Source organism: Mytilus californianus, unplaced genomic scaffold, assembly GCF_021869535.1.
Source record: "Mytilus californianus isolate M0D057914Y unplaced genomic scaffold, xbMytCali1.0.p SCAF_6, whole genome shotgun sequence".
NCBI classification, from domain to species: domain Eukaryota; kingdom Metazoa; phylum Mollusca; class Bivalvia; order Mytilida; family Mytilidae; genus Mytilus; species Mytilus californianus.
In genome coordinates, this window is record NW_026262712.1 from 54,166,822 (window position 1) to 54,311,000 (window position 144,179).

Here is a 144,179-nt window from a genome sequence, read left to right on the forward strand (position 1 = left end):
GAGAAAACTAAAGGCATAATTTATAACAAAACAATTTAGGAAACAAATATGACAAGACATGAACCAACAACAACCACTGAATACAGGCTCCTGACTTGGGACAAGCACATAAAGAATGTGGCTAGGTTAAACATGTTTGTAAGCGCACAACCCCCCTAACCTTGGACAAAGGGTTTACAGCACAACATAAGAACAAACTATAAAAATCAATTGAATAGGGCGTAACTCATCAGGTCAATACAAAGCAAACAAAATCTAACAAAAAGACAGACCGAACAACATAGTTTAAAAAATGTTTCTAGTTTTAGTAACAAGCCTATTAAGAGAGGTCGATCAAAATCAGTTCCGCTGGTACTTTTGACACAAGATGGTATCACAGAAGATAAAGGTACTCATGTAATTCCTAATTGTTAATCTCTGTATAATATAGTATATGATACATTTCTTATTTTTTTCACAGTTTTTTTTTGTTTTCGCGATTATTAAAATGTGACTTTGCTTGCGTCTGTGTAACTGCATCACTTGCCAAAATAATTACAACAAAAACACTAATACTAAAATAAAAATTTTGGTAGTAGTGCCACCCCCTTTTGCATATTGAGCCACCTACTTCAGTTCTTGTCAAGCCTGCGACATTTGTGTCGAAAAGCGAGACATAGCGATCGTAGATTCCGTCGTCGGTTCCAGCTTCGTCAACATTTAGCTCCAGTTTGTGATTTATGTATTTAAGACATTAATATCTTTGTCAAACCTTCATGGAAGTTGATGAAATTTGGACAAAAGCTTGTCTTATTACAAAAAAAAAAGTATTCAGAGAAAAATATTTAAAAAAAATGTATTTACATTTTTCCGTATTTTGCTGATAAATGGAATTTTTTTTTTACAGTAAACATTCAGATTAATTCTAAGGTTAAAGTTTTTCAGTTATCCATAACTTTGTGAGACCTTCATGGAATTTTATGAAATTTGGATGAAAACGAAACACACGCAAAACAAACCTAATGATTAATGAAAAATAATGGTGAAAAACGGCATAAGGATGTACAAGATAATCTATACATAAATTGAACCAGAGTTATACTTTGATTTCCTTTACAGGTATCAATGTATTGTATAAACATGAAGTTTTGTGCGATGGGTTTTTTGTGGATTTCATCGTTGACAAACGGATAAACCTGCGAATAAACACTGGAAAAGATGGTAATGTTGTTTAGAATATTTTTTTTTAATTTACAGTGTTCTCCATTGTCTAATACATGTGATAATACTAACCTTATAGTGACTGGGGTATAGATATATGACCACATTGATCCTCTTCCATCCGGAAGTAAAATCCTTGTTAAATTGGGCGACCGTTTTGCTGTGCAAGGTATAAATTAGCAGCAACATTTCGGTCAGAATAGGGACGTTGAATCCGATGCCTTCTGAATATGCATGAATAAATAAAGGCATGAAATACTTTCAACTGGAAAGTGAGCAATCAGTACACTGTCTATTTGAAAACAATTCCAGGTTTTCAAACTCTTTTAATGCATATGACGCCATGTTGTTAATAGGAACTTTTTCATTAGCATTTATACTCCACGTCTCTCTTTATTTATATGAACTACAATATTCAACAAGAACATGTGGTCATAGGACACCTTCCATTTTCATGTTTAGTGAAGCGCTAAATATGGATCGAAACCCTAATTTTGGCATATATTTGCAAACGTTTTTATTTAGAACATGTACAGGTAGTTTAAAATTGATGTTACAAAAAGTTCATGATACACTACTTTAAATCAAAACTGGAAGGTCGTTGGTTATCTCCGGACACTCTGTCTTACTCCACCAGTAATAACTCACAGCCTTGATATAGCAAACAGTGCTTTAAGTTGCCTTAAACGCATTATAAACACATGTTGCCAAATCTCAATATTGATGACTTCAAGTCTAAGCCTCCCGATTGCACATGTGCTAGATCCCCAATTATATATTGTTCGAATGGTTTTGTTATTACTGGCGACCTGACCCTTGTCAAATTTATTAATGAAAGGACCGAAATGTCTTGAGTCTAAATCCATCAAATATGTTAAAAATGACTAATGGAGTCAGTCGAGGATTATGCCAGACAATGAGATAAACGCAAAAAAGAAGACGTGAATACTTGCCCCGAACGGCTCGAAGTTGTGAGGTCTTTGATACAACTCAAATTGAAATGCTGAAAGGGTCTATATTTATCTTCAAAGATCTAAATGTTGCTAAGCACCTGACCTCTACCTTGATGACATATATGTTGTTGTCCCTGCAGATAAAGCCCAGAACAACATCGTATATGTATGTAAATCACATTACATAACCTGCTATTTACAATTCTTTTTGAAACTTAACATGTCCTCCAAAGACACATACAAAGAAGGAAATCCTGAACAATAATGGGTTTCTTCAATATTCCGTTGAAATTGTAACTAAAGTTAAGAACTGGATCTTCCTAACCTGTATTAGATCCTAAAATTACACAAGTATCCTTACAAACAACGGATATTGCTGGATCTGCGAATTGCTGCACGAAAACTCGTTTCAAAATTTTAATATCAATTTTATCAGTAGTCAAGCCGTGCTTAGAGTAACTTACATCAAAATATCCTATCTAGGACCGGTGTGATTCAGATGTGGATACCAACATTTTTCAAAGATCCGTCAGAGTACATACAAATTAGATCTCTTTCCTCCTGCAGTAGTTTAAAACAGTTGACTTCTCTACTCTTTACAATTGTATAACGTTCTATAAATTCAAAGACATATTGAAAGAATTAGTCAAAACTTTGTTTCATTAAAAAGAACGGCCAACGTAAAAACATATATCTAGTTTTAGGAAAGGATTAATCACACTTTGTAATAAACCCTTATTGGAGCCAAAAAATTGAAATTGTCATAATCAAGATGCTTGATTTTTTAGCTTACCTGGCCCAAAGGTTAAAGTGAGTTTTTCTCATCACTTGGCGTCCGTCGTCCGTCGTCGTCGTCGTTGTTCGTTAACTTTTACAAAAATCTTCTCCTCTGAAACTACTGGACCAAATTTTACCAAACTTGGCCACAATCATTATTTGGGTATTAAGTTTAAGAAATGTGTCCGATAACCCCGTCTGCCAACCAAGATGGCCGACATGGCTAAAAATAGAAAATAGGGGTAAAATGCAAGTGTTGTCTGTTATTTTGAAAACCGTTCTAAATAGAGAAAATCTGACAGGGCAAAATTTTTCAGAATGTTGAGCCCTACCAATTGTTTGTTTACGTCAAAACTGTCAGGCGACTTTTTATAGGAGTTATTGCCCTTAAATGACAAATTTTACTATTTGTTTTTCATTTTTGTCTATTATCTTGAAAACTAGATTAGATAGAGAGAAACTTTAAATTGCACAAATGATCAGCAAGACAAGTTCTACAAATAAGTCTAATTATCGAAATCGTCAGTCTAGTCCTTATTAGAGTTATTGCCCTTTGATGACAATTTCAACCACTTTTATGCGTTTTTGCCTTACAAGTATATCTTAAAAATTATAATAGATAGATAGAAACCTAAATAAACAAAAATGATCATCAAGACAAGACCTACAATTAAGACAATACGGGGGAAATCGTCCGAAGACTCCTTATTGAAGTTATTGCCCTTTAATGACGGTTTCTACAATTTTATTTTTTATTTGCGTTTTGCCTTACATGATAAAAAATTATAAAAAATAAATAGACGTTTTAAATCACAAAAATGTTCAGCAAGACAAGATCAACTAACATGTCAAATTTTGCCAATATAGTTAGTAGACTGTCACTCTTTATAGGAGTGATTGCAATAATTTTGTTTTACCCTCTTTTGTGTTTTGAGAAAAAACTAAAGAAGATAGAGAGAAACTAAACAGAATAAATGATCAGCAATACAAGATCAACAAAACAGAGATTTTCGTCATAAATTCTGTTTTCGTCTACAATGTTGGAGAGTGTCCTTTGTTGAATATGCACATAGACCAAGGTGATCTCTTTAGAGCCTCTAGTTTATTTACAACATATGTTTTACGTTTGGGGTTCATATTTTTCGACAAAAAATCGGATTTACAATGGGAACCAACTGTGCCCATCTTCTTGTCGACTTGTTCCTTTGTTGATATAAGGCAGACTTCCACAGGAACTTGTCGTGAAGAAGGAGAAGAAGCCAGTATTATCCGTTAACTTCGCGTTCGTTTCGTGATATAGATGATGTCATATCACTAAATGATTCATAGTTTGGTGATTTTTTTAAGCGCATCAATCCCATCGTAACTGAAATAAAGGTTACAGACGCAATCACGAGTTGGTTGATCGTTAGGAAATATCTGTGTCACAGATAACCACTGATATGTTCCAATTGTCGTAATCAGAATCCAGTCTTCTTTTCGATTGTCACACAACCGAATGAGACTTACCACTGAATTTGTACTATCTGTGAGCAACACGATGAGCGCAACGTGAGGAACAAAATCGGCTTACACTTCCTGAAAACTTGAGATCACCTTCAATATTTTGGTGGGGTTCGTGATGTTAAATCTTAATAATTAGTTTTCTGCAAAGCGTTTTTGTGCACTTGATTGTCTTTTCATCGTCTTCCGTTTTTTTACCATGTTGTTGTCACTTTCTCTTCGACTTATGAGTTATTTATAACCCCTTGGTATCACCCGCCTCTTTTTTTCCCATTTGTGTGTGTGTTTAAAAAAAAAACTTTACTAGAAAGAAGGAAAATGTAAAAGCACAAAATGAGATCTACAAAACAGTCAAGGATAGTAGATATCTTCAGTCGACTTCTTATAGGATAAAAATGATTACACAATAAGATTTACAAATAAGTCAAATGGTCGAAATCGGCAGTTGACTCTTTATACAACTTGTTGAATTACGATTTCTTTCAATTTCGCGTTCTTTGCTATTATCTTGAAATCTATAGTTCATACAGAGAACTTTTAACAGACAAAGTGATCAGCCTTACAAGATTAACAAATACGTTTGCATTGCTAAAACTACCAATCGACTCATCATGGGAGTTTTTTTTCTCTTTTCAACACATGTTTGTGTTTTTGGTGAAAACTTAAGGAGAAAAACTGAAACTGTAAACAGTAAAAATCATCAGGGAGAATATACTACTACAGTGTTGTAGCATTGTATCGGTATTATGCGACAACACCAGTAAAGTGATAAAGGGTCCAGAGAGGTGAAGAATACCAAAGGGATATTCAAACTCATAAGTCGAAAACAAACTGACAGTGTCATGGCAAAAAACGAAAAACGACCAAAAGATAAACAACAGTACACAAAAAGCAACATAAGACTGAGCAACACAAACCACCACAAAAACCGTGGTTGATCTCAGGTTCTACAGTAGGTCAAGAAAGATCCTGGTCCAAATGTGACACCCGTCGTGTAACTCGTATAAAATATGTTGATAAGTCCAACTTCTTACTTCTAGAGCGGATGATTGACTTTTAATTATCCGACAATCTAAGTACATTGTTCTTATCAAATGTTTCCGTTTTTATATTTCAGATTGTAAAAATAGATTAATAGACTGTGAAAGTTTATATCATCGCCATCTTTTATTACAAAATCGGATTGACAACAGATACTATCAACTCAACAAAGTAAGAGAAGAGTTAATTGACGCAATACAACATAACGATTCGTTTCTTTTTCGACATATTCTTGCATATTGGAATCTCTTTAACAGCGACATATCATTTTTGAAACAGATGCTTGAATTGTCAATCAAAACCCAGTGTTCTTGTTGTGCAAAAGCTATTGCCTGGAAAATAACTAGATTGTTTCTTAAAGAAGTATCAGTGTCTGAATATTGTGATATCTGGCCTGGATTCAGATGTGCATGCACGAATGGATATGTTCTCCATGGTGGAGACTCTTAATTTTTGTTCTTCAGATGTTGTAATTGTTGTTGAAGTGAGTGAAAAAGAAAATCAATGCATACAAGCTAACTCTTTCCATGATATACCTATTAGATATGAAAAGCAGATTAGTTACTCACAGGAGGGGAAACTGATAACGGAGAAAATTGCTAAATTGCAAAAAGAAGATCCTGAATGGGCATCTAAAGGAACTGGTATAGACGGTTTTGGAGCAAAACACTATTTTGCACAATATAGGAAGCTCAGTGTCATTTCTCCTTCGCCTATAAAATCAAGAGGTTATCCATTAAAACAAGATTTTATCAAAGGATCATGTATCCAATTATACTGTCGATTAAAGGGCTACATTCCAGTTAGAGAAGCACACTATCCATCCGAAATCGAAGGCATTCCAACAGACATTTTACAAGGATATGGAGAAATGTTAGTGGAAGACATCAGAATAGGGAGTGAAGTGGGAACACGACATGGAAAAACGGGAACACTTGGTGGATTTGTACGATATCTTGGCAAAGATGCGTTTCTTACCTGTGCTCATGTTATTATTGAGAAAAAAAATCTAGTAACAAGAGAAAATAGAAAAAAAATTCATGAAAATCCTATAACTGTTTACTATAAAAATCAGGGACCTGATCCTCCTGTTCCTCGTGAGTGTGGCGAATTAATCGCCTTTGCATTTCCTCCAGATAATAGTGATGGTGTACATGTTGATGCAGCCATTATTCAACTTGATAAAAATCTTGTCAAAATCAATACTGAAATAGTTCTTCTGGATGAAAATAGAACACCCTTACCAATAAAAAATATAGGTAAGATAGGTTTTTATTTCATTTCCTTTTACTATTTTACTGAAACTTGTCTATTACATTGTCTAGTTTTCAATTAGGAAAGCTCCGAAAGGACAAGCATAGACTTCTTCGTATGTAACCCCTGTAAAATTACTCAGCATTCAAATCTAGAAATGAACCAAAATGAGTTCAATATCTATATACGCTAAAAGAAGCACGTATGCATTTAAACTTAATTAGTGGATGTAAACGAAAAATCGCAATAACATACACAATAGTGTTTATGATGTTCTTATATCCAAGTTTTGTATTTTAGGAATGTCTTCTCCATACCTAAATGAATGCTGTTTAGATTATACCGACGTCGGAACCGATTTCGTATTGACAACGCGATCCTGTGGAATAATTTCAGGACTGCAACAGTGCACTGATAAAGTAAGGAAAGAAGGAGATACATCATTAAAATATAACACAATTACTGAATCTGTCAGACAAATGCTTATACAAAATCCAAGGCCAACAGATGTTTCTGAGCAAGTGCATTTTGTAGAACAAGTCAAAAATGTTGAGGATGCTGAGGATAAAAGTCCTAGTAAAGTTTCAGTTTGCAATCAGATATCATTTCGGAATATTGCTTTTCGGCCTGGTGATTCAGGAACTTGTATTTATGTTGTAGGACCTGAGGGAAAATCTGGATGTATTGGAATGGCAATTGCCTCTCATCCAGATGGCGGGTGCATCGTAACACCAATTAAAGCTATCATGTCAGCGTTGCGAATACTGTGAAAATGCACAAGGTTCCAAACACATTGTACTATGTAACGTTATACAGAGTATCTGAATTCATGTATATTGATATAAATAAGTAATGCTCTAGTTTATCATAACTTAATTAATGTTAAGTTGTCTTGTTTGGGTGTTTAGCATTAATTTATATTTTCACACGTCTATTCTGTTTGTATTTGAACAACTACTTCCTACTTTCGTCGTAGTCACTAATACAAGTCGAGGGTTTAAATAGCACAATTATGTCGTGTTGATTATTTCGTGTTGTGTTACCTGATACATGTACCAACAATCAACATTTCGGTTTCTTGATATTATCTTTTTTAATTCTAATCATATCATGACTCAAAATTATTAGAGTTTAACGGCTCTTGCAGAGAGGTTAGTACAAGAAAATATTTAAAAGCAAGTATGCCGGATTTTCAACCAAAATATACAATTTAAGCATAAACTGATGTATTGTCTACAATGTAATAATTACATGTACATGATTATAACCAGCTCTTTCTTATTTAGTAAGTAATAAAAGACCAAATTATTCCCATGTCGCCTAGTCCAAATTTTCAGATTTTCATGTTTCAGATATGGCGAAAACTCGTGTTTAATTAAACATGATTAAGATTACTAGTTGTTTAATTCACTAATTCAACCTAATATTCCTAGAAAAATTTTAACTTATATTATTCATTAACGTGCTTAAGTTTTCAGATACATTTAAATACAGAATGCTTTGTCGATAAAGCATCTTCAGTTCCGTCTTATGACACGAAGTAAAATACGGAACAAAAACAGCAATACACAACCGTTATTATTTATTTATATGACCACAGATGTTAATTACAGTATTTGTTAGGAATTGTGATATGAATATATATATATATATATGTTTCGTAGAGCTGGAATCTATATATCGTGTTTCCAATGTCAGTGGTGCCAGCGGTGTCAGCAAACACTTGTGAAAATAATATGTCAATAATTGATTTGTTTTCTATCAAGTAGAAATTGTAAAAAATATTAAAGATCTTACTTTTGAGTTTCGAGTTTTTCGAAGGATAACAGGTGGTGACAAATATTACCTTTAACTTTCGTACATCCGCGTAATTGTGAATAATACCTCATATTCTTATTTTTATATATTTATATTGATTAATAGTTAATGCTTTTAAAATAGGAGTTAAAATATAAATACCAAAGAAATCTGGGCTTACAGAGATATTGCGTGTTCATGTTTTTGCTACGTGAAAAAATCATTGACATGTTGCAATATCCACAATCTTTAGATATACACTCTCTATATCTATACATGCAAAACACTTATTGCAGATTTTGTATCATCATAGTCTGTGTAGTCCTTTTTGTTCAGCTTGCGACATTTTGTCGTCAACTTTTAGGTTCAGTCTATAGAGTTACATCAGGGAGTTAACTTTTCGCCTTTCCTCTTCTCTTTATTTTTGCCGATTTGGATTTTTTTTTATGGTTAAAATGATATCAGTAGGTAACGACAACATGGACAAGTCACTGTGAAATGTCAAAAAGAATTTAGAATTGTATAGTGTACAATGTATGCAGACAAAACTGTGATATGTCCAAACTAGAGGCTCTCAAGAGCCTGTGTCGCTCACCTGTATTTACTGATGCTTTGGAAATCATGTAAAATAAGGTTAAAATCATAATTAATAGTATTAGATATTAGATATTATAATGATATATAAGATAATAACAAAAAACAGCAAAATTTCTGTAAAATTACTAACTCAGGGGCAGCAACCCAACAACGGGTTGTCAGATTCGTCTGAAAATTTCAGGGCAGATAAATCTAAATCTGATGAACATTTTTGCCACCTGTCAGATTTGCTCTAAATGCTTTAGTTTCAGAGATATAAAACAAAAACTGCATTTTACCCCTATGTTCTATTTTTAACCAAATCGGCCATGATGGTTGAAAGGTGGGGTCATCGGTCAAATTTTTTGAACTAGATACCCTAATAATGATTATGGCTAAGTATGGTTAACTTTGTCTCAGTAATTTCAGAGGAGAAGATTTTTGTAAAAGATTACAAAAATTTACAAAAAATTGTTAAAAATTGACTATAAAGGGCAATAACTCCTAAAAGAGTCGACTGACACTTTTGGTCCTGACGACTTATTTGTAGATCTTACTTTGCTGAACATTATTGCTGTTAACAGTTTATCTCTATCTATAATAATATTCAAGATAATATCCAAAAACTGCAAAATTTCCTTAAAATTACCAATTTAGGGGCAGTAATCTAACAACAGGTTTTCAGATTTGTCTCAAAATTTGAGGGCAGATAGATCTTGACCTGATAATCAGTTTTACCCGATGTCAGATTTACTCTAAATGCTTTGGTTTCAGAGATATAAGCCAAAATCTACATTTTACCCCTATGTTCTATTTTTAGCCATGGCGGCCATCTTGGTTGGTAAGCGGGGTCATCGGACACATTTTGTAAACTAGATACCCTAATGATGATTGTGGCCAAGTTTGGTTAAATTTGGCACAGTGGTTTCAGAGGAGAAGATTTTTGTAAAAAGCTAACGACGACGACGATGACGACGACGACGACGGACGACTGACGACGGACGCCAATTGATGAGAAAATCTCACTTGGCCCTTCGGGCCAGGTGAGCTAAAAAAGAAGCAGGTCTACAATATGCAATTGTGCATCATTGTGATATATGAATTCAAACAAGACTTAACTTTAATTGTAACCTTCCATAAGAGATCTTGTATTCAAAATTACTGTACATGATTCCTTTTGTGAATAAGAAGTGCAAGAAGTTATAAAACACATTTTAACTGATCAGTTTATTCAAAGCTTGTTTTCACACATATACATTTCATATAGGTGGAATTGTATGAACCTTTTGCAAACAAAGAGATAAGGGCCAATTTGACTAGGATCCGTTTCACTCCCAGAGTTTATCCAAATTTAATAGTTGCCAAATCCTACTGGAGCTTGAATATTTTTTTTTAATTATGTATTTGAAATATTTTTAATACTTCAATTGTTTCCATAAATGAAAATATTATTCAGCGCTACATGTTGATGTTGAAAGTATTGTATACTTACTTGCAAATTGTACTTCGCATCGAAAGACGTCTAACCAAAATTTGTATCCGAAAGATAATATATTGCTTTTCTAACAACATTATTTTGTGTTTTTGTTAAGAGTGTCTTTCTACAAATGTAATAGCAAATATCTGTGTGGTAATACTGTGATAATGGCCCCGGCCAAGAATAAATTCAGAGGAAATCAGTCATCCCACATTAAATTAATATCAAATAAACCTAGATTATTTTCATTTGATGAAATTAATATGAGTAAATGATGATGATCGAAATTGAAATTTCCCAAAGAAAAATAGAAATGAACTAGCAGTCCTAAACAAAAGAAAGAAAAAAAAATGAAGTTTAATTAGGATAATGTTGGTAATGAAGTACCATTATTTGTTTTCGTGTAAATATCCTTAAATCGTGGAATTGCTACAAAGATATTCAAGATTATACTATCTCATACACAGAGTGGTTTCGGATCAAGGTGATTGGAATATTGTTTTTTGTGATGTAAATTATATCGTATTATTTGCAGATATACCAAAAAAATAGCGAGGTATTTGTAGTTTGTCGCTACTTCACATCTATTAAAAATCCCAACAATCATTGTATATGAAATTTTGATACGTGCAGTATTTACAGGTAAAGATGATAAAATGTTTGTTTTAAAGTCGACCTCGTGATTTGGTTTTCTGTAGGTAATTGTAGTATTTTAAATTATGTACTTTACATATGAAATATTGTCATTATCGTATTGTCTCTATTGCACTGTGTCAATATCGTATATACAATGTACGTAAAATATGTATTGACCTCTTGTACACTGCTTTTTATGAAGTAAATAAAGCATTGAATTTTAATAAAAAATATCCTGCAAAAAGTATATTTTATTTTCAGACAATACGTGTTTTATGAGTAACTTTTATGCGTCCGTCGTCCGTCGTCCGTCGTCGTCGTCATCGTCGTCGTCCGTCGTCGTTAGCTTTTTACAAAAATCTTCTCCTCTGAAACCACTGGGACAAATTTAATCAAACCCTTTTCACGAATGTGACCTACCGAATAAGACTATTTACACTTATTTGTGACATTTTTACCTATTGTTTTTGTTTGTTTTATTCACACATCGTGGTCAATATAATGGAATTTGATGCGACTGTCATACAAGTGAGAGATTTAGCTAGCTTCAAAACCAGGTTCAATCCACAATTTTCTACATAAGAAAATGCCTGTTCCAAGTCAGGAATATGACAGTTGTTATCCATTCGTTCGATGTGTTTGAGCTTTTGATTTTGCCATTTGATTAGGGACTTTCGGAGTTCAGTATTTTTGTGATTTTACTTTTTAAACGTATTCTCTCGAGACCACAAGTATTTTTTTTACTCTTTGCTATTATAGCCTTAAATAATCATGAACTGGCATGAATAGAGCACACACAATTCTTAACCTGTAACACTAACGCACTCTGAATATTTAAACTCTTGCAACAACTCTTCTGTAGGTGGCCTGTTGCAAAACAAAATTTCTGTCCCTATCAAATATATCCTTATTTTCTTGTGACAGTCTAAATTTCCCCGATCTTTATCCCGGATAGTTTTTATTACTGGACCAGTTATTGTATGTATTGTTTATGTGTTGCAGTCCTGAACATACATGCAATACTTACCACTGGACGTTAAGCAAACACCAATCAATCAACCAATAATCATTCACATGAATGTGATAAAATTTAACTTGTTTTAAAAGTGTTACCAAAAGTTTGCATGCTTGATTTTGTCTCACAAAATGTCTCATCATTGTAGCGACAGATTATTAGAATTGCATATTATTTGTGTCAAGTTAAAGTCTGCGTAAAGGAGACGTTTTCTGGTACTAGTATTTTAATCTAATAAATTGAGCCAAGAGAAATAAGAAGATATGGTATGAGTGCCAATGAGGCAACTCTTCATCCAAGTCACAACGTGTAAAAAAAACCCAATTACGGGTCAAAGTACGGCCTTCAACACGGAGCCTTGGCTCACACCGAACAGTAAGCTATAAAGGGCCTCAAAATGACTAGTGTCAAACAATTCAAACAGGAAAACCAACGGTTTAATCTATATAAAAAACGAGAAACAAGAAACACTTAAGAACCACATCAACAAACGACAACCACTGAAACAGGTTCCTGACGTAGGACAGGTGCAAACAAATGCAGCGGGTTTAAACGTTTTAACAGGCGCCAACCTTTACCCTAACCTGAAATAGTAGTGCAACATTACAACATAGAAAGACACACTATAAAATATCAATTGAAATGGCTTAACTCAATCAAAAATACATATTAACTAAAACAAGTAAACATACACTGAACGAATAAATTTGATCTATGACACAATGTCAAAAAGACAACTATAACCTTGGACAAAATGGCGTTAAATAAGATAATGTACACAGGTTAATTTAGATATAATAATTTTGTTGTTAGGAGTACGGAGATAATTTTTACAAAATAAATAAATTTGTTGTTCATAGTACGAGAACATCAGTGAAAATTTATCGTCACACTAAATACTTATCAAAGGTGGTACATATTAAAAATAGTGAGACGGATATAATACAAAATAAGTAAACATTGAATAACAAAAATAAATTACAAATTGTGTAATAGGCCAAATTAACAGGAAAGTACGATTAGAGCGTACTCGCAGTTACTGAAAGCTAGTTAAAAGCCAAAAACAATTAATAATAAAAAATCAGGCATAAGAGACTAAAATCAACTAAAACACATCCCAGGGATTTAGTGTTTTAACGCCATGAACAGTCAAAGAAGACATGACTTGTGCAGTGCCAAAATAAAAGTATCGACAGGCAGTAGGATTGTTTGGATTTAACATTATAATAAACATGTATAATGCTATATATAGATAAAGCAATCTCTTTATAGAAAATGAACTTGGATGTGTATTTATACATAAAAAAAAAAAAAAAACAGTCGAAAAGAATACAAATTTAGTTTGTTTTAATTTGTTGACGACAAAATCGATATTTGTGCCAATGTAAACAGTATTCAAAGATCTTATTACAACATTAATAAGATAATATTTACTAATAAGTTTGTTTAAAGGTTCGATGAGTTTACACGGATCACATAGTGATTTCAGCGCTTTCAGTACAATTATATTACCGTAAAATTTAGGATGTGAAATACTGTTTTTAATAAGTTTTCTACAGGTACAGCCAAATTTACTAATCAAATCTTTGTATCTATGAAAGAATTTAGCAAAAGTTTTAAATAATTTATGGTAACGAAAGGATTGTTTCTGACTTAAACCTTTAAAGAATATCAAAGATGGAAAATTGTATAGTAAAACCCAAATTTGCAACAAAACACGGTTACTATCAAACGAATTTCAACAAACTGTAGTTTGCACTTTACTTATGTTAATTGTGGTAAGTAATGGACTAACGCATGTCATTTTTCTTGGCCTTGAAGCACATTTCATTGAACCTTGGTATCGTCCAGGTTGTTTCTTCAAAAGAAAGACCTATCGTTCTGAAAGAAAAGAACTCCGTATAGGTAAATAATGTCTATCATTAAGCAACACGCAATTATTTCATAAGCTTGCCTCGCTATCACAAAAGTATATTGTTTCAAATCAATTCCCTTAGCTTGTTTCCTAAGCATAATTCCCATTTCGCATACGGACTATTTTTCCTTTTTAACCTGAAAGTTACTGAAAGTAAGTTCTAAGCCAATAAAAACTAATAATAAATTATGTTTCTAAGACTAAATATCAGTCAGAACACATCCAACATCGAATGGATTTTGTGTAAAGACATCATTAACAGTCATAGAAAAACAAGATTTTGCAATGCTAAATATAGATATTGACAGAATGTAGGACCAGGAATGTTAATAGGTTTATTGCAATATAATTTAGCTTGAAAACAAAATCAATATGTTTATCGACAAAAGCAACATTCAAAGATATAATATCAGTGTTGGATTGATAATCTTTTAGAATAAGTTTATTTAAAGTATCGACAAGTCTACCCGGATCGTATCTAAATTTACGGACTCGATATACAATATCACCGTGAAAATAATGATGTGCTATCCCTACAGCCAAATCTTTGTATATATGAAAGAAATTAGTAAAGGTTTTAAGTAATCTGTGATAATGAAATCTATGACTTAATAATTTATCAGTAAAATATAGATTAAATTCAAAAACGGCCCTAAAACAAATGCATAGCGAACGAGAAGGGTATATCTAAACACAATAAGAAGGGAACAAGGGAACATACCAGTCCAAAAAAGAAAAGCTAACAATATGGAACGAAAAAAACGTCTTTTTTGTTGTAATTTTTTGTGTAAACTTTCCCGTGTAAAACTCAAATACCTTATTCTACGAAAGGACATTTATTTCTGTTTAAGTCTGATTTTTTGAAAGTAAGGTCCTTTGGGTACATTTCGGGAGCAAATTTAGAGAATTCTTGATTATTCAACGAACATATCATCAAGATATTGGTTGTTTAATTTATCAATTAGATGAAACTCAGTCGGGTATTTACTGAGTTTGGCCATAAACTGAGATTCATAACAATACAGGAAGTCTTCTATCAAAGGGGCACAATTGATGCCCATATGAATACATACAGTACATAAATTTTAGTCTTAGATGCATGATTTTTTTTATTATAAAAATAAGGAGATGAGGTATGATTGCCAATGAGACAACTATCCACCAAAGATCAAATAAAATGGATGTAAGCATTTATAGGCAATATTAGTTGTCCTTGGCTTTGAACTAGCTGTCAGTAACTGCGAGTGTGTACTCTCTGATCTGTACTTAGTGTCTTTTTGTTGTGGGATGTATAAGTAACCTGCCGCGTCCACTCTGTGTTTTTGTTAGGTGTATTTCTATTTGTATTTATCTGATGAGTTAAGCCTTTTTCAATTGTTTTATAGTTTGTTCTTATGTTGTACTGTTACACCACTGTCCCAGGTTAGGGGAAGGGTTGGAGCCTTCAAACATATTTAACCCCGCCACGCTCTATATGTGCCTGTCCCAAGTCAGAAGCCTGTAATTCAGTGGTTGTCTTTTGTTTCTGTGTTTCATACATATTTATTTTTCTTTCATTATTTTGTACATACATTAGGCCGTTAATTTTCTCGTTTGAATTGTTTTACATTATTTTATCATTCCTTTTATTGCTAACTATGCGGTATGGGTTTCGCTCATTGACCCATAGTCGTTAATTTCTGTGTCATTTGGTCTCTTGTGGATAGTTGTCTCATTGGCAATCATACCACATCTTCCTATTTTTATAGCCTTCTCTTAAATGTATTGCCGAAACGAACATAGATGTTGTAAAGGAGAAAATAGTTCGTATAATTCTACGGTTTTGTCTGCATAAACTTTTAAGTGATCAATGTAGTCTAAACATACGGCCAAAGTTCATTTTCTTGTTATATTCCCTTCTCTCGATCTGTAAGTAGGTAATGTTAAGATATAGCCGTGCCCCATGTTTCTCCTTCACTTGTTAGAAACCTTAAATCCACTCAGTAAATGCGTTGATTTTTCAGATAAGTTTAAAAGAGGGACGAAAGATACCGGAAGGACAGTCAAACTCATAGATCAAAAACAAACTGACAACGTCATGGCCAAAAATAAAAAGACAAACAGACAAATAATAGTACAGATGACACAACATAGAAAACTAAAGACTAATCAACACGAACCCCACCAAAAACTTGGGGTGATCTCAGGTGCTCCGGAAGGGTAAGCAGATCCTGCTCCACATGTGGCACCAGTCGTGTTGCTTATGTATCAAAGGACATTGAAGACCTCTTAATTACACATAAAAAATAAAGTCTTCAGATTAAAGATCAACCAAAACTTATATAAGATAGTTGTAACATCGTACTGATCGAGGTACGTATATATTTCTCAATCATTTTTCAATAATGCAGGGACGAAGGACAGATTTTTCTTGGATTTAATCTCCCTACCAAACAAACATCTAAACTGTATATCATTTGAAAGAGGATATCTTGTACTATAAGAATATGCCTGTCGTAAAGATCAGATATGGTCCAATTTTTATAAAACAAAAGTAAAATAATTTAATTTTGGATGTAGCACGTCTTCTGATTGGCTGATAGTTTTTTTCTATCAGTTCATAGACATAATTTTGTCATGCGACCGTGGATTTCAATTTTGATTTGTTTTTCTCTTATATTTTCTGTCAAATAACAAATTCGGCTTCATTAATTGTAGATTTTTGTATAAGATCTAAATTCTAGATAGTTGTTCACAAACAATTTCTCAAAACGACGTTTTTAATAACAAAACTCAAAATATGAAGTTTTCAATCATATGAAGTTACAATGAGCTTGACCTTGACCTTACAAATAATGTCAATTTCACGTAAAAATCATTTGTCATTGAATGCAAAACTACAAAGTTATTTTTCAACGACTATTGAATACGATGTATCAGTTCAAAAGCAGTAAGGTTAAATATGACATTATACTGATTTTGTCATATTTGTTTACAACAGTAATTTGTTTGGCTTTATCTATAAAACTGTTTCCAATTTGGTAGTCAAATGAATTAAATGTTTTTCAGGTAGTCATATTTACTAGTATTGATTTTATAGGAACATTACCCCTTTCTTTTTGCAGCGTGCTACAGAGTTTCAAAGGTTATTATATCTGTACTCCATCATTGTCATTTTCGTCATTCATTACACATGGAAATAAGAAGATGTGGTATGAGTGCCAATGAGACAACTCTCCATCCAAGTCAAAATTTATAAAAGTAAACCATTATAGGTCAAAGTACGGTCTTCAACACGGAGACTTGGCTCACACCGAACAGCAAGCTATAAAGGGCTCCAAACATTACTAGTGTAAAACCATTCAAACGGGAAAACCAACGGTCTAATCTATATAAAAAACGAGAAACACTTATGAACCACATCAACAAACGACAACTACTGAACATCAGATTTCTAACTTAGGACAGGTGCAAACAATTGCAGCGGGTTTAAACATTTTAATGGTACCAAACCTTCACTCTTATCTGAAACAATAGTGTAACATCACAACATAGAAAGACACACTATAAAATATCAAATGAAATGACTTAACTCAATCAAAAGACATATTAACACCAGTGAACATACACTGAACAAATGAATTTGATCTTTGATACAATGTAAATACAAAATGAATAAACTAAGGGAAGAATAATTAAAGTAACATGTTATACCGCTGTGAAATGTTGAACAATTTAAGAAAAACAATATGCTTTAACAAACATATTAGCCATTTGCAACTACTTTAAACGCAGGTAAATGAAAATAATTTTGTTGTTAAGTATACATGTACAGTTCAAATGGAGAAAGGAAATATTTTTACAAAACAAATAATTTTGATGTTCAATAGTACGAAGAAGTGAAAATTTATAGCAATACCAAACTCTTATCAAAGCTGGTATATAGACCAGATATAACCCTGAATAAGTAAACATTAAATAACAAAAAAGCATTACAATTAGTATCAACAGGTCAAATAAACAAGAAAGTACGATTTGAGAGTACTCGCAGTTACTGACAGCTGGTTAAAAGCCAAAAACAATTAATAATAAAAAATCATGCATCAGAGACTAAAATTAACTAAAACACATCCCAGGGATTCAGTATTTTAACGTCATGGACAGTCAAAGAAGACATGACTTGTGCAATGCCAAAAATAAATGTATCGACAGGCAGTAGGATAGTTAGGAGTAACCTCTTTAAGACTTGTTTTCATGTTACAATATATTTCACTTATTTTACGGAGATCACGGAAGTGGTTTACATAGATTTGAGTCAATCATTTTAGGTGGATGTTTGATGTTAAATGTGTCTAAAATGAACTCATCAGGGAGTGGATTGGCCAGAGATGTGTCTTGGTAAGGACAACTGTACACGCTTTTTAGTTTAACATTTCGATCATACAACGTTGCGACTAGCTTTCTTGCAAATTGAAAATATTTATCAATATCACTGTTTGGTTATCTGCCATCTGTTTTTAAAAGAACTTTGAAAGCCGCCAGGTTATATTTTCTGTGAGAAATCATATCATGCAATTGCATATGCATATGCTAGAGACACGAATTAACTTATTAGAGGTACAAATAAGTACATAGCTTATGTTCAAGTTCGTAACGTCTTGTGTGCTTGGTGAATGTAATATTTACTGTTTAAAACCATAGATCATCTGAATTTTTCAGGGATAAAATAAATAAAAACAAATAATAACAACATCCGTGTCAAGATATTTTTTTAATATGAAAAAAGGAGATGTGTTATGAATGCCGATGAGACCACGCTCCGCCAGTTCTATCCGTAATAGTGAAAATATCAAAACTGTCTATAGACATGGATAATGTTCAGAATCATATGTGTCCACCCGTTCATGGGTTATGTCGATACAGTCAATGCCACCTTGCACAATATAAAAACAAGGAGATGAGGTACATGTATGATTGCCAATGAGACAACTTTCCACCAAAGTTCAAACAAAGCAATTATAGGCAACCATACGGCCTTCAACAATGAGAAAAACCCATACCGTATAGCCGGCTATAAAAGGCCCCGACAAGAAAAATATGAAACAATTCAATTGAGTAAACTAACGGTCTAATTTATAACAAAACAATTAACGAAAAAACAAATATGACAGACATGGACCAACGACAATCACTGAACTACAAATACGTTCTACAATTTGAGTTAGGTACAAATTCAGATAGAGTAAGTTCTTGAATTTCTAATAGTACATAAGGTTTTCTTAGATTGTAATATATAATCACATTTTAAAGAATCTGAAGTAATGATTGCTTATTTTCATCGCCAGATAAAAAAATCAATTTGGGGGAGAAAAAAAAAACCCGTTCGCTTACTTGGAAACTTGGAAGATTGACTTTTTCATATTCGATCATCTTGATATAAAATTTAACGTAATATCTGTCGAAGAGGTCGCCCTTAAATCCAACGAAGCTTAATAGCGCAAGAGTTCAATTTGCTAGACGAATCAATTCGGAATTCACTAGAAATGTCCGTCTTTGATTTTGCTTTAAAAAAAAACATTTTCCTTTTTAACAAAAAGGCGAAAATACTAAAAGATAAAACAGATAAATGCATATTTGTTTATACATAACAACATTAAACTGGAAAACAATAGATAAAATAGCAAACATGCAGTAAATTGAAATATTACTTGAGTCCTAATTTCCGTATTAGAGTTGAAGTTTTATAATTTTTATTTTTATCATCAATAACTTTATAATTTTCTATTCATGCTTTTAGAATTTTTTATCAGGAATACCCTTTAGGATGTTTAACATGTTTATTACAAAATTAAATACTAATGTGTGCATATTAGGACAAGCAAATAAAGTTTATGTCTATATTTTTATAATTTTATAGATTAGATGCCAATAAAAATCCAAACTGACAATTATCTTGTATCATTTTTAATTTTAGTTTCTTGTGTATAATTTAGAGTTTAGTATGACGTCCATTATCACTGAACTAGTATACATATTTGTTTAGGGGCCAGCTGAAGGACGCCTCCGGGTGCGGGAGTTTCTCGCTGCATTGAAGACCCATTGGTGGCCTTCGGCTGTTGTCTGCTCTATGGTCGGGTTGTTGTCTCTTTGACACATTCCCCATTTCCATTCTCAATTTTATGAATGATGGTTATTCCCAAAATTAACATCTCTTGAAGAAAATATAGGCATATAAGTTCAAACAAACATTTCGAAATAGATGGATGACAGAATTACAAAAAAATGTCTATTTGGAAAAAATGTTTTTTTAGGAAATTATGACCATTCAATTTTTTTCCGACAAGGAGGAAATTGAAGTAGACATTTGTATGTTTTATGTAAGAAAAGTTCTAGTCGTGTGTTGTTTAATTTGGGGAGATAAGACTCAATATTAAAACGACGTTTTGTCTGTTTGTCAATGCACTATAAGGTCTTCATGTAAATATTGTACTAGTAATATGATTTATCGTTAATAATATTTACAATAATAATTGTGCACAATGTGCATTTCGACAATAAATGTCTCATAATTGATGCTCAGGCCAAAACCTAATACAAACGTTGAAAAGCAGACAAGACCAACGAGAACCAAAGTTAAAGCCAAACGCGAATAAGGAATTAAACTGCATAAATATCTTGAAAGGCATTTGACATACCTCATAACTATTGACAAACACTCAACGTGCATCTAAATATCTTCATTTAATTCTCCCCATACATTTCTCTTGCTTGTACATGATATTTAATCAAAGGGGGAGGGTTGGCGCGCACGAAAACATGTTTAACCATGGCCATATTCTCCATGTGCCTGTCCCAAGTCAGGAGCCCGTAATTTAGTGGTTGTCGTTTTGTCATTTTAGTTTTCTCGTTTGAATTGTTTTTCTTTCGTCATTTCGGGGCCTTTTATAGCTTGCGATGCGGTATAGGTTTTGTTCATTGGTAAAGGGACATTAGCTTCGAGATATAAAAGAAATTCTAATATGACATGTTTATTTCGCTTTGTAAACACCGTGATAAAATTCTCGACATATCTATACTTAGCCCAGACTCAGAGATGTATATAATAATGACTGTTACAATATACCTCCCACGTAAATCCACATGTAATTTAACCTATTTGCAAACGCTATACCGATTTCGCTGTGTTAAAAATTGCAATTGAAAAACAAACTGCAGAACCTTTATTCTTATTCTGATGCATAACATGTACAAAATCAAAATAAAATAAAATTCCGCGAAATTCCATTAATGCTTTTGGCGCATTAAAGTCATTTCAAAGCATGCCGTCATACAATCTGATTAAAATTCTGATCCATATTAATTCGCGTGCTCTCATATGAGTATAACGAAATCAGAGAACTATATTTTAATTAGATTGGACGTCATACGATTGAAAACGCCAAAGCTGAAGGTTTTTTCGTTGCGTGAACCCACCAAATTCGGATAATATTGCATGTAAATGGAGTTTTGAGGTAGGTGTTGTTTTATTTTCTATTCTATTGCATTATTCGCACATTTACTGATTAGAGATAGTCAACATGGCGGCTCCTTAATTACGAAATGTCAACTGTGTGGATTTGACGGTAGCTTTCGAGAAAAAAAAATGTAAATTAAGGTAGCACAATACAAAGATTTTATACCTCCAACTCCCCAGTTTTAAAATGCTGTAACTTTCTTTATAATGCTTGAAAATTTATAAGTGGTATTTATGGATAGCTAACAGATTACTCTTTCAAATTAATGCAATGTTAGTATTATACAACAATTATGTAATTAATTATAATTTTAACTGTGTCTACAAAATTTTACAAGAAATTTCCACTTTCAATTGAAATTAGCTTCTTCATGGATACCCCGAGAGGGTTGATTTTATAATATGTTGTTCCTAGAGCCATTATCTACAAAAAAGTGTCTCAGATTTTGGATAGAATGTATAGATCAAATTTTACACCTAATCAAATAATCTATACTTTTATGTGGTAAGGATGTTTACACTAATTACAGATTTATGAGAGAATGGAATACGATAGCGATAATTTGAGACACCCTTTTGTAGCTCCTGCTGTGTTGATTAAGATAACGTTAAAATTTCTTGTGTAGTTATAGAGATGTCAGAGCTAAATTCATTCAAGTGAACTGACCAAGATTTTGTCATTAATTGCATAATAATTGATTACATAATGATTGCATAACAAAAATATTGCATTCATTTAAAAGATTAATCTTTTATCTATCTATATATATACCTCTTTTATTAATTTGTATGCAGTCATAAGAAAGTAACATCATTTTAAAGGTTGGAGATTGGAAGTAAAAAAATCTTTGTATTGTGCTACCTTAAAAATGGCAAATGTTTAAGTTGAGAATTAAAAGAATTAAACACATTTTTTTCTAGCGATAATTTAAAAAATAATTCATGCAAGCTATAGATTTATTGGAAATTTTTAGCTTTATCTAACAGAGGGTAAAAAAGAACAGCCACACACACGGCATACCCACCCTCGCTTCAGTTTTTTAAATGACCGTATTTGTCCGATTAGAATCGAAATAATTCATGGAGATTTGTTGGAAACTTACACATGGCCTGGGCCGTGATATTCGTTAATTTTATCTCTCGCTAACGCGCAGGATAACATTTGAATATCACGGCCCAGGTCTTGCGTAAATTTCCAACAAATCTATGGCTTCCATGAATTATTTCTTAATTAAAATATGATTTTTTTTCTCGTTCAATCGTTAATGAAAGTAAAATAATTAAACAATTATTCGCTTTTAGCAGCCAGTTTGGTTCAATTTTGTCAAAATAATCTAAGAAACATCGCTGATGAATTATTCACTTGCAAGTGAATAATCCGACCTCATTGGATCCGTATTCATGTGACATTCAATTCAACCCCTTAACTAGAGATTGGTTACGCATGAATTAGGCATGCTCAGCTATTAAAAGAAAAAGAATGTCAACATTGAATGTGAAACAAGGGTAAACCATTTGGTTGACTACAAAAACTCATTCTTATACAGGTAAACACGATGATTAAGGGCATACGATACAGTTTTGATCCCATAATGAAATTTTGATGAAAATTTGCAAATAGGCTATTTTTGTTACCTGGCTAAATCAAATATGTAATAAAAAATATACCTTCATGTGCTACTTTTTGAGTAAAATGAGGTAGAAATTTCAGATGTTTGCTCAAAATTAGGTTTTGTGGACGTATTTTTCCTTCCGACAGAAATGCATAACTTTTTTGTTTTATAAGATAAACACATGTCAAGCTGTTTTTGTTAAACTATTTGTAATTTCTCTTTTATATAAGTATCATATGAATTTATGAAATTTTTTGTTTAGAAATAACTAAAAGTTATCAAATGTTTCTGAATGTAGAAAAAACAACATTTTTTTTGCTGCATATTTAATCAAATTTAATAACATTGCATTATTGACTTTTTTTTATGAAAATTGGTACAAATAATCTTCATACGTAATCAAACCGAATGTCATTTTAAAAAAGAGAGGTCCATGAACTCGTGTTCAAGTTAAATCAGTTTGAATGATAAAAATCAGTCGAAAAATGCATCTTTTCCCGATATGTCACAGTTTGACGTCGCGAAAATAACATTTTACGTTAGCAACGTCATTACCTCCCCTGTGACTGATGCCCTTAACATATATTATTAATCTATAATATGAAATCAAACAGATCAAGAAAAATCCAATTGCACGTTTTCGCTGTCTATTTATATCTATATTTATGTATATATCGTGATATAAGATAAAACAGATAATGGGCTATACGACGATGAAACATCCAATTTCCAACTGAAAATAAAACAAAAGAAATCTAGAAGTCAAAATACGATATACAACGGCAGACATGTGTCTATTCATTTTACAATATACCAATCTAAAAATTGATTCTAATTCTTCATATGCATGAATAAATTTCAGAGACCTGCAATGAACACAAACACATTCCTTCAGTACAAAAAGATAAAGACTGACTTAGTACAACCAATTGTGATATTCCTGACTCTAGATAGGAAGATCAACACATGGCGGGACTGACCTAGACTACGTTTTATAGTTTCGTTCTTTCTCTTGCCGACTGTGAGAAACATATCCATCACTTGAAAAGTAGACGGATGTACAGCTGGAAGAAATGTCCCTAAACGTCGCAAAGCACAACAACAGTTTAATAATAAAATTGCATTAAATGCTTTAAAAATAAATTTAAAAGTCAAAGTATTAAAATGAAATAACAAACGATATATTTACAATCATTCCTTCTGTTTAATAAATTCAACCATTTTTGTTTTTCTATTTGTTTTTACCACTTTTGTCTTTAGTAAGAATTGTATACTTTAGCCCATGGTTTCAAGTCCAATCCAGGGAACACTTTACATGGTTTGCGTTCTTTCCTGAAAAAGAAGTAAATCATACGTTCAATGTATTGAAATGTAAATTATAAATATAAATGTTTTTAATTGATAACATATACAACTCATAATAATTATGATGCTCTATAAGAAAACTTTAATTTATCCAAAACAAACCCATCCTTAAACAATTTGAATTATACTTTAAATTTTATCACGTCTTTAACCACGACAACCATAGATGCATAACACTTTTGTGTGCTTCTTATGTTACTTTTTGTTTACATAACATTTGTAAGTACACCAAAATACTAACGAGTTATAAGGCAGAAATCAAAGATTAGATTACGATCATTTTACTATTACTATCACTTTTAAGAGAGGGGAGGAAGATACCAAAGCATATAAACACTCAAAATTCGATGGCAAACTAATATACCCATTGTAAAAATGACAAACCACCGAAAGACAAACAACAGTCTACAACGTAAGTTAATTTAGGTTTAATTTTTTTTTTTTTGCAATATTATTGAGTAGGCAAAATTGGCATTTCCAACTTATACTAACATATGTTATGGCCTACTGCCTATCTAATACAACGGAAGCATACCACCAAAATGAGCAATTGCGATCAATAGCCGAAAACCAACGTAGGCAAAATATGGTATGGTCGGATGACATTAACTATAGCTTTACCACGACCATCCACAAAAAGACATTAAAAATGCACCTAACAAAAATATCAAAACAAAATAAAACAAAACAAATTAATCTAGAAAATTGCAGCATACGTTGTCTAACCAGTCATTATTCAAACCAGTCTTACCCTGTTAATGGAGAATCAAATGCACTCTCAGGCATTGTATTAACGGCCATAGTTCTACAGTACAGTGCTGACAATGTCTGCTTCTTTATCTGATGCAATTGGGCTGAAAAACATGAATCTCTGTTTGTATCTGTAGTTTCATTATAATTGCTCACATATAATTAATAATCTTTGAAACCTCGTTTTGAAAAATACGAAGAACATGGTGCAAACTTTCAAAAGTAATTTTGGCAAACTAGATTTTCTACCACAAAATATTAGGAACGACTTTGAGAAACATTCAATTCTAAACAAAGACTAATTTGACTTTAAGAGGACATACAAAAATAACATAAGGTCTACAATGACCGTATTTTGTATAGCAAAATAAAATTTTACTCAAAATGCATACATGTAACTATATTTGTTGATTTCAAATTACCCTTTCCTCTTTTTCTCTAAGCAAGATTGTTGTTCTCACTTGTTAATGAATTTCATTCATGTCATTATAATCTTAACATCATCAGAAAAGTATTTACAATACAGTATAAGGTCATGTCCAGTCTTTCAGTCAATTATCAAACTAATCAGCACCTCGGTTTATTCAGTACTCTTCTGGTAATTTGCTTGCAGTCAATTCAGTCCTGTTCTGTAGTTTTTCAGACAATTCAGTATGATTTTAATGTGTACAGCTAAACAACAATTACTGAACAGTCTGAACAATAATCAGAAATGAGAAATGAATATTTAAGGAACAACTAGGATACCTTTTCTGTCCATGAAGATTAACATCAAAAATGTGGTGCACACTAAATAACCCATTATTATAGAGTAAATCATGAAAAACCGTTGATGACGTCAAGATCACATGATAGAAATATGTCTATAAGCTGATAGTCAAAAACCTTTCAACCAATCAGGCGACGTGTTACATCCAAAATTAAATTATTCATTGTTACATAAGTATCAATTTAAAATGTATACCATTTAATGTTTACCAACCTGCCGTGAATCCTGTCGGAAAGAAATTGTTTTCGTAAAAAAATCTATCGCCGGTTTTGAACAACTTGAACTGGAATCCAATTAAACATCTGAATGTAGGTCCTACTAGAGCCCCTGGTGCTAAAATCTCTGTCAGACCTCCAGCAAATAAATCAATATCATCTGGATTTCTATGAATAAAAGATGATAGATTATGAGTATTGAATCAGCGCTCTAACAATAATAAACCAAACAATATCTGGAAATCCACAAAAATTCACTCATTTAGTATATATGTATTTCCTCACAATATGTAAAAAGATTAAGGATATCTCAATATTTTCTTAAATTTATGTCGAAATGGGAGGACTGGCACCCTCAAATTATTACCTGTAAACGGATTTTAAAGCTTTTGCTGCCAAAGGGTCATGATCAGTTAATCCGAGAAGGTTTGTTCCAAAATGCTTAGCGGGTTGTAGCCCACAGAACTTTCGCCAACTATTGTAAGCCGGTATTCCATGGTCCCTACCGCGTTGAATGTTCAGTGCAGAAAGGTCAAAGCCGTTCTACGGCATTGTTTGAAAAAGTCTATTTCTCACTGATGGTGTTAAAAACCTATCTGACCTTCTCTTGAATTGTGTTGTCATCCATCTAGAAATTGCATCTGGACCAAACTCTTTATCAAAATTCCTTATCAAACGTGTACTGAAAAAATTATCTTCCATTGGGTCCTTGTCAAGGGGGGTAAAATCTTCATTGAATGATTCAACAAAGGATCCCACAAGAGAATGTCCGAATCGATATGCTGCTGCTCCAAATGCATTCCGAGTAGCAGGATTGACAGAGGCATTATACTGTGTATTGAACCCAGTTGGAGTACTCCGAAGTCCAAATATGTCCATTCCAATATCTCCGAGTATAACTGGCAAATACTCAGTATATATAATATGCTGATATATTCCTGTAAGGATCTTTTTTGCCTCTTGATAAAGTTGTTCTCCGTCAGTATATCCCAATGATCTCAATTTTTCAACAATATCGTTATGTTCGCGAAGGAATATGATATGATTGACAGTTAACATAGGGACTTCTGCAGGTCTGTTATCTCCTACAAGAACAAATATGTCGTATAAACATATAAGCTAGTTCTCGTCTATGGCACATACAGGTATCTAAGTCACCCTGTTGTTACAGCAAAACCAAGGAAAAAGATCCAGTCTATATACAAATATAAAACTACCACTAGGTGTTCACAACGCATGAACATGTTGAAAAACTGAGTGGTTATCGTTTGGTAATGTTAGACATCCATGATAGTTTTCTTTTATTTTTGTAATATTTCGCATTAAAATTGAACACATTTTGTCAAAGCGAGGACGGATATGTTCCAATTGCAGTGACGACAACCCCATCCTCTTTCCTCGAATGTGACATCGCATTCATTTTTCATTAGCAACACGACAGGTGCTTACTTTTGCGCCCCGGTTTTTGATGGAGTTTGTGTTGCTCTGTAGTTTTCTACGTTGTGTTTTGTAGACTATTGTTTGTGTTTTTGTCATTTATTTTGTCATATCGTTGTCACTTTTTCAAATTATGAGTTGGAATATCCCTTTGTTATCTTCCACCTCTTCTACACTATATATACTGTAGACCAACTATTTTTTGCGAGCGATTTATTTTCGTTACTTTCGCGAGTAGAAAAAAAAATGCAAATATAAATAGTTGCGAATAAAACTTGGATCTTTTATCATACAACTAAATAAAGTGAATTTGAAAGTCGCGAAATCAAATCGCCGCGAAATAGGATAGAAAGAGTTAAGAATCGTAAGAATCGTTAATGGTTGTCTTTAGTTATATCAAAACCCTTTTGGGCCATTAAAGTTAACTGTTTTGGTGAAAGATCTTTAATAATGTCTCTGACGGCTTTTCTAAACAGATTGTTGTTGAATTCATAACATTCGATGATTGTTAACTTTGATTCATTTATATGATTACTTCTTACCAGATTTAAAGCACGTCTCTCCTTTTAAACATTCACTTCCTGGAGGACCATCAGGAAGAATTCTGTTTAATCCCTCTAGAAGTCGTCCTAAATATTCAATCAGTAATATAACTATTGATATACCAACCAGTTACTGTATCAATATATATCATAAACCAACGTCTCTAACAATTACATTATATGAGGATTTTGCAACACTTTTTTCTTAATTCCGTTATAGAGAAAGTCCAAATAACTGTCCATTCCTGGGAAATAATGGAGCGGAGGCCCGTAGGTCCGACGCCCATTATTTCCCAGGAATGGACAGTTATTTGGACTTTCGCTAGCTTAAAATACACCTTAAATATTAAAAACGAATTTTCATATTATATCATTTTAAAGAATTTTATTTAATTCTGTAATTGTTTTCTTTTCATTTTCCCCGTGTTGTACCCAAGAATCCGCAGGCAAAATTTAAGATCAAGCTGACCATCTACTCACTTAACGAAGTATTTATGAACAGTAGAATAATTACTATAAACATATCTTGAATAAAGTTAATTCAGATTTATGTTTAAAGTCATAGGATACGCACGTCTTTCTTTCTTGTAGTGGGATTGAAAGGATATTTATTTGTGTCTTTAAGTGGTATTTCGGGAGATTAAAAAAAACCAACTATTAGTTATGCATATATGTTAATGGATTATATGTGTTTTTCGTTTGATAAATATTGGATGTAGAATCGTCTGAGAAAAGTGAAATGAAAAAACTAGAATGAATTTCTAGGTATGTAACTACGGAAGCTACGGCAGCCGATAAGGGCCATTAAAAAAAAAATTTTATGTCGTAATTACGACATAACATGTCGTAATAACGACATCACTATGTCGTAATTTCGACATAACATGTCGTTAAAACGACATTACTATGTCGTAATTTCGACATAACATGTCGTTATAACGACATCGCTACGTCATAATTTCGACATAACAAGTCGTAATTACGACATCACTATTCATCTTTTTTTTTTTGAGAATATTGAACACTTTATGCAATCAAGCTTAATTAAAGTTATTCACTAGCACCTCACACTTGCATATACTAGAACTTTATTTATAATCAAGTCAAATGAGACCCAGTTGAATAGGGGAGCAATTCAAGCTCCCTGGAGCCTCTAATTATGTTTGGCATTGCAGGTTCTGAATAAGATGAATTTTAAGCTTTTCCCAATAAAGATTATGTTAAACTTTGGACTCATAGTGCTCAGACCCACGGATCTCTGTACCTTCATTTGTACACACTTGAATCTTAATGTACTACTGAGGCTTGATGCAAATTATAACTGCATTGCTATTGTTGGTTCTTAATGAGATTCTTCAAGCGTCCTCCCCATTGAAGCCCTATTAAAACTTTGTACCCCAAGTTCTTTTAACCACTGTTCCCCAGGACAACTATTCCTACAAACTTAGAGGGAGGGTTGGGATCCCGCTAACATGTTTAACCCCGTCACATTCTTAATGTATGTGTCTGTCCCAAGTCTTTAATTAACATATTTGTTTTTCGTTTATTTTTGTACATAAAATAGGCCGCTAGTTTTTCTCGCTTGAATTGTATTACATTTGTCATTATGGGGCCTTTTATAGCTGACTATGCGGTATGGGCTGTGATCATTGTTGAAGGCCGTACGGTGACCTATAATTGTTAATTTCTGTGTCATTTAGTTTCTTGTGGAGAGTAGCGTTTTGAACAAACCAGCGTATCCCAAAGCCTTGATAACCTCTGTAGGCCCAAAATAAGACGAAAAAACATCAAAATTGGGGAGAAAACTGAAAATAAATGGTTTCTAACCTCAGGGATGTTAACCCTTGGCATGCTGAATTGTTATCAGAAATTGTCTAAATTTCGAGTATTTGTAAAAATATGCAAATGATATGCAAATGAGCTGTACCCTGATGCTGATGCATACTGATTGCATTAAATCTAAGATAGCCAAGGGTTAATATCCCTGAGGTTAGAAACCATTTTTTTCAGTTTTCTATCCAATTTTGATGTTTTTTCGTCTTATTTGGGACCTTTGGGACAGAGGTTACAAATGTATCAAGGCCTTGGGATACGCTGGTTTGTTCAAAAACGCAACTCCCAACAAGAAACCAAATGACACAGAAATTTACAATTAAAGTCACCGTACGGCCTTCAACAAAATCACAGCCCATACCGCATAGTCAGCTATAAAAGGCTCCGAAATGACAAATGTAATACAAATTCAAACGAGAAAAATTAGCGGCCTATTTTATATACAAAAATAAACGAAAAACAAATATGTTAATTAAAGACTTGGGACATACACATACATTGTACATAAAGAATGTGGCGGGGTTAAACATGTTAGCGGGATCCTAACCCTCCCCTTAAGTTTGTAGGAATAGTTGTCCTGGGGAACAGTGGTTAAAAGAACTTGGGGTACAAAGTTTTAATAGGGCTTCGATTGGGAGAACGCTTGAAGAATCTCATTAAGAACCAACAATAGCAATGCAGTAATAATTTGCATCAAGCCTCAGTAGTTACGTACATTAAGATTCAAGTGTGTACAAATGAAGGTACAGAGATCCGTGGGTCTGAGCACTATGAGTCCAAAGTTTAACATAGTCTTTATTGGGAAAAGCTTAAAATTCATCTTATTCAGAACCTGCAATGAAAATGCAGGACTTCATAATTTACACAAATCTGTACATGCCAAACATAATTAGAGGCTCCAAGGAGCTTGAATTGCTCCCCTATTCAACTGGGTCTCATTTGACTTTATTATAAATAAAGTTCTAGTAAGTGCAAGTCTGAGGTGCTAGTGAATAACTTTAATTAAGCTTGATTGCATATAGTGTTCATTATTCTAAAAAAAAAAAGATGAATTTGTTTACGCTACAAACTTTGCCTTTACTGACAACCATTTTGAAATGCCTGTCGCATCAAAAAGTGAAAAGTTAAACTATAAGGTTGCCGTTATTATCACATAGCGGTCAAGAGTCTGTAATTCAGTGGTTGTCATTTGTTGCTGTGTTACATATTCGTTTTTCGGTCTTTGTTTGTACATTATTAAAACCGTTATTTTCACTCGTTTGAATGTTTCTATGCTTCAATCCAGTTGTATTACTCATTTGTAACTCTGAATCTACAGAAAAGAAGATTATCTCGGACAATATGTGCAAAATGTGTTGTATCTATGATCCTCGTCTAACGCCCTGTTTGGATCAAGTTAAATGTGAGGAGCTTGGAACATAAAAGTTGAAGTCTATTATAAAGACCTCACTAAATTTGTATAAAAAGCACTTAACAATGTCTTTTGTACCTGTTTTATGCCACATAATATCTTTCTTTTCTTCTGTAGGATAGCAAGTGGTTCAAATATAAGCCTGTTGAGACTAAAATTGCATGCATGTTTTTCACTAAAAAGTGAAAAATCTTTGTATCAGACCATACTGTCTGCAAAAAAAGTTGAATGCAAGAGTCTTTTTGTGCTCAGATTTATTGTATCATGTCACCTGAGTATAGAAATGATAGAAAAGACACAAAATTTTATTTCCTATAGCTTCAATATGCATTTGTAAATGTAAAAATGTGATACGGCCTAATTTGACCCTAAATTATTTTCAGTCTTACTTGGCCTAAGACCCTTTTAAACTAATGTGATATGTTATTTGTAAGTTTTCTTTCCATTTAAAGTACATTAAATACATATGTAAGGATTATTTATAACCAAAAAGCTTTACAAATTTAAAATTGCTGGAAAATATTACATCTTCATGTAAGGCCCCCCTTCATTGGAAAACCTCCATTTTTAGCCACAGGCTCATATAAATTTGACTTTTTAATAATTATGATAAGTCTGATAAATCAAATGAGTACTCTGTTGCTTTTAATACATAATATATTATATATTAAGGCATTTCAAAAGTATTTTTTTGCAATATTTTAATTTTTTAAGCCCCAAATGTTGATAGTTAAAAATTTTCAATTTTAACGTCTAAATTTAACACCCAAAGTTGAATATAGAATTAGTCATATTGTCTATAATATATATCCTATTTCCATGAAACTTTGTAAGCAGTCTTATAATTTAATAAGCTTTGGTCATACCAAGTTTCATTAAGATTGGTCAAGTTTTTCTACCCTATTAGGTCCGGGTACACAGTTATCGTCCTTTGATTTTCGTTGTCCACGAATATAGTCCCTAGTGTGGACAGTGTGTTACTTGTCGATTTTTTTTATACCCCTTCCAAATTTATTTCTCCATGTTTTAAGACTCAAATAGTAAGTAGGGGGGTAAAATGACACTGTAAAAAAATTTGGGTCATGAATTTTAAAGTAAAGTAGTGATTTGGTCCAGCTGAAAAATGTTAAAAATTAGCACTTCGGAAGCTGTCAAAAGATTTGAAGACCCCCTTAACATGAAATTGTCCATATTTTGAGTTAGAGCCGATGAAGTTTTCTATAATTTTGATATAATTTGTCCCAAAAGTAGTACAACACACTGTAAAAATATTATTGAGAAAGCGCAGGTGGGATTTTTTAAATTTTCATTTATTGTCTAAAAGAAATGCACTACGAAATAACTGTGTACTCGGACCTAAGAGGTGAAATCAGGAAATATAGAATCTGTACTTTGGCAACTTCCCTGAATGATTTGATGGTGTCAATTTATCAAATAGCATAAAACTAAAGGATTTAAACTTTTATTTGATAGAATTTCTGCAAAAATAACCAATTTTGGCATTTTATGGTCAAAATAAGCATTTCATAGCTTTTTCAATTTTGATGCATAAGTGGCATTCTGACTTTCTATCTGACAGGTTTTTATGTGTCAATATTTGTGTTTCTATGCTTCAATCCAGTTGTATTACTCATTTGTGAACTCTGAATCTACAGAAAAGAAGATTATCTCGGACAATATGTGCAAAATGTGTTGTATCTATGATCCTCGTCTAACGCCCTGTTTGGATCAAGTTAAATGTGAGGAGCTTGGAATATAAAAGTTGAAGTCTATTATAAAGACCTCACTAAATTTGTATAAAAAGCACTTAACAATGTCTTTTGTACCTGTTTTATGCCACATAATATCTTTCTTTTCTTCTGTAGGATAGCAAGTGGTTCAAATATAAGCCTGTTGAGACTAAAATTGCATGCATGTTTTTCACTAAAAAGTGAAAAATCTTTGTATCAGACCATACTGTCTGCAAAAAAAGTTGAATGCAAGAGTCTTTTTGTGCTCAGATTTATTGTATCATGTCACCTGAGTATAGAAATGATAGAAAAGACACAAAATTTTATTTCCTATAGATTCAATATGCATTTGTAAATGTAAAAATGTGATACGGCCTAATTTGACCCTAAATTATTTTCAGTCTTACTTGGCCTAAGACCCTTTTAAACTAATGTGATATGTTATTTGTAAGTTTTCTTTCCATTTAAAGTACATTAAATACATATGTAAGGATTATTTATAACCAAAAACCTTTACAAATTTAAAATTGCTGGAAAATATTACATCTTCATGTAAGGCCCCCCTTCATTGGAAAACCTCCATTTTTAGCCACAGGCTCATATAAATTTGACTTTTTAATAATTATGATAAGTCTGATAAATCAAATGAGTACTCTGTTGCTTTTAATACATAATATATTATATATTAAGGCATTTCAAAAGTATTTTGTCCACGAATATAGTCCCTAGTGTGGACAGTGTGTTACTTGTCGATTTTTTTTATACCCCTTCCAAATTTATTTCTCCATGTTTTAAGACTCAAATAGTAAGTAGGGGGGTAAAATGACACTGTAAAAAAATTTGGGTCATGAATTTTAAAGTAAAGTAGTGATTTGGTCCAGCTGAAAAATGTTAAAAATTAGCACTTCGGAAGCTGTCAAAAGATTTGAAGACCCCCTTAACATGAAATTGTCCATATTTTGAGTTAGAGCCGATGAAGTTTTCTATAATTTTGATATAATTTGTCCCAAAAGTAGTACAACACACTGTAAAAATATTATTGAGAAAGCGCAGGTGGGATTTTTTAAATTTTCATTTATTGTCTAAAAGAAATGCACTACGAAATAACTGTGTACTCGGACCTAAGAGGTGAAATCAGGAAATATAGAATCTGTACTTTGGCAACTTCCCTGAATGATTTGATGGTGTCAATTTATCAAATAGCATAAAACTAAAGGATTTAAACTTTTATTTGATAGAATTTCTGCAAAAATAACCAATTTTGGCATTTTATGGTCAAAATAAGCATTTCATAGCTTTTTCAATTTTGATGCATAAGTGGCATTCTGACTTTCTATCTGACAGGTTTTTATGTGTCAATATTTGTGTTTCTATGCTTCAATCCAGTTGTATTACTCATTTGTGAACTCTGAATCTACAGAAAAGAAGATTATCTCGGACAATATGTGCAAAATGTGTTGTATCTATGATCCTCGTCTAACGCCCTGTTTGGATCAAGTTAAATGTGAGGAGCTTGGAATATAAAAGTTGAAGTCTATTATAAAGACCTCACTAAATTTGTATAAAAAGCACTTAACAATGTCTTTTGTACCTGTTTTATGCCACATAATATCTTTCTTTTCTTCTGTAGGATAGCAAGTGGTTCAAATATAAGCCTGTTGAGACTAAAATTGCATGCATGTTTTTCACTAAAAAGTGAAAAATCTTTGTATCAGACCATACTGTCTGCAAAAAAAGTTGAATGCAAGAGTCTTTTTGTGCTCAGATTTATTGTATCATGTCACCTGAGTATAGAAATGATAGAAAAGACACAAAATTTTATTTCCTATAGATTCAATATGCATTTGTAAATGTAAAAATGTGATACGGCCTAATTTGACCCTAAATTATTTTCAGTCTTACTTGGCCTAAGACCCTTTTAAACTAATGTGATATGTTATTTGTAAGTTTTCTTTCCATTTAAAGTACATTAAATACATATGTAAGGATTATTTATAACCAAAAAGCTTTACAAATTTAAAATTGCTGGAAAATATTACATCTTCATGTAAGGCCCCCCTTCATTGGAAAACCTCCATTTTTAGCCACAGGCTCATATAAATTTGACTTTTTAATAATTATGATAAGTTTGATAAATCAAATGAGTACTCTGTTGCTTTTAATACATAATATATTATATATTAAGGCATTTCAAAAGTATTTTGTCCACGAATATAGTCCCTAGTGTGGACAGTGTGTTACTTGTCGATTTTTTTTATACCCCTTCCAAATTTATTTCTCCATGTTTTAAGACTCAAATAGTAAGTAGGGGGGTAAAATGACACTGTAAAAAAATTTGGGTCATGAATTTTAAAGTAAAGTAGTGATTTGGTCCAGCTGAAAAATGTTAAAAATTAGCACTTCGGAAGCTGTCAAAAGATTTGAAGACCCCCTTAACATGAAATTGTCCATATTTTGAGTTAGAGCCGATGAAGTTTTCTATAATTTTGATATAATTTGTCCCAAAAGTAGTACAACACACTGTAAAAATATTATTGAGAAAGCGCAGGTGGGATTTTTTAAATTTTCATTTATTGTCTAAAAGAAATGCACTACGAAATAACTGTGTACTCGGACCTAAGAGGTGAAATCAGGAAATATAGAATCTGTACTTTGGCAACTTCCCTGAATGATTTGATGGTGTCAATTTATCAAATAGCATAAAACTAAAGGATTTAAACTTTTATTTGATAGAATTTCTGCAAAAATAACCAATTTTGGCATTTTATGGTCAAAATAAGCATTTCATAGCTTTTTCAATTTTGATGCATAAGTGGCATTCTGACTTTCTATCTGACAGGTTTTTATGTGTCAATATTTGTGTTTCTATGCTTCAATCCAGTTGTATTACTCATTTGTGAACTCTGAATCTACAGAAAAGAAGATTATCTCGGACAATATGTGCAAAATGTGTTGTATCTATGATCCTCGTCTAACGCCCTGTTTGGATCAAGTTAAATGTGAGGAGCTTGGAATATAAAAGTTGAAGTCTATTATAAAGACCTCACTAAATTTGTATAAAAAGCACTTAACAATGTCTTTTGTACCTGTTTTATGCCACATAATATCTTTCTTTTCTTCTGTAGGATAGCAAGTGGTTCAAATATAAGCCTGTTGAGACTAAAATTGCATGCATGTTTTTCACTAAAAAGTGAAAAATCTTTGTATCAGACCATACTGTCTGCAAAAAAAGTTGAATTCAAGAGTCTTTTTGTGCTCAGATTTATTGTATCATGTCACCTGAGTATAGAAATGATAGAAAAGACACAAAATTTTATTTCCTATAGATTCAATATGCATTTGTAAATGTAAAAATGTGATACGGCCTAATTTGACCCTAAATTATTTTCAGTCTTACTTGGCCTAAGACCCTTTTAAACTAATGTGATATGTTATTTGTAAGTTTTCTTTCCATTTAAAGTACATTAAATACATATGTAAGGATTATTTATAACCAAAAACCTTTACAAATTTAAAATTGCTGGAAAATATTACATCTTCATGTAAGGCCCCCCTTCATTGGAAAACCTCCATTTTTATCCACAGGCTCATATAAATTTGACTTTTTAATAATTATGATAAGTCTGATAAATCAAATGAGTACTCTGTTGCTTTTAATACATAATATATTATATATTAAGGCATTTCAAAAGTATTTTGTCCACGAATATAGTCCCTAGTGTGGACAGTGTGTTACTTGTCGATTTTTTTTATACCCCTTCCAAATTTATTTCTCCATGTTTTATGACTCAAATAGTAAGTAGGGGGGTAAAATGACACTGTAAAATAATTTGGGTCATGAATTTTAAAGTAAAGTAGTGATTTGGTCCAGCTGAAAAATGTTAAAAATTAGCACTTCGGAAGCTGTCAAAAGATTTGAAGACCCCCTTAACATGAAATTGTCCATATTTTGAGTTAGAGCCGTTGAAGTTTTCTATAATTTTGATATAATTTGTCCCAAAAATAGTACAACACACTGTAAAAATATTATTGAGAAAGCGCAGGTGGGATTTTTTTAATTTTCATTTATTGTCTAAAAGAAATGCACTACGAAATAACTGTGTACTCGGACCATTAAGTCTCTTGGCAATCATAATACATATTCTTATATATATATATAGCGATGTCGTTATTACGACATAGCCACGTCGTTATTGTGACAAAGTGATGTCGTAATAACTACATGTTATGTCGAAATTACGACATAACAATGTCGTTATAACGACATGTTATGTCGAAATTACAACATAGCGATGTCGTTTTTACGACATGCTATGTCGTAATTACGACATAATTTTTTTTTAATGGCCCTTATCGGCTTCCGTAGGAAGCCGATAAGGGTCATTTGAAAAAAATAATTGATGTCGTAATTACGACATAACATGTCGTAATAACGACATAACTATGTCGTAATTTCGACATATCATGTCGTAATAACGACATCACTATGTCGTAATAACGACATCCTTATGTCGTTATAACGACATCGCTATATATATATCAAAGAGTATGTATTATGATTACCAAGAGACTAAATGACAGAGAAATTAACAACTATAGGTCATCATAATGCCTTCAATAATGAGCAAAACCCCCGCATAGTCAGCTATAAAAGGCCCCGAAATGACAAATGTTAAACAATTTAATTCAAACGAGAAAACTAACGGCTTTATTAATGTACAAAAAATGAACAAAAAACAAATATGTAACACAGCAACAAATTCGACATATCATGTCGTAATAACGACATCACTATGTCGTAAAAACGACATCCTTATGTCGTAATAATGACATCGCTATATATATAAACAAAGAGTATGTATTATGATTACCAAGAGACTAAATGACACAGAAATTAACAACTATAGGTCATCATAATGCCTTCAATAATGAGCAAAGCCCCCGCATAGTCAGCTATAAAAGGCCCCGAAATGACAAATGTTAAACAATTTAATTCAAACGAGAAAACTAACGGCTTTATTAATGTACAAAAAATGAACAAAAAACAAATATGTAACACAGCAACAAACGACAACCACTGAATTACAGGCTCCTGATCGCTATGTCATAATTACGACAACCTTAGCGTTGTCACTTTTTGAGGCGATAGAAAATTCAAAATGGTCGCCAGTGAGGGCAAAGTTTGTAGCGTAAACAAATTCATCTTTTTTTGGAGAATATTGAACACTAAATGCATTCAAGCTTAATTAAAGTTATTTTTTGCACATACTAGAACTTTATTTTATAATCAAGTCAAATGAGACCCAGTTGAACAGGGGAGCGATTCAGGCTCCTTGGAGCCTCTAGTTATGTTTGGCATGTACAGATTCGTGTAAAATATGACTGCATTTCCATTGCAGATTCTGAAGAAGATGAATTTTAAGCTTTTCCAAATAAAGACTATGTTAAACTTTGGACTCCTAGTGCTCAGACCCATGGACCTATGTACCTTCATTTGTACACAATTGCATCTTAATGGCCTACTGATGCTTGATGCAAATTATAACTGCATTGCTACTGTTAGTTCTTAATGAGATTCTTACAGCGTCCTCCCCATTGAAGCCTGTATTAAACTTTGGACCCAAAGTGCTTTAAACCAATTTTCCCCAGGACAACTATTCCTACAAACTTAGAAGGGGGGGGGGGGGGGGGGGGGGTAAGATCCCGTTAACATGTTTAACCCCGCCACATTCTGTATGTATGTGCCTGTCCCAAGTCAGGAGCCTGTAATTCAGTGGTTATTGCTTCTTGATGTGTTACATATTTGTTTTTCGTTTATTTTTTGTACATAAATTAGGCCGTTAGTTTTCTCGTTTGAACTGTTTTACATTTGTTATTTCGGAGTCTTTTATAGCTGACTATGTGGTATGGGCTTTGCTCATTGTTGAAGGCTGTACAGTGACCTATAGTTGTTAATTTCTGTGTCATTTGGTTTCTTGTGGCAATCATACCACATCTCTTTTTTTATATTTAATCATCCTCATATAAGGATCATCCATTCTCTAAGATTGATCCAATATGGCCTGGTAGTTCTTAAGGAGAAGATTTTCAAAGCTTTTTCCATTGGGGCCTATGTTAAACTTTAGACCCCTAATAATCTAGCCTAATGGATCCCCTGACCTCAACCTATCACCTAAGGAAGTTGTGTCTCGTACTCGAAGTGGTATGCGAGCGATTGCCATCGTTTGTTGTCCGTCGTCGTCTGTCGTAAGCGTGTTTTAAAAATCTCCTTTGAAACTATTGTGCAAAATCTTTAAAAGTTAGTTTGATTTTTCCTTGTTAAATGTTTCCTTCACAAAAGGCGTGCTTTGATTTTCGACTCCTTAAAAACACAGCCGCTGTTATTAACTTGAAAAAATAGGACATAATAGTCACACATTAGTTTTTTGATAATGTCTCGAATATCGTTACATTTATTTCAAATCTGTTGAGGGTTCATCATGACAAAATGGACCTATGCCGAAAATTTCAGAAAGATCAGTTTGACCCATACCTGAGTTGTGTCCTCTAAAACATTTTTTGGGATAGCTACATGTATTGTCATCACTTGAAGTCCGTCGATTTCGACCGGCAACCAACAGCATGGACACTGTTACCAAATAAAGGCAACAGTAGTATACCGGTGTTCAAAGGTCATAAATCGATTGAGAGAAAACAAATCCGGGTTACAAACTAAAACCGAGGGAAACATATCAACTATAAGAGGAAAATAAACGAACAACAGGAACACTAAAGTGAACAAAAATAAACCCTTAACATACATAGAACGAACTATTTGATAACAGCTGTCATATTCCTGAATTGGTACAGGACATTTTAAGAACAAATGGTGGGTTGAACTTGGTTTAATGGCTAGCCAAACCTCCCGCTTTATGACAATGTTAAAAATGTTGCTGAAATGATAACACTACGTGACAGAAATACAGATCAAACACACGCAAGAACATTCATCACAGAGAAACGCACAAACAAATAATATACTACAGTGTAGTAATAGTCGCAAAACATGTAAACTGCAGAACAACAACGAACATATTTCATCAAACACCACAGGATTTAAAAAACAGTTACGCGCTTACGTAACTCACATGCAATCTCGAACTTTATGCAATTATTTCCACAATACTATACGAATAGACCACATAGCAAAATAACAGATTTTTGCCTCGCCTGCGATGAACGTCAACAATAACAAAACAAAGGAATTGATTTTTCGGCTACGGCGGCTAAACTTTTATCAACATTTTGTGATTTTTGTAATCTTTAATAAAAGTTTAACGGTAACTACAGACGACGACGGACGACAAGCGATTGCAATAGCACACATAGTCCTTCGGGTACTAAACATATCTTCTTGATGTGATCTACATAAATGCCAAATATAAATAGAGGCTCCAAGGAGCCTGAATTGTTCACCATTTCAATGGGTCCCATTAGACTTGATCATGAAATAAAGTTCTATTATGTGCAGACATATGGAGTAACTAACTTTAATATTAATAAAGCTTGATTAAATTCAGTGGTTATCATTCTCAAAAATGAATATGTTTACGATAGGGCTTTGAAATAAACTTTGCCCTCACTGGTGGCCATTTTTAACTTCGGATCAGCTCAAAACGTAAAAACTCTTTTTAAGGACCTGGATACTAGGTGCCCATTGTATATTTATACTAAGTTTAAACTCAGTCGGTTCAGCGATCTTGAGAAGAAGATTTTGAACATTGATTTTTTCAAAGTCCCTTGGCGGTCATGTGTTTTAACCAATTGGTAACTAAGAAGCAACACTTGAATAGGACCTTATAGTGCACACGTATATCAAGTTTGATTAAATTCTGATAAGTGGTTCATAAAATAAAGATGCAAATTTTGTTTCCCATAGTGTGTCGATGCTCACAAAGTAGCAATTCTAAGGTTGTCGTTATAGATGATACAGCGATGTCGTAATTACGTTATAGATGTCGTTATTTCCACATAATATGTCGTTATTACGACATAGCGATGTCGTTATTACGACGTACTATGTCGTAATTACGACATAAATTAATTTTTTTGAATGACCCTTATTGGCTTTCGTATGTAACACTCTTATATAGGTTATTTAACTAAAAACGGTGTGCTCGATTTAAACTAATATCGAAAACAAAATGATTCTATATTTCAAACCATTTTATTCGATGAAATAAAATGAAACAAGAAAACAGTATTTCATGCACAACACAACATTTTGTCTTCCCTATGCTAATTACAACGAACAAAACTTGTATGCATTTTTTTAAAATAGCAATACAAGCAAACTGAAAGTATGTTTCATTTTCCCCTATTATCAGAAAGGAAGCAAAAAAGTTTTAGAAACAAAAATCCGCATGATTAAAAACATTTCTGGATTCCGTTTTGTATGTATTTAACTTAAGTGGACAACAGTCTACCTTTTAATTTCATTCAAACATTAATTTCAAGATTAGCGCCGTTTATTTGCACTGTCGATATTACTGTTATATTTGCCACTGGACATATAACAACAGTGAATGAATTCATCATGTTACGCGTTCTGTTGAACATTGATTAAAAACCCCGCCGAATATTTTATACAAGCGTTATTCAAATGTTATCCATACCCCTCAAATTTTATTCATAAGTACTATATTTAAATTATAACAACGAACAATCAAATAAAATACCGAATACGCCATTTTGACCATTACAGTTTCTTGGACTTTTTATTCTATTGAACCACAATATCATTGTAGAAACAATCCGAGTAATTTTTGTGTTTTTAATTTATATATATATAAAAATGCAACAAACGATTTTTGCTGTGCAAAATCAAAATATTTCAAGGAAATGATATCTTAAACGGTAAAATTAAAATCAAATCTTTATGTGAAATATATTTTCTCTTACTTTCATTATTGAATAATGTTATGTGTTCAATATTACAATAGAATTCACTGACTCACACACAGTTAACACATTTGATATTTTGTAGATGCACAGAAGAGGAATGGGACTCAATGGAAAATATTCGTGTTTACCCACTTGGATACTAAAAAATTCAGCCATGATTTGCATCGGAAAACAAATTGTGGATTATATTGTTGAATTTTAGTGAATACGATATTATATTTTACAAGATGGAATTACGACTCGCAAATAAAAGCTGTTTGTTAATAACGAGATTTTTAGTGTTCATTGTATTACTACGGTCCCATTTTAAAAAAAAATCCAGTATCAGTCGTTTTAGTAAGATTTCATTTTCATTCCATATCGCGTTTCGTCCTTTAGAATTATTCCCATGGGTGAACACTTTTTAAGAAAGTGCCCATGGAAATATCCAAAAGGGCAAAACGTCGGGATGAACGAAGACGAACAATAGAAATAACTCTCCATTCCTGAAAAATAATGGAGAGTTTAAACAAAAGATTTACGTCACAGGTGTATTTTAATTGAAATTAACGAATTGATGAGTGATTATTTTCATATTATATATAAACTAAATTAAATTATTTGTTTATGATAGATAAAACAAAACTTTTTAAAGGACTAAATTAAAGAGCTGGTGAAATTACAAATGAATTAAATTAAAGTCATTCATACATTTTTGTATTTAATATTCTTTAAAATTATCAGTCACTATGTGTTCTACAAGGATCACCTGTCCTTTACCTTTTTTTTTTTTTAATCTGATACCTTAATCACTAAAACATATTCTACATAGTTTTATATTTACACCTATGCGTAGAAACTATTTTGTTTTAAATCTGTACTACTTTCCAGTATGTTCCTTTTTTACCGCGATCGATTATGTGGTTTTACGTCTTACAAAGTCTTCCAAATTATTTTTGCAAAGAATTCCGCTCAAGCCGGTGCTAGGAGTCGGCTTAAACTTGCAGTGAGATGAGAGTTTTTGTTGTTCCTTGTTGAAGGCCCCATTTGACTTTGAGACGAAGAACAGCAATAAAAGCCCTGTTCCTTTGCTTTTCGTGTTTATTTTTGCTGTGCTGTGCATGTACTGATTTTGTTTCATGGATGGATACCCAATATCCTTTGTTTTTCTATTATGTTAAGCTATTGAATGATTTTGTTGTGTAAAACGCTAATACGCTTCCGTAGGATTTCCTAACTCAATTAAATATAACCAAACAACCAACCTTAAAAATTATTACCTGTTCCATTTTCTCGTAGATCCATTTGTCCATCGAATGTATTCCCATACGCCACAGAGAGATCAAGGACGGATGTTCTTTGGTTAATTTGGTTTCTTGGTCCTTATAAAAAAATCATAAAAAAAAACTCTGAATTGTTTTACATATAAGCTGTATGATAAAGACTTGTATAGATTAAGGTTTGACCATAATGCTACGTTACGCGTAAACTTATTTCATAAAACTAAGAATTAATATTTCAATCTTATTACTGCAAACCAACTTATTTTCGCGGATACGTTATTTCCTTCGAGTCCATTTCGCGACGATTTAATATCGCGATTTTCAAATTTACTTGAGTTAGTTAAATAGGGAAAGATCCAAGTTTTACCTATTCGCGACAATTTATATTCGCGTTATTTTTCTACTCGCGAAAGTCGCGAAAAATAAATCGCTCGCAAAAATTTGTTGGTTTACAGTATCTTATATTATATTAATCTCTTATTACTGAAAGTAATCTTTTATTACTGAAAGTCATTCTCCGATTAACCGTACAGTTGTTGGTAATAACTGTAGACAGTGATGTGATGTTTTAAGCTTGTTTTGGCTACTTTTCTTAATTTGCCTATAACTGCCATGAGAACTGATATTTCAATTTTTAGAAAGAGTACGACGGTATAATTTCTTAGATGAATTTATCTTTAATACTTGTGTTGTCTTAATTGTAAAAAAAATAGTGCAATATTCTCTGTAATCGTCTTCATGGACGTGTATAAAATCATTATGTATTCCAAATTTATACGTTCCGTGATTGATTCTAGAATAAGTCGCACCAGGTGTCAGAAAATTTTATGTTTAAGTGCCAATCTGCCCAAGAATCAGGCAATGGTGAAATTATGACAAACAAAATCCCGCTCAAGTTTAAATTAATTTAATTTAAGAATGTTATAATGGTGCACGAATATAACATTCGTTTCCTTTGCCTATTCTGGTATTTCAAGATATAATTTGGTTGAAATGTACTAGAAATTAAGGGGAGCCAGCTCCGTAACTTTTCTCTCATTCTTACAAAAAATTACTCGAATCACCAGACATATGCAGAAACCTAACCAATAGACCTACCGTGTCTAACTCAGGATGAGGATAACTTCGAAATATGATGGTAAGGTCAGCGGGTTTTTTATTTCAGCCATGTGTTGAAATTCTTAGCTGATTCTGATAAAGACTGGTACTTAAAAATCATCCTTATCATGTGCATCTATTTTCAATAAAGTAATTGTATTTGTAAACAACACATCTGTTGTTATCCGATCAACAATTAGTAAAATAGTGATGCTCTAATATAAGTACATTGTTTTAATACTTTGAAGTTCATACCTGTAACACTCCGGTTCCACACCAAAATCTGACCTCACAAACGGCATGCATGTTGTTGTGAAATCGCCAGGAGGAGTACGGAAGGAAAAGCATTCGGGTCTACAAAAACGTTTTATTTGTAATTTTTGCTACATGAAATTCGGCATTACGTACATAAAATGAATTGTCAGATTCTTTCATGATGTCTAATACAATTATCGAAATTAATACCAAGCATTCAGTTTCCCCCAATAATTGCTTGCATTTGATCGGAATGGTTGGGAACTAACCATAAGGTTGTTCGAGTTCAAATATATATAAGTATCCCATTGAAAAATAAATGTAAAATGTGTTATTAGAATAAAAGAATATCGGTAGTTTGTCGTCATGGTCTATAATCGTGATTTCAGAGCATACAAAGCGTGAACATCTAATCTGTATACCAACAAGATTGGCATAAAGAAAGCAATATCTACGATTTTCGCATGAACTGTTTTAAAGGGGCTCTAGCTACGAGATATATAAAAAATCTAAAATATGATTTTTTTTTGTTCAATCATTAATGAAAGTGAAATAGTGAAATAATTATTCGCTTTTAGCAGCCACTATGGTTTAATTTTGTCAAAATTAGCGAAGAAACATTGATGATGAATTATTCACTTGCAAGTGAATAATTCGACCTCATTGAATCCATATTCATGTGAACTTCAATTTAACCCCTTAGCTAGAGATGAATAACGCTTGGATTGTGCATGTAAAGTTATTTTTAAAAAGGAAAAGAATGTCAGAATTGAAAGTGAAACAAAGGTAAATCATTTGATTGACTGATTCGATCCACAAAAAATCATTCTTATACAGGTAAAAACGATGATAAACATATATTTTTGATCTATAATATGAAATTAAGCAGACCTAGAAAAATCCAATTGCATGAGTTCGCTTAATCTATTTATACCTTTATTTTGTTTACATCGCTTATATGGTCATCGGAGGTCTTTGAAGGTCAACTCGATAGTTAATTAGTCTTATAATATAAGACTTCGGAGTTTCATATCATTTACATTGAACGTTTTTTATCGGATATTTTTTTTTACTATCAATGTTGAAACCCGAAGTCTTATCGAAAGATGCTATTTTCTCGTAGCATTTTCCCAACGAATTTTTGTGAGAACTTTGAACAGCAATTTGACAATGTTTTCAACAGTCTTAAGTATATTTATATCATTATTCTTATAAATAAACATCTCAAATAAAAAATAAGATGTCTTACCTTATTCAATGACGGAGGTATATCCTATTTTCAAACACTTTTGTAACTGTCCCCCCCTCATTTCAAATTGTCAAGCGGATCACGTACGAGACGTTCCGCATGTCTTTCCGAACGAATAATCAGATTATATATTTCAGAATTCTTCTTGGAAAACGAATTTTGTTTTGAGTTTTGAATGGTGAAATGATCGTGAATAAGTGACTGCAAGCCAATCACCAAATATTTCTATACACTTACGAGGCGACCATAGCGTATTCATATAAAGGGCAAAGGGTGATTATAGAAAAGAATATCGAAAATTGAGAACGGAAATGGGGAATTTGTCGAAGAGACAAAAATTTGACAAAAGAGCAGAATGGGTCTATAACACAGCAAAATCCAGCACCCGGAGTCGGGCTTTAGCCGGCGCCTTAACAAAGAATGTATAGTTCAGTGAAAATGAGCATCACACTTTACTCCGAAAAAATATCCCGTTTCCTTTTTTTCTTCTTCTTATTTTATATATATATTTTACAACTTTACGTACAATTTCCTATAGATCTAAGCTTATTTTCATGTTGTCTATCTGTTTCATTTACGATCCAACAATATCAGTATTTTAAGCCCACCCTCTCTTATTTTCTACTGACATCGCCTGAAAAATATTGGCATTGTTGAATCGTAAAGATAATTACAACAACACGTTTAAAATGGGGAAAAGAAGTTTAAATATTATATGTGTGGTTAGCTTCAATGAAATAGTAACCCAACAACAAAAATATTTAAAGAGAAAAGCATATAATTTGACCTTACACAGGAATATTGCAAGCTTCAGATCATCCAAAATCAAAATAAAGTTCCAGTAACAAACAAACAACCAATCGAAACCCAATTGTCTTATCTATATAAAGCGACCGTTAGAGAGATACTTTAAGTAACCAACAATTTTTAAATATAAAAAAGAAGATGTGGTATGATTGCCAATGAGACAACTATTCACAAGAGACCAAATGACACAGTAATAAACAACTATAGGTCACCGTATGACCTTCAACAATGAACAAAGCCCATATCACATATATAAATATATATAGTCAGCTATAAAAGGCCCCGAAATGGCAAATTTAAAACAGTTCAAACGAGAAAACTAACGCCCTAATTAATGTTACAAAAAATAAATGAAAGAAAAACAAATATGTAATACAGCAACAAACGACAACCACTGAATTACAGGCTCCTGACTTGGGACAGGTACATACATATAGAATGTGGATGGGTAAAACATGTTAGCGGAATCCCAACTCTCCTATAACCTGGGACAGTGGTGTAACAGTACAACAAAAGAACGAACTATGCATATCAGTTCATAAAAGCTTAGCTCATCAGATGGATACAAATAGAAATGCATCTAACAAAAACACAAATTGGATCGGTGGCCGGGTACTTGTAAATTTCCACAACAAAAGGACTCTAAGAACAGATCTGAGAGTACTCGCATGCAGTTTCTGACAGCTATGTCAAAGCAAATAGCAACTAATAAAATAAATCATGCATCTAAGACTAAATTATCAATCAGTACACATCCAACATCCAATGGATCTAGAGTAAAGAGGTCATAAACAGTCAGAGAAAACATGACCTTGTGCAATGCCAAGATACAGGTATCGACAGATTGTAGATCCATGAATTTGCATATGTTTATGACAATATTGTTTAGTATAATAAAACCGATTTTTCCATTTTTTATATCTAAGTTACTAGTAAATACTCTAGGAGTTGTTAAGTTCATCAAAAAATAATTGTGAGAGTGGACCGTGACAAGCTGATAAATTCCTTTCCACATACGAGTTATTACAACAGTGGTGAGCTAGCCAATAGTCATTCACCAGGTGTTCTCTGGTCTAAGCTGTTAAGCATCACCACAAGTTAATTTAAAGTTGTAAAAGCGGGCTAGACGATGCAAGTTTCTCAATATACAAGTTCATATAACTTGGATGAGCAAGCCAATCCTTATTATTAATATTTATTGAATACATTTTAATTACAGAGTTGCTTTATATATAATAGTTCAAGAAAAACACAAAAATGATTTTTTAAACGTATAAGTGTTTTATTATTTGAAGAAAAATAATCTCAGAACTCAATAGTGAGTTTTTGTCCTGTGACTTTTTGTCCTGTGACTTTTTGTCTGTGATTTTTTTGTCCTGTGACTTTCTGTCCTACATTCCAGTTGAAAACCTGCCAAAGGGGTTGTCCGTTTAGCTGTACGGGATGTATACATACGCAGCCCCGTCTGAATAGAATGGGACGTTGATGCCTTGTGGAGAGAGAATACCACGCTTATAGAACCTCCACAACAACCCCGGACAACAACCTCATTGAGGGGTCCGCATGTGGCCTGTTGCAAGGCAAAATTTCGGTCCCTATTCAATGTACTCTCATTTTCCAGTGTCAGTCCAAATTTCCTAGATATGGCAACATTTTGTGCCTTATATGAAATTTCCCGGACATGTAGCAGCATCCCAGTTGACCATTACTACAGAACATACCCATTATATGTATTGGTTATCTTTTCTCGTTCTCAACATGCATGAACTATTTGCCACTTGCGCTAAGCTAAGCTACCAACAACAAATTATCCTTTCTTGCACAAAGCCTTCTTTTAATATTACCGTCAAATTCGTTTTCTTCACGCATTCTTAAAAATATAGAATCGGCACATGTTTTGAAATAACATGGCGAGATGAAAAATGTTTGGCAGCTTCGAAAAAAAAGGATGAGTTAGGAACATAATTTTGCAATTTAAAGACGGTAAGAGATAATTTCCATACATTTTAATGTTGTTCTTATTAGTTTTTGGAGTGGGTTATTAATTTTAAAATTTGCTACGAGAAAATAGTATCTATCGATAAGGGTTTCAACATTGATAGTAAAAAAAAAATATCCGATAAAAAACGTTGAATGTAAATGATATGAAACTCCGAAGTCTTATATTATAGGACTAGATAGTTAATTAGATGGCGTCTAGACTAAAATATACACGAAACGAAGCTACATATTATCGAGCCCATGCCTGGTAAATTGTTTATTTTAGACTTTTAATAGTTTGGATAAATATTTAACATTGTTATAAATCAAATATGAGAATTTGAGTCAAATCGGTGAACATGAATTTGACAGCTAGTGCCCCTTTAATTAAGAATATAGTGAATTATCTAAACTAATAACGAATGAAACCTGTTTTGACGTTCTGTTCCCGATAATTTGCTTGTTATAAAAAAGTTGAATTTGTAACGGTCCGACAAAAACTCATTATGAAAACACGTCCCATATTCATATCACCCTAAACTAACCTAAAAAAAGTACAGACAAACACAGTTCTATTGATTGAGAAACAAAAAGTGCCACCAAAAATAATATGCGACAGTGGTAGACCGAGAACTTTGACAAATTCGGCTTTAAAGAGATCTTATAGAAGTTTTTGCGAGTTATGCCTGGTCAACGATAAATATAGGGAAACAGTGTTACTAGACTAAATAGACGAGTTTATAGTCATCAATGAACTTAAATTGGCAAAGAAGTTGCAAAAAATCTCACCTGATGTACGCATCGGATAAATGACTATCACCTGAATTTTTTTAGGAGATACGATGGAATAGATAAAATTGCGAGTCTGTAGTAGAAGTCATACTCATGATCTAAGCAATGTTTTAAGTCAAAACACAAGATAAATATGAAAAATGAAATTTGATGGGAGAATGAATCACTGTAAACAAATGTGGTCAGTCGAGAGTTATAACTAAAAAGTAAAATAATCAAAATATCAAACTCCAATGAAAATTCAAAACTATAAGGATACACGACAATAAAACGTAGAAATCATACGCAGTGATAACGAAAAAAATATATATAAACATGATAATGAAAAAATATATAAACATAACAAACTGCTAAAACAGGTATTCGATTTTATTATGTATTATCTTCAGAAAAAGTGTATAAGGCAAATGAAATGAATTCAATTCGAATATTGTAGTGAATTAAAGTTATAATTAATTTTCGTATTTGTTTACATGTGGTTCCAGACAGTGTAGAGCATGGCTCCTGGCGTGAGTGTACCTTCTTGCATAATCAATGAGCTCTTAGACTAGTCTAACAAATGAAAAGAACAATTCGGTGTTTTACCTCTGAAATACATTCACTATAGTCATGAAAATGACATCAAACATATTTTTGTAATGATATCTACAAAAGTGTTGCATTTTCTCGGTTTTAAAAATACTTCCGTAGATACTGCCTCTTTAAATAATACATGTAAATAAATTAATAAATTTTAAAGTTGAACTCAAGGTTTGTTTAAACATTTTCTTGGAAATTTCTGATAAATAATCATGAAATTACCTGCTGTCAGGGATATTACCAATGCAGCAGACGATATCCTTGTCACCATCTACAATAAGAAATTTAATGTATAAAGGCATTATCGGATACATATTAATGTTAAGATATCTGCATGTTTTGCTATGCAATTAGGCCTTGAATTCAGTTATACGGCGCATGTGTCCAAAAACTTCATGGGGGGTCTTTGATGCAAGATCGCGAAATTCGAACTTGATTGTCTTTAGATATATAACAATTACTGCATTTAAAATGGTTTTGTCATGATCCTAAATAAGTCTGTATGGCAAAATGATCAGTATACAGTAAACAGTGTATAAACAAAGTATAAAAGCCCATTTACAATCTATCAACATACTTATTTTTATCATAACAGATGACAATAGACTTGACGTACACTATGCTATAATTATGTTAATGGTAACTCTGCTCACCTCTGAGAAGGGGCGTTGAAACAAAATCATGGTCAATAAACTGTCCAAAGTGAGTTAAAGCTATATTAAATCTTTTACTCCGGGGTGGTGACGTCCCCGTATTGAATAACGCGTTAGATATATCTTGGGGACTAGGAAGCGGAAGTCCAGTTATACTTTTTCTACGTGGTAACAAACCAAGGTTGAATTCTAAAATAAAAGAAAATGTAATGACATAGACAAATCAAGGCGGCTATAGCTATGAATTAAAACGAACAAAATGATTAATTGTTGATTTTTCCTGGTGACCGAGATTCCTTTCAAACTATACAAACTGCTTCACCACAGGATTTGATCGGCATTTATATCGCTATTACATTGCATATATATATGTATGAGCGTAAAGTACTGACCACGGATTTGTTTGAATTGTAGAAACCACTATTTCGATTTCTATTCTCCCCATTGGTAAACCACCGAATGAAAAATAACATCAGAAATATAGATTCCACCACTGCATCAAGTGTGTTACAGACAGTTAAATTTTAGAATTTAAAACGCGAGGGTTGCTGAAGTTTTTGAATAATTAAGAATTTTAAACTGTTGAGAGTGGAGAAATGTCGTAATACACGACATATATTGGTGGAATCTGTTTTTCTAACGATTTTGAGACGATATCTAAACAAGGTTTATCCTTCCTTTTCAAAAATTTGCAGAAAAATGTGTTCTTTATGGGTGACATCATCAGGTGTTGTCGCCTTTTTCATGACGTCACAATAGGAACTTCAGTAGAAATCAAGAAAATTTGACGTCATAATTGAAATTTGACCAATCTTTTGCTGAGAACAAATTTTTCTGATGAGATGAGAAATATTTTTCTCACACCGATCGAAAAATGTGAAAATAGAATGAAAATTAGAGAATAACAATTCAAGTGATTTAATGTTTATTTAGTACCGGAAAGATGCTACGGGGGCGATAGTTAATGTATATAAATAAGGAGATATGGCGTGATTGTCAATGCGACAACTATTTATCAAAGACAACATGTAAAAAATAACAACTACGGGTCATTATCGGTCTTCAACAACTTACACAAGTTACCGTATAGTAGGCTATAGAAAGCCATGAGACATCAAACGCGACAAAATTTCAAATGAGAAAACCAACAGTCTGATTCAAAAGCGAATAACATTAAACAAAAACCAAAAACGCCAGACAGCAATCAACGGCAACATTTTGTCTACAGAATCCTGGCTTGGATCAGACATACTTAATTTACCAGTAAAATATTAAGTCAGGGATTTCGTTACCACAAATTACTTAAAACCTTTACTAAATTCTTCCATAGAAACAAAGATTTGATCTGCAAGTTTGGCTGTACCTGTAGAAAAACATATTTCAAACGGAATAGCACATCCTAAATTTTATGTTGATGTTGTAAACAGAGCCCGGCAATTTAGATACGATCCGGGTAAACTTATCAATCCTTTAAATAAACTTATTCTAAAAGGTTACCTATTCAACACTGTAATTAAATCTTTGAATATTGTTTTTATTGGTATAAATATGGTTTTTGTTATCAGTAAATTAAAACCATACTAAATATTACACATAAGTACTTTCACGGTACTACAGTCTGTCAATACCTTTAGTTTTTGCTTTGCACAAGGTCATGTTTTTCTCTGACTGTTAATGACGTCTTTACACTAAATCCATTGGAAGTTGGATGTGTACTGATTGCTATTTTAGTCTTAGATACATGATTTTTTTTATTAGTTGTTATTGGCTTTGATCTAGCTTTCAGTAACTGCGAATACTCTCAGATCTGTACTTACTGTCTTTTTGTTGTGTGGATGTATAAGTACCCGTCCACGTCCACTCTTTGTTTTTGTTAGATGTATTTCTATTTGTATCATCTGATGAGTTAAGCCTTTTTTTATAGTTTGTTCTTATGTTGTACTGTTACATCACTGTCTCAGGATAGAATGAGGGTTCAGCGATCACAAACATGTTTAACTCTGCCACATTCTGTTTGTGCCTGTCCCAAGTCAGGTTCCTGTAGTTCAGTGGTTGTCGTTGGTTCATGTCTGTCATATTTGTTTTTCGTAAATTGTGTTGTTATAAATTAGGCCGTTAGTTCTCTCAATTGAATTGTTTCATATTTTTCTTGTCAGGGCCTTTTATAGCCGACCATACGGTATGGGTTTTTCGCATTGTTGAAGGTCGTACGGTTGCCTATAATTGCGTACATCCACTTCATTTGACCTTTGGTGGATAGTCTTCTCATTGGCAATCACGCCACATCTCATTTTTATATAGTTTGAAATAAAACATAAAACACAATTGACTCACCATCGCCATAAGCAGGAGGCAAAAATCTTGCCTGTGTTGTAAAAGATGCTCCCCATAAGGGGTTACGTAAATTATTACAAGAGCCATTTGCTGTTCGGTACAAGTCATTTGGATTACATACTGGAACATGCACTGGACAGTAAGGAACCAATTGTCTCCTGAATTCCGCAGAATTTGGAAGTGCACCTCCATTTCTAAAATTTAATAGATCGATAATAGGAAAAATTGGCAACACTAGATGTTTTATTCCTTGAAATTTCTTTAAAAAGTCCCTCAATGTGAATTTGTATCCTAACATATACTAGTAATACTTTTCAGAGAAGTATTTTATTGTACCATATTTTTTACACCTGATTATTGTTTGAGCATTCAATCAATAACTACATTTTTTTTCTACTATCTGAAATGACCAGACTCAAGCTAGCGACCAATTCCAGCGACCAATCAAGCTAGCGACCAATTCTATCGACCACTAAACTTAACAGTGAGCATCAACACGTTAGAGAATCATTCAGAGATATGTCTGAAAATCACAAATTGACATTATGCTACAACGTTCTACTAATACGAAATACGTAATATATCGCTTTTAAATGTTTAATGGACCACGTATGTCTACATTTGCAATAAATAGGGGACGGAATAATAAATACATATCCTTTTTAGAAAGGAAAAAGTAATTAAGTTTGTTTAAGTTTTACTTTGGATTTCAATCTTTCTAACAGTTAACGTGAGTAGCGTGCTTGCTCAAGGCTTATGCTCTAAATCAGTAATTCAGTATTTGAAGATTTTATATTGCATGGCATTATACATTGATATAAAATCGAGATCTTCGTTCCTTGCAAAAGATGAATGAAAAAAAAAAACAATAAAAAAAAAAAAAACAAGTTAAAAAAAACCAAAAGTATCTGGAATGTTATTTGTTTGCGATACTTTAAACTAAGATTTTTAACGTGTAACAATAACTACATATAGTATAGATGAATTAATAAAAGGCAATCTTAGTACATAACGGCTAAACCAAGTCTCAAGATTCAGAGGTGTATTAAGTATTGTAGAACAGAATAAAACAATCTTAGTACATTAGTGCAGATGTCAATTTACGGTGAGAAAAATAAAAAGTTAAACTGAACAAGAAAGACGCTATATGCGGTAGAAAAATCATATAACGGCTTTCTATACTCTCGGCATCCTCAAATATCGTGTATTTCCTTAAAATCCCTTTAGGTAAAGAATTACTATATCGGCCCGGTCAAAAAGAACATACAAGAAAGTAGTACATATTTCAAACAAAATAGTTCCTACGCATATAGCCAAAACTTTGTCAATAAGTGAAATATTTGGTTTATTTTGGTATAAATGAAAGTTTAATCACTTGGGATCACTATAGGACCCTTGTTGAAAGTCTCTTTTGAATGATAAAAAAAAGAAATTATAAAGCAGGGAATATTTGCCCTGTTGCTCAGATTTTGCTCAGTACCTGTTTTTGTACTTCCAAATTTCCGGGAACCAGTCAACAAATATCGGTACTGTTATGCTGATTTTTTTCCAGGAGAAGTAATGATAATGTATATTTTGCCATTGAATAACTGTCATATAATTTGAAGTTAGGACAATGGTTATTATTTTTACCATACTGGGTAAAAGGGCCGGACGGGGGTGCACTTTCCCACCCGGGCATTTCCATGAATAGAAGGGCCTGGGACAAGCTTTCAATCCCACTAGGTGTGGGTAAAAACTTTGCCGTAGGGAACTGTACACAAAGACTGAAAAATGTGCCCATACCCATAATTGATAGGTAACTCAGACTTTGGGTGGCCAGTGAAGTCTTCAGGTGCACTTTCCCACCCAGGTATTCATATGAGTTGAAGATATGGATAATAGCTTTCAAACTAACCACCTGTGGTCAAGAACTTTGCCGTAGGGAAACGGGAGGATAGCGATTCCTGCCACCACCCCTGTGCTGAAAAATGAAAATTTGGTATGTTGTTGTGAGCTTCCGGTGCACTTTCCCACCCGGGCATTTCCATGAATAGAAGGGCCTGGGACAAGCTTTCAATCCCACTAGGTGTGGGTAAAAACTTTGCCGTAGGGAACTGTACACAAAGACTGAAAAATGTGCCCATACCCATAATTGATAGGTAACTCAGACTTTGGGTGGCCAGTGAAGTCTTCAGGTGCACTTTCCCACCCAGGTATTCATATGAGTTGAAGATATGGATAATAGCTTTCAAACTAACCACCTGTGGTCAAGAACTTTGCCGTAGGGAAACGGGAGGATAGCGATTCCTGCCACCACCCCTGTGCTGAAAAATGAAAATTTGGTATGTTGTTGTGAGCTTCCGGTGCACTTTCCCACCCGGGCATTTCCATGAATAGAAGGGCCTGGGACAAGCTTTCAATCCCACTAGGTGTGGGTAAAAACTTTGCCGTAGGGAACTGTACACAAAGACTGAAAAATGTGCCCATACCCATAATTGATAGGTAACTCAGACTTTGGGTGGCCAGTGAAGTCTTCAGGTGCACTTTCCCACCCAGGTATTCATATGAGTTGAAGATATGGATAATAGCTTTCAAACTAACCACCTGTGGTCAAGAACTTTGCCGTAGGGAAACGGGAGGATAGCGATTCCTGCCACCACCCCTGTGCTGAAAAATGAAAATTTGGTATGTTGTTGTGAGCTTCCGGTGCACTTTCCCACCCGGGCATTTCCATGAATAGAAGGGCCTGGGACAAGCTTTCAATCCCACTAGGTGTGGGTAAAAACTTTGCCGTAGGGAACTGTACACAAAGACTGAAAAATGTGCCCATACCCATAATTGATAGGTAACTCAGACTTTGGGTGGCCAGTGAAGTCTTCAGGTGCACTTTCCCACCCAGGTATTCATATGAGTTGAAGATATGGATAATAGCTTTCAAACTAACCACCTGTGGTCAAGAACTTTGCCGTAGGGAAACGGGAGGATAGCGATTCCTGCCACCACCCCTGTGCTGAAAAATGAAAATTTGGTATGTTGTTGTGAGCTTCCGGTGCACTTTCCCACCCGGGCATTTCCATGAATAGAAGGGCCTGGGACAAGCTTTCAATCCCACTAGGTGTGGGTAAAAACTTTGCCGTAGGGAACTGTACACAAAGACTGAAAAATGTGCCCATACCCATAATTGATAGGTAACTCAGACTTTGGGTGGCCAGTGAAGTCTTCAGGTGCACTTTCCCACCCAGGTATTCATATGAGTTGAAGATATGGACAAGCTTTCAATCCCACTAAAATAAAAAGCACATATCTATAAACTATTTTGAAGAAATTTCCTCGATCAGACATAGACCTTACATTAAGTACATGGAGAAGTTAGTTCGTTGGAAGAAATTTCTTCAAATCAAAAACTCCATGAATGTTTTCGAAAGTTATTAATGTCTTTAACTTAAAAAATTTACCCAAGAGTCTATATTTTTCATGAAGAAGCTTTTCTCGGAGTTTCACCAAATTTCATGAAGACTCACAAAGTGTAATTGACGTCTAAAAACTTAAAACTTAGACTGTAGCTATATGTTAAGTTCAAAACAGAAATTTATCCGTTAATCAATAAAATTTGGAAAAATTACCTGGAATACTATAGATAAACATCCTGTCTCGTGGTATCATACGAGTCTCAAATTCAGGATTTGTTAAGTAACTTCCCTCTTAGAACAAAATCTTTAAAAAGATTGTAGCGCTGTGTGTCCATTATTACGTTAAAGTGTTATTTGGGAGTAAATGTTACAAAACTACATTCGTGTATTAAAGGTTCAAGGACATCTTGTGATAATTTCGGCAAAATCTGAATTTGGAATATCCCTATAAAAACAGGTGTTATAATGTTATCATTTATTTCGACCACTAACTGAAATTAATTCCTTTTTTTATCTTAATAGATACTCGTAATCACGTCACATAATTAAAGTACTAAGAATATTACCCACTGAGTACCCTGTAGTTCACAGTAAAATATCAAAGGCACGGCACTGGGTGTTGTGCTCATGGCCGTAACTAGCCTCTTTTAAAAGTGAGTAAAAATATATAAAACATTTTCAGCGAAGGGTTTGGGGGCCACTAAAGGCCCCCAGAAGCTCTGGAAAAAATGACGCAAAATCGTGCATTCTGAGCGTTTCCCGGAACCTTTCTTAATCTAAAACGCAAATTTTGTTTTAATTATTTTTCGACAATATTCTGGTCTCAAAACAAAATATATAGATTCAGTGTAAGACTTTTAGTTTTTGGGGACAACATCAAAAGACCGATATGTAGGATAAAGCAAAAATCGTAATTCACATAGTTAAGTGTGTGGCTGCTGTTCTTTTGCCTTTTTTTGTTATTGAGTTTCGGCTTGCAGGAAAAACGTATTATACCTGTCAATTATGTTTTTTTTTCAAATTAAGTTAAGAGGGGGACTGATTATCATTGATATAACTATATGTGAATTCAGTTTTTATAACACATTTAAATTACAACTTGATGATGTTCCTAACTGGGATAGAAAGGGTACACTCAGGGTAGACCAAGGAAAACTGTTCTTAAGACCTCATTGCTACATTTTTGTGCTGTTTTAATATGTATACTGGCTGATTAATGTCGGCTCTGTCTGTTCTGGTCTTGTATTGTGTTTAGACTTTGGTGTAATTTTTTGTGACTCTAAAATTTATTAATAGCTACTTTAAGTACCGCTTAAGTCGACGCTAGGGGCCGTCTTGACCTTGTTGTAGGGTATGAATGATTCGTTCATTGTTGAAGACTCTCCGGCGACTATCAAGATGAAGAACAGGAATAAAAGCCCTGTTCATTGATAATTGTATGTTTTTCTATGTATTGTGCGCGATTTTGTCCAATGCACATTTACTCCATATCCCTTTTCTATTTAAGGGCCTGAAAACGGCTTAATGCAAGTTTACGCCCTTCAATGTAAAAGGTCATATGACAATACATTATTTTTCTTTTTAAATGATTTGATTCCGGGAGATTGGTTGTCTCACTTTAATTTTAACCTATGTCAGCTTTTTAGTTAAACAGAAAAGAGAGTCAGTTTTGTATTCTTTAATATAAAGTTTTAATTTTCCTTGAAAAAGCGACCAATGTTTCTATGTTCGGTAGCTTCGTATCTTCTCAAAACATTTTCTCCAACAATATCTGGACATGTAACATTGCCAAACCACACAAACGTTCACCCGTCATTACCGACCACTTCGACTATGCTTTTTCAATATTTTTTATTTTTTTATTATCAATGTTGCAGAGTACATACCTTTTCATAGACTTACCGATACATATTTTTACGATTTAAAGTAGTTTTTAAAATCAGACAAAAGGTCCTTAAATATAATAAAACTTAAGTATAAAACAAAATTACTAATTTACAAATGAAATTCAACACTAAGACCATAGTCATAAAGAAGGGCAATCAATGAACAAAAGACAAACCTGGAGAACAGATAAGACACATAACGACAAACAATATAGACAATCAACATTGAAAACTAAAAATAAATGAGAAACTTGGATCCCGAAAAAACAGGGTCGACGTTCGAGGATGAACAGAACTTGATTCTTGCAAGACACTCGCCGTGAAAACAATCTGATATGAAGACAAGCTTTTGTTTCAACTTTTTTTTTTAATTTCCAACAGGAGGCATTTGCCTCAATGTAGTTACGGCCCTGAACTGTGCTCTATGATGTACATGATATTTACTGACATCCATCTGTGGTAGTAATTATGTTACCCGTATATCATATTTCTCACATGAATAGTAGCTTGAATACATTTTAAAACTTCTTGAGTGGTAAATTGTTTTTTTTTTTCAAATATAATTAAATATGGGTTGCTGTCTTATTGGCCTGAATCTAACTCTCATTTTAATCATACTGCTAATACAAAGCGTTACATGCAATTGTCCTAATCAATAAAACTGACCGATGTGAATTGTAGGAATTAACCCTTTTGGGACCCTACATTGTATATCAGGAGGAAAATTCCGTATTTATAAACAAAATTCAAATTGTTAAACAACCTCATTGATTACGGACATTATGAACATGTACATGCACAGTGATTTTAAACGTGTAGAAAGACATGCTCATTTGATTTTTGCAACAAATGATGTAAATATTTTCAATTTTTGTATACAGCTGTTATTACTTAAATTGATTAATCAGCATGCGTTCATGTATACATTAACTTCCTCATAACAATATTGTATTTTAACGCTTTAACATTTTGAGTGCCTTTGAGAACAGGTAATGCAATTATATGTTCTTTTGAACATGTTTTGTTTTTGAAATTAGAGAATGTAAAGTGAACATATCCTTTGAACGCAACGATCATTCATATTCTGTCTGTGCAAAGGTGGGATGCCTTTTTAAATGAATTATTTGCTTGTCAAACAGTTTTTTGTTTCTTAAAGTTTAAAGTTATGTGAGTCGAAAATACCCTTCCCCAAAATAGGACAAAAAAATACCATACCTAATTATGTTCAACTACACTTCTTTATGTATGCTGTTTGATGCCAAAATGTCAAGTAAATTCATGTGATTTCAAGATAAATTGGCATACAGATACATCTGACCAGTTCTGGAGTATTATTGTGTTACTCACAGTCACGTTATTTGCTTTCATAATTGATAGAATTTCTACCAATGATCTAACTTGTTTTAAGGCTAGAAATGTTTCCAACTAACGAAGTGCTCCAAATATTCTAATTAATATTTTATATTTTAGGTCTGATAGTTTGTTGGAAGAAATTTCTTCCCATTTTCTAACAGCTATATGTTTTTCATATTAGATCTACATGTAGGTCTGATAGAAGACATTTCTCCAACTTACTAACTGCCACAAATATTTCATTTTAGGCCTATTTCTGATATAAAAACTGTTTTCCAACGAACTAACTGCTTCAAATATTCCATTGAAGTTTGATAGAAGAAATTTCTAACGACTTACTAACTGCCACAAATATTACATTTTAGGTCAGGTTTGATAAAGAAATTTTTCCAACGAACAAATAACTACATGTGTTTCATTTTAGATCTAATTGTAGGTTTAATAGCAGAAATTTCTTCCAACGAACTATCGGCTTGGATTGAATATTTCATTTCAGGTTTAAATATGATTGAAGAAGTTTCTTCCATCGAGCGATCAGCTCGACGTAATTCATGTTACGTTTGATAGAAGAAATTTCTTCCAACGAACTAACTGCCATAGTATTATTTTTTAGGCATAAGTCTGATAAAAGAAATCTCTTTCAATGAACAAACTGCTGCAATGATTTTATTTTTTTTCTCGAATAATAGAAAATTCTTCCATTAAACTGACCTCTCTATGTACTTCTTCTAAGGTCTGAGAGAAGAAATTTGTGTCGTAAAGTATTCTCATAGTTTTACGCAAGTTTTTAATTTTTTTAAAATGTCTTCTAACCATTGAAGTTATCAAAAGCCGTTTCTTTGTACTTGGTAATTTTTGATACATTCATGAATTTTGCATATTTAATTACGCAAAGAGGACATTTCTGGATTTTCCTCTTTTACTTTGGACTGCATTTTTAGATCTTTCAAAAACATTAATGTATCAATGTCATTACAAAATTATACGCAAATTATATGAAAACAATGTTAAGCTTTTTTTTTTACCGATACAGATAGTTTAGTCATGATATTCAAAGGGGTGATGTTTACAAGGATATATTCCAATATGTTCAATATAAATTCGATATTTCTAAATATTCAAATAACTATTTATCAGGACTTGGTGATAACAAAACGGTAATTGACATTTTTAAATATAAAAGTGCTGGTAAAATAATGACCGAGTTTGTTGGTTTATGGGACAAAAATGTACACCCACATAGTACATTGTGAAATTACGAAGAAAGCTAATAGGTGTTTAGAAAACTTTAACTTTTGAAGAATAGAAACGATGTTTAGAATCACAGCAAATCAATAAATATTATTAAGAGTCATCCTCACAATATCTTATTAAGATTAATAAGATTGCTTTGTCATACATTAGCTTATGAACATTACAAAATTAAAAAAATATGTATTAAAGAAACACAAATTATAAATAAAAAATAATGATAATAAAAATGAAAAGAAAGGAATTAGTTAAAGAAAGAAGATCAGACGTCAAATATGGTGAACTTAATAATCCAAAGTTTAATCATCTAAATTCTGTAAAAGTTAGCAGGCTTGTAGACATGGTAGAGGAAGACTATCCTGAATATCCTGAATATCTCGAAAAAGCTGATTAATTTATTTGTAATTTAACTGCAGTAGATTTACGCCACCACAGGTGCATACAACTAGTACACACGTTAACAGAAATAAGAAGATGTGGTATGAGTGCCAATGGGACAACTCTCCATCCAAGTCACAATTTGTAAAAGGTAAACAATTATAGGTCAAAGTACGGCCTTCAACACGGAGCCTTGGCTCACACCGAACAGCAAGCCATAAAGTGCCCCAAAAATAAAAATAAAGGCATAACAGTTAAAGGTATCCAAAACACGAATTCATAGGAAACTATGGACGCCATACATACATTAGAAAAGCATAGTCAATATAACCAAATATACTCGTCAGTAAACTAATATCCCGTAGATGTGATGTATCTAGTAGTAGTATGTACCTGTGATTGCAAAAATCTACTACCGTCAAAACACGGACCAATTCATCAGCATGTTCAAGGCGGGTGGGGGTTAGAATGGAGTATGTTCATGCAATAGATCATCATTTAATTTACATTTTTGAAAATACTACACAGAGAAACAATCCCCCTTTTCTACTACAAAAATCAATCAGTGGGTTCATAATTTGGAAATCAAGAAGCAGTGAACAATTAACTTTTTCAATCGGGTTGGTTGGACATGTTTTTGAACATGAAAATCACTGTATCAACCCATCTTACAACTCTTGAGGACTGGTTTAGACTAGGCGTTTTTATCAAAGAAGACACATATAATGTCATCTCTATAAAAAATAACCAACTCCTTTGATTGGGTTGGATGGACTATGTTTGTATGTACATGTATATGCAAATCACTACATGAACCAATCTACTAACACATGAGGACTGGTTTGAACGAAAGGTTTTCCAAAGAAGACATATATAATCTCATCTCCAAAAAAAAAAAAATAAGTGTCCCTATTTTCCTACCGGATATTGTGAACAGTATGCATTTACAATATCCGAAACAGTCCAATGGTATTGATTTCTTTTAACAAAACAAAGATGTACCTGAACCACGCGAACTGGATTGTGTTTGATGATTTGATGTTGGGAAATAAAAAAAACAGTAAAGATTACTCTGTTTGTTGACGGCACAACAATGTCGACTTCGCATATCTCTCACAAAATTATTTCAAACAGCTCATACCGACCAAGAATAATGATCATATTTATACTGTAGTGATATCACTAGAGAAGAGTGTTGTTCAGCTGTGCAATCGATGTTGGTCATAACCACATCGGTACATCACCATTGATCTCGCCATCCAGAAAAGAGCAGAAATTGTTTAGATGATTTTCATAAAAGTTTAAATTAAGACTCTGAATCTAAATTAGAGACAGAAGCAACATCTGGAATATATATTACACCCTGGAAAGATAGGTGTAATAAGCGCACAAAGGAATATGACATCAGATGGATGAAAAAGTAGGATTAAGAATATAAGGATAAGATAAATGACTCGAGAGAAGTTTGCTATCGATGTCGTATAGTCGTATAGCTAAGTGGGCAACGTTTATTGAAACCAAAAAGTGTGTGGGTAGAAAAGGGGGGATGAGTGTAAATGTGTGTGTATGTGCATTAGTGGGAACCCATTCAAATATAAAAAAGTATCTGTAGTAAGTGCTTTGCTGACAATGCAGACCCTAAACAATTGTCGTGTCAGCAATTGTAGCCGGATCACCACTTGATACGATACACCTATCATCTTGAAAGACTGGAAAAGTTATGAGATTGCTATACTAATGCTTGAGACTTACAACTCTTTCCCAAACAGTCATGAGGGAAAAAAACATCATCAAGTATTCTCTGGACGAAGATGTGAGTTGGATCACCATTTCATTAAACACTGGTTCTTACGATATCGACATCATCACCAATGAAATCCAACGACAGTTACAACTAAACAAACATAAGTCAAAATTGTCATTGGTGCCAATAGTAGTTCTCTGAAAGCCACTCTAACTTAGCCAAAAAATACTATCAAGTAGACTTTAATTCTTTCAAGAGCATCAACACGATGCGTGAGAAAAAATAACCTACGCATACAACAAGATAACATAGAAGGTGAACAGATTGTAAACAGACTTAGAATTTAAGTCAACAGTGAAATCATCGGTGGTAGTTATGCCAATGAATCACAAAAAAAACACCATCTGCAGCTTTGTCCCAACTGTTACATCCACAGGAGCACTTATCTAACTGATCAAGATGGACATCTTATCGATTTGAGAGGTAAGCAGTTCACATACGCTTTCGTCTTCGCAAGATACATACATTAATTAACTCAAACGCGGTGGATATGAGTATGTTGTGCACAAAATAAGGTGAATGTCTATATTTATTTACCTCTCAGATAACTTACCCACTACCTTTGGAGATAAATTGTATTTACAAAATAGTAAACAATTCTTCGAAGGAATTGGTTTAGTACTTGGTCCCAATAGTCCTTTCAAAACATCCCTCTCTTAGGCATGTTGATCTAGATTGTAATACAATAGATGAAGTCGATTCATGAAAGCAATTGTGGCGAGAAACAAAAATCAAATCCACCGAAAATGAGTTGGCATAAGTGCTATGGGCCATTTTAGAGGCCATGCCTACCTCTACCTTTAGTATAATGGCCCATGTGGAGAATCTCTTAGTTTGGCCAGTCGGCAATAGTAAAGTTGGACTATGTGACATACTGGGTACCCTTTACCCTATGCTGACAAACTTGTACGGGTCAAGGGCTTAAGTGCTCAGGGCTATTTTAGAGGCCATGCCTACCTCTACCTTTAGTATAATGGGCCATGTGGAGAAACTCTTATTTTGGCCAGCCGGTAATATTAGATTGGACTATGTGACATACTGGGTATCCCCACCTTATGCTGACAAACTCGTACGGATCTAGGACATAAGTGGTCTGGGCCATTTTAGAGGCCATGCCTACCTCTGAATGGCAGTGTCCTGATAATGTTGAGTTTAAAGACTCTGATTGATCTTCGTAGTTTTGAAAAATGATATGTCATGGTAACAGTTTTTATTTTTTCTGTTTTTTTCATTATCTATAAATCTTCTTGCATGTCTGATCTGTTTAAAATGAAAGATATACCATCGTATTTACGGCATGGAGTGCTTTTGAGACTGGACTGTATTTGTCAATAAACAAATTATGGAATGCCCATATGACATTAATTGTTTCAGTATACATTAATTCACTGATACCAATCGATTCTTGGTTTTATGTATATATAGGCATTAACCTTTTTATTTACATTCATTTTTAAAGGTGTTAAAAGACGCGGACCTTGCAGCAGACACCTATGGATTTAAGATTTTCTATTGCTATAAATAGCAGAACCATATTGGATATTTAAAGTTAAAAGTAATTTCATTGTCACAATCTTATTACCCACACCACTTCATCGAACGCGGTCTCATCTCATGAATAATAGACTTAAAAAAAGCTAGGGTTTCCGTGCATTGTGTCAGCGAAGCATAGACGGATTCATACTTTGTTCAATCACCTGTTCAATTTTTGCCGAAGCCATGATCTGCTAGCGCTCTGCCTGCGTTCAAGCTAAAAACCTTTACGTAAAAACTAGGCGACATACGGTTACAACATAGATGGAACAATTCAAACATAATCAACTTACACTGTAGTTCAATTATTCAAATGCCAAAAGTCCAAATGACCAACAATTATGGGTATGGCTCGCTTTTCCGTATTTGTGTTCAGTTCCCTACGGCAAATAATTTACCCACTCCTAGTGGGATTGATAGCTTGTCCCAAGCCCTTTTATTCATAAAAATTTCCGGTTGCGAAAGTGCACCGGAAACTCACAACAACAACATACCACAGGTAATTAGTTTGAAAGCTATTATCCATATCTTCAACTCATATGAATACCTGGGTGGGAAAGTGCACCTGAAGACTTCACTGGTCATCCAAAGTCTAAGGTACCTATCAGTAATGGGTAGGGGCTCATTTTTCAGTCTTTCTATACAGTTCCCTACGGCAAAGCTTTTATCCACACCTAGTGGGATTGAAAGCTTGTTCCAGGCCCTTTTAATCATGAAAATGCCCGGGTGGGAAAGTGCACCAGAAGCTGACAACCACATACCCAATTTCGAATTTTTGTCCATTACGGGTGGTGGCAGCTGTCTCTTTACTCCCACTTCCCTACGGCAAAGTTCTTGACCACAGGTGGTTAGATTGAAAGCTATTACCCATATCTTCAACTGGTATGAATACCTGGGTGGGAAAGTGCACCTGAAGACTTCACTGGTCATCCAAAGTCTAAGGTACCTATCAGTAATGGGTAGGGGCTCATTTTTCAGTCTTTCTATACAGTTCCCTACGGCAAAGCTTTTATCCACACCTAGTGGGATTGAAAGCTTGTTCCAGGCCCTTTTAATCATGAAAATGCCCGGGTGGGAAAGTGCACCAGAAGCTGACAACCACATACCCAATTTCGAATTTTTGACCATTACGGGTGGTGGCAGCTGTCGCTTTACTCCCACTTCCCTACGGCAAAGTTCTTGACCACAGGTGGTTAGATTGAAAGCTATTACCCATATCTTCAACTGGTATGAATACCTGGGTGGGAAAGTGCACCTGAAGACTTCACTGGTCCTCCAAAGTCTAAGGTACCTATCAGTAATGGGTAGGGGCTCATTTTTCAGTCTTTCTATACAGTTCCCTACGGCAAAGCTTTTATCCACACCTAGTGGGATTGAAAGCTTGTTCCAGGCCCTTTTATTCATGAAAATGCCCGGGTGGGAAAGTGCACCAGAAGCTGACAACCACATACCCAATTTCGAATTTTTGTCCATTACGGGTGGTGGCAGCTGTCGCTTTACTCCCACTTCCCTACGGCAAAGTTCTTGACCACAGGTGGTTAGATTGAAAGCTATTACCCATATCTTCAACTGGTATGAATACCTGGGTGGGAAAGTGCACCTGAAGACTTCACTGGTCATCCAAAGTCTAAGGTACCTATCAGTAATGGGTAGGGGCTCATTTTTCAGTCTTTCTATACAGTTCCCTACGGCAAAGCTTTTATCCACACCTAGTGGGATTGAAAGCTTGTTCCAGGCCCTTTTATTCATGAAAATGCCCGGGTGGGAAAGTGCACCAGAAGCTGACAACCACATACCCAATTTCGAATTTTTGTCCATTACGGGTGGTGGCAGCTGTCGCTTTACTCCCACTTCCCTACGGCATAGTTCTTGACCACAGGTGGTTAGATTGAAAGCTATTACCCATATCTTCAACTGGTATGAATACCTGGGTGGGAAAGTGCACCTGAAGACTTCACTGGTCATCTAAAGTCTAAGGTACCTATCAGTAATGGGTAGGGGCTCATTTTTCAGTCTTTCTATACAGTTCCCTACGGCAAAGCTTTTATCCACACCTAGTGGGATTGAAAGCTTGTTCCAGGCCCTTTTATTCATGAAAATGCCCGGGTGGGAAAGTGCACCAGAAGCTGACAACCACATACCCAATTTCGAATTTTTGTCCATTACGGGTGGTGGCAGCTGTCGCTTTACTCCCACTTCCCTACGGCAAAGTTCTTGACCACAGGTGGTTAGATTGAAAGCTATTACCCATATCTTCAACTGGTATGAATACCTGGGTGGGAAAGTGCACCTGAAGACTTCACTGGTCATCCAAAGTCTAAGGTACCTATCAGTAATGGGTAGGGGCTCATTTTTCAGTCTTTCTATACAGTTCCCTACGGCAAAGCTTTTATCCACACCTAGTGGGATTGAAAGCTTGTTCCAGGCCCTTTTATTCATGAAAATGCCCGGGTGGGAAAGTGCACCAGAAGCTGACAACCACATACCCAATTTCGAATTTTTGTCCATTACGGGTGGTGGCAGCTGTCGCTTTACTCCCACTTCCCTACGGCATAGTTCTTGACCACAGGTGGTTAGATTGAAAGCTATTACCCATATCTTCAACTGGTATGAATACCTGGGTGGGAAAGTGCACCTGAAGACTTCACTGGTCATCTAAAGTCTAAGGTACCTATCAGTAATGGGTAGGGGCTCATTTTTCAGTCTTTCTATACAGTTCCCTACGGCAAAGCTTTTATCCACACCTAGTGGGATTGAAAGCTTGTTCCAGGCCCTTTTATTCATGAAAATGCCCGGGTGGGAAAGTGCACCAGAAGCTGACAACCACATACCCAATTTCGAATTTTTGTCCATTACGGGTGGTGGCAGCTGTCGCTTTACTCCCACTTCCCTACGGCAAAGTTCTTGACCACAGGTGGTTAGATTGAAAGCTATTACCCATATCTTCAACTGGTATGAATACCTGGGTGGGAAAGTGCACCTGAAGACTTCACTGGCCATCCAAAGTCTAAGGTACCTATCAGTAATGGGTAGGGGCTCATTTTTCAGTCTTTCTATACAGTTCCCTACGGCAAAGCTTTTATCCACACCTAGTGGGATTGAAAGCTTGTTCCAGGCCCTTTTATTCATGAAAATGCCCGGGTGGGAAAGTGCACCCGAAGCTGACAACCACATACCCAATTTCGAATTTTTGTCCATTACGGGTGGTGGCAGCTGTCGCTTTACTCCCACTTCCCTACGGCATAGTTCTTGACCACAGGTGGTTAGATTGAAAGCTATTACCCATATCTTCAACTGGTATGAATACCTGGGTGGGAAAGTGCACCTGAAGACTTCACTGGTCATCTAAAGTCTAAGGTACCTATCAGTAATGGGTAGGGGCTCATTTTTCAGTCTTTCTATACAGTTCCCTACGGCAAAGCTTTTATCCACACCTAGTGGGATTGAAAGCTTGTTCCAGGCCCTTTTATTCATGAAAATGCCCGGGTGGGAAAGTGCACCAGAAGCTGACAACCACATACCCAATTTCGAATTTTTGTCCATTACGGGTGGTGGCAGCTGTCGCTTTACTCCCACTTCCCTACGGCAAAGTTCTTGACCACAGGTGGTTAGATTGAAAGCTATTACCCATATCTTCAACTGGTATGAATACCTGGGTGGGAAAGTGCACCTGAAGACTTCACTGGTCATCCAAAGTCTAAGGTACCTATCAGTAATGGGTAGGGGCTCATTTTTCAGTCTTTCTATACAGTTCCCTACGGCAAAGCTTTTATCCACACCTAGTGGGATTGAAAGCTTGTTCCAGGCCCTTTTATTCATGAAAATGCCCGGGTGGGAAAGTGCACCAGAAGCTGACAACCACATACCCAATTTCGAATTTTTGTCCATTACGGGTGGTGACAGCTGTCGCTTTACTCCCACTTCCCTACGGCATAGTTCTTGACCACAGGTGGTTAGATTGAAAGCTATTACCCATATCTTCAACTGGTATGAATACCTGGGTGGGAAAGTGCACCTGAAGACTTCACTGGTCATCTAAAGTCTAAGGTACCTATCAGTAATGGGTAGGGGCTCATTTTTCAGTCTTTCTATACAGTTCCCTACGGCAAAGCTTTTATCCACACCTAGTGGGATTGAAAGCTTGTTCCAGGCCCTTTTATTCATGAAAATGACCGGGTGGGAAAGTGCACCAGAAGCTGACAACCACATACCCAATTTCGAATTTTTGTCCATTACGGGTGGTGGCAGCTGTCGCTTTACTCCCACTTCCCTACGGCAAAGTTCTTGACCACAGGTGGTTAGATTGAAAGCTATTACCCATATCTTCAACTGGTATGAATACCTGGGTGGGAAAGTGCACCTGAAGACTTCACTGGCCATCCAAAGTCTAAGGTACCTATCAGTAATGGGTAGGGGCTCATTTTTCAGTCTTTCTATACAGTTCCCTACGGCAAAGCTTTTATCCACACCTAGTGGGATTGAAAGCTTGTTCCAGGCCCTTTTATTCATGAAAATGCCCGGGTGGGAAAGTGCACCAGAAGCTGACAACCACATACCCAATTTCGAATTTTTGTCCATTACGGGTGGTGGCAGCTGTCGCTTTACTCCCACTTCCCTACGGCAAAGTTCTTGACCACAGGTGGTTAGATTGAAAGCTATTACCCATATCTTCAACTGGTATGAATACCTGGGTGGGAAAGTGCACCTGAAGACTTCACTGGTCATCCAAAGTCTAAGGTACCTATCAGTAATGGGTAGGGGCTCATTTTTCAGTCTTTCTATACAGTTCCCTACGGCAAAGCTTTTATCCACACCTAGTGGGATTGAAAGCTTGTTCCAGGCCCTTTTATTCATGAAAATGCCCGGGTGGGAAAGTGCACCAGAAGCTGACAACCACATACCCAATTTCGAATTTTTGTCCATTACGGGTGGTGGCAGCTGTCGCTTTACTCCCACTTCCCTACGGCATAGTTCTTGACCACAGGTGGTTAGATTGAAAGCTATTACCCATATCTTCAACTGGTATGAATACCTGGGTGGGAAAGTGCACCTGAAGACTTCACTGGTCATCTAAAGTCTAAGGTACCTATCAGTAATGGGTAGGGGCTCATTTTTCAGTCTTTCTATACAGTTCCCTACGGCAAAGCTTTTATCCACACCTAGTGGGATTGAAAGCTTGTTCCAGGCCCTTTTATTCATGAAAATGCCCGGGTGGGAAAGTGCACCAGAAGCTGACAACCACATACCCAATTTCGAATTTTTGTCCATTACGGGTGGTGGCAGCTGTCGCTTTACTCCCACTTCCCTACGGCAAAGTTCTTGACCACAGGTGGTTAGATTGAAAGCTATTACCCATATCTTCAACTGGTATGAATACCTGGGTGGGAAAGTGCACCTGAAGACTTCACTGGCCATCCAAAGTCTAAGGTACCTATCAGTAATGGGTAGGGGCTCATTTTTCAGTCTTTCTATACAGTTCCCTACGGCAAAGCTTTTATCCACACCTAGTGGGATTGAAAGCTTGTTCCAGGCCCTTTTATTCATGAAAATGCCCGGGTGGGAAAGTGCACCAGAAGCTGACAACCACATACCCAATTTCGAATTTTTGTCCATTACGGGTGGTGGCAGCTGTCGCTTTACTCCCACTTCCCTACGGCATAGTTCTTGACCACAGGTGGTTAGATTGAAAGCTATTACCCATATCTTCAACTGGTATGAATACCTGGGTGGGAAAGTGCACCTGAAGACTTCACTGGTCATCTAAAGTCTAAGGTACCTATCAGTAATGGGTAGGGGCTCATTTTTCAGTCTTTCTATACAGTTCCCTACGGCAAAGCTTTTATCCACACCTAGTGGGATTGAAAGCTTGTTCCAGGCCCTTTTATTCATGAAAATGCCCGGGTGGGAAAGTGCACCAGAAGCTGACAACCACATACCCAATTTCGAATTTTTGTCCATTACGGGTGGTGGCAGCTGTCGCTTTACTCCCACTTCCCTACGGCAAAGTTCTTGACCACAGGTGGTTAGATTGAAAGCTATTACCCATATCTTCAACTGGTATGAATACCTGGGTGGGAAAGTGCACCTGAAGACTTCACTGGCCATCCAAAGTCTAAGGTACCTATCAGTAATGGGTAGGGGCTCATTTTTCAGTCTTTCTATACAGTTCCCTACGGCAAAGCTTTTATCCACACCTAGTGGGATTGAAAGCTTGTTCCAGGCCCTTTTATTCATGAAAATGCCCGGGTGGGAAAGTGCACCAGAAGCTGACAACCACATACCCAATTTCGAATTTTTGTCCATTACGGGTGGTGGCAGCTGTCGCTTTACTCCCACTTCCCTACGGCATAGTTCTTGACCACAGGTGGTTAGATTGAAAGCTATTACCCATATCTTCAACTGGTATGAATACCTGGGTGGGAAAGTGCACCTGAAGACTTCACTGGTCATCTAAAGTCTAAGGTACCTATCAGTAATGGGTAGGGGCTCATTTTTCAGTCTTTCTATACAGTTCCCTACGGCAAAGCTTTTATCCACACCTAGTGGGATTGAAAGCTTGTTCCAGGCCCTTTTATTCATGAAAATGCCCGGGTGGGAAAGTGCACCAGAAGCTGACAACCACATACCCAATTTCGAATTTTTGTCCATTACGGGTGGTGGCAGCTGTCGCTTTACTCCCACTTCCCTACGGCAAAGTTCTTGACCACAGGTGGTTAGATTGAAAGCTATTACCCATATCTTCAACTGGTATGAATACCTGGGTGGGAAAGTGCACCTGAAGACTTCACTGGCCATCCAAAGTCTAAGGTACCTATCAGTAATGGGTAGGGGCTCATTTTTCAGTCTTTCTATACAGTTCCCTACGGCAAAGCTTTTATCCACACCTAGTGGGATTGAAAGCTTGTTCCAGGCCCTTTTATTCATGAAAATGCCCGGGTGGGAAAGTGCACCAGAAGCTGACAACCACATACCCAATTTCGAATTTTTGTCCATTACGGGTGGTGGCAGCTGTCGCTTTACTCCCACTTCCCTACGGCAAAGTTCTTGACCACAGGTGGTTAGATTGAAAGCTATTACCCATATCTTCAACTGGTATGAATACCTGGGTGGGAAAGTGCACCTGAAGACTTCACTGGTCATCCAAAGTCTAAGGTACCTATCAGTAATGGGTAGGGGCTCATTTTTCAGTCTTTCTATACAGTTCCCTACGGCAAAGCTTTTATCCACACCTAGTGGGATTGAAAGCTTGTTCCAGGCCCTTTTATTCATGAAAATGCCCGGGTGGGAAAGTGCACCAGAAGCTGACAACCACATACCCAATTTCGAATTTTTGTCCATTACGGGTGGTGGCAGCTGTCGCTTTACTCCCACTTCCCTACGGCATAGTTCTTGACCACAGGTGGTTAGATTGAAAGCTATTACCCATATCTTCAACTGGTATGAATACCTGGGTGGGAAAGTGCACCTGAAGACTTCACTGGTCATCTAAAGTCTAAGGTACCTATCAGTAATGGGTAGGGGCTCATTTTTCAGTCTTTCTATACAGTTCCCTACGGCAAAGCTTTTATCCACACCTAGTGGGATTGAAAGCTTGTTCCAGGCCCTTTTATTCATGAAAATGCCCGGGTGGGAAAGTGCACCAGAAGCTGACAACCACATACCCAATTTCGAATTTTTGTCCATTACGGGTGGTGGCAGCTGTCGCTTTACTCCCACTTCCCTACGGCAAAGTTCTTGACCACAGGTGGTTAGATTGAAAGCTATTACCCATATCTTCAACTGGTATGAATACCTGGGTGGGAAAGTGCACCTGAAGACTTCACTGGCCATCCAAAGTCTAAGGTACCTATCAGTAATGGGTAGGGGCTCATTTTTCAGTCTTTCTATACAGTTCCCTACGGCAAAGCTTTTATCCACACCTAGTGGGATTGAAAGCTTGTTCCAGGCCCTTTTATTCATGAAAATGCCCGGGTGGGAAAGTGCACCAGAAGCTGACAACCACATACCCAATTTCGAATTTTTGTCCATTACGGGTGGTGGCAGCTGTCGCTTTACTCCCACTTCCCTACGGCATAGTTCTTGACCACAGGTGGTTAGATTGAAAGCTATTACCCATATCTTCAACTGGTATGAATACCTGGGTGGGAAAGTGCACCTGAAGACTTCACTGGTCATCTAAAGTCTAAGGTACCTATCAGTAATGGGTAGGGGCTCATTTTTCAGTCTTTCTATACAGTTCCCTACGGCAAAGCTTTTATCCACACCTAGTGGGATTGAAAGCTTGTTCCAGGCCCTTTTATTCATGAAAATGCCCGGGTGGGAAAGTGCACCAGAAGCTGACAACCACATACCCAATTTCGAATTTTTGTCCATTACGGGTGGTGGCAGCTGTCGCTTTACTCCCACTTCCCTACGGCAAAGTTCTTGACCACAGGTGGTTAGATTGAAAGCTATTACCCATATCTTCAACTGGTATGAATACCTGGGTGGGAAAGTGCACCTGAAGACTTCACTGGCCATCCAAAGTCTAAGGTACCTATCAGTAATGGGTAGGGGCTCATTTTTCAGTCTTTCTATACAGTTCCCTACGGCAAAGCTTTTATCCACACCTAGTGGGATTGAAAGCTTGTTCCAGGCCCTTTTATTCATGAAAATGCCCGGGTGGGAAAGTGCACCAGAAGCTGACAACCACATACCCAATTTCGAATTTTTGTCCATTACGGGTGGTGGCAGCTGTCGCTTTACTCCCACTTCCCTACGGCATAGTTCTTGACCACAGGTGGTTAGATTGAAAGCTATTACCCATATCTTCAACTGGTATGAATACCTGGGTGGGAAAGTGCACCTGAAGACTTCACTGGTCATCTAAAGTCTAAGGTACCTATCAGTAATGGGTAGGGGCTCATTTTTCAGTCTTTCTATACAGTTCCCTACGGCAAAGCTTTTATCCACACCTAGTGGGATTGAAAGCTTGTTCCAGGCCCTTTTATTCATGAAAATGCCCGGGTGGGAAAGTGCACCAGAAGCTGACAACCACATACCCAATTTCGAATTTTTGTCCATTACGGGTGGTGGCAGCTGTCGCTTTACTCCCACTTCCCTACGGCAAAGTTCTTGACCACAGGTGGTTAGATTGAAAGCTATTACCCATATCTTCAACTGGTATGAATACCTGGGTGGGAAAGTGCACCTGAAGACTTCACTGGTCATCCAAAGTCTAAGGTACCTATCAGTAATGGGTAGGGGCTCATTTTTCAGTCTTTCTATACAGTTCCCTACGGCAAAGCTTTTATCCACACCTAGTGGGATTGAAAGCTTGTTCCAGGCCCTTTTATTCATGAAAATGCCCGGGTGGGAAAGTGCACCAGAAGCTGACAACCACATACCCAATTTCGAATTTTTGTCCATTACGGGTGGTGACAGCTGTCGCTTTACTCCCACTTCCCTACGGCATAGTTCTTGACCACAGGTGGTTAGATTGAAAGCTATTACCCATATCTTCAACTGGTATGAATACCTGGGTGGGAAAGTGCACCTGAAGACTTCACTGGTCATCTAAAGTCTAAGGTACCTATCAGTAATGGGTAGGGGCTCATTTTTCAGTCTTTCTATACAGTTCCCTACGGCAAAGCTTTTATCCACACCTAGTGGGATTGAAAGCTTGTTCCAGGCCCTTTTATTCATGAAAATGACCGGGTGGGAAAGTGCACCAGAAGCTGACAACCACATACCCAATTTCGAATTTTTGTCCATTACGGGTGGTGGCAGCTGTCGCTTTACTCCCACTTCCCTACGGCAAAGTTCTTGACCACAGGTGGTTAGATTGAAAGCTATTACCCATATCTTCAACTGGTATGAATACCTGGGTGGGAAAGTGCACCTGAAGACTTCACTGGCCATCCAAAGTCTAAGGTACCTATCAGTAATGGGTAGGGGCTCATTTTTCAGTCTTTCTATACAGTTCCCTACGGCAAAGCTTTTATCCACACCTAGTGGGATTGAAAGCTTGTTCCAGGCCCTTTTATTCATGAAAATGCCCGGGTGGGAAAGTGCACCAGAAGCTGACAACCACATACCCAATTTCGAATTTTTGTCCATTACGGGTGGTGGCAGCTGTCGCTTTACTCCCACTTCCCTACGGCAAAGTTCTTGACCACAGGTGGTTAGATTGAAAGCTATTACCCATATCTTCAACTGGTATGAAAACCTGGGTGGGAAAGTGCACCTGAAGACTTCACTGGTCATCCAAAGTCTAAGGTACCTATCAGTAATGGGTAGGGGCTCATTTTTCAGTCTTTCTATACAGTTCCCTACGGCAAAGCTTTTATCCACACCTAGTGGGATTGAAAGCTTGTTCCAGGCCCTTTTATTCATGAAAATGCCCGGGTGGGAAAGTGCACCAGAAGCTGACAACCACATACCCAATTTCGAATTTTTGTCCATTACGGGTGGTGGCAGCTGTCGCTTTACTCCCACTTCCCTACGGCATAGTTCTTGACCACAGGTGGTTAGATTGAAAGCTATTACCCATATCTTCAACTGGTATGAATACCTGGGTGGGAAAGTGCACCTGAAGACTTCACTGGTCATCTAAAGTCTAAGGTACCTATCAGTAATGGGTAGGGGCTCATTTTTCAGTCTTTCTATACAGTTCCCTACGGCAAAGCTTTTATCCACACCTAGTGGGATTGAAAGCTTGTTCCAGGCCCTTTTATTCATGAAAATGCCCGGGTGGGAAAGTGCACCAGAAGCTGACAACCACATACCCAATTTCGAATTTTTGTCCATTACGGGTGGTGGCAGCTGTCGCTTTACTCCCACTTCCCTACGGCAAAGTTCTTGACCACAGGTGGTTAGATTGAAAGCTATTACCCATATCTTCAACTGGTATGAATACCTGGGTGGGAAAGTGCACCTGAAGACTTCACTGGCCATCCAAAGTCTAAGGTACCTATCAGTAATGGGTAGGGGCTCATTTTTCAGTCTTTCTATACAGTTCCCTACGGCAAAGCTTTTATCCACACCTAGTGGGATTGAAAGCTTGTTCCAGGCCCTTTTATTCATGAAAATGCCCGGGTGGGAAAGTGCACCAGAAGCTGACAACCACATACCCAATTTCGAATTTTTGTCCATTACGGGTGGTGGCAGCTGTCGCTTTACTCCCACTTCCCTACGGCATAGTTCTTGACCACAGGTGGTTAGATTGAAAGCTATTACCCATATCTTCAACTGGTATGAATACCTGGGTGGGAAAGTGCACCTGAAGACTTCACTGGTCATCTAAAGTCTAAGGTACCTATCAGTAATGGGTAGGGGCTCATTTTTCAGTCTTTCTATACAGTTCCCTACGGCAAAGCTTTTATCCACACCTAGTGGGATTGAAAGCTTGTTCCAGGCCCTTTTATTCATGAAAATGCCCGGGTGGAAAAGTGCACCAGAAGCTGACAACCACATACCCAATTTCGAATTTTTGTCCATTACGGGTGGTGGCAGCTGTCGCTTTACTCCCACTTCCCTACGGCAAAGTTCTTGACCACAGGTGGTTAGATTGAAAGCTATTACCCATATCTTCAACTGGTATGAATACCTGGGTGGGAAAGTGCACCTGAAGACTTCACTGGCCATCCAAAGTCTAAGGTACCTATCAGTAATGGGTAGGGGCTCATTTTTCAGTCTTTCTATACAGTTCCCTACGGCAAAGCTTTTATCCACACCTAGTGGGATTGAAAGCTTGTTCCAGGCCCTTTTATTCATGAAAATGCCCGGGTGGGAAAGTGCACCAGAAGCTGACAACCACATACCCAATTTCGAATTTTTGTCCATTACGGGTGGTGGCAGCTGTCGCTTTACTCCCACTTCCCTACGGCATAGTTCTTGACCACAGGTGGTTAGATTGAAAGCTATTACCCATATCTTCAACTGGTATGAATACCTGGGTGGGAAAGTGCACCTGAAGACTTCACTGGTCATCTAAAGTCTAAGGTACCTATCAGTAATGGGTAGGGGCTCATTTTTCAGTCTTTCTATACAGTTCCCTACGGCAAAGCTTTTATCCACACCTAGTGGGATTGAAAGCTTGTTCCAGGCCCTTTTATTCATGAAAATGCCCGGGTGGGAAAGTGCACCAGAAGCTGACAACCACATACCCAATTTCGAATTTTTGTCCATTACGGGTGGTGGCAGCTGTCGCTTTACTCCCACTTCCCTACGGCAAAGTTCTTGACCACAGGTGGTTAGATTGAAAGCTATTACCCATATCTTCAACTGGTATGAATACCTGGGTGGGAAAGTGCACCTGAAGACTTCACTGGCCATCCAAAGTCTAAGGTACCTATCAGTAATGGGTAGGGGCTCATTTTTCAGTCTTTCTATACAGTTCCCTACGGCAAAGCTTTTATCCACACCTAGTGGGATTGAAAGCTTGTTCCAGGCCCTTTTATTCATGAAAATGCCCGGGTGGGAAAGTGCACCAGAAGCTGACAACCACATACCCAATTTCGAATTTTTGTCCATTACGGGTGGTGGCAGCTGTCGCTTTACTCCCACTTCCCTACGGCAAAGTTCTTGACCACAGGTGGTTAGATTGAAAGCTATTACCCATATCTTCAACTGGTATGAATACCTGGGTGGGAAAGTGCACCTGAAGACTTCACTGGTCATCCAAAGTCTAAGGTACCTATCAGTAATGGGTAGGGGCTCATTTTTCAGTCTTTCTATACAGTTCCCTACGGCAAAGCTTTTATCCACACCTAGTGGGATTGAAAGCTTGTTCCAGGCCCTTTTATTCATGAAAATGCCCGGGTGGGAAAGTGCACCAGAAGCTGACAACCACATACCCAATTTCGAATTTTTGTCCATTACGGGTGGTGGCAGCTGTCGCTTTACTCCCACTTCCCTACGGCATAGTTCTTGACCACAGGTGGTTAGATTGAAAGCTATTACCCATATCTTCAACTGGTATGAATACCTGGGTGGGAAAGTGCACCTGAAGACTTCACTGGTCATCTAAAGTCTAAGGTACCTATCAGTAATGGGTAGGGGCTCATTTTTCAGTCTTTCTATACAGTTCCCTACGGCAAAGCTTTTATCCACACCTAGTGGGATTGAAAGCTTGTTCCAGGCCCTTTTATTCATGAAAATGCCCGGGTGGGAAAGTGCACCAGAAGCTGACAACCACATACCCAATTTCGAATTTTTGTCCATTACGGGTGGTGGCAGCTGTCGCTTTACTCCCACTTCCCTACGGCAAAGTTCTTGACCACAGGTGGTTAGATTGAAAGCTATTACCCATATCTTCAACTGGTATGAATACCTGGGTGGGAAAGTGCACCTGAAGACTTCACTGGCCATCCAAAGTCTAAGGTACCTATCAGTAATGGGTAGGGGCTCATTTTTCAGTCTTTCTATACAGTTCCCTACGGCAAAGCTTTTATCCACACCTAGTGGGATTGAAAGCTTGTTCCAGGCCCTTTTATTCATGAAAATGCCCGGGTGGGAAAGTGCACCAGAAGCTGACAACCACATACCCAATTTCGAATTTTTGTCCATTACGGGTGGTGGCAGCTGTCGCTTTACTCCCACTTCCCTACGGCATAGTTCTTGACCACAGGTGGTTAGATTGAAAGCTATTACCCATATCTTCAACTGGTATGAATACCTGGGTGGGAAAGTGCACCTGAAGACTTCACTGGTCATCTAAAGTCTAAGGTACCTATCAGTAATGGGTAGGGGCTCATTTTTCAGTCTTTCTATACAGTTCCCTACGGCAAAGCTTTTATCCACACCTAGTGGGATTGAAAGCTTGTTCCAGGCCCTTTTATTCATGAAAATGCCCGGGTGGGAAAGTGCACCAGAAGCTGACAACCACATACCCAATTTCGAATTTTTGTCCATTACGGGTGGTGGCAGCTGTCGCTTTACTCCCACTTCCCTACGGCAAAGTTCTTGACCACAGGTGGTTAGATTGAAAGCTATTACCCATATCTTCAACTGGTATGAATACCTGGGTGGGAAAGTGCACCTGAAGACTTCACTGGCCATCCAAAGTCTAAGGTACCTATCAGTAATGGGTAGGGGCTCATTTTTCAGTCTTTCTATACAGTTCCCTACGGCAAAGCTTTTATCCACACCTAGTGGGATTGAAAGCTTGTTCCAGGCCCTTTTATTCATGAAAATGCCCGGGTGGGAAAGTGCACCAGAAGCTGACAACCACATACCCAATTTCGAATTTTTGTCCATTACGGGTGGTGGCAGCTGTCGCTTTACTCCCACTTCCCTACGGCATAGTTCTTGACCACAGGTGGTTAGATTGAAAGCTATTACCCATATCTTCAACTGGTATGAATACCTGGGTGGGAAAGTGCACCTGAAGACTTCACTGGTCATCTAAAGTCTAAGGTACCTATCAGTAATGGGTAGGGGCTCATTTTTCAGTCTTTCTATACAGTTCCCTACGGCAAAGCTTTTATCCACACCTAGTGGGATTGAAAGCTTGTTCCAGGCCCTTTTATTCATGAAAATGCCCGGGTGGGAAAGTGCACCAGAAGCTGACAACCACATACCCAATTTCGAATTTTTGTCCATTACGGGTGGTGGCAGCTGTCGCTTTACTCCCACTTCCCTACGGCAAAGTTCTTGACCACAGGTGGTTAGATTGAAAGCTATTACCCATATCTTCAACTGGTATGAATACCTGGGTGGGAAAGTGCACCTGAAGACTTCACTGGCCATCCAAAGTCTAAGGTACCTATCAGTAATGGGTAGGGGCTCATTTTTCAGTCTTTCTATACAGTTCCCTACGGCAAAGCTTTTATCCACACCTAGTGGGATTGAAAGCTTGTTCCAGGCCCTTTTATTCATGAAAATGCCCGGGTGGGAAAGTGCACCAGAAGCTGACAACCACATACCCAATTTCGAATTTTTGTCCATTACGGGTGGTGGCAGCTGTCGCTTTACTCCCACTTCCCTACGGCATAGTTCTTGACCACAGGTGGTTAGATTGAAAGCTATTACCCATATCTTCAACTGGTATGAATACCTGGGTGGGAAAGTGCACCTGAAGACTTCACTGGTCATCTAAAGTCTAAGGTACCTATCAGTAATGGGTAGGGGCTCATTTTTCAGTCTTTCTATACAGTTCCCTACGGCAAAGCTTTTATCCACACCTAGTGGGATTGAAAGCTTGTTCCAGGCCCTTTTATTCATGAAAATGCCCGGGTGGGAAAGTGCACCAGAAGCTGACAACCACATACCCAATTTCGAATTTTTGTCCATTACGGGTGGTGGCAGCTGTCGCTTTACTCCCACTTCCCTACGGCATAGTTCTTGACCACAGGTGGTTAGATTGAAAGCTATTACCCATATCTTCAACTGGTATGAATACCTGGGTGGGAAAGTGCACCTGAAGACTTCACTGGTCATCTAAAGTCTAAGGTACCTATCAGTAATGGGTAGGGGCTCATTTTTCAGTCTTTCTATACAGTTCCCTACGGCAAAGCTTTTATCCACACCTAGTGGGATTGAAAGCTTGTTCCAGGCCCTTTTATTCATGAAAATGCCCGGGTGGGAAAGTGCACCAGAAGCTGACAACCACATACCCAATTTCGAATTTTTGTCCATTACGGGTGGTGGCAGCTGTCGCTTTACTCCCACTTCCCTACGGCAAAGTTCTTGACCACAGGTGGTTAGATTGAAAGCTATTACCCATATCTTCAACTGGTATGAATACCTGGGTGGGAAAGTGCACCTGAAGACTTCACTGGCCATCCAAAGTCTAAGGTACCTATCAGTAATGGGTAGGGGCTCATTTTTCAGTCTTTCTATACAGTTCCCTACGGCAAAGCTTTTATCCACACCTAGTGGGATTGAAAGCTTGTTCCAGGCCCTTTTATTCATGAAAATGCCCGGGTGGGAAAGTGCACCAGAAGCTGACAACCACATACCCAATTTCGAATTTTTGTCCATTACGGGTGGTGGCAGCTGTCGCTTTACTCCCACTTCCCTACGGCATAGTTCTTGACCACAGGTGGTTAGATTGAAAGCTATTACCCATATCTTCAACTGGTATGAATACCTGGGTGGGAAAGTGCACCTGAAGACTTCACTGGTCATCTAAAGTCTAAGGTACCTATCAGTAATGGGTAGGGGCTCATTTTTCAGTCTTTCTATACAGTTCCCTACGGCAAAGCTTTTATCCACACCTAGTGGGATTGAAAGCTTGTTCCAGGCCCTTTTATTCATGAAAATGCCCGGGTGGGAAAGTGCACCAGAAGCTGACAACCACATACCCAATTTCGAATTTTTGTCCATTACGGGTGGTGGCAGCTGTCGCTTTACTCCCACTTCCCTACGGCAAAGTTCTTGACCACAGGTGGTTAGATTGAAAGCTATTACCCATATCTTCAACTGGTATGAATACCTGGGTGGGAAAGTGCACCTGAAGACTTCACTGGCCATCCAAAGTCTAAGGTACCTATCAGTAATGGGTAGGGGCTCATTTTTCAGTCTTTCTATACAGTTCCCTACGGCAAAGCTTTTATCCACACCTAGTGGGATTGAAAGCTTGTTCCAGGCCCTTTTATTCATGAAAATGCCCGGGTGGGAAAGTGCACCAGAAGCTGACAACCACATACCCAATTTCGAATTTTTGTCCATTACGGGTGGTGGCAGCTGTCGCTTTACTCCCACTTCCCTACGGCATAGTTCTTGACCACAGGTGGTTAGATTGAAAGCTATTACCCATATCTTCAACTGGTATGAATACCTGGGTGGGAAAGTGCACCTGAAGACTTCACTGGTCATCTAAAGTCTAAGGTACCTATCAGTAATGGGTAGGGGCTCATTTTTCAGTCTTTCTATACAGTTCCCTACGGCAAAGCTTTTATCCACACCTAGTGGGATTGAAAGCTTGTTCCAGGCCCTTTTATTCATGAAAATGCCCGGGTGGGAAAGTGCACCAGAAGCTGACAACCACATACCCAATTTCGAATTTTTGTCCATTACGGGTGGTGGCAGCTGTCGCTTTACTCCCACTTCCCTACGGCAAAGTTCTTGACCACAGGTGGTTAGATTGAAAGCTATTACCCATATCTTCAACTGGTATGAATACCTGGGTGGGAAAGTGCACCTGAAGACTTCACTGGCCATCCAAAGTCTAAGGTACCTATCAGTAATGGGTAGGGGCTCATTTTTCAGTCTTTCTATACAGTTCCCTACGGCAAAGCTTTTATCCACACCTAGTGGGATTGAAAGCTTGTTCCAGGCCCTTTTATTCATGAAAATGCCCGGGTGGGAAAGTGCACCAGAAGCTGACAACCACATACCCAATTTCGAATTTTTGTCCATTACGGGTGGTGGCAGCTGTCGCTTTACTCCCACTTCCCTACGGCATAGTTCTTGACCACAGGTGGTTAGATTGAAAGCTATTACCCATATCTTCAACTGGTATGAATACCTGGGTGGGAAAGTGCACCTGAAGACTTCACTGGTCATCTAAAGTCTAAGGTACCTATCAGTAATGGGTAGGGGCTCATTTTTCAGTCTTTCTATACAGTTCCCTACGGCAAAGCTTTTATCCACACCTAGTGGGATTGAAAGCTTGTTCCAGGCCCTTTTATTCATGAAAATGCCCGGGTGGGAAAGTGCACCAGAAGCTGACAACCACATACCCAATTTCGAATTTTTGTCCATTACGGGTGGTGGCAGCTGTCGCTTTACTCCCACTTCCCTACGGCAAAGTTCTTGACCACAGGTGGTTAGATTGAAAGCTATTACCCATATCTTCAACTGGTATGAATACCTGGGTGGGAAAGTGCACCTGAAGACTTCACTGGCCATCCAAAGTCTAAGGTACCTATCAGTAATGGGTAGGGGCTCATTTTTCAGTCTTTCTATACAGTTCCCTACGGCAAAGCTTTTATCCACACCTAGTGGGATTGAAAGCTTGTTCCAGGCCCTTTTATTCATGAAAATGCCCGGGTGGGAAAGTGCACCAGAAGCTGACAACCACATACCCAATTTCGAATTTTTGTCCATTACGGGTGGTGGCAGCTGTCGCTTTACTCCCACTTCCCTACGGCATAGTTCTTGACCACAGGTGGTTAGATTGAAAGCTATTACCCATATCTTCAACTGGTATGAATACCTGGGTGGGAAAGTGCACCTGAAGACTTCACTGGTCATCTAAAGTCTAAGGTACCTATCAGTAATGGGTAGGGGCTCATTTTTCAGTCTTTCTATACAGTTCCCTACGGCAAAGCTTTTATCCACACCTAGTGGGATTGAAAGCTTGTTCCAGGCCCTTTTATTCATGAAAATGCCCGGGTGGGAAAGTGCACCAGAAGCTGACAACCACATACCCAATTTCGAATTTTTGTCCATTACGGGTGGTGGCAGCTGTCGCTTTACTCCCACTTCCCTACGGCAAAGTTCTTGACCACAGGTGGTTAGATTGAAAGCTATTACCCATATCTTCAACTGGTATGAATACCTGGGTGGGAAAGTGCACCTGAAGACTTCACTGGCCATCCAAAGTCTAAGGTACCTATCAGTAATGGGTAGGGGCTCATTTTTCAGTCTTTCTATACAGTTCCCTACGGCAAAGCTTTTATCCACACCTAGTGGGATTGAAAGCTTGTTCCAGGCCCTTTTATTCATGAAAATGCCCGGGTGGGAAAGTGCACCAGAAGCTGACAACCACATACCCAATTTCGAATTTTTGTCCATTACGGGTGGTGGCAGCTGTCGCTTTACTCCCACTTCCCTACGGCATAGTTCTTGACCACAGGTGGTTAGATTGAAAGCTATTACCCATATCTTCAACTGGTATGAATACCTGGGTGGGAAAGTGCACCTGAAGACTTCACTGGTCATCTAAAGTCTAAGGTACCTATCAGTAATGGGTAGGGGCTCATTTTTCAGTCTTTCTATACAGTTCCCTACGGCAAAGCTTTTATCCACACCTAGTGGGATTGAAAGCTTGTTCCAGGCCCTTTTATTCATGAAAATGCCCGGGTGGGAAAGTGCACCAGAAGCTGACAACCACATACCCAATTTCGAATTTTTGTCCATTACGGGTGGTGGCAGCTGTCGCTTTACTCCCACTTCCCTACGGCAAAGTTCTTGACCACAGGTGGTTAGATTGAAAGCTATTACCCATATCTTCAACTGGTATGAATACCTGGGTGGGAAAGTGCACCTGAAGACTTCACTGGCCATCCAAAGTCTAAGGTACCTATCAGTAATGGGTAGGGGCTCATTTTTCAGTCTTTCTATACAGTTCCCTACGGCAAAGCTTTTATCCACACCTAGTGGGATTGAAAGCTTGTTCCAGGCCCTTTTATTCATGAAAATGCCCGGGTGGGAAAGTGCACCAGAAGCTGACAACCACATACCCAATTTCGAATTTTTGTCCATTACGGGTGGTGGCAGCTGTCGCTTTACTCCCACTTCCCTACGGCATAGTTCTTGACCACAGGTGGTTAGATTGAAAGCTATTACCCATATCTTCAACTGGTATGAATACCTGGGTGGGAAAGTGCACCTGAAGACTTCACTGGTCATCTAAAGTCTAAGGTACCTATCAGTAATGGGTAGGGGCTCATTTTTCAGTCTTTCTATACAGTTCCCTACGGCAAAGCTTTTATCCACACCTAGTGGGATTGAAAGCTTGTTCCAGGCCCTTTTATTCATGAAAATGCCCGGGTGGGAAAGTGCACCAGAAGCTGACAACCACATACCCAATTTCGAATTTTTGTCCATTACGGGTGGTGGCAGCTGTCGCTTTACTCCCACTTCCCTACGGCAAAGTTCTTGACCACAGGTGGTTAGATTGAAAGCTATTACCCATATCTTCAACTGGTATGAATACCTGGGTGGGAAAGTGCACCTGAAGACTTCACTGGCCATCCAAAGTCTAAGGTACCTATCAGTAATGGGTAGGGGCTCATTTTTCAGTCTTTCTATACAGTTCCCTACGGCAAAGCTTTTATCCACACCTAGTGGGATTGAAAGCTTGTTCCAGGCCCTTTTATTCATGAAAATGCCCGGGTGGGAAAGTGCACCAGAAGCTGACAACCACATACCCAATTTCGAATTTTTGTCCATTACGGGTGGTGGCAGCTGTCGCTTTACTCCCACTTCCCTACGGCATAGTTCTTGACCACAGGTGGTTAGATTGAAAGCTATTACCCATATCTTCAACTGGTATGAATACCTGGGTGGGAAAGTGCACCTGAAGACTTCACTGGTCATCTAAAGTCTAAGGTACCTATCAGTAATGGGTAGGGGCTCATTTTTCAGTCTTTCTATACAGTTCCCTACGGCAAAGCTTTTATCCACACCTAGTGGGATTGAAAGCTTGTTCCAGGCCCTTTTATTCATGAAAATGCCCGGGTGGGAAAGTGCACCAGAAGCTGACAACCACATACCCAATTTCGAATTTTTGTCCATTACGGGTGGTGGCAGCTGTCGCTTTACTCCCACTTCCCTACGGCAAAGTTCTTGACCACAGGTGGTTAGATTGAAAGCTATTACCCATATCTTCAACTGGTATGAATACCTGGGTGGGAAAGTGCACCTGAAGACTTCACTGGCCATCCAAAGTCTAAGGTACCTATCAGTAATGGGTAGGGGCTCATTTTTCAGTCTTTCTATACAGTTCCCTACGGCAAAGCTTTTATCCACACCTAGTGGGATTGAAAGCTTGTTCCAGGCCCTTTTATTCATGAAAATGCCCGGGTGGGAAAGTGCACCAGAAGCTGACAACCACATACCCAATTTCGAATTTTTGTCCATTACGGGTGGTGGCAGCTGTCGCTTTACTCCCACTTCCCTACGGCATAGTTCTTGACCACAGGTGGTTAGATTGAAAGCTATTACCCATATCTTCAACTGGTATGAATACCTGGGTGGGAAAGTGCACCTGAAGACTTCACTGGTCATCTAAAGTCTAAGGTACCTATCAGTAATGGGTAGGGGCTCATTTTTCAGTCTTTCTATACAGTTCCCTACGGCAAAGCTTTTATCCACACCTAGTGGGATTGAAAGCTTGTTCCAGGCCCTTTTATTCATGAAAATGCCCGGGTGGGAAAGTGCACCAGAAGCTGACAACCACATACCCAATTTCGAATTTTTGTCCATTACGGGTGGTGGCAGCTGTCGCTTTACTCCCACTTCCCTACGGCAAAGTTCTTGACCACAGGTGGTTAGATTGAAAGCTATTACCCATATCTTCAACTGGTATGAATACCTGGGTGGGAAAGTGCACCTGAAGACTTCACTGGCCATCCAAAGTCTAAGGTACCTATCAGTAATGGGTAGGGGCTCATTTTTCAGTCTTTCTATACAGTTCCCTACGGCAAAGCTTTTATCCACACCTAGTGGGATTGAAAGCTTGTTCCAGGCCCTTTTATTCATGAAAATGCCCGGGTGGGAAAGTGCACCAGAAGCTGACAACCACATACCCAATTTCGAATTTTTGTCCATTACGGGTGGTGGCAGCTGTCGCTTTACTCCCACTTCCCTACGGCATAGTTCTTGACCACAGGTGGTTAGATTGAAAGCTATTACCCATATCTTCAACTGGTATGAATACCTGGGTGGGAAAGTGCACCTGAAGACTTCACTGGTCATCTAAAGTCTAAGGTACCTATCAGTAATGGGTAGGGGCTCATTTTTCAGTCTTTCTATACAGTTCCCTACGGCAAAGCTTTTATCCACACCTAGTGGGATTGAAAGCTTGTTCCAGGCCCTTTTATTCATGAAAATGCCCGGGTGGGAAAGTGCACCAGAAGCTGACAACCACATACCCAATTTCGAATTTTTGTCCATTACGGGTGGTGGCAGCTGTCGCTTTACTCCCACTTCCCTACGGCAAAGTTCTTGACCACAGGTGGTTAGATTGAAAGCTATTACCCATATCTTCAACTGGTATGAATACCTGGGTGGGAAAGTGCACCTGAAGACTTCACTGGCCATCCAAAGTCTAAGGTACCTATCAGTAATGGGTAGGGGCTCATTTTTCAGTCTTTCTATACAGTTCCCTACGGCAAAGCTTTTATCCACACCTAGTGGGATTGAAAGCTTGTTCCAGGCCCTTTTATTCATGAAAATGCCCGGGTGGGAAAGTGCACCAGAAGCTGACAACCACATACCCAATTTCGAATTTTTGTCCATTACGGGTGGTGGCAGCTGTCGCTTTACTCCCACTTCCCTACGGCATAGTTCTTGACCACAGGTGGTTAGATTGAAAGCTATTACCCATATCTTCAACTGGTATGAATACCTGGGTGGGAAAGTGCACCTGAAGACTTCACTGGTCATCTAAAGTCTAAGGTACCTATCAGTAATGGGTAGGGGCTCATTTTTCAGTCTTTCTATACAGTTCCCTACGGCAAAGCTTTTATCCACACCTAGTGGGATTGAAAGCTTGTTCCAGGCCCTTTTATTCATGAAAATGCCCGGGTGGGAAAGTGCACCAGAAGCTGACAACCACATACCCAATTTCGAATTTTTGTCCATTACGGGTGGTGGCAGCTGTCGCTTTACTCCCACTTCCCTACGGCAAAGTTCTTGACCACAGGTGGTTAGATTGAAAGCTATTACCCATATCTTCAACTGGTATGAATACCTGGGTGGGAAAGTGCACCTGAAGACTTCACTGGCCATCCAAAGTCTAAGGTACCTATCAGTAATGGGTAGGGGCTCATTTTTCAGTCTTTCTATACAGTTCCCTACGGCAAAGCTTTTATCCACACCTAGTGGGATTGAAAGCTTGTTCCAGGCCCTTTTATTCATGAAAATGCCCGGGTGGGAAAGTGCACCAGAAGCTGACAACCACATACCCAATTTCGAATTTTTGTCCATTACGGGTGGTGGCAGCTGTCGCTTTACTCCCACTTCCCTACGGCATAGTTCTTGACCACAGGTGGTTAGATTGAAAGCTATTACCCATATCTTCAACTGGTATGAATACCTGGGTGGGAAAGTGCACCTGAAGACTTCACTGGTCATCTAAAGTCTAAGGTACCTATCAGTAATGGGTAGGGGCTCATTTTTCAGTCTTTCTATACAGTTCCCTACGGCAAAGCTTTTATCCACACCTAGTGGGATTGAAAGCTTGTTCCAGGCCCTTTTATTCATGAAAATGCCCGGGTGGGAAAGTGCACCAGAAGCTGACAACCACATACCCAATTTCGAATTTTTGTCCATTACGGGTGGTGGCAGCTGTCGCTTTACTCCCACTTCCCTACGGCAAAGTTCTTGACCACAGGTGGTTAGATTGAAAGCTATTACCCATATCTTCAACTGGTATGAATACCTGGGTGGGAAAGTGCACCTGAAGACTTCACTGGCCATCCAAAGTCTAAGGTACCTATCAGTAATGGGTAGGGGCTCATTTTTCAGTCTTTCTATACAGTTCCCTACGGCAAAGCTTTTATCCACACCTAGTGGGATTGAAAGCTTGTTCCAGGCCCTTTTATTCATGAAAATGCCCGGGTGGGAAAGTGCACCAGAAGCTGACAACCACATACCCAATTTCGAATTTTTGTCCATTACGGGTGGTGGCAGCTGTCGCTTTACTCCCACTTCCCTACGGCATAGTTCTTGACCACAGGTGGTTAGATTGAAAGCTATTACCCATATCTTCAACTGGTATGAATACCTGGGTGGGAAAGTGCACCTGAAGACTTCACTGGTCATCTAAAGTCTAAGGTACCTATCAGTAATGGGTAGGGGCTCATTTTTCAGTCTTTCTATACAGTTCCCTACGGCAAAGCTTTTATCCACACCTAGTGGGATTGAAAGCTTGTTCCAGGCCCTTTTATTCATGAAAATGCCCGGGTGGGAAAGTGCACCAGAAGCTGACAACCACATACCCAATTTCGAATTTTTGTCCATTACGGGTGGTGGCAGCTGTCGCTTTACTCCCACTTCCCTACGGCAAAGTTCTTGACCACAGGTGGTTAGATTGAAAGCTATTACCCATATCTTCAACTGGTATGAATACCTGGGTGGGAAAGTGCACCTGAAGACTTCACTGGCCATCCAAAGTCTAAGGTACCTATCAGTAATGGGTAGGGGCTCATTTTTCAGTCTTTCTATACAGTTCCCTACGGCAAAGCTTTTATCCACACCTAGTGGGATTGAAAGCTTGTTCCAGGCCCTTTTATTCATGAAAATGCCCGGGTGGGAAAGTGCACCAGAAGCTGACAACCACATACCCAATTTCGAATTTTTGTCCATTACGGGTGGTGGCAGCTGTCGCTTTACTCCCACTTCCCTACGGCATAGTTCTTGACCACAGGTGGTTAGATTGAAAGCTATTACCCATATCTTCAACTGGTATGAATACCTGGGTGGGAAAGTGCACCTGAAGACTTCACTGGTCATCTAAAGTCTAAGGTACCTATCAGTAATGGGTAGGGGCTCATTTTTCAGTCTTTCTATACAGTTCCCTACGGCAAAGCTTTTATCCACACCTAGTGGGATTGAAAGCTTGTTCCAGGCCCTTTTATTCATGAAAATGCCCGGGTGGGAAAGTGCACCAGAAGCTGACAACCACATACCCAATTTCGAATTTTTGTCCATTACGGGTGGTGGCAGCTGTCGCTTTACTCCCACTTCCCTACGGCAAAGTTCTTGACCACAGGTGGTTAGATTGAAAGCTATTACCCATATCTTCAACTGGTATGAATACCTGGGTGGGAAAGTGCACCTGAAGACTTCACTGGCCATCCAAAGTCTAAGGTACCTATCAGTAATGGGTAGGGGCTCATTTTTCAGTCTTTCTATACAGTTCCCTACGGCAAAGCTTTTATCCACACCTAGTGGGATTGAAAGCTTGTTCCAGGCCCTTTTATTCATGAAAATGCCCGGGTGGGAAAGTGCACCAGAAGCTGACAACCACATACCCAATTTCGAATTTTTGTCCATTACGGGTGGTGGCAGCTGTCGCTTTACTCCCACTTCCCTACGGCATAGTTCTTGACCACAGGTGGTTAGATTGAAAGCTATTACCCATATCTTCAACTGGTATGAATACCTGGGTGGGAAAGTGCACCTGAAGACTTCACTGGTCATCTAAAGTCTAAGGTACCTATCAGTAATGGGTAGGGGCTCATTTTTCAGTCTTTCTATACAGTTCCCTACGGCAAAGCTTTTATCCACACCTAGTGGGATTGAAAGCTTGTTCCAGGCCCTTTTATTCATGAAAATGCCCGGGTGGGAAAGTGCACCAGAAGCTGACAACCACATACCCAATTTCGAATTTTTGTCCATTACGGGTGGTGGCAGCTGTCGCTTTACTCCCACTTCCCTACGGCAAAGTTCTTGACCACAGGTGGTTAGATTGAAAGCTATTACCCATATCTTCAACTGGTATGAATACCTGGGTGGGAAAGTGCACCTGAAGACTTCACTGGCCATCCAAAGTCTAAGGTACCTATCAGTAATGGGTAGGGGCTCATTTTTCAGTCTTTCTATACAGTTCCCTACGGCAAAGCTTTTATCCACACCTAGTGGGATTGAAAGCTTGTTCCAGGCCCTTTTATTCATGAAAATGCCCGGGTGGGAAAGTGCACCAGAAGCTGACAACCACATACCCAATTTCGAATTTTTGTCCATTACGGGTGGTGGCAGCTGTCGCTTTACTCCCACTTCCCTACGGCATAGTTCTTGACCACAGGTGGTTAGATTGAAAGCTATTACCCATATCTTCAACTGGTATGAATACCTGGGTGGGAAAGTGCACCTGAAGACTTCACTGGTCATCTAAAGTCTAAGGTACCTATCAGTAATGGGTAGGGGCTCATTTTTCAGTCTTTCTATACAGTTCCCTACGGCAAAGCTTTTATCCACACCTAGTGGGATTGAAAGCTTGTTCCAGGCCCTTTTATTCATGAAAATGCCCGGGTGGGAAAGTGCACCAGAAGCTGACAACCACATACCCAATTTCGAATTTTTGTCCATTACGGGTGGTGGCAGCTGTCGCTTTACTCCCACTTCCCTACGGCAAAGTTCTTGACCACAGGTGGTTAGATTGAAAGCTATTACCCATATCTTCAACTGGTATGAATACCTGGGTGGGAAAGTGCACCTGAAGACTTCACTGGCCATCCAAAGTCTAAGGTACCTATCAGTAATGGGTAGGGGCTCATTTTTCAGTCTTTCTATACAGTTCCCTACGGCAAAGCTTTTATCCACACCTAGTGGGATTGAAAGCTTGTTCCAGGCCCTTTTATTCATGAAAATGCCCGGGTGGGAAAGTGCACCAGAAGCTGACAACCACATACCCAATTTCGAATTTTTGTCCATTACGGGTGGTGGCAGCTGTCGCTTTACTCCCACTTCCCTACGGCATAGTTCTTGACCACAGGTGGTTAGATTGAAAGCTATTACCCATATCTTCAACTGGTATGAATACCTGGGTGGGAAAGTGCACCTGAAGACTTCACTGGTCATCTAAAGTCTAAGGTACCTATCAGTAATGGGTAGGGGCTCATTTTTCAGTCTTTCTATACAGTTCCCTACGGCAAAGCTTTTATCCACACCTAGTGGGATTGAAAGCTTGTTCCAGGCCCTTTTATTCATGAAAATGCCCGGGTGGGAAAGTGCACCAGAAGCTGACAACCACATACCCAATTTCGAATTTTTGTCCATTACGGGTGGTGGCAGCTGTCGCTTTACTCCCACTTCCCTACGGCAAAGTTCTTGACCACAGGTGGTTAGATTGAAAGCTATTACCCATATCTTCAACTGGTATGAATACCTGGGTGGGAAAGTGCACCTGAAGACTTCACTGGCCATCCAAAGTCTAAGGTACCTATCAGTAATGGGTAGGGGCTCATTTTTCAGTCTTTCTATACAGTTCCCTACGGCAAAGCTTTTATCCACACCTAGTGGGATTGAAAGCTTGTTCCAGGCCCTTTTATTCATGAAAATGCCCGGGTGGGAAAGTGCACCAGAAGCTGACAACCACATACCCAATTTCGAATTTTTGTCCATTACGGGTGGTGGCAGCTGTCGCTTTACTCCCACTTCCCTACGGCATAGTTCTTGACCACAGGTGGTTAGATTGAAAGCTATTACCCATATCTTCAACTGGTATGAATACCTGGGTGGGAAAGTGCACCTGAAGACTTCACTGGTCATCTAAAGTCTAAGGTACCTATCAGTAATGGGTAGGGGCTCATTTTTCAGTCTTTCTATTCGTAAAATTGCGTCTAAAGCTTCGTGTAGAAAAAAATGTTTGTAAACATTGCATTAATTTATGGACCTATGGCCGGTCTAGCTATGAAAATACGGAGATTGAAACAGAAAATATCCCGTTAAACATGTTAAATAACCTTGATGGTCTTATAAACCATCTTTGAAGGCTAAATTAGTACTCAGCTGTCTAAAAATGAATTTTATTGCACAATAACTTTCATATTTGAAAAATCCACCGGGGCCAAAATGCGAAACCAAACTTATAACTGTGTATTGCTACCTTCATGTGTTCATACACTGATTCCCGGAAAATCGGAAATACAAAAACAGGTACTAAGCAAACCTGAACAACAGGGGAAATATGCCCTGCTTTTTTTTCTTATTATTATTCAAAAGAGACTTTTAACAAGGGTGTATATAGTGATCCCAAGTGATTACGCTTTCATTTGATACTAAAATAAACCAATTATTATACTTATTGACAAAGATTTATCAATATGCATGGAACTATTTTGTTTGATATATGTACTGCATTTTATGTTTTTTTTTACCGGGCCGATATAGTAATTCTTTACCAATGTAATAGGAATGGATTATTTCCCTTTTCATTACTTAATTATTTCAGGCTGTTTGTTTATTTGCTTTATAATATTACATTTTCATTTGATTCATTCTATTCAGTATTGATTAATTGAACAAGACTGACATTCGAGCTCCTTTATTTATTTGACGTTTGTATTAATTTTGAAATGTTATTTATTTTTGCTTACATTTTTGAAAGAACTTGCAAGGGCTGTATAGGTAGGTTACCCACCATGCATGGGCTGTATAGTCAGTCAAGGTCGTGAAAAACCTCCATAATGGTTTAAATAAAGATAACAAAAAAACCTCCATAGTGCTAAACTTTAATATATATACGATGAATTGACAACACTTCTTTAAATATATATCAGTGACCTGATTATACTAAAGTGGAAAAAGACGGTTTGAATTTCTTATAAAATGCCCATATGTGGTATCATTATGGCTATGTTAACTTGGTTAAGCATTAACGTATGATAAAGGTTTCTGGCTGAACGTAGTTAAAATGTTTTGATGTGATGAATGTTGTATCGAATATGTTTTTTCTTTCTTTTCATTAAATTGTTATTTGTTTTATTGCTTTGAGTATTATTTGAAGTGCCTTGGACTATACCCCATACACTGTATCCAGAAGCACTCCCCTCACAACCAAATGGTTTTAAGTAAATACTCGATATTTGAGAATGTCGACGGTATATATAGAAAGCCGTTGTATGATTTTCCTACCGTATAGCGTCTTCCTTGTTCACTTTAAAATTTTATTTATCTCACCGTAAATTGACATCTGAACTAATGTACTAAGATGTTCTTATTCTGTTTTACATACAATACTTACGTATATATACCTCTTAATCTTGAGACTTGGTTTAGCCGTTATGTACTATGATAGCCTTTAATTAATTTATCTATATTATATGTACGATGTAGTTTTTGTTTCACGTTAAAAATCTTAGTTTAACAAACAAATAACATTCCAGATACTACAGTTAAACTATTCCGAGATCGAAAAGGTCTTATCATCTATGCAGCTCTACACTGTAAAAATGGTGTTTAGATCCTAAACACATTTCTAAGCACATCTTTTGTGCACTTTTTTTTACATGTTTAGATCTAAACGTGTCTCAGTACAATGTGTTTAGGATTGTGCTTAGAATCGTGTTTAGCTTAGAAAAAAGTGTTTAATTTCTAAACACTTTCATTTTTAAACACATTAAAGTGTTTAAATTCAAGACATGTTTAGATATTATGTGCTTACTGAGAAATGTGTTTAGAAATTAAACACAATCCTAAACACGTTTAGATCTAAACATGTAATACAAGTGTTTAATTTCTAAGCACGACTTTTACAGTGTACAGATATTGGCGATGGATGAATTTCACTACATTATGTCGTGCAAATTTGTTAACATAGAAAGAGAAAAATATTTACCACATTATTGTAAAGGAATTGCAAACATTATTAAATTTAATAATGTATTCTCATCTGAAAATGTTGTTGAACTAGAAAAATTGTGTAGATTTATATGATACATATCAGTGAAAGTCTGTCCTCCTGGTTAGAGGAACTGTATTACTATTATATTGTTATTCATTTTTCACAAATGCGAAACAAAATATGTTTTAGATATGAACTGTTATTTTCTCTGTAGCTATGTACTAGTTTATGAGAATAAAATCATTCATAAATTCATATAAAATATTCAAAAACTGAATAACAAATTTAGAGCATTAGCCTCGAGCAAACACGATCATCACGTTAATTTGTTGGAATCAAAAGTAAAATTCAAATAAAATTAATTGGTGTTTCCTTTCTAAAAGTATAAGCATTTATTCTTATTACAATTGTCCATTAAACAATTAATAGCGATATATTACGTATTAAATATTAGCAGAACGTTGTAGCATAATGTCATTTTGTGGTTTTCAGACATATCTCTAAATGGTTCTGTAACGTGTTGATGCTCATTGTTAACTTTAGTGGTCGATAGAATTGGTCGCTAGCTTGATTGGTCGCTGAAATTGGTCGCTAGCTTGAGTCTGGTTCTGAAATGTAAAGGTCTTTCCCAATCGATACACATAATTCGCATGATAAATTCTCCTGATCAATGTTTTTCATAATTTACTGTCTTCTCAACATCGTTTTGTCAGTCCGATCAACTTTAAGGAGTTTGAGAGTTAATTGCAGCTACATAATGTAATTACCAACCTTTCAGCAAATTTAGCAGTTGCAGTCGTAACTAAATCTCCTGCAAAACCTATGGCTTCAACGAAGTTGGGAGCTTCTCTTCGAGAACAGAATCGCGCATGGATTGATATTGGGGTGTCCGCAGGCGAAACGGCAGGTGGAGAGGCCATTCCTTGTGGGCCACTTAGACCTAAATACACAAATAAAACCAGTAAGTATACAGAGCGTGTTAACATTTTATGTATTTTACATTTACATCTTTCATAACTTGCATAATCAAGTGCATTCTCTCATATATAAACACACACACACGAATACACGCATACATATTTTATAGAGGCTTAGAATTAGCGAGATACATGATTACTTAAATAATTCTCAATTTTATCATATGTATTGTTACCTGCAGCAGCTCTTTGAGCTGGAGCAAGTCCACCAGATCTTCTTGCACTCACTTCTCTCGCGGCATCAGAGACTGCCGCTGCAATACTGTTATTCGTTGGACCTTGTGATTGTACGGGTTCTGTAAACTGAGGTAAAACCAGCAATATAACACCCAGGAAATTCTTTGGTTCCATTGGTTAATAAATGTGTGTTTTTCTGTGCTCTGTAAAACATCAATGCTTTGATATATACTGTGAACTTTGATTTGATCATCTTTAATTAAATGGATACTGAAACTTCAGTTCTAACTTGGTATATCTCGCTTACAAGTTTACATTTCTCACTTCCAAGTTTACATTTCTCACTTCCAAGTTTACATATCTCACTTCCAAGTTTACATATCTCACTTCCAAGTTTACATATCTTGCCTACAAGTTTACATTTCTTACTTCCAAGACTACATTTCTCGCTTCCAAGTTTACATTTCTCACTTCCAATTTTGCATTTTTCACTTCTGAGTTAGAAATGAGGAATATCGAGTTGGAACGCAGAAATGTCAACTTGTATTGATGAAATGTCAATTTAAAAGTGAGAAATGTCTTGTTGGAAGTGAAGAAAATGTCAAGTTGGACGCAAGAAATGACCACTCTTGCGTATGTACGAAATATTTCCAGTAGGTATATTTGCAAAGTAGCTGCTGTAGTTTTCCGATTAAATTTTACAGGTAAATGAATAAAGGTAGATGATGAATATACGTCAATGAAACAATATCCCAACGACATCTAGAGATCAACATTTAGTGTTAAAAATATATATGTGTCTATACAATGTGTATCAGTAAATTGTCCCGAGGCAAATAAAAAAACATCGTTAATAATTCTAACAGAAATAGTCACAGACCTGCCATCAACATAAAAAAATAATAAAAACCCAAAAACAAAACAATAAAAATCAAGAAAATATGTATTATATATCACCAAAAGTTCTATTTTTGGAGGCATGATTTTTTTTCTTGGTACAAACAATTACCTTTTCAGACTTTGATAACAAATAGATATAAGAAGATGTTGTATGAGTGCCAATGAGACAACTCTCCATCCAAGTCAAAATTTATAAAAGTAAACCATTATAGGTCACAGTACGGTCTTCAACACGGAGCCTTGGCTCACACCGAACAGTAAGCTATAAAGGGCCCCAAAATACTAGTGTAAAACCATTCAAACGGGAAAACCAACGGTCTAATCTATATAATAAACGAGAAACACTTATGAACCACATCAACAAACGACAACTACTGAACATCAGATTCCTGACTTAGTACAGGTGCAAACAAATGCAGCGGGTTTAAACGTTTTAATGGTACCAAACCTTCACCCTTTTTCTGAAACAATAGTGTAACATCACAACATAGAAAGACACACTATAAAATATCAACTGAAATAGCTTAACTCAATCAAAGGACATATTAACACCATAGAACATACACTGAACAAATAAATTTGACCTATTACACAATGTAAATACAAAATAGATAAACTAAGGGAAGAATAATAAAAGTAACATGTTATATCGGTAAGAAATGTTAAACAATTAAAAACTGTTTTGTTTTATATGTTTGTTACAGTAACAAGAACTTGACAACTTTTACAACTCAATGTTGCATTTATCCCCCCTCTCCGTGAATTGTATAAAGAAGCCTATACAATCTATACGAAATAAAAAAATAAAAATAACATAATGAAGACACAAATATAAAAAACCTACCTGACTGAAGTGAGAAATGTAATTGTAAGTCTATATCAGTATGATATAACGGACACATACATTATTCTGCTCTGATCGACCGAAGATGTATGTCAGTAAGAAATTTAAAACAAAAATACAGAATTCTACTCTAATGAAGTGCACTTTCCTCAGACTTTTTATCGAATCAAACATTAACCACATGTCACATAGAAAATGCACAAAAATACCTGCACGACTGATTTTCAAAACAACGTTTTCAAATGGATTATTTAAGGAAAAATGCGCAGTAATAAATTTTTGGATCACAATATTTTTATTTCACTTGCATATAATGATTAGAACATGTTAAAACGCACTTGGTTTATCGTTCTTGCGAAAAAGAAATGTTGAAACAAATAAACCAAAAAAAAAAAAAAAAAAAAAAATCATGTAAAATTAAACAAGGTATATATTGATATTGTTTACGCAATAAGCATTACACAAATCTGTTACTTCGGCTCACCTGGACAAAAGGCAAGTGTTATCTGTTTTCACTTTCTTTTGTTTGCCTTTTTCGTATCTTAGCTATATTTTGGCGTCCATCGTCAATACTGTTTCTTCAAAACGACTGACGCACAGTTATCCTCAAGAGTAAGACATCTTGTTTGGGATAGTTTTATGAAAGTTTTTTTAAGGCTTAGAACGATAGTGACTACGAACAAAATGAGCATTTCTAATAGATCTAACATTACAATATTGCCTTTTTCATAAACGATATCAAATTAAAAGTAGTTGCATGCATATTCTCACGTTTCTTAATACTGTTTGTGTTAGCCTGCCAACAATATGAGTTTTGAATTTCTGTTCAATTACGTGGAATCTTATCATGTAAAATCTTCACGTATGGGTACAAATGTTCCTAGACAAACATTGTGAGACATTGTGAGACCCCTGACGGCTAATCAAGATCGTTGTAGTAATATACCACTATTAAATCGTAATTATTAATCAAAAGCACATATTATGTAAGGGGTCAAAAGGGGACTAGTTGTCCAAATGTTTATTTTTATTCAAAAAGAACAGACCACTTAACAAGTGTTGCTTTGCGGTTTTTATACGATTTCACTATGATTGATTGAAATGGTTACAATGTATCAACTTAGATATCAATTAAATGATATAGTATACATTAATTTGTAGGATCCTTTTCGATAGATCATTCAGCTGATCTGTAACAATTCCATCCTCATGTCTGAAATATCATGTACTGTGTTACGACGCTAGATAAAAACTGACGAGGAAAGGTAACACACGGCCACCGAAAGCTTTATTATTTATAGAGTCTAGGTGGTCGAGTGGTCTAGCGAGTCGGGCAAAGTGCAAGGCGATTTGGTGCCACGATATCTCAGTTGCATGACTTCGAATCCCCGACGAGGGAAGAACAAAAAATTTGCTTCCGCAACTTAACAGATCTAACATTGTTGGGCTGTTGTTTAGACGAATTATAGATTCCTAACATCACTGAAGAGACATTAATTGTCGAAATCCGGATATGGTGTACAAAAACCATTGCACCTTTTATTTGCGGTATACCATCTTTTCCGCAAGTTTATTGATTTCTGTTTAGTATTAAATTTATAATTAAGATCCATCTTTTACATAGGTGATCCGTTTATTTGGCAATCGCCAATGGCAGTCAGCAGAGTTTAAAAACATTTGTTGTTCGACTTGTTAGTCAAAAGCGTTTTGTTAAAATATACTTTTTCACTTTTTGGGTCTTTTGGAAAATGTTGTTTGTGCTGTATTTAGACCCCTCTACCAAGAAATTTGTTTTGCATGCACACGTATAAAAATTGCGTTTTTTTTTCAACGCAATCATAGGTTTGAACGTTGTTTTCAATTTAGACTTGTTTATATATATTTCGTTAGGGCTTGTATTATATTTGCCTTCGGGTTTATATGATCCGTTCATCCTATTTCGACTCTTCACAATTCAAGATTCTATCCTAAATTCAGGTAAATTATATCGCCTTCCAAATACCTTTTCGATTCCTAACATCACTGAAGAGACATTACTTGTCGAAATCCGGATATGGTGTACTAATTTTTGCACCTTTTGTTTGCGGTATACCATCTTTTCCGCAAGTTTATTGTTTTCTGTTTGGTATTCAATTAATTGTGAAGATCCATTTTGTTACATCTGGTGATCCGTTTATTTGGCAGTTGCCAATGGCAGTCAGCAGGGTTTAAGAACATCCGTTATTCGACTTGCTAGTCAAATGCGTTTTGTTAAAATATACTTTTTCACTTTTTTGGTCTTTCGGAAAATGTTGTTTGTGCTGTATTTTGACCCCTCTACCAAGAAACTTGTTTTGCATGCACACGTATAAAAATTGCGGGTTTTATCTAACGCAATCATAGGTTTGAACGTTGTTTTCAATTTAGACTTGTTTATATTTTTTCGTTTAGGCTTGTATTATATTTGACTTCGGGTTTATATGATCCGTTCATCCTATTTTGACTCTTCAAAATTCAAGAGTCTATCCCAAATTGAGGTAAATTATATAGCCTTCCAAATACCGTTTCGATCCCTAACATCACTGAAGAGACATTAATTGTCGAAATCCGGATATGGTGTACTAATTTTTGCACCTTATGTTTGCGGTATACCATCTTTTCCGCAAGTTTATTGTTTTTCTGTTTGGTATTAAATTAATAATTAAGATCCATTTTTACATCTGGTGATCCGTTTATTTGGTAATCGCCAATGGCAGTCACCAAGGTTTGAGAACATCCGTTGTTCGATCAGCTAGTCAAATGCGTTTTGTTAAAATATACTTTTTTACTTATTTGGTCTTTTGGAAAATGTTGTTTTTGCTGTATTTAGACCACTCTACCAAGAAATTTGTTTCGCATGCAGACGTATTAAAACCTCAGTTTTTATACGTGTGCATGCAAAACAAATTTCCTGATAGAGGGGTCTAAATACAGCACAAACAACATTTTCCAAAAGACCAAAAAAGTGAAAAAGTATATTTTAACAAAACGCATTTGACTAACAGGTAGAACAACAGATGTTCTTAAACCCTGCTGACTGCCATTGGCGATTGCCAAATAAACGGATCAAAAGATGTTACAAAATGGATCTTTTAAAATTATTAATTTAATACCAAACAGAAAACGATAAACTTGCGGAAAAGATGGTATACCGCAAACAAAAGGTGCAAAAATTAGTACACCATATCCGGATTGTGACAATTAATATCTCTTCAGTGATGTTAGGGATCGAAACGGTATTTTGAAGGCCATATAATTTACCTCAATTTAGGATAGACTCTTGAATTTTGAAGAGTCGAAATATTAGAAATAGGATGAACGGATCATATAAACCCGAAGTCAAATATAATACAAGCCCAAACGAAAAAATATAAACAAGTCTGAATTTAAAACAACGTTCAAACCTATGATTGCGTTGGATAAAAACCTAAATTTGTATACGTGTGCATGCAAAACAAATTTCTTGATAGAGGGGTCTAAATACAGCACAAACAACATTTTTCAAAAGACCAAAAAAGTGAAAAAGTATGCTTTAACAAAACGCATTTGACTAACAGGTCGAACAACAGATGTTCCTAAACCCTGCTGACTGCCATTGGCGATTGCCAAATAAACGGATCACAAGATGTTACAAAATGGATCTTTTAAAATTATTAATTTAATACCAAACAGAAAACAATAAACTTGCGGAAAAGATTGTATACCGCAAACAAAAGGTGCAAAAATTAGTACACCATATCCGGATTTTGACAATTTATGTCTCTTCAGTGATGTTAGGGATCGAAACCGTTTTTAGAAGGCCATATAATTTACCTCAATTTAGGATAGACACTTGAAATTTGAAGAGTCTAAATATTACAATTAGGATGAACGGATCATATAAACCCGAAGGAAAATATAATACAAGCCCAAACGAAAAAATATAAACAAGTCTAAATTGAAAACAACGTTCATATATATTATAAGTACGTCTGAACCAGTGACAACTCTACAACAGATTTATCCATCGGATCACCAGCAGTGATGGTGATACATGGCTGTGTACATTATGTATATACAACTCGTCTAAACATCAGCCCAACAATGTTAGATCTGTAAATTTGCTTTCGCAAATTTTTAGTTCTTCCCTCACCGCGTCTGATACAGTGCAGGCGATTTGGTGTCACGATATCTCAGTAGCATGAGTTCGAATCCCGGCGAGGGAAGAACTAAAACTTTGCGAAAGCAAATTTACAGATCTAACATTGTTGGGCTGATGTTTAGACGAGTTATATATATATATTTATCTTACCTCCTATACATTTCTAGGAATATGATTGGTTAAAAGCAACCGCGTGGAGACCGTGTATATTTCATATTAGGTTAGTAGGCGGGGCTTATTTCAATACACGGTTAGTAGTAGTGTTACGTCCCTTTATAAAAACAACACGGTGTTGAGGAAAAATCTGAAAGGTTTCAACAGACGAAGAAATTGATGATAAACGATTGAAATGAATTCATAAAACACATTTAAAGGTCACAAGTTGTTATTGTTGGCATTTGTTTTTGTATGGACGAATGGAAGTATGTTCTAAATACTAAGTATTGAAGACTTAATCACTTTGATAGGCCGCTTGTCTAAATACCACATGTGAAGATAGTCGGTAAGATAAATTCGTTACAAGGTGTGCTAGTGACCTAATACGATATATATGGGGTCAGTAAATTCCATATATATCGTATTAGGTCACTAAAACACCATGTAACTAATAATATATATGCTCAAGTGAGCCTGTAGTTGAAACATAAACAGCTATATTTAACGGTGTTATATTATATTATGCAACATTGATAATTATACTTGTACATGTAAACTTCGAATGATACATTGGATTGACATTATACGTATGTTACTTCTAGTAGAATGATAATATCTAATATACGATTTACGGTCTAAAACACAACACAACTTAATTATATTTGATTTATTTTTTTGAGTAAGTAAGGCAATTTTCTGCGTTATTTTTTTGTCTTTGCTTTTAATGTATATATCGGTAATTGTCTTATCTCTTCTTGTCCTAAAATCGTTTTTTATTTGTTTAAAAACGTTTACAAAATCTGTAGAAATGATTAAGGCTTCACTGCAAGTTTAATGAATTTAGTTTAAGCATAAACATGTTTTGTTGACTAAAACAAATAATTGACAATAAATAAGACACAGATCACTCACTGAGAACACTCGCTTTAACTCCACTGGCAGAATTAAACACAAGTCATAGTAGTAGTTAACAATTTAATGATTCCAGGATGAAATACATGTAACTTTACAAATTGGCGAATGTTGTCAGTTCGACTGCCTGACTTTCAATTAAGTAAGGATTTCAGGAAATATGACTAAACATATCTGGTTTAAGAATTTTGTTAGGTTACAATTTCATAATAGAATTAGCCTAACGAGGTTGTCGAATTAAAAACAGACAATAAGCCCTTACAATGTAAAGGATTTACAAAAGTTGAAAACGGATGACGGATTACAGACGTGTTTGACCTAAAAGAGGGGTGGAGGATATCAAAGAGACATTCAAACTCATAAGTCGAAAATAAACTGACAACGCCATGGCTAAAAACGAAAAAGACAAACAGACAAACAACAGTACACAAAACAACACAGAAAACCAAAGACTGATCAACATGAATCCCCACCAAAAACATGGGGTGATCTCAGGTGCTCCGGAAGGGTAAACAGATCCTGCTCCACATGTGGCACCCGTCGTGTTGCATATGTAAGTACGAACCCGATGATAAGTGATTCTGTCATAATGAATAGGAATTATTAGACAACAAAAATGCCTATACATGTAATTAAAATATATGTTACAAAACGTTTTAAAAGAATTCTTATCCAATTCGAAAATGAATAAAATAGTATTAACGGACAAATATTTCAAATCGAATGATTTTGATAAAATATTATTATTAAAATAATATAGTAATGACAATTTATGACAAGCTGTTTAAAATGTGTTATAACCATGATAACGTCCGAATCAAGAACAATACTCTTTTTTAATCGTTCAAAATAAAGATGCAGATTTTCACGAATTCAGCGCAATCATAAATATAGCAGATTTAATAAAAAATTACAAATTTGTGTTTGTAAACCTTGTTTACCTTTTACACAACCCAGTCCAGAATAGGTTGGCAAATACACTTGTAAGTCGTTACCAACATGCATATATAAAAAAGAAGATGTGGTATGATTGCCAATGACACAATTCTCCACAAGAGACCAAATGACACAAAAATTAACAACTATAGGTCACCGTACGGCTTTCAACAATGAGCAAAGCCCATACCGCACAGTCAGATATAAAAAGGCCCCGAAATGACAATGTAATACCATTCAAACGAGAAAACTAACGGCCTAATTTATGTACGAAAAATGAACGAATAACAAATATGTAACACATAAACAAACGAAACCACTGAATTACAGGCTCCTGACTTGGGACAGGCACATACATACAGAATGTTGCGGGGTTAAACATGTTAGCGGGATACCAACCCTCCCCTAACCTGGGACAGGGGTGTAACAGTACAACATAAGAACGAACTATAAAAATCAGTTGAAAGAGGCTTAACTCATCAGATGGATAAAAATACAAATACTACAAATACAAGTGGACGTGGCCGGGTACTTGTACATCCAAACAACAAAAAGACACTAAGTACAGATCTGAGAGTACTCGCAGTTACTGACCGCTAGTTTAAAGCCACTAACAACTAATAAAAAAAAAGTTTATTTAAAGGATCGATAAGTTTACCAGGATCGTTTCTAAATTTCCGGGCACGGTAAATATTGCCGTAAAAATGAGGATGTGCAATCTCGTTTGAAATAAGTTTTCTACAGGTACAACCAAACTTCAAAACCAAATCTTTATATCTGTGGAAGAATTTAGAAAAGGTTTTAAGTAATTTGTGGTAACGAAATCCCTGGCTTAATAATTTACCAGTAATACATAGATTACGTTCGTTAAAATCAAAAACGTCACAACAGACACGGGCATAGCGAACGAGTTGTGAAATATAAACACCGTAAGATGGTGCCAAAGGATCATCACCATCCAAAAAGGGAAAATTAACAATAGGGAACGAAAAATTGTCCCTTTTGTCGTAAATTGTAGTGTGGAGTTTCCCGTGTAAAACCGAAATATCTAAATCTAGGAAAGGACAGTTGTTACCATTTAAATTTGATTTATTTAAAGTGAGTTCCTTTGGGTAAATTTCGGCAGTATATTGAGAAAACTCTTGATTTAGATTATTTAACGAAAAAATATCATCAAGATAACGGTAAGTGTTGTTGAATTTATCAATTAAATGCAATTCAGATGGGTCTTTACTGAGTTTGGTCATAAACTGTGATTCATAACAGTACAAAAACCAGTCTGCTATTGAAGGGGCGCAATTAGTGCACATAGGAATACCTACAACCTGTCAATAAACTTTGGTGCCGAAACGTACATTAATATCATCAAGGAGAAAATTAACAGCTTCAATCATCTCATCACACCTCCAGTAAGTATATCTAGCATATTTACCTTTCTCATTAGAGAAGGAGGTTTTAAATGAGTTGCAGCAAATATATTTGCATTCAGATTTACCAAACGACCATTTAATTAAATAGTCAAATTTTTGTTTGATAAGATTGTGTGGAAGTATAGTGTAAAGAGTAGAAAAGTCAAAACTGTCAAACTGTTAAACACATTATTTTGTTCGTATCTTCTTAAGCTTCGACGAAAAAGAGAGGCAAGAGATACCAGAGGGACATTCAAACTCATAAGTCGAAAATAAACTGACAACGCCATGGCTAAAAAAGACCGTCTGACAAACAGTAGTACACAAAACACAACATAGAAACATTCATCACACTGTAGTTGCATGACGTCTTATACACATTCTTGATATGACATCGGGTTGAAATATTTGTCACTGGACATGAGGCAAACAATAGTCAATCAATCATATGAATTCTCCACAACTTATAATGTATAAATAATAAATGATTTTACCAAAAATACGAACATCCCATATCAATCTTTTCAAAATTCTTAGATATGTATTTTTTCAATCATTTATAACAAAGAAGTTAAAAGAATATGCTTTTTGTTCTAAAAAAATGAAAAAAATTCCAAATTTACAAAATTGACAGCATGGTCTTAGACTTATTATCGGGTTTGTATTAACATGAGCAACTTTTTAAATACTTTATTGTGTTAGATTACTTGAAAATAATGTATATCTATGAGAAACAGCGCCTAATTTGTCTCAGTATCATATACAAATATAGATACATGTATAACGGTAAAGTAGTAGATCATTTTAGATTAAAACATACATGCATACAAACTATTAATCCTGATATCTATGATGAATTCATTAACAACCACTGGGTTCATGCCACTGCTGGTAGAGGTTTCCTCCCCGAGGTTATCCCACCACAGTACTTCTGTGTTGACATGAATTATCATTGATATGGTCAAATTTATAAACTACCTGTATACAAAACATTGAATTTTTCGAAATACTAAGGATTCTCTACCCAAGGAATATATCACCTTAGATGTATTTGGCAAAACCTTTCGTAACTTTGTACCTCCTCGGCCTTTTTAAGTTCTTCGATTCGAGCGTCACTGGTGACTCTTTTGTACACGAAAAGCACTCAATTTCAGTCCTGTTATCTATAGCTACGATGACTTTATGCTTAGTCATAGACGTTAGGCAAACATCAAATTCAAGTTTATCATAGTTGTAGTTATTTCTTTTTACCATTTTAGTCTTTTATGGACTACAGCTACACATGAGTATGGATTCAAAAGTCAAATGAACAATGAATCGTTTAAGTTTACTGTGATTAAAGATGTAGTTATTCCTCTTAGTACCTATTTGTATTCAATTTGATAGTGATAAAAAGAAAATTAATGGAACATTTAACTACGCTCTCTTACAAAATAAACATAATGTTTGATGCCTGAATTATTCTCAAATAAGAATAAATGTTCATAGAACCCACTGTCACGTTTGTTTCCATACTAAGTAACCGCGAAATGTGGGTAAAAACTCTAATTAATATAGATTCTATAAAGTCTGACCACTGAAATATTATTTATTTGGTTTTCAATTTACTCAAACACAACATGTGCCGTGTCAAAAGGGATGGAGGACACCAAAAGGACTCTCACAATGCATACGTTGAAGAGACACCAATCTCATCATGGCAAAACACGAAAAACGACGAAAACAAACCACTACACATAAAACTAAAAACTAAGCAATACGAATCCAGTCAAAACTCGGGCTTCATCGCAGATACTCCGAAAGGGTAAGCAGATCTTGCTCTACATGTGGCACCAGTTTTATTGCCGTCATTGTAAGTACAAACTCAGATATTTTGGTGTAACGATTTATTGCCAATATGAACAATAAAAATCTGATTTAAATTGTTGTTTTAATTGCCATGAAAGATACAATGGTTGAAGTTCTGAGATCAATCGAACCACTCACTGACTTTTGAAAAATATAGATATTACTTTTCGGAAAAGGTATTTGTGAAGAATTAGAGAAAAAAAAATGAATTATAAAAGACAAATCTGTCATGTTTTTTTTAATTTTTTTTATCAATAATCGTCTTATTTTTATTCAAAAATTAGGGAACGATACAAATGCAGCAATCACAATAATAAGTCTAAAACCACCACAACATGCACAACATGATCAAAAGAAAAACGACAAAAAGACAAACAAGTAACAATTCTCCGCACATAAAACTAAAGATTGAGTAACGCGAACCCCACCAAAAGCCTTGGATGAATCCGAAAAGGTAAGCAGGTCCTGTTCAACTAGTGTCATCGCTCGAGTCACTTATCGTAAGTAAACGTTCAGTGGTACATGTATCCCTTAGGTTTACTACTTATAATGACTGTAAGTCATTTTGACAAAGGACTAATTTGACTATGAGTTTGACTGTCACTCTAGTATCTTTCGTCCCTCTTTGATAGCCGGGGAATAAACCAGTATTGATGTCCCTTATCCTTAGCACGCACTTTAATAATAAAATAACATAAAATGCTTTAACAGGCTTCATTTGCAATTAATAAATAAATATAAAAATCAAATAACAACCAAAATATTTTCATTAAAGTGTCGTTATGTGTCAAATTCATTTTTACAGATTTGACTCGAATTCTCATATTTGATTTATAACACACTAGAATGTAGATCTCTAAATTACAAGAAGTCCCAAAGACACAGTTAACAATGCATGGACTTTTTATACTGTATCAGAATTCCGTGCGTTTTTTAGACTAGACGTAATCTAATTAACCATCGAGATGACTTCCGAAATATGCCGATAGTCCTATGATCCGATATATAAACAAAAATATGAAAATACAAAGGTGAACAAGTACGTGCAGTCATTAAATGTTAATGCTTCTAGGTCTGTTTTATATCATGTCTTAATTACAAATGTGTAAATCATCGTTTTACTTGGGGGCGATTCAGTCAATGAAATGGTTCTACCTGGTAGCTCCCTTGTTTCAATTTTCAATGTTCCTTTCTTTTCAATAACTGAACATGCGTAACACATCTTCAGCTAAGAGTGAAATTAAAGTCGCAAGTATACAGATTCAAATGAGTTGAATTATTGAATTGCAAGTAAATATTATTTTTTTTAGCTCATTTTGACAACATTGAACCGAACTTACTTTAAATAGCGAAATAGTATATCAATATTCAGCTTTAATAAATTTTTGAAACAAAAAAGAAAAAACGAAAATTTAATTTTTTAAATTTTTTTTTCATATAATTATTTTCTTCTTCTTCATGGATTGAAAGGCATTAACACATATTCATCTATAGTGGCACATAATTAAACAAGCGAGATAAATAAGCATAATCAAGCAAATGAAAGGGAAATAAATAAACGATATAACAGTATTAAATATATGGACGAAGTATAACAATATTATTCATTAATATAATGATAGTTGTAATTACAGTACAAGTACATTTATACATTAATAATTCATCATTGAAACTTATCAGTAACCTTAACCCAGGAGTTCCAGTACATGCTGTATTCTTCCACACTCATATTTTTTGAAAAAATATGCGTTTCTAAAGTTAATTTTTTTTTATATCATTTTTAAGTTCCTCTATATGAGGTTTTTTATCTCGCATCTATGCTCTGTAGATGAAGTACCTTGCTTTAGTATTTTTTTTCAAATCGTAAATAATGCTCCGTTCATCCTGATAAATATTTGTTTAATCATTGTATTATTGTGTTTCTTTGTAATAAGTGTATGCTTTATTCAATGGTTTCAAGTCTAATCCAGGAAACAGTTGACATGGTATGCGCTTTTTCCTGAAAAAAGTAAGAAAGAAGTATAATTTACATATATGTTAAATGCATACGTAGTGGACTTCAAATGATATTTGTTTGATCTAACCGATAATACATATGATACGATATAGTAAAAAAGTAGTGTTACATTTTCCCGACTTTGGTTGACTTGTCGTGTACCCAATACAGGTGAAGGAAGTCAACTTAGGAGCGCTGTGATTTGATGTAAGGGTGCAATATATTTTTTATTTATTTATGAAAAACTGCAGTATGTATATTTACAATATTAATTTTGAAACCATTGAAATATTTTTTTGAGAATTATTCGAAAAAGCTTCGAAATTTTCATAAATTTTATCTAAATGATAGTGGGCAAGGATACCATAAACAATCTCCGTCCGAAGACGGTCATGATATTATTTGACTTCAATTTCCAAAACAGAATAATAAAGTACTAATACAACCAATAACTGTTTTGTCCATTTTTTTTATTGTAAAAAGTGTGGTAAATTTAGAAAATGGTAGTGTTGTCGTGTATATGTCAAAACCCCAATTGGACATCTATTTTAAAAAGGTCGCATATGTAATCAGTGTCATGTTGATGCCACAACTTTAGGTAAACTGATTGAAAGCAAAATATTAACCTATTTTAAACCAAATCTTTAATCCGAAAGAATAGACAAATATACATACCAGAAAAAATATTATCGTCCTATCATCGTAGACTGGGCATAAAAACCAATATCACAAACCAAACCAATGAGTTCAATAAAAACAGAGCACACCCTGGACAAAGAAAAAACGACAAAAAGACAAATAAGTAAAAAAAAATAAATTAGCAAGCAAAACTTAAGATGAGCAACACGAACCCATCACAAGCATCAGATGAATTCTGAAAGCAGTTCCTGTTCTACTAGAGACATACGTCAAATTAGTAATAACAAGAGAAATATCGATAATAAGTCATATTTGAAATTGTCACAATCGAGGAGAAAGAACAGTAATGTGCCTATGACAAGTGGAACATATCCTTGATCATCTGTGACACATATATTCCATCACGGTCAACCAAATCATGATGTTGTCCATAAAATTTACGAAAAGAAGACCAGTTTTACAAAGAACGCTTTATTGAATAGTTTCCTTACAAGCAGCGACCTGAGATGTAGTTTGCTACTGTTTGCTCCATAATAAGTAATGATATTGAGGCAACATTCAAATAAGCAAAATTGCTAAAAATGGACATAGCTTGATTTGATTCATATCACATAAACACGCATATACATTATTGAAATTGTTTTGAAATTATAAACCCCTCAAAAACATCAAGAAACATCAATAATGTCTCCTTCTAATTAAATAAATGGCAGGAAGTCTGAAGACAGTTGAAGAGCTATATGATCAAAAGGACCAACAAAAATAGCCAAATCCATCTCAGGTCGGCTTTACATACATGAATTTATTGCTTCCGATGCGCTTTTCTGGATTTACCTTGATCAGGAACGCTCAAAGCCGAATATTTGAAATCAAAGGATGTATAAGAACAGAAACATTTGAAGAGCTATTTGATCAAAAGGACCTAAAAATAGCTAAATCCAACTTTTCTTGAGGGAGTTGAAACCTTATTTTCTTTATAATTTCAAAAAAACAAATGCCAACACTGTATGCCAGTCTCTAAATGTCTGTATTTTTTAGCATTTTCAGTCATTTCAAATGCTTGTTAAATCAGTACTATTTCAACATTAACCTGCAGTTATTCAATATTAATTTCATAGTAATCGGTCGATATAATGCAACTCTCCCAAAGAAGTAATATTCGTTTTGTCTGAACATAATTTAAATATAATATCATTAGACCTCAACCGATATTTCTGAAAACTATATCTTACAAATAGCTTAAACTTTGACCAACACCAAACGTTCTAAATGTTCAAGAATTTCATGATGCGTTAAACAGTCCAAATTAACATTTCTGGTGTCACTTTCTCTAGCAGTGAAATAACAAACGTTTTATCGTTAAAATGCCCCTTCTTCATCGAAGAAAAAAAAAATTATATATATATATATAATCGTTGACTATTATTCAGACGTTTTATATATATATATATATATATATATATATATATCTTAAACGTAAAAAAACATAATGTTCGTATAAAAAATAATAAAAGATTCAGATAAATAGTTTCTAAAAGTAGACCAACACTTTATTAATTTCTTGCGTTTGAAGTACTTTTCTGAGTTTACCTTCATCAGGAGCGCTCTTACCCAAACATTCGGAAACCAAGGGTGTATAAATCATAACAAGCGAAACTATATGACCAAAAGAAACCTACAAATTATCAAAGTTGATCTAAGGTAAACTTTGAATGAGGTTGTTGAAACCTTAATCTCAATATATTACATTCTTAACTTCTCAACTTATTAATAAGATCAACTTAAAATCTATTTTTTAGTAAAGCATCCACCATATCTACGCTTCCCATTTAATTCAAAATAAACAAAACCACCATCTTCGCTATCCAAAGGTTACTATCCACTCCCTCCTCTCCACCCTTGGCGGATTAAGATAGAATTTTGAATCCACGAGGTAATGATATTTATTGGTCGCAGTTGTAACTGGCTGCATTCAATCAAAAAGCATATTTAAGATGATCACGTGTAAATGCAGAAAATGTAAATAAACAATTGCCACGTGGTGATTGTGCAACAAGTTTTTAGCCGATAAACATAGGACGATTTTTAGTGGCAATTTTAAAGTTCTTAACCAACTAACTGGAGGTCCTGGGTATGTTTCCAAATGTTGGAATGTCAACGTATATTTTCGTTCGGTTTTTGCTTCACGAAATTTGTAAATACTCGACACTATCATTTTTACACCTCCACACTGAAGAGAGTTCAAGTGCTGCCATTGGTTAAAAATGATGTAGTCGGAATGGGCGTTATCCACCGGTAGATGGCGCAGCATTGTACTCACAAATGTTGGCTTAATCTGCAAAGGGTGGAAAGGATGGAAGGGATCGTAACCCGTGGCTAGCGAAGATGCAAAAACAAATAATACAACGCATTTCATATGTCCCACTTTGCCATTGTGCATAGTTTTGAAACACTAGACTCAGTATATACAGCTTATCAACAGGAATGGATATTACAATTTCGAATGTAGAACTTGTTTTAGAAATACTGTAAAAGATATGAATATAAAGGGTACTTTGCAAAGAGGATGGATTTAATAAGGAAATCGACTACATTATATATATAAATAATATAAATATGAAATCTATTGAAACGTACTTGCACTAGAAAAATAATCATAATAAGTCTATCAGTAAAAATTTGCAAATGAAATAAAATGAAAACAACACTTTATAATTGCATGCGTCTGAAAGACTTTTCTGGATTTACCTCCATCAGGAACGCTGAAAGCTAATTATTTAAAAGCCAAAGATGTATGATAACCTAAACGGATGAAGAGCTATTTGACAAAACAGGACTTAAAATGATAGCCAATTTCACCTAAGGTAAACTTTGCTTGAGGGAGTGAAATCTTAGTATCTTAATAATTTCTAAATTTATAAACGGACAATTTTCGAAAGGTTTGTTATAAATCATGTCAATACCGAACTAGTGACTTATGAGCCGTAATACCCACGGGACTGATAGTCCACCAGCAGCTGTCTAGACAAAAGTTAATAATATTTTTACAATATAAATAAGAGTTTCTTTGACTATGTCTTCAGTTTAATAATTCTGGTGAGGAACTCGTCTAACGTTTAAAGAGATCAGGATTTAGGCGTAATTGGGTATCTGCACTTTGCCTTCAACCATTGTCCAAATTTACTTTCTATTTTGATTTGTAGAAGACTAAATTTCATATGTACATCAAATTTCATGTTTTATTGTACTCATAATCTGCATATACCGGATGATCGAAACAACTGACTATTACGAGGACAATTCCTGCTTTTACGATGAATAATTGAAAAAAAAAACAGCTTTCTAAAAAGATCAACTGAAAAATTTAACCCCTTGTTGACTATATAAAAGCTTATATCACCACACACTGCTTCATTTGAAATATTACATAACTGATTTAATGTTTGTTTTTGGGATGACGATCATAGTGCATATAGTGATTACGATTGGAAGCGAGAAATCAAAATCATTTGTAGAGCAAAAACATTCTTTCCAGATTTCTTGGCAGTTTTGTTACAGTGCAATCCTGCAGATAAAGTATTCATAGATATAAACGCAATGTACTTTTCTGATTTGTGTTATCTAATTGTCAAATGGAACATAAAAAGATAACTTTTTCATGATATTATGTCATTGCGATTATATTCTTTGTAATGAGTTTATGAATAATTCAAAAATCTAAAACTCAGCATTAAAACAAATCCCGACCGGAGAAAATTATTTAAGAACGTTGCAACCTCTGTTTTTTGTATTATTCGTAATTGAAATCAATTATAAGATACCAACCAGTCAATAATGGCCAATCAGCTTACAGTCTGCATCTAAAGAGAAAATAATGACACTAATCATGATTGTCAGGATTTGTCTTATATTTTACCTTGAAGAGACTATTAGGGAGATAGCTTTGATGCTATTCATTTGGCCTTTGATTACACTAGAAAATACTAAATGCAGTATTGTCCTTCATTATACATCTTGACAGTTAAAATATATACAAACTAGGTAATAATATGTTACATTATACATTTTTGAAACAACTTAACTATATATGTATATAAATAGCCTTTATATAAAACATGAATAAAACGAGACAGGAATATATCTTCAGTTTGCCAGAGTATTAACAAAAAAGTTCTATTTACAAAATTGAAAGATGAACAAATCCAAACACTGAATGACAGTCTCTTAATGTCTGTATATCTAAGCTTTTTAAGCATTTCTAATGCGATTAAAATCAGTCCTATTTCAAAATTAACCTGTAGTAATTCAATATCAATTTCAGAGTAAAATCAGTAGATATTATTCAACTGTTCAAAAGTAGAAATAGTCAATTGTCTGAAAATGAAAAACTTGACATAAATGCCGAAGATTATATCTCACAAACAGCTTTAACTGTGAACAATACCAAACTTTTTCAATTTTAAGACATCTTGCCTTAAACAGTCCAAATTAACTTACTGGTATCACACTCATTTATCTCTATCAGTGAAATAATAAATGTTTTATCGTAGATTTATGCCCCTTCTACATCGAAGACAAAAAGAAATCAAACTTTAAAAAATAATGTTTGTATCATAGAGAAATAAAGAATAAGATAAATAGTGTCATTCCATTATCGCCATCTTATGGTTTTTATATATCTCAACTTGTTCGATTCGCTCGTGTATGTAACAACGTATTTGATTTCAACGAAAGAAATCTCTGTATTACTGAAAAATTATTACATTACACCAGGGTTTTCGATATCCCAAACTAGTCAAAACATTTACTAAATTTTATCATCGGTACAAGGACATCTTATACGTTCAGGTTCTTCACATCCAATATTTTATTGTAATATTCTTTACAAAGCACAAAAATGTCGGCATTCACCTCAAAAGCTAACCAAACCTTTAAACAGACTTAATCGGAAAGGATATAGTTACGAAACTGTTGTCAAGTCATTAAGGATTGCATATTTTGGTATTAATATTGATTCACTCATAGGGTCTTTGCATCGGTAATAAACACATTTATTCTAAACCAGTTGTTGGCATGATACGGGTTATGTTCTTCTCATATATATTTTATGATGGGATGATACTAAACCCATAACGGGAGGGATTGTACTTGATTTTCATATGATGAAGATATAATCTTTCAATCAGTTTAATTGAGGTCTGGAGCTGGCATGTCAGTGAAATCGGACGTCACTGAACTAGCACACAATTTTAGTTAGAGGCCCGCTTACTGCTAAACTTATTGAAAAAGATCAACTTAAGATCTGATTTTTCCTGCAGCATCCACCATGTCAACGCTTCCCATTTAATTCAAAATAAACAATAATTCATAATAAAATATTTCTATATTTAATTGAATAGGCAAACTTTTGTGCGATAAGACTGTGTGGAAGTGAAGTGTAAAAAATTGAAAAGTCAAAACTGTCAACAGAAGCAAATGAACCATCAAAAGCACGTTATTCCTCTGAAACATACAAAGTTTTTGTGTAGAAGGGACTTTCAAATGTTCAGAATAGCCTTAAGCTGTGATATGAGTATGACATGACTGTTTACTATATGACTCTTTTTGGAGCAGACGGGTTTGAATGTAAAAGAATCGAAAATTCAATCTTCAGAACTCCCGTGTAACATACCACCACCGTATTGTTGGCTGCATTCTCGGCTGGTACAAACACAAACTGTTAAATTCAGTCCAGAATGACTTGGCATATACAGTTGTTACAGTCAATCATGTGGATTATAGTATGCGTAAGAAAAATATTTTTGGTTATATATTAGAGTTTGATTGATTGATTGTTGGGGTTTCACGCCAGTTTCAGCCATAATTAGTTATGTTTCCATTGTTTGAGGAAACCGGAGTTTTCAGAGAGAACCACCAACCTTCGGAGGTAAACCATTCAATTCTAGTGAATTATGATTAGAGCAGAATGCACTTACAACGGGCGGTGTTCCAACTCGCAACCTCTGTGTTTATGTAAATGCTCTTTTGTTCCGACGTTGGAAAGTTCCGGGCGGAAAGAACTAACTAGCCGAAAAGTTCCGGAGGAACTTATTAACTAGTTACTTTGTTCTTCCTCTGGTTTAAAAGTTCCACCGGAACAAAGTGACTAGTTGAAAAGTTCCAACGGAACATATCAACTAGTTAGAAAGTTCCTTTTTGCCAAATTAGTAAAAACCGGAACTAACAAACTAGCCCAAAAGTTCCAAGGGAACTTATCAACCAGTCACAAAGTTCCATTTGGAGAAGTGATGCAAAGTAAAATGCGCAACATATTATATTTGAACATTTCAAAGGGAAACCAAGATACTGATTACAAAAGTCAAAAGGAACTTATCAACTAGCCACAAAGTTCCTCTTTGACAAATAAGTCAAAACCGGAACTAACAAACTAGTCCAAAAGTTCCAACGGAACTTATCAACAAGTCACAAAGTTCCAGTTGGAGAATTGATGCAAAGTAAAAGCGCAACATATTGTCTTTGAACCTTTTCAAAGGGGAACAAAAGTGTCTTATATACTGATCCTCATTCTTCCCCCTCTTCATTATTATGGTACTTAATTCGGTCAGAATGTTACCTTCATAACGGAATAAGTTCTAATTTATTGTTATACATTAATCTGAAATTGATATTTTTAAAAGTACCCACATGAGGAGGGGCTATTCTTCCCTCTCTTGAGGGTACTATGAATACTAAATTTGCTTGATAATGCAACTTATTCCGTTTGCTACATTGTTCCGATACTTTTCAACTAGCTACTTTTTTCCGGAACTTTTCGACTGCACTCGGAATAAAACAACTAGTTGGAAAGTTCCATCGGAACGAAATAACTAGTTGAAAAGTTCCGCCGGAACATAGTAACTGACGGAACATAGTGGCTGTTACATTTACAGGCTAGTGATACAGTAGATGAACTACTTAGACCACTCGGCCTTTGAGGCCCCTTAACTTCTTAAGGTTCGAAAAGAGACATTTACCACACTGAAGTTACATGCCGCTTGCCTAATTATCAATACACCTTATCGCTAATCCCGCTTGACCCGAGAATCAGTCCCGCTCGAACTTTTGACGTCATACAACAATCACTTTTCCATTGTGGCGTCAGATATTTTCTATTATGACGTCAAAATTTTACGGGAACTTGTGTGATGTCCAGTAATGGCGGACTAATAGCGATAAGGTGTATTATCTTCACTTGCAATCGGATTTTAACATAACACGATGGCAATCAAATCTGGGATAAAACAGCTGACCTCTCCGGAGCACAGACGTTTATTTTCCGTGTTCCGTAATTTTTCAGTTTTCTATGTAGTTTTTTCTTGAGTCTTGACTGATTTTTATTTTTCAAACTTATTCATGGTGGGTTCTGTCCTTCGTCGTATGATTCGATGGCCCCTATGGTATCCTCTTACATTTTCCTACATAGAATATTGAGGATAACATTTACATTTCCGTTGTTCACTTATCCAGAGAGTCAATAAACTTGATCATTCTATTTGATGAACGCTCATCAATTTGCACCATTTTCACAAATTTCATTTATAAAATATGATTACGCCAAAATTGCTGTTAAAGAGAGGCGAAAGATACCAAAGGGACATTCAAATACAGAAGTCAAAAATAAAGTGATAACGCCATGGCAAAAAAAGAAAAGATAAAAAAACAAACCACAGTATACAAGACACAACATATAATACAATAAAAGACAGATTTTACAAAATGAAAAAAATACATACATTTTATGTTTGATAATGCTGCGTCCGGATATTTGGAACTAAACACAATAATCTGTTAATAAAAGACAATACAAACAAGGTATGAAAAGACAATATAAGTTTTGCGGTCGTTCTTGAATGGTTCTTTATCATGTTTTTTCCGTTTATTGCTATCGGTAAATCACATTATTTTAATCTATACATGTAAATTTAATTGTATTGTGAATTCATTAACCATCTATTTGTGTAAGTGTGTAGTAGGTACAGGATAAATGCCGATAAATCAAAAGTTAGTTGTACTTGTGAAGAAATGCAACCGAAATGAAACGACTTTTCTCGGTCTGAATATGTTTGATATATTTGTCACTGAACGTCAAACAAACGATAGTCAATCGAAAAATTATGACCTCTTCACCCCTTAAAAAGTAATCCTCATTTTAATTAGGAGTAAAACATGAAAAGAAAGGGACAATAAACAAACAGCAAAGGAGAAGGTATGCAATTGACACTTTTGTAGCCACTTGAGTTCGAAAATAAATTATCATCAATATATAAAATTCAACATTAGACCTTAGTATTCATATTTAATTTTTTTTTTGTATATTATCATAAGGGTTTAAGTGCAAAACTGCATTAAATGCCAAACCAGTTTTAATCCACCATTTTCTACATAAGGAAATGCATATACCAAGTCAGGAATATGACAGTTGTTTTCCATTCGTTTAATGTGTTTGAGCTTTTGATTTTGCCATTTTATAAGGGACTTTTCGTTTTGAATTTTCCTTGCCGTACGGTGTTTTTGTTATTTCACTTTTTGTCATAGATATGAGCAAAAGCTTCACCCAAAAATATTTTGCTATAGGTATTCTTCACAGATGTTGCTATGTGTACAATAACTTTTCAGGTTAGGCGGTTGCTCATATCTATTCTGTCCACAAATCATGTGTAAAAAAACTACAGTTAACACTGAATTTGGATTCAAAAGCCAAATCAGAAATAAATCTGATCAAAACCAGAGTTATTCCTCTTCGTTCGCATTTGTTTCAGTGAGAGAGTGAGAACAAAATGGTTTTCTTACAAAGAAAATTAATGTGACATTTTTCTATGCTTACTTAACATAAACAAAACTTCTGATCGACGCCTTAATCATTATAAAACAAGAATATTTTCAAAGGATACATTATTATGTTTCCATGTTAAGAAACCGCGAAATGTGAGGCAAAACACTTATTTGGCATATATTTAAAAAAGGTCATAGATGCAATCAGTTTCATGTTGATGCCACAACTTCATGGTAAAGCTTGAAAGCAAACATATAACCTACCTTAACCCAAACCTTAAACCTGATATGTAACTAACGGATGGACACACAAACAATAAATCATAATGCCCTCTAACTATCGTAGGCTGGGCATAAACTATTACTTTTTTAGTTTTCAATCTACTTAAAATAGTAAATGCAGTGTAAAATAAGAAGGGAAAAATACCAGAGGGACAGTCAAAATTCATACATCGAAGAGAAACCAACAACACCATGGCAAAAAACGAACAACGACGAAAACCAAATACAACACAGAAAACTAAAAACTGAGCAAAACAAACACAACCGAAATCCAGGCGTGATCTTCGAAGGGTAGGCAGATCTTACTCCACTTATTGCCTTCATGGTAAGTTCAAACTCTGATATGTCGTTGTTACGATTTTTAACAAAATAAACAATAAACATCGTATTTTATTTGCTGGTTTAACTACCATGGAAGACTGTATCGCTGAAAAGGTATATGTGAAGAAATAGAAAACGATGTAATTTCAGAAAAAAAACCCTGTCAGGATCTATTTTAATGTTTGTAACAAAAAGGGCACTAAAAAACGAGGAGACCAATAAAAACACACCGCACCATTAACAGAATAAAAAGACAAAAAGACAAACACGTACAAAAAATCCGCACAGAAAACCAAATAACATGAACTCCACCAAAAGCTGTTGATGAACTGCGAAAGGGTAAACAATTCATATTCCACTAGTGGTATCCGTGGAGTTACTAGTTACAAGTAAACATTCAATCATATGAAGCATTGGCTAATGTCAAAATTGCTGAAATATGGACGACAAGTGGAACATATCTGAGGCACATATAATCCATGTATTCCAAAATGGTCAACCAAATTATGATGGCGTCCATTAAATTTCAAAAGAATTACTTCAATTGTACATCTAAAACCCTTTGTTCAACATCTTCCTTATCAACAGAAACCCATCTACCAAGGAAATTATGATATGAAAAAATAAATGACAAAAATACCGAACTCCGAGGAAAATTCAAAATGGAAAGTCCCTTATCAAATGACAAAATCAAAACTTTAACCACATCAAACGAATGGAAACAACTGTCATATTCCTGGCTTGGTACAGGCATTTCCTTATGCCCAAAATCTTTTGAAACTCTCGGCTGTTCAACGGACAATGTCGTTTACGGAATTCAATGCACTTTGTGTGGGCTACTTTATTGGTGAAACACGACAAACTTTGCATAAAAGGATGAATTAACACAGGTCTGATAATAAAAAACTGCATGCGCAATTCAGGGCTTTTAATAACAATTTTAATCAACCGGACCATGATCTGTCTTTATCTATTAAAGTACGCATCCTCGAGAACATTTACAACCACACCAATAGCTCTATACTAAGTACTCCTTTCCGAAAAGATAGAGAAATTTCTGGACAAGGGAAATAGGTACTGCAATGCCATATGGTTGCAATGATAACATCAAAATAGTAGGAAATTTGTCAAGTCCAGCCTGAAATGATGTGAATGTATTGAGCTTACTTAATACTACATGTAAATCTTAACGTAGTCGTGGGCAAAACACTACCATTGGTCCAATGTAAAAAAAAAAACTTCCAAATCTAGATCGCCCTCTGCGACCATCTTCATCATGCACTAGGTTTACTTTACATTAGAACTATTCTTTTTTCACAGTCTGTCATTTTTGACAGATTATACACTTGACAAGGGATGCATAAATACATTTTCGCCAATATACAGACGGGTCAGTATAATTTGTGATGTAGCTCTTGTCCGTCTTTTTAAACAGGTAAGATCGGAACTTTTACACAATGAAAGGAGAAATTCCTTGTAGTTCAGTTTTGTTTTCCAATTAAGAAATTGATGCTATCAACATCAGCAACGTTCTTCATCACCAAGAGGTAACATCTAAAATTCCATTTTATTTTCATAATCAGTCTGTTCCTATTGTATATAATATGACTTTGCATTAGCTCAACGTACACCTACAACGTCTGTATTAATTTGCATTATGCATTGCATATGAAAATGAATCGCAAAAACTTTAATTATTTAGATATTTGATATTTGAACATTTCTGAGAAACAAGCACACTATATTTTTAAATTATAAAAGAACACAAGTAGTAATGACTCCGTTTTTGCCTTACAATAAATCTATCATTATGTATTCGATTAGAACTATGTTAATTTTCATGGTAATGCCTACACTGGTCCGCCTGTAATTTATCTTTTTGATTTCATAGATATGTGAGGGTTTTGATGTGGGTTTCAAATTAGAAAAAAACACGCAAAATATAAAGAAGTATATGGAAAGATAGACTACAAATAAAGAAGAGGGAACAATAGGGTTCTTGAATATAAAGAATAGCCCAGAGAAAACAGCATCTATGTAATTAAGATGACTAGAAGTAACTCAGTCAATATCTGTGTAAGTAAGTTGACCAGAGGTAACTTAGTCAATATCTGTGTAAGTAAATTGACCAGAGGTAACTTAGTCAGTATCTTTGACAGTTGTCAAATTGTAAGCACAGTTAATGCATGCGTAAGGTGACCAGAATTAACAGAAGACAAAATTTGTCTAAAGTAACAAAAGGTGGTAACCAAATTCAACATCTGTATTAGGTAACAAGATGTAACCAAAGCCAACATTTTGTATAAACAAAGTCAATACCTATGTTAGGTGACCAGAGGTAACCAGAGTCAATATGTATTAGGTTACCAGAGGTAACCAGAGTAAATATCTGTGTAAGGTGACCAGAGGTAACCAAATTCAATATATGTGTAAGGTGACCAGAAGTAACCAGTCAATATCTAGAATATCTGCATAACGTTGTTGGAAGTAACCTTTGTCTACTTTTGTATCGTGTCGGGAGATCTATGCCATCATCTGTTTGTAAACATTTATTGAATAGCTTCCTTATAAGCAGCAACCCGCTATCAAGGAAATTATGATAGGAAACGAAACCTAAAACCAACTGGCCATGGGAGATAGAAATGCCATACTAGTATACAGATTCTACTGTTTGCTTCATAATAAGTAATTGAAACAACATTCAAATGAGCAAAAATACTAAGAATGGAAATAGCTTGATTTGGTGCATATCATATAGACACGCGTATACATTTCTGAAATCGTTCAAACATCAAGAGATATCAATAATGCGTTCCTTCAAATGGCTTCAGTCTTAATATTCAGTAGATGGTTTATCAACCCAACAGAGAAGACACAACTTTGGATGTGCTATTTACTTTTCATCCAGGCCAATACAACGGATGTACGACAATGTCACGAAAAGTGACCATGAAATAGATTTTATCCATTGATACAAAAACCTAGTCAACAAAAAAGAAACATCTGCCTTGGGCAAAATCGCCAACAAAACTATGATAAACCAACAACGCAAAGAAGAATTTAAGACCTTCAAGAGCATATACAAATTCCTTGATGTTTACAACCTTTGGACTTATATAGAAGGTTTGATTAAAGATGCCATCAAACGTCATGCCACAACAAGGCTAAGCACTCTCAAGCATGTATTATTTAAGACATAAGAATCATCAGTAACAAAAAACTGCTTATACCAAGGCCTAGAACAAGGCTAAAATAAGAGACAAGATGAGGTATACAGCTGTTAAGTCTCAACTACACTTTCCCTTGACTATGATAAGATACCCGATGAACGGGGTATATCAAGCATCTGCTGCAATATGTAATGCAAAATCCAATAATGGATCACTTTGATCGATCCCACATCCTTTTGTGACGAACAGCATGGGTTCAGAATTCGTCGATCGTGAGAAACAGAACTGATAGTATCACTAGTCCATATTATTAACACATAGGGCAACAGACAGACATTGTTTTGTAGGACTTTTCAATAGACAAGGTATTCTAGCAACGGTAATTTATGAAATTGGCACGCTCCAGGGTAAAAGGAACTACCTAAAGCTGAATAAAGAATATCTTAAGCTGCAAGAAAAAGTTAGTCGTACTCAAGGGGGAAAGATGTTCGATCTTGAATACATCAAAGGACTGTAAAAATTCAGGGTGTTAAGGCTACATCAAAGAGATAATTCTTCGCCCTAGAAGAATGGGCATGTAGGCGGTTGATGTGTTTTCACCCTGAAAAAATGCATCGTCATCAGGATTTCCAACAAGTGTCATCCCCTCCAAACCATGTTTTCCTTGTATTGACACCAACTGGAAGTTATTGAGAGTGGAAAATACATAGGTACAAGTGTAACCATTAGTTAAGATCTAAAGTGGACTAAATACATCATCTCTAGACATCTAGAACAGCTATATGCATGACAATCGAATGCTTCCTCCAGAGAAACCTCGGCCGTTACAAGCCATCAGCAATCCGTCTTCTGCACACTGACCAAACCATCGATCGAGTAAGCTAGTATCATCAAACATCTTAGATGAAAGACCTTGTTCACATACACCGAAGAGCAATGACACTTCCCCAGGTTGCGTCACTAACTACTAAACCAGTACAGTGGGACAACTTACAGCAAAGACGAATGAACCAGCGACTTGAATTGAGCTACAAAATCTAGAAACATTTAGTGGATATCAGCATGGTTGTTTTGGGAAATTGTTTTGGAAAAACAAATTTATATTACACATTTAGTTTATTGTTTAATCATGTTAATGTTAGAAAAATAACGTGCTTTTGTGCATCTATAAGTAACATGGTAACTAAATACTCTGACGGTTGCACAAAACTGATAAAATAACGACTTCACAAACGTATTATATAAAAACGTATTTTCCAATAAACATATATACAATACACTTTTATCTTCAGTAAAATCTTTATTTTAACATAACATGCGTACTTAAAGCGTCCATTTCCTATGATAATTAAATTACCCTTTCGGTCGTTTGTCTTTTATCTAGTTATCTCTTATTAAAATTAAGTTCAGTAATTGTTTTTGAATTTTCTTATTAATCATCTCATACTTTAAAATTGATTACCAATTATCGACAACTACATACATATGTAACTATTCTAATCAAGCAACTTTATAATAATGATTTTTTTTATTTAAAAGTGCAAAGGATAAAGTCACAACATGAATTCAATTTTTCAAATTTCAAAATGATTTAGTATTTAAATCCCACGGGATCTAAGGCTGAAATACACGATAATGAAATGGGAAGTTGCTCCTATGTCTCATAAAAAAATCAATAACTATCCATTTCATCAGATACTTAAAGATTACTTGCAATGCACTTAATTCCTGTAGTAGATGTACACAAAAAATATGCATGACAGTAAATGTTTATTTGTATGACAAATTTATTTTATTGATATTACTCCATGGCTCTTTTCTTTAATTCACATTTGTGGAGTCACCATAAGCTCGCAAAGTATTCAGCTCAAACCGGTGTTAAAAGGCCGTCTTAAACTTGCAGTAAGGTGAGTTTGTTTGCTCCGTGTTGAAGGCCTTACTGTGACTTTGAGATGTAGAACATCAATAAAACTCTTTGCCGTTGCTTTTTGTGTTGTTTTTTTTTTGCTGTGCATATACCGATTTTGTGTCATAGAAGGATATCCGATATATTTCTTTTCTATGATATGAAATAGTTACACCAATTAAGCAACATGTAAGTCACATGAACAGTTTATATTTTAAAACAAAGGCATAAAACCCAGCAATTGCAGGATTTTCATAGTTCTAAGCCTTCCAAAAATTGTACAAATTTTGAAATTAGGTGAACATTTCATCAGTAAACGTTACTTTAGACTTGGTATATTAAACCACTGTAAAGTATTGTGCATATGTCTGTTTGAACAAGAAATCTTCAAAGACGCCAGTCTTTTAATTTAGTTCACCAGAAGCGCATTTCATGGTTCATTGGTTACTGTCAAAACTTTATGATTCAGCTATTAGGGAAATACCTTTAGATGTGACATCTAATGAAATAGGGACATAAATTAAGAAGAAGTTAACAGACACCACAAACTGAAGAAAGTCAGACAACCGTAACGGTAAAATAACACAGAGGCTCACAAACAAATAAAATCCAACTTTTTAAAAGTATATTCTAGTTAAATCAAGACCAATAAATCTTTTTCGTTAGTTAATGGATCGGACTTTTTTGAACAAAAATTTCAAGATATATTACGTGCATGTTCAAACAATACTGTGTCGTATTATATAACATATCCTTTATTCTAAGCTCTATCTTCGGGAGAGAAAGACATGATGAATATTAAACTAGAAAGTAATTCACAAACAACAATCAAACTACACCAACGATCCATTATGTGACGTCATGTTGGTTAAAAATTGGTTGAGTAGCTTCCAGGATACATGTGTTTTTTAGGCAAAATGTGTAAAAATAGGTTAAAATTGTCAACTAAAAGAAGAATGCAACAAATGAGAGCTTCGGTTATATTTCCATACTTAGCTCTGTCCATTTTGTGCTGTTAATAGTTTTTGTCTATGTATAAAGGTCTTTAAAATATTGGAAAAATGCTAGAGTTGGCAAAAATTCTTTAAAAGACAATAATTTCTAAAATGAGAGTCAATCGATGATTACTTCTCAAATATAGGTGTATGCTTTTACTTGACTTTGTAACATTTTAACATGACGTCGTAACAATCTTACAGTGGTCATAAAACATACATTGATATGATTGAAGTGAGTGTTTGTCTTACACATATATTTCTGATAAAGCTAAGCTATGAAAGACACAAGGTAACGACGAACTTCGAAATGAAATCATTGTAGAACGTAAAAAAATTTAAAAAAGAACTTAAGTCTTTCGTTGTAACGTAACACCTGGTTGATAATATTTCAGATATACGTCTGTTAAGTTTTTTAAAATCTAAAACTTTATCACAGACACATGCATAGCAAACACGTTAGACAGTATGCACACCATAAGAAGAGGGCAAGGAAGATAACAATAAAAAGATAACAATAGGGAGCAAAATCTCATGTTGAAAAAAATTAGTATAATAATTCCGATGTGAAAATGGAATACAAAAATCAAAAGGTACATGTACAGCTCTTGCTGTGCATACTAGATGCATTTTTTATGTGTTTCCTTGTGTAAATGTTTCCGCAAAGAAATTGAAGATTGCTTGATTTTCAAAGCACAAATATCATCACGATAACGGTCCATGTTATCTAATTTAGTTTAAACATATTTTATTTGCTAAATATCAGCAAAATGGATGAGACACAAGTAAATCATACTATACTGCAATAATAACTTTATGAGCATGCATGGAAAGCGAACAAATTCATTAAATATAATTCGAACTATAAATAAAAAGAAGAAAAGAACAAGAAGAATGGAAAAGGAGGAAAAGAAAAAAGAAACAAATCATGTTTTCTGTGATGATGACTTAGATTTGATTGTGATGATCATCCGTGCCGATAGCAATAACACTTTATGAAGGTACTAAAAATCTGTTATACCTTTTATTAAAATCTTGAACATGTTAGAAAATTAGGAGATTTTGTTCATTGTTATCTAATGTTCTATGAAATGAATTTAGACGAATCTTAACTTTGTTTTTTGGCACGAACTGTGATTTATTACAATTAAGGTTTTTTTCAGGAACAAGTTTGACGCCATTTGTACTATCATTTGCTAAACATCTTAGTTGCTACCAAAAGTGTGTAATTTTCTTTATCAATCTTAATTGGTCTTTTATCGTTATAGGGTATACCAGAAATTTGAATTTCCTTCACTTCAATACCATTATTTATTGTGGAGCTTTGCATATTTGTCATTAAGTGAGTTTCACAGTATAAAGTATATGTATATAACGTCTGCAAGCCAAACTTTGTCAAAGAGAGGTCACATCTCCTCAATTTCGTGACAAATGTTTTTAATATGAAAAAAGGTTAAAACATGAAATAAATAATGTTTCCGTCGTCGCCTCTGTAACAAGAATAACAATTGAAAAAATGTGAAGTTTGTGCAAACGTTTTATACCTACTAGCCCGATTGTTCATTTCAAAGAAAGGTATATAAATTTTCAATCATTCTTTTTTGATAAACTTGCACTAGCCCGTGCCAATTGTTACTAATCTTGGGTTTAGTACTACTTTTTTTATGGCATGCACAGCACCAAATTTAATGGAATAAAAATGTCAGAAAACTGACTGACTTTACTTAATACCGTCTTGTATACGTAAAGATCAACAAGGTCGTTTAAATCCAAACACATGTTCAGAAGCAACAGAATTTGACTGTAAAAATACACGATATTTCATGTTAATATAAAAATGTGTTCTTATGGGTCATCAAATGTACAAGATTCATCATCACATTTATACATCTTCATAACCAGGTTTAATCCACCATTTTCTTCATAAGGAAATGCAGGTACCAATTCAAGAAGACAACAGTTGTTTTAGATTCGTTTGATGTGTTTCAACTTTTGATTTTGCCATTTGATACAAACGATATGCGGTTGGCAAATATAACAAATTGTAAATTTACAAACAATTAAAATAAACTTTGTACAAATCATCTGAAAGACTGTTTTGAACGTAATATAAATGAATTTCATTTATATTCAATATATATATATATATATATATATACCTTTTTGAACTTATGCGATTCTAGCTTGGCTGTTCATAATCAGGAGAGGTAATCCCTGTGTAATATTTTAAAGTGACAATGAAATATTCGTCGTTATCAAGTTATACCGGTAAATATCAATAAAATATAATTACAATAAATTAAACTCGTTTTACATATTGTTAGAAATCAAACTTACAGAACTATAATCATAGGCAGAATATTCTTGGTTTTTACCTACAATCATCGATTTTGAAAATAACAAAACCTCACTCACCGTTTCGATGTAAACAAACACTTATTTCTGGTTTACCTGACTGAGACTTTCAAAATGAAATAAACATCAATTGCCTATATTTTCAGGGATATTTTAATGATAATCGGGATAGCAACATCAATTGCTAAAATCAGCAAAACCCTGGAGAAAAAACAAAATAAATTAACAGGTAGCAATTCACTGGCATGACCATATCACTGATAAAGCTTTAGTGGGAACTAATAGTAAATTGTCAACATAGAAATAATTAAAAGACACAAGTGGAATACAAACATGAATACATAGACTGACATATATCTGATCATACTATGTGGCGACATGCATTCTTACCTTGGTCCACCAAAACACCCTTGCACACTAAACTAGAAAGCTTTAAAAAAATAACCATAAAGCATTACAGTGTGATGAGTGCAAAGAGTGGACTCACATTAAGTGTGATGGGCAGATCAATGAAGCAGAATACACAATGTTCCAGAAACACAAATATCTAAGCTAGTGTTGTCATTGTTGTCTTTTCACAAGAGGTGAGTACATCTTTCCTTAACTTTAGTATTAGCGATGAAAATTCATACAGTTCAATATCAAATTCTTATAATGATAATAACATGCAATGTACAAACGAGAAAACAAATATATCATCAAGTCGAAGCAACAACTTGACAGTTTTAAGCATCAACACAATAAGTCTATACCCAAAACAAAGGCTAGCATGATAAGGGTTATGTTCTTCTCATATATTTTATGATAGTATGATACTAAACGCCTCACGGGAGGGATTGTGCTTGATTTTTATATGATGAAGACATAATCTTTCAATCAGTCAAATTTAAGTCTGGAGCTGGCATGTCAGTAACTGCTAGTAGTCCTTTGTTAATTTATGTTTCATTGTCATTTTGTCTAGTTTTTCTGTTACTTATTCTGACATCGGATTCGGACTTCATTTTTACTGAACTAGTACACTTTTTTGTTCAGGGGCCAGCTGAAGCCCGCCTCCGGGTACGGGATTTTCTCGCTGTGTTGAAGACCCATTGTGGCTTTGGCCTGTTTTCTGCTCTTTAGTTGGGTTGTTGTTTCTTTGACACATTTCCCATTTCCATTCTCAATTTTAGCATTCCAATCACTAGAAGACCCAAATAGACCAGAAAAATTATGTGCTATCACACCTAGAATACAACAGTTCAGTAACGGATCCTCACTGGAAGATGAACACCAAACAGGAGGAAATGATTCAACAGAGAGCAGCAAGATTTGTAACCAACAACTTTAATCACAAACTTGTGAATCGGTCTTTACTTGATCAGAGAGGAAAAATAAACAGCTTAATCCTATTTCAGAAGATACTATATCACCAAGTAGCCACTGTAATTCTACAATATAATCTTCTTAACAACAGAAAAACGCGACATAGGCACTCGGTCAATAGTATGCAACTTCCGTGCAACAGCTCTGCATATGAACATTGATTCAATCTAAGAACAATCCGAGACTGGAACCAACTTCCAAAACTTCAGTAATGACATGACAATACGGATATTGTTTTGATTGAAATTTACTGTTAAAACTTTTAAATCATTTTGAATTAAGGAATAAATCTTCCTAATGCAAAGCTCTGGCTCCTTGTCCAAATTTGTCTATACTTCATGTCATTTTTGTTTTGATTAGCTCTTCAACATTTGTATTAGGCTGTGGATAAACTAAAAGTCGAGTATCACTGAAGAGACATTAATTGTCGATATTCGCATCTGGTGCAGTAAAATTGATAATGTTTATGTGGTTCCAGTTAACATCGTTACGAAGACCGACTATGGCACCTCTAAGGAAAACCTTTGGTCGCACTTTTATCATGAGACCAGGGACACAGTGATGCTGTAGAATATCATTTATGATTTTATTCTGCACCAACCATTTTAACTTGTACATAGCATAGAATTTTTCAATTTTACGTTGATCACTCTTTGTACAGCTTCTGTAATTAAAGAAAGAAGAAGAATAAAAAAAGACCTAAGGCATGTCAGTTAACTGCTAGTAGTTTGTTGTTATTTATGTATTATTGTCATTTTGTTTATTTTCTTTGGTTACATCTTCTGACATCAGACTCGGACTTCTCTTGAACTGAATTTTAATGTGCGTATTTTATGCGTTTACTTTTCTACATTGGCTAGAGGTATAGGGGGAGGGTTGAGATCTCATAAACATGTTTAACCCCGCCGCATTTTTGCGCCTGTCCCAAGTCAGGAGCCTCTAGCCTTTGTTTGTCTTGTATTAGTTTTAATTTTAGTTTCTTGTGTACAATTTGGAGTTTAGTATGGCGTTCATTATCACTGAACTAGTATATATATTTGTTTAGGGGCCAGCTGAAGGACGCCTCCGGGTGCGGGAATTTCTCGCCGCATTGAAGACCTGTTGGTGGCCTTCTGCTGTTGTCTGTTCTGTGGTCGGGTTGTTGTCTCTTTGACACATTCCCCATTTCCATTCTCAATTTTGCTAATCATAGGTAGATTGCAAACAAATTTCCTACTACTAGATTGAACAATAAATCGTCTGAAAAAGATATCTAAAATTAGTTTAAACAGTATAATCAATGTAGCCAGTAGAAATGTCAAAATATCCACTCTACCATATATAGAAATTTACCCTCACGGAGTTTGTCTTTTGTTGACGGAAGTAGTTTAATGACCGGTAAACGGTTATCAGAGTTTATAGATCTTTTAAAGGTCATCATAAAAGCTCGTGATATGTATAAATTATAAATTTGCAAAATCATTCCAGCAGAATTTATTAGATTGAATAAACCTTAGAACTCATCTCAAGAGTCATGACAGCTAGAGATTACTATTTTCCGTAATTTGTAATGTTCAAATTTGGAAACATGATAGTAGTGAAATGGAATAAGCCTCGACAGATACATCATATCAAATTAATTATAAAATATAAATCATTTGTTTTAAAAAACAATTGTAAAAAGTAAAATAACAAAAATACAAAACTCCAAGGAAAATTCAAAACGGAAAGTCCCTTATCAAATGGCAAAATAAAAAGCTCAAACACATCAAACGAATGGAATACAACTGTCATATTCCTGACTTGGTACAGACATTTCCGTATGTAGAAAATGGTGGATTAAACCTAGCTAGCTAAACCTCTCACTTGTATGGCAGTCGCATAACATTCCATTATATTAACAACAAGGTGTGAACAAAACAAACATACAACGGTCTTTCCTCTTCGAAATATGATTGGTTGATTGATTGATTAGTTAGTTAGTTTGTTGATTGTTTGATTGATTGATTGGTTGATTGGCTAGTCGGCTGATTAAACACATGGGAACAGTTCTCTGGAAATTGATCTTCTATTAAACACATGGGACCGAAACATGCATGCATGTTTGATTGATTGATTGATTGGTTGTTTGGTTGGTTGGTTGAATTATTGATTGATTGATTGACTGATTGACTGATTGATTGATTATAGATTTTGCATTGCACTTTCTATGCGATATATCGGATTCGACGTTCTCATTCCGGCCGAACGTGGGTGCGTATTTACACATCCCGCACAGCCAAAGGGACGCCCGGGATACCTTAATAAGAAATAAATATTGCATATTTCTTTTTTATATATACTTTCTCTATTTTCTACGCAATGTCGGACTTCATGTTTGATTTATTTGTTGTGTGTTCATTTTGTTTGATTTTGTAGGAAAATTGACTTACATTTTGTCCTGTAGTTTCATTTGTTATATTTAAATGTGTTTATGCATGTTTAGAAATTTGATTGTAGGATTTCACTTACATTTACGAACTTTGGAGCGATTTCTATGTCGTTGATTTTAATTTCTCAGTCCAGGCCAGTTTATCATGCTGACTGCATGTGAACTTATAGTGCTAACGGGAATAATTTCTTGATACATTTACAGGTAAACTGGTGTCTAATTGCTGACCACGAGTCTTCATTCATTGCATGCCGAAAACAATGCCGTTGTTATAGTAATTTAACAAAACGTTTATCAATTATTTTCAGAAAATACATGACTTGCAGCAGATATTCGCTGGAATAAATTTCTATTTTTCAGAGGTTTGTACATAAAACGGATTGCATTCTTACAGTAGAATATACGGGACTGAAGGTCATTTTGAACTTCTAGAAATGTGATACCTCAAGAAAAAAAAAAAAAAAAAAAAAAAAACAAAACATGGAAGAGGAAGGGGAGGGGGTGCGGTGACGATGGAGGATGGACCTAGGTTGATTGATTGGGATAAGATACATTCCCATCATGATAGCTGCAAAGTTTAAAATTACAAATACTTGATTTGACCATTTCAGGGGCATTGATCCCCATTGAAATGACGCATACCATTTTGACAAAAATTCCACATTTGCGACATGTCTCGACTAACATTTTGGTTAATTTTTTTTGTTTATATCTATCATCTCTTTCAAAGAAGAAGCGAAATGAAGTAAATGTCAAAACTTAGAACATGACGTTGACCTTTGACCTTGACCTCATTTTCTTTTCTGGTAGACTTTGGACCTCAAATCAAAAGGCCACAAGTCTCGATCAGTTAAGGTTTTCAGGCTACAAGTACATATCAATTACATCAAATACAAAAGTGGAAATAACTCTCATATAGATTCTTCGGATCGCTTCAGTCAAAATTGTTTTCGACAACCCGAGGACCTAACGAGAAATTTCTTTTACGGTGGTGAAGGAGTAGCAATCACAAGAAAAACAGTGTTTTGGTAGATAATTCATACAAAGAAAAGTGATCGGCTAACCAGTGTCAGTTTGAAAAGCGTGTTAACTGTTCGATATCATATACCAAATATCCCAGCAACATTTTGCAAAATAAAATCTTCTCGTAAGAACTAAAAGTGTCAGAAGAAGAAAAACAAATAATAACTAGAATTGCCATAGCAAGCAATAGCGAATATCATCCCGGTCCCCTATTGCCATGGTAACGGCAGCCATTATGTAAATTCCTAATTCAAAAGAACATCTACAAATACCAGTTAACATATCTGTGAAGTTTCCTTAAGTTTTGAGCATTTGAAATTTTTGATATTTCTATGGCAACCGTGAACATATTGAAAATTCCAGAGATGGTTGGCACATTTACACATGACAAGAAACATAACCATAAAGTTTCATCAAATTTGGAGCACTTTCCGTTTTTTTTCACTTATTTGCTGTTTCCATGGCAACTACACTTGGCGGTTAACATTATGTTATAATTCCATCAAAGTCGGTACGTTCAATTCTTAAAAAAAATTTGAACAAAAACTGTGGAATAATAATGAAAATCGTACAATAACAATATGTCGCCCGACCTACGTTCGTGTTGATATAATAATAATCAGAATAAAATTAATAGGTCTTTTCACGGAAAGTGGAAAAACCTTATAAAGGAGAAATAATGTAACAGTATATAATAAATTGTATATATTATATATGTGTGTGGGTGTTTGTATCAATGTCATATGAACATGTTTGTGTGGGTGTGTGTGTGTGTCTGTTTGTGGGGGGGGGGGGGGGGGGTAGGGGGGTAGGGTAAGGGTGTGTGTGTGAGTGCAGATATTAATGACTTATGAACATACTATGTATACCTCTGATAGTTGAATATCAGTCTCCGACGGTATTATCAGGTCAGTGTTCTTCGGTACTGTCATTGTGAATAACAAACCTTTCTTCAATTATCTGTTTATATATTTTTTTTTCAAATTGTTGAGAAACTAAAGTTTCAACTCTCTCAGGCAAATTTGAACATTGATGGATTGGCTATTATTTTAAGGTCTTTTTTCGTCATATAGCTCTTCAACCGTTTCGGTTCCTGTACATCCTTGGCTTTCAAATATTCGTCTTTGATTGTTTCTGATGAAAGTAAATCCAGAAAAGCGCTTTGAACGCATACAATTTATAAAGTGTTGTTTTCATTTTTCATAAACCTTGTATTGTAATGAAATCAAAAGTACTGATTGATATTACTAAGTCTTATTATCTTACACTATTTCTGTTTCTCTGTAACTTGTAATAGGACATTTTCTTGTATAATTATTTTATATATACCGTCTAATCCAAGCCATAATTAGTAGATAACGACAGAGACATTAAGACAAATCTACTTTACATGTCGATTTAAAGTCAATCCTTGACATATGAACGACCCTCTGTCTACATGATGTAGCCTTGATTTCTTTTGAAGCAGTCAGAAGTTTATGCTTGAATGTTATAACACGCTATTATCAGTTTTTTTAATATGGTCATTGCCTTCTGGATGTCCAAATTTTTCGTTAAGACTTGATTTCGTAAATCATTTTTATACTACAAATCTAAATATAGTTGTCACATCAGAAGAACAAAAATATAAATAAAAACATAAGGGACATTCCGTTTTTAATATTCCTTGGAGTTCGGTATTTTTGTTATTTTACTTTATGCTATGAAATTTTATACAGAAATGGTTCATGTACCCTCAAAAGTACAATATTTTTTTTCAACGTCCGGAAGAAAATGAATCCCCAATATGTCATCTTGATATTAACACTTTCTCTTTTGCGAGATCCTCACATGTTAGTCTTGAATCAGTACAGGTGTATTTGTCTGAAATGCCTAAATGTATACGTAGTTTCCCTTTAGTCTAAGAAAAAGGAAGAGAACAAAAAACATCTAGTTTTCTTAACTCAATCTTCGAGATTGTAAGTTGACATATTGACGCTGGATTGAAACAAACATATGTTCTTGTCGACAATTGCCTGTCTCCGTAAATAAAGTAAAAAATTTAGTTCTATTTACAGAAACTTAGTTTAAGAGTCCTTGTGTCTGTGGACGTGATCAAGATTACGAGTATTCCTGGAGAAACAAAAACTACAAATGAATGTTGACACATTTAAGACATAAGATAGATGATTTGATAATTTTACACTAACTGAAGAAAGCAGCTATATATCATTCTATGAACAATGTTTGATAATCTATTGAATAATTCATAGTCAATTTACACGTATTCTGAATCATAATGATTATAAAATAATCCTCGGAACTGCGAGGGCTTACAATTTATAAATAGCTTAAGGGCATACGATACAGTTACAGGGGAAGTAATGACGTTGCTAACGTAAATTGTTATTTTCGCGACGTCAAACTGTGACTTATCGGGAAAAGATGCAGTTTTCGACAGATTTTTATCATTCAAACTGATTTAACTTGAAAACGAGTTCATGGACCCTTTTTTTCTAAAATGACATTTGGTTTGATTACGTATGAAGATTATGTGTACCAATTTTCATGAAAAAGTCAATAGTGCAATTATTTTAAATTTGATAAATATCCAGCAAAAAATGACGTTTTTTTTCTACATTCATAGACATTTGATAAATATGAGTTATTTGTAAAAATAAAATGTACAGATTTATAGAATATTTATATAAAACAGAAATTACAAATAATTTTACAAAAAAACAGCTTGTGTTTATCTTTTAAAACAAAAAAGTTATGTATTTCTGTCAAATGGGAAAAATACGTCCACAAATCCGAATTTTGAGGAAATATCTGAAATTTCAACCTCAATTTACTAAAAAAGTAGCACATGATGGTATATTTTTTATAACATATTTGATTTAATCAGGTAAAAAATAGCCTATATGCAAATTTTCATCAAAATTTCATTACGGGATCAAAACTGTATCGTATGCCCTTAAAGAACGAGTTGGAACTATAGTTTTGATTATACAAGCGTGTAAATCAATCCGACAGGGTCAAGTGCTTTGGTCAGACTAATATATTTTGATGTTCGATTTATCGTTTTACCCTATTTTTGTTGATATTGTTTACAAGATAAACTTTTTTATTACTTGCGAGTCAGCTACAAACGAAACATTAAGATCTTTTTCTAGATTTAAAACCTAGTATATGATTTACCTATTAACATGTAGGCATTTGTCATCACGGCTTGGATTTAAGCTTATTATCGCATTCAAGTTCCTATCACAATATTCGAAACAACATTATTTATGCTTCTGTTGTCATGTTTCAAAGTAGCAATTATTTTGCAGCCTATCCGTTCTTTTGTGCGTATTTCACACTAGTGTCATTTTCAAATTTTTTTTTAATATTTCAGACAATTTATAGCATTGCAGCATCATATGAGTACGTTAGGTGCTACTGATATTATAGCACCTTTATGAAAAACGTTGCCTATGTGTAAAAAGGAATAGAAAGAGAAGTGAGTATACGTCATTAAAACAATAACACACCGACAAAAATAACCAAAAGATATCTTGAAGGCAACATTCAGTCTTCATCAAAAGTCATTTTTCTATACCATATGTCAAGATAAAAACCCATGATAGATATACAATTTGTGAATTGCAATAACAGAAACAATCAAATATCATCTAATTTTCCATAGAACGATAAACATAAAAAAAAATATAGCATGCGATACGACAACTACTGACAAGGTTGATGACTAAGCACAAGAACATATAATGTGGCAAGGTAACACTAGTTGTTTTGGATCTCAACTCTCTCTTTTAAATAAAATAAAAATCATCAATCATATCAAACAAAAAACACCATGGTCAACAATACGGAAAATTACAAAAATCCCAATCAAAAAAAAAAACGCACAAAGAAAAACAAACAACAAATAAACGGGGTGAACTCGGGTTCTGTGGAATGGTTAGCCGTTCCTTTGTCTACCAGTTAGACATTTGTTGTGTTACTCCTGTTTTGTCAAATACATTAATGGGTGATGTAAAGTGAGTATGTACTACATAATACAGATTTGAAAAATGTTAGTTAGGAAGTGAAGTTACAAACAAACAAATCTAGTCAACAAATATCCAACAAAAACATAAAGGCCAACAAAAAATACCAAAAAAAAAAAAAAACAAAAAAAAAACAAAACAAAAAACAAGAGGAAATGTACATATAAAAATAAGAAGGATAGGTTATGATTGCCAATGAGACAACGTTTATTTATAAAACTTTATAAGAAACTTACAAGCAGCCTTCAGGCTTTACAAACGTTTTGGTCTACAACGCACCTGCTGACGATAACTCCAGAAATACGTGTATGGCTCACCTAAATCTGCTTCATACGTTCTTTATTCGGTTTACGTTTTATTACGGAATTTATTTATTCTGCTGCATCTTAATAGAAGTAGTACAGTTCACAAAGAATGGCTCTTACGTGCACCTTTATGGTATCTCAGAGTACAATTTGTAGAAAAATGGGATTCTTAACAAATACGATCAATTTGATCATCAGTTGTAATACGGTTTAACATCATCCGTTAAAAGCTTAGTGTCATTAATAATTATGTCATCTATGTGATTTGGTTGTGACACAACTAAGGCCATTAACCCTTTAAGAGAATTGAACGGAAAGTAACAGTAATTTACATAGTCAACAGTAATTTATTGCACACAAAACATGGACATAAAAATTAACACTAAATCATTACGTAAAAATCAAAACATTTCTGCGTTCGAATCGGGTTTTAAGATTTTCTGTAATCGAAAATATTCAGTATCAAATGAATACAAAATTTACGTTACAGCTCAGCATACAGAGAGAAAAACAAAGTTAGCAAATGTTATTTTTCTAATTCTTTTAAATAAAAATGTCTAAACAAATTTCTGAAAAAGGAAAATCACTAATGGAGGCAGTTAGTTTTTTTTTTAAAAAGTCACCTACGGGTAATTAACATGCATGTGTTCCTGTTTTTTTCTTGTGTTTTAGTTTTTTGTTTGGGGGGGGGGGGGGGTGTGGGAGGGGCTGAAAATATTACTTTGAAGTAATAGTTTACAAAAAAGCATATTTTTAACCTTTATTGCTTAGTTCATTTTTGTCATATAAACTTCTAGCGTGGTTAGGTATTTTACATCCCGCCATTGCGTTATTGTACTACGGTAATTTTTATGTTTATGTATTTCATTTTTGCTGATGTACTTTCTTTATAGAGTGTTTATATGTGTTTTTGTTTTTCTTTGTTGAAATAGTTATTTGTTTTTATAGTGACTAAGATTATAAAACAATGTTGACTGCTGTTTTCCAATTTTTTCCAATTTTACCATTTACGTCTGTTTGTTTTACTCACAAATTGTTGTCAATATAATGGAATTCTATGCGACTGTCATACGAGTGAGAGGTTTAGCTAGCTATAAGACCAGGCTTAATTCAACATTTTCTACATAAGGAAATGCCTATACCAAGTCAGGAAAATGACAGTTGTTTTCCTTCCCTTTGATGCGTTTGAGCTTTTGATTTTGCCACGTGATAAGGAACTTTCCGTTTTGAATTTTCCTTGGAGTTTGTATTTTTGTTTTGTATATTAAACTAGTACTGATAAAATATAACCCACAGAAAACATAACACTAAAACTGACGGGTGAATAACACTACAAACCGCGGGTTAACACAGGTTCTCCGGAATGGTTATAATTTCTTGTTCGACCAATAGCAATTGACTTGTTCAGAAAAGGGGTTCCTTTTTGGATTATTGTTTACCTTCATATGTGTGAATTGAGATATCATTGAGCAGACATCAGTTTAACATCCAACTACGGTATTTTTGACAGTGTATTATTGTTTTAAAAAGGTGCATTATAAACAAACGAGAAGAATGCAAGAGTTTTAATGATACAAAATTTAGGTTCTTTATTTCAAATACATTGTTAAAAATGCACATTTATATTTTGTTCCTTGCTGGTGTAGTGTTTCAATTTCTTGAAAGCGAAAAAAATGAGAGGATGAAATTAATTTGAATAAAAGGAAATCGGAAAAGTATTATACTTAAAGTAAATTGTTTTCAGGGTCTGTCTTCTTCATGGTTATGTACGGGGAGCATTTGACTTATAAAAATTCAATAAAATATTTGCGTTTAATTTAAAAATTTAATAAGACTGTGAATAACATGTAGCCACGAATTGCACTGCTGTCTAGACTTCCAAGAAAGCTTAAACATCCTTCACAATATGTTGACCGTAAAAGACATGTATCATTGAATACAACACGTTCAAATAGCAATTAAAAAGTAATTGTGTATTAAAAACAAATACAGAAATAAGAATATGTATATCCGTATTATTCATTCTTCGATTCATCTACATATTGTATACGTAACATTATCAATGATATAAGTGTTCTCAACGTTTAGCCATAAATATTTCCTGTATACTTAGGAAAAGAACAAATTAATAATAAATCTATAAAGAGGGTTTTGCAAAGTGGATCGGCATGCATGAAGGGCGAATAATTTAGAAAAAAGGAAATGTTAACAGAAACAGAAAGTTTGCCTACACAATTTCTAGCCTAAAGGGGGTGTTGCAAAGGAGCCTTAAATTGAAAAGGTGATTGAACTTTCAGTAAACGAGGAATCGAATTAACGTTGCCATCCAGACAAGAAGACACTTGCATTTTTACACCCCGCACTGTTAAACGGACGCCCTCTCACAATGTGCTACACTGAAGACAAGAAATTAAAAATGGCAACATTTCTATTTCATGGTCAACCGTTTAGATGTAAACATAACATTATACTTTTGATAAATTTAAATGCAAAAAAAAAAAAAAAAAATAGAAAAACAACAGCATATATATTGCACTAATTTAATTTATGTGGTTATATGGCGATTTCATTGCCCAACATTTAAAATTTAGCTTACACAAGTTTACTGATGTTCAAATATCGTGAACTCATGCATTCATATCATACAAATCAAGGTAAACAACACAAATGGATGCAATCCAAACGAACAAAAGAGGGTGCGTCGACAGAGTAATCCTCTTCTAGCATATCCAACTATGTATTCTTCACTTTACTTCGTATGAAAACTTAAGGCTTACAGTCGGTATTTTTGTTTTACTTTTGAAAAATAGATTGGTTGGTTTCAATTTGTGATTATTCACATAAATCAAATAATCAATACAAAGATATGCTGAATTACTGCAAATCGGTTTGACGTATTGATTGAATTGGAAGCGTTTACACAAAGAAACGTACTTCTACTTAGATCTGTTAAATGTCAGTTATGACAACTAAGATGTTTTTTTCGGATAGAGTAATAGAACTTGGAATGTTTTCACTTTTAGTTATTGGATGATTTATCAGAAAAAAGAAACATTAGCCATTTTTGACATTTCTCGTAACAAGGAAATGTTTGGGAGATAGCTATGATATTATTTCTGTTGTCTTTGACTACACTTTAAAACAAATAAAAAGGCAAAAATAGATTAAAAAAAATGTCCTTTAATATACATGTTACCCGTCAAACTATATACAAACTAGGTTACACAATGTAATAATATACATTTTTGAAACAACTGAACTATATATAAATAGCCTTCATATATAAAACATGAATGAAACGAGACACGAATTTATCGTGAGCAAGCCGGGGAATTTACCAAAAAAACAAAAATTCACTTTAAAGAATTCAATGATGAACAAATGCCACAACTGTATGATGTATGATCTAAATTTCAGTTTTCTTAGCATTTTCAGTCATTTCTAATATGCGTTTAAAATTAGTACCATTCCAACATAAACCTGCAGTTTGTTACGGCCAGAAATCACCTTTAAATTGTAGCTAACAAAAAGAAACAAATCAATAATAAAATTTAACAAGATTTATTATTCAATTTTACATGAAATATTATACAATTTGAAATGTCAACTTAACTGTTAAAATATATGTCCGATCCTTTGTCTTTTCTTTATCTGGAATTCTTCTCTGAACTGTACGGAATCCAATGTAACATATATGTCCAATAAGTTTACACACTAGTATGATGTTGTTCGTAAGTAAAAGCGTCAATCCAACAGCTCCAGAGACCTGCTGAGAATACAGCATATTAATATCTGTATAAGTCTAATTTTGGTGTCTGTATATATAGTGACCATGGAAACTTCTAGAGCACTGAGAAGGGAAACTTCAAGTACACTGTTGATGGGAAATTTCTAGAACACTATAGAAGTTAAATTACGCATTGTCGATTATGATCATTCTGGAATCATTATGTAAAACAAATAGAAAGTTATAATCATTCCATCAGTATCTATGATTGTTCCAGTGATTTCTAAACTGCACAATTATAACATTATTTTGTAAACAACTTATAAATTCACACAAAACAAATAAGGCCAAGATAAATAATCATAATAATTACAATCTCATAAGTTATTCAATATTAATTTTCAGGGTAATCGCTAGATGTTATTCAAATCATCTAAAGTAGAGATATTGCTTTGTCTTAAAATGTTTGAACTAATATTATTTGACCTCAATCGATAATTTTAAAAACAATATCTTACAAATAGCTAAAACTCTGATCAATACTAAACGTTCCTGATGTTAAGTTATTTCATCTTGCTTTAAACAGTCAAAATTGAATTTACCTGAGTCTTTCCATTATCTCTATTGCTGAAATAAAACTAGTTTAATCTATGATATCTGCCCCTTCTTCACATAAAAAAGAAAATAAAATGAAACAAAACGAGGTTCCTTTCAAAGAGAAAAAAACAGAGAAATAGTTTTATCCCGGTTGTTAAAATGGAAATAACACTTTATTAATATCTTGCATGCGTCCAAACCGTCTTTCTTACTTACCTTATTCCTGAACAATCAAACCAAAACATTCGGAAATCAAGGATGTATCAATCTTAATACGTGAAGAACTATATGCTCAAAAGAGACATAAAAAATAGCACAATTTTTCAATGGTCAATCTTGACTAAGGGAGAATCCCTATACTGTTCTACTTTGTCAACTGAATAATAAGGTGAACTTAAGATTTGATTTCCGGTTCAAAATGTACCTATCAAATTGAATTTAAAATAAAAATAACACATACTTCAACGCTTTTTGCACGACCCTCTTTGCCTTCAAGCATAGCTTTGAAATACTAGACTTAATATATACAACTGATCGGCAGGAATGGATATTTCAATTGTTTTTGAAGAAATATTGCAGAAGACTTGAATATTAAGGGTACTTTTCAAAAACGGTATTTCGACTTTACTACATAATATTAATCTGAAGTAATGTAAATGTAGTTGCAGCAGACAAACAATTGAGCCAGTCATTAAAAAGCTGAAAGAGTTAACAATCACAACTTTTACTATCTAGACTAGAGTTTGTTTGACTGTGTTTTCAGTTTTAATAATTCTAGTTATGAAATTGTCTCTACCTCAAAAAAATCAGGATTTACGGTCTGCCCTTTGCTTTCTACCATCGTCTAAATCTTTTTTTTTTGCACTTTCTTGTAGATCAATTTTCAAATGTACATCAAATTTAATGTTTTGCTGTAATCATAATCAGTATGTACCGCATGATGGGAAAAGCTGAATAATACGCGGAAGATTTTTGATTTTACGATGAATAATTTGGAAAAAACCTTTCTGAAAAGAGCAACGGAGACATTAAGCGCCTGTTTACTGTATAAAAGCTTAAATCATCAAACACGGCTTCATTTGAAATATTACATAACTGGTTTAATGTTTGTCTATGTTTGGAAGCGATAAATCAAATTATTAGTAGAGCAAAAACATTCTTTCCAGATTACTGGGCAGTTTTGTTACAGTGCAATCCTGCAGATAAAGTATTCATAGATATAAACGCAATGTACTTTTCTGATTTGTGTTATTCAAATGTCAATTGGAACATAAAAAGATAACTTTTTCATGATATTATATCATTGCGATTATAATCTTCGTAATGAGTTTATGAATAATTCAAAAACTTAAAACTCAGCATCAAAACAAATCCTGACCAGAGAAAATTATTTAAGAACGTTGCATCCTGTGTTGGTTTTTTTTGGGTATTAATCGTAATTGAAATCATTTAAAAGATACCAGCCAATCAAGTATAGCCAATCTGCATCTACAAAGTACATAATGACACTAATAATGATTGTCAAGATTTGTCTTATATTTGACTTTGAAGAGAATATTAGAGAGATAGCTTTGATATTATTCCTTTGGCCTTTGACTACACTAGGAAAATAACAAAAGCAGTATTGTCCTTCATTATACATCTTGACAGTTAAGATATATACAAACTAGGTTAAAATATGTTACATTATACATTTTTGAAAAACTTAACTATACACGTATAGCCTTTATATAAAACATAAATGAAACGAGACAGGAATTTATCGTCAGTTAGCTAGAGTATTAACAAAAAATTTTACTTCGCAAAATTGAATGATGAACAAATCCCAACACTGTATGATAGTCTCTTAATATCTGTATATCTTAGCTTTTTAATCATTTCTAGTGCGATTAAAATCAGTCATATTTCAAAACTAACCCGCAGTTATTCAATATCAATTTCAGAGTAATCAGTAGATGTTATTCAACTGTTCGAAAGTAGAAATATTCAATTGTCTGAAAATGAAAGAACTTGACATAAATTCTGAAGATTATATCTCACAAATAGCTTTAACTGTGAACAATTCCAAATTTGTTTTCAATTTTAAGGCATTTTGCCTTAAACAGTCCAAATTAACTTACTGGTATCACCCTCAATTATCTCTACCAGTGAAATAATAGATGATTTATCGAAGATTTCATCCCCTTTTACATCGAAGACAAAAAGAAATCAAACTTTAAAAAATAATGTTTGTATCATAGGGAAATAAAGAATAAGATAAATAGTGTCATCCCGTTAGCTAAACTAAAAACAACACTCGTTCGAAGTGCTTTTCTGGATTTACCTCCATCAGAAACGCTCAAACTCAAACATTCGGAAAAAAAGCACGTATAAATCTCAACAAGAGAAGGACTATATGACAAAAAGTGACATAACGAATAGCAAAATTCATCTAAAGTCAACTTTCAATAAGGTTTCAATAAGTTTCAATAAGTTACTTTCTTAACTGCTAAAGTTATTGAAAAAAATCAACTTAAGATCTGATTTTTGCTGCCGCATCCACCATGTCAACGCTTCACATTTAATTCAAAATAAACAATAGCTCATAATAAAATACTTCTATAGTTAATTGAATAGGCAAACCTCTGTGCGATACGACTGTGTGAAAGTGTTGTGTAAAAAGTTGAAAAGTCAAAACTGTCAAAAAAAGAAAATGAACCATCAAAAGCACGTAATTCATCTGAAACATACAAAGACTTGTTTACACTAAAAAGATAAATAGATAATTCCACAATTTTATATGTTTTATTACATGTATTACAAAAGTTAATGATAAGTTCTTTGATAGTAGTTAATGAACTAGTTAAAAGCACTGACAGAGTAAATTATAGAACACTTACTAGAGGTCGAGATGAAACAATATTTACAGGTTTTTTAGTGTAGTTTAGGTAACCAATACATAGAAGGGTCTTTCAAATGTTCAGAAGAGGCCTTTAGTTGTGATATGAGTATGATATGACTGTTTTTCATATGACTCTCTGTAGAGCAGACGGATTTGAATGTAGAAGAATCTAAAATTTCAATCTTCAGAACTTCCGTGTAGTATTTACGGCATACCACCACCATATTGTTGGCTGCATTGTCTGCCGGTACAAACACAAGCCGTTAAATCCAGTCTAGAATAGCTGGGCATATACAGTTGTTACAGTCAATCATATGGATTATAGTATGCGTAAGAAAAGTATTTTTGGTTGTATCTTAGAGTTCGATTGATTAATTGTTGGGGTTTCACGCCAGTTTCAGCACTACAAGTTGTTTCCATTGTTTGAGGAAACTGGAGTGTTCAGAGAGAACCACCAACTTTCGGAGGAAAACCATACAATTCTAGTGAATTATGATTAGAGCAGAAGGCACTTGCAACGGGCGGTGTTCCAACTCGCAACCTCTGTGTTTACAGGCTAGTGATACAGTAGATGAACTACTTAGACCACTCGGCCATTGAGGCCCCTTGACTTCTTAAGGTTCGAAAAGAGACATTCACCACACTGAAGTTACATGCCGCTTGTCTAATTATCAATTATCTTGACTTGACATCGGATTTTAACATAACACGATGGGAATCAATTCTGGGATAAAACAGCTGGCCTCTCCGGAGCACAGAAGTTTATTTTCCGTGTTTCGTATTTTTTAGTTTTCTATGTAGTTTTGTCTTAAGTCTTGACTGATTTTCATTTTTATACTTATTCATGGTGTGTTCTGTCCTTCGTCGTATGATTCGATTGCCCCTTATTGTATCCTCTTACATTTTCCCACATAGAATATTGAGGATAACATTTACATTTCCGTTGTTCACTTACCCAGAGAGTCAATAAACGTGA

At 35.2% G+C, this 144,179-nt stretch overlaps 1 pseudogene; it reads right to left on the bottom strand.

Annotated features, from left to right (window-relative positions):
• Window positions 1–24,465: 24,465 nt before the first annotated feature.
• Window positions 24,466–97,051, bottom strand: LOC127705713 (peroxidase-like protein; annotated as a pseudogene).
• Between the last annotated feature and the right edge of the window lie 47,128 nt (window positions 97,052–144,179).